Raw genomic sequence first — 144,179 nt, 5'->3', positions numbered from 1 at the left:
GGGTCAAAGTAAAGCTCAAAACCGAGCGCAATGGCGAAATACTGTTGACATCCTCTGCTCTAACCGAGGTCTTAGAACAATTACCATCGAAAATTTGATGGTGAAGTAATTTTTAGCACGCGATAAGGCTGAAAGCATTAAGCTGCAACATTTCCACATAATAAATGTACAGAATTTGATTGAAAGTTGTTTTCTCGATTAGCTAGTTAGCTTACATCTCATTGGAAGTATTTATACTTTATTTATACCAAATATAAAAGAACTCAATCATGATGGTTCATCATGATGGTACATTTAATCTATTCTTCCATCGAGAATTCAGCTAAAAACACGATGTGGCTATACAGGTACGTGTAAACCGCAACATTCGCTATATTGCAATGCCACTTTTGTGTTCTGAGACCGACAACCGTTTATGGTACAAAATACCGACAGTACAGAAATTAAACATCATACAAGCACACTCGAGCAACGCACACCTAGACATCGCTCACGGACACGAAATCTTGGAACACTCTGGAACGAGGCAAACGCGAATTTTACTCACTGCACTGCAGACACATAAATTATCTCGTTTTCGTGCAGTAAAGTTAAAAAGTTAAAAAAAGTTACTATAACTGTACGAGCGGGGTGAGTTTGACTTTGTAATGAGACCGTAATCTTGACATTATTAAGAAACGACGATAAGTAGGTATCAAATGCCAATTCATTTTGCCCATATGATCAATAAAACAAAGCTAAACTGCTGAGCTATTTGACCCAGCAACAATTTTGGGATAGTCCAGAAATTTCTTAGGATGTAAATTTCAGTGATACACATTTGTTAACTTGACTTGTTTGTGGTATCTATTTAATAAAATCTTTCAACATTATTTTCACAGTCTTTAGGGCGTCCGATTAACTTGGAAATTTTAACACGCATCAAGGAACCTAACCATAAAGAATGCGAATTTAATATTTAATAGAATAATCGTGCATCGCGACAATGTAGAAATGACAAAAAGCTATTTTCAATGTAAAACTTTTAACATAAGACTAATAGTTTAATAGCAATAAAAATGTTTTCTTTTTTTCATTTTTGTTCAACCTGCTGTCCATTGTTAACAATTAATCAAACAACTTTATACAACTACTTTCACAATTACAAATTCAATTTAGGTTATATATTATTATGTATATCCAATTTTCATTTTTCGGCATCACACCTTTTTGCGTAAGTCGCAGTGGACAGCCCTAGCGCGACCGCTGAGCGTAGATATAAAACGAATTATATACACATACATACATAGTGAGGACGGTCGTGAAGGAAAGTTTTCCGCCCTTCAATATAATGGTATATGGAAACAGTCCCAAAAATGTTAGAGCTAAACTCAATTCGTTTTATTATTGAAATTTCCTTTCTTATTTAAAAGATTCAGGCTTTTATAATCACATCTTCGAGTTTCAGAAAGACAACTGTTTTGCACTTGCAATTTAGTCTTCGGCCTCACATCTGAAGAAGGATATCCGGTAACCGTTTATTTTACTATTGTTACATTATAGAAAATATTCCTCGACAAGTTACTTTGGTTCTGAGGTATTCTATTTTAAGGAAGTTTACGTATCAATGTTAATTAATTTGAAATATTAAGTATTTCTATTTTTGCAAATTTTTATTTATTTTAATTATTATTTTGTTCACGATACTTCAGCGTTAAGTTAATCGTGAACTGAGTGATTTTCGACATAGTCGCATCACTTTAATCAAGTGTCTTGTTCTTAAAGCTATGATAGCTTCATATGACTTCAAGATTATCTGTGTATTACAAACTATATATTAATATGTGCTGAATCGCACGAGGAAGTGTCTAAGATCAAACCGTGTAACTATGGGTCATAACACAAAGGTGCCGCCGATCGACCGACTATAATATGAAGCCCACACGATTATGATGCCAGCTACAGGCGTTGCCAACTAACGGTGCTATTCTCAAATACTCAATCCGTACTTTGAACTAGATATTTGACGTACGATTCGAACAAATATTATTAATATTTTCATTGTATAACATCATCACTACATATGTAGTATAAAACAAAGTCGCTTTCTTTGTCCCTATATCCCCAAGTATGCTTAAATCTTTAAAACTACGCAGCGGATTTTGCTGCGGTTTTTTTTAATAGATAGAGTGATTGAAGAGGAAGGTTTACATGTATAATTACGTCCATTAAATAGTGGAGAAATCAATAATAAATTACAGTTTCCGAAGCGAAGCGAGGGCGGGTCACTAGTAAATGATATATATTAAACGAATTAAAACATTATTAAGTCTCACTAAATTTCTATAAATTTTAAGATATATTTGAGAAAAATCTTAGAGAAAAATAAAACACGTTGAATTTCATAATAACAACTTTTTTTTTTGACGAAAGGGTTTTGATCGCAATGTACCGTGCCATTTGTTATTTCATAGACAGTGGGTCAACCTATGCACTATGAATCGAATAACGGTCTTAGTTTGTTATAAAGCTTCTTGCGACTTCAAAACCGTACACGTCATCATCATAGGCGAAATATCCATCAAATAAACGCGGTTACATCGATGTTTACGTTGCGTACTAAATAGTAACGGTTTTACGATTGAACGGAGCGTGTTAAAATGCGGCCAATCGATACAAATACAAAATTAGTTTGTGCAAACATTCGATGAGTTGGCGGAACTGAAGCTAGGTCGACACTTGGTAAACCTAAACAGAAATTATTGCTCCACTACGCTACGTTCATGTCTGTTGAGTCATTCGATCCCTTGAAAGGTTTCCATCAATCAAACAAACCACTTGTGGTCGTTTATGTTATTGAGAGATTGCAAGGATACTTACTCCCTTTGAAACGAAATGATAATTCAGTCATGCTATTACCATTATCCAATAAAGAAAAGTTATAGTTACATCGAAATTTGTAGATGGCCAACGAATATATGAACCAAGATATTGATCATAGATCATTCAGCTACCTCGCGCTGCCTCTAAAGCTATCTTCTTACCTAAGGGGAGTGTTGAATAAGGTCTTTATCCGACTAATCCAGCGCATACATCTCCATCTATTAAAAACGAACATATATCCCTGGCTTACAATTCGACAACATCGACCGTTTGACTCTCATGTTCCTTTACAGTTCATATCTCTTCCATGCAGTATGGGAAACATAAGATTATTGAAGACTCATGACGTAAATACTCCGGCCCTACCATATTTTCATTGGAGACTTATGATTAGCTTATATAGATTAGTTATAAAATTATAAAATTTGCTTACGCTGATCAATACGCTACTTAATAATTTGAATGTGACCATTATTTCGGGGCTCGACAATTATTCTTAAAGCTGAAATATAGAAACAAATATTCGTGGTTTTGTTTGTTTCTTAATGAGCTATGGATAAATTAATCTATTGGTAAATTGACCTTTTTAGTTTGTATTGGCAACAAAAGTTTTAGTCATAGTACCATCCACATACGACAGATGCTCCGCAAGTAATTTCGGATTTGTGTATGTAAAAGGTTGGGGAACAAGTCTTTTCGCATTGTAGTATGTATGAACTTGTAATAAAATCTCTTTGGCTATACTATTTGTATCTGGCTGGTTTTGGTATCATTAGAAGTTTAAATTTTAAAGAAAAGAATTTACGATGTTTATGCACCTAGTGCAGTGTCTGTGAGAGTAGCACTTTGGTTTAAGCGTTTTCAATCCGGATTTTTTTATGTCAAAGATGCACGTCGCTCTGGTCGCCCTATTACGAATAAAATGGATGCCATTTTTGAAAAAGTGGAGCAAGATCGGCATATCAGTAGTGATGACGTAGCTGAAGAGCTAGGAATTGACCACAAAACAGTTTTGGCGCATTTGAAAAACAACTGGGTACACAAAAAAGCTCGATATTTGGGTACCTCACGAGCTCACTGAAAGAAACCTAATGAACCGTGTACTCATTTGTGATTCTTTATTACGACGTAATGAAACCGAACTATTTTTGATGAACAACTGATGAGATTAAAGCAAGAAGTTGAGAGAAAGCGGCCGGAATTAATCAACAGAAGGGGTGTGGTTTTTCATCATGATAATGCTAGACCTCACACATATTTAGCCACTCAGCAAAATTAAGAGAGCTTGGCTGGGAGGTGTTAATGCATCCGCCGTATAGTCTTGACCTTCAGATTTCCACCTGTTTCGGTCTCTTCAGAATTCTTAAGGCAGTGTCAGGTTAACATCACGAAACATAATTTTCACAAGAGGTAAGGTATAATCTAATTTTAAAAATCTCAGTGATCAATTATTTTAATTACGTGAATCGATTTCCTCTTACCATATTTTTTGCATTCACGGAACTCTGTCACGTTACAACGGCATGCTTCAAGTGTCTTTATTGTGACTGCACTTGTTCTTGTATGTGTATGTACGTATAAATGGCAGCAATTTATTTCCCGTCCCAAGTCATTGGAGGTCTCTGACTGAGACACATTGTTTTATACGTCATATTAACAACTTTTGGCTTCGTCAGTCTAAATTAAAGATCGAGCACAAAACTGTTTTAATGTTAAATAAGCAAACAATGTTTTCGTAAAATGGATTTGTTAGTTTTCAAATTAAAGAATTTGCTGATTCAGTTTATGATATTTTTCATTTACATTGTTAGCGTAATGTAGTGAATAATTTAAATTTCACATATTTTTTTCTATAATTAATAGCCGACACCTTAAGTGATTATTACCACTATTGGCCCAAAGGAAATAGAAGTTTATTCATTAAGCATGAATACTTGTTGTTTTAGTAAATTTATAATTTAAATACCCACCATGTAAGGTGAAGGTAGCTAGCACCTCAGCCGCGTTCGCTAAGGTTCGTTGACCTGGCGTGATAGCTGTTTTTTAATTGTTTAGTAGTTGGATGAACTAATTCACGACCCAAAGACATGAATTCCGTGTTGCACTTTGAGGTCGAAGTCTCAATTGTAAACGCTTGTTACACCACTCAAACTGGTACGTATTACTCTTTCAGGCCAGAAATAGATAGCGAAGTATTTTTGTTTTCGCTTTCATGCTAAGAATCAACAATTTTACATTTTCGAGGAAACTTCGTATAGCAACTATGTGGCTACTCTAACAGCATTAAGTGTAATTAAATTTCATTTTAAATTGCGTGAATGTCTCTGACTTATTATTGGTTTTTCTAATCACCTTTCCGCGTATTTAACAATCGGACTCTTATCGAAAGTAGAACCTGATATTGCCAATAGTTACAATACGCACATTTCTGAACGATAGCGCTAGAACAATAGGGACGTTATCAAAGAGAAATGTCGTAGCGAACGTTGACCGCTGAGTAACACATTCAGCGATAACCCTGCTAAGTTTATTTTATTTCTACTCTTAGTGGTGGTAAACACCCGTGCGTCATCCCCAGTGGTCTCCGCTCTACAAATAAATAATTTAACATGTGTTCTTTCAGCTTGATATTATAATCGGACGACTCCCGTTGTTGTGTAAGTCTTGCTCTCCTTTTTTTTTGTCTCGGTGAAGTTTAATTTAAAAAACACAATGTAGCGTTATGTAGCGCTTCAGATTATTGTTTTAGTAAAACTCATGAATATTCACGTATAAGTTGCAAACGCAGACAACGACTTCGAGTAGGTCGTGACTTGTGCTTTGGTTATGGCATGCGATGTGTCAAAGCAGACGAACATATGGATCGGTTCAAGACATTCCCGCAGTGTAAACACTGGAAGTAAGGCAAGTCATTTGCAAAACAAAGAACAGTCGAAATAAAAATATTTACGCAGCCACTGCTGACTCAGGCTACGCTTTGTTTAAACCGATAAAATATAACCCTTTATATGAAAATTATCGTTAAATCATAACAAAACACACTATTTGTGCGCCGTCAGTTTATTTTGTTAATATGAAGCGTTTTAGCGGAGAGCATTCCTGAAATGAAATGGCTTCCATACCTACGCTTTCACAAATTCGTTGAATTTAAATAAACAAAAGTTTTTTTTTTTGTAATCTGTTGAAAATCGTTTCGTTACGAATTTCGTAAATTTTTGTGTTTATTTGAAGAATTTCTAAAAAAAACCGGGCATCTGGTACGATCAATCCTGCCAGATGCAATGGGAAGATTTAGCACAAAGTTTGCGTCATCCATGTGCGTACTTCTAATCAAAGAGTTATGTACATGTACATAAATGTTAAACTGGAACGAGAACTTCATGTATTGACAGAAGACAAGCAAACCGATTAATATTCTTCTCAAGCAATAATGTCCTGGCAAAGCGAACCATGACTTGCAACAAAGACGGCATCACGTATGACGATTAGTACGTTTGATTAGCAGAAGGCAGATTATTATTTACAATGAGTTATGGAGCCGGCACGCGAAAACGACACGGGTCTTGCCGGACGTGAGTCATTACTTTAATGAAGTAAACAAGTAACAACGCTAATTATTATTAAAGGCATAAAAAAGTACGATTGATTTTAAAAATATAGCACGCCACCTCACTTCCACCTCAACTCTCGTCTACTGTCCAACTTCTAAATCACGCACAATGCCGCCAAAAATATGACGACCGTTTTTTTGTTTAACTTTAAACGATTTGTTACGTCAATTATTTTATAATGATCCAACTGTGTTTTTAAATAATTTTAGCATTTCTGTTTGCTCGTTCAAAATAAATGGAAAGTTCTCAATTTTTTTTTCCCGTCCTACCTATGCTGATAGCCTAGAGGCTATTTCAGCTTCGCCCTAACATGTAGGTGAGCTCACGGGGCTCAAACCGAAGTGTTGCTAACATTGGCCCTAGCAAGAGCAGTGTTTCGCAGAATCTACCACCGGATCGGAAGCGCGACCCACTGAGAAGATCCGGCGAGAAACTGTAGGCTGTGTCTATGGGTAATTCGCTCGTCGAGCCCTTTGTCGCAAGCGACGGGTTCGACGAGGACGGTGACCGATTATGCGTTGGTGTTGGTTGGTTGGTTTTTATATTTGTTTCCATGGGGACCATATGGAAGTAATAATTACTCTAATAAACATCGATCGACCTTGAATTTTTCGACCTAAGAGTATCTTCATTGTGCCTGAAGACACGGAACCATGAATTTATATAAGTATATATAAAAATGAATTGCTGTTCGTTAGTCTCGCTAAAATTCGAGAACGGCTGGGCCGATTTGGCTAATTTAGGTCTCGAATTATTTGTGTATGTCCAAAAAAGGGTTAAAAGTTAGATAAATATGAAAATGCTCGGAATTAAATAAAAATAACGATTTTGTTTTCCCTTTGATGTGTCCCCCGTCGGACGGATTCCATTTGTTTGTTTTATACAAAAGTTTAGTTCTTTTATCGATTGAGGCACTACGAAGTCTGCCGGATCAGCTAGTATAAAATAAAACATAAATGGAGGTTGTAATTTAGAGTTTCTCTTCCCGTCTAGGCTCATGTTATCTTGGGCAGCAAAATAGCGGCGGCCGTGACGTTAACACCGATGACGTCTAACTATCTAAAAACAGCCGCTCTCAAAATAACCAGCATTTAATAGCCACTATTTGTACCTTCTTAATAATTTAAAAATTATTACGTTCTCGCGCTCCACACTTTAATCTTCTCTTACATTAAAACTACCAACATTGACGTCAGCTTCCAATGACTGTGGTCCAGGATGACTCATTCGGAATGATACTAGTCTTAATTGAAGTAAATATTCTCAGAACGAATTGCTACTTAATGCATTGTCTTGTTATTCTTCCGACGAGATATACTTTACAAATGCGATGGGTTTTTTTTTAATCTTCTGTTGTAATCGACCGTTTTCCCAAAACAAAACGATAGTAGGTAACTTCTACGCTAATTTAGCCGAAAAATTATATAAATTGTTCTAAGCTAGGCGTAAATATCGGTGGTTATGTTATGTTCCAATATTGTGAATGCGCAATGTAAAAGCCTGAACCGTATACTTTTCCCCTAAGAGTGCAGAGTGAAAAGTATCACGTTCTTGCGTTAGCTACTGTAAAAAACGCACTATAATGATGAGAGCTCAAAGTTTTTTTTTTTTATAATTACATTGTTACGTTTTATAATTATGTTAGGTTTTTTGATGATGAATCGCATTGATTAAAAACTGTGTTGTGCAGTGTCACGAGTTGCCGGCACTATACAAGCCGTTTCATTTTTAAATTCCATACCTATGCCTTTTTCGACCGTGAAGCAGTAATGCGTTTCGGTTTGAAGGGTGGGGCAGCCGTTGTAACTATACTGAGACCATGAGAACTCATATCTCAAGGTGGGTGGCGCATTTACGTTGCAGTTGTCTATGGACTCCAGTAACCACTTTAACACCAGGTGGGTTGCGAGCTCGTCCACCAATCTAAGTAATAAAAATAATTTAGATAATTTTCTTTTTACCCTCGGTTTACATTGCTACTTCAGAACTCACTATACCAAGTTTTAATGATAAGCAAAGATAGCATTTTCTTAGTTTTACTCTCGTGTGCACTTCGAGATCAGACCCCTCGCATCTTGTAATTATTCATCAAATGAGCATAAAGTCCTTCTTACCTTTGAATAGAACTGGTCTTAAAATTGCAGTAAATATTTTACAAATACAAAGTTTATTATTTTGAAACAGGTCGATACTCTAAATAATTTAGGCTTGCCATGGAGATACAGATCGTAATATTATAGTCTTGATGAATGTCTTGATAATGCTTCAGAGATGAGAGATAAAAAATATTAAGATTATCTCAGAATATGAGTGGCACACCTCAGAGATTGCATTATCGATGGCAGTCGACTCGCAGAGTCAAACATCGTCAGCGTCTATTTTTACACAAACATGTTTCCATATAAATGTTGACAACTATGAAACCATTTTATGGGTACTAGGAGTTAAGTAGCTACTCTGAGCTAGTCGTATTTTAATTATATTTCTAATTCCTTTTTTATCTATCGAATGATTGGAAATGATGATACGAGAAATTATGCATAATTCCAGTTTCTCGTGCGCGAAATCTTTATAATTAAGAGAGATTTCAAATTCATCTATGCATCCAAACACTTTTAAGCTTATTTTAATACATATAATTGGCGTTGTTTGATAAAAACGTTTTAATTTAAAATGAAAAACTTGAAAATCATAAAAACTCAACTGTGCTTTTAGGCACCACAAGCACCGGTCACCGTCCTCGTCGAACCCGTCGCTTGCGACGAAGGGCTCGACGAGCGAATTAACCAATAGACACAGCCCACTGAGTTTCTCGCCGGATCTTCTCAGTGGGTCGCGTTTCCGATCCGGTGGTAGATTCTGCGAAGCACTGCTTTTGCTAGGGTCAGTGCTAGCAACACTCCAGTTTGAGACCCGTGAGCTCACCTACACACGTTAGGGTGAAGCTGAAATAGCCTCTCAAGGCCATCAGCATAGGTAGAAAAAAAAACTACGACGAAAACGTTTTGATATGTAAGAAGCCACCTAGAAGCACCTGAATTTCTTTCTTTGAATTATTATACATCCTTTTACCAATTTAGGCTGTGCGTTGCCTGTGGTAAGTGAACTAGGGTGGAAACAAATATTTTAGATATTTACATTGATTACGTAATTTTTTTATAGATACCAACGAAAAGAAGACAACGTAAGTTCATTCAAACAAATTCATGTTTTCTCCCTGGAGCAAAACAAGACGGAATGTTTAATGCCACATACATTTTATATTATGTAGGTATTGGTGTTTTTATACCTTTTTAGTCGCAACATTTTCAGCTCCTCTTATTTTATCTATGACGTATATTGTTTTTATCACATCATTATCATTTTCATAATAAACGTTGATAATGCCAATCATTGGCGCCATAAATCCAGACTTTATCAGCACGTTTTTTTGTTTGTTTGAATAACATTTTGAAATAACATATTGTTTTGAAATATGCTTGGCATGTTCTAAATGTCTTTTTGAAGTGAAACTTCCTTATCGGTGTTGGAAAAAAATTTACCGTCACATTTTTCGGTTACGCGTCACATTTTTCCGTTACGCGCCATCTTTTAATTAACGGCTGTATGTTCTGAAGTATGGATGCGCATTTGAGAAACCGACCTCATGTCTCAAGGTGGGTCACGGAATACATTTTGTAATTGCAATAATCCCAGGTAACCCACTTAATATCACGTGGACCGTGCTATTATTGTTATTACGTAAAATAATAGGAAGAAAAGTACCAGGGTATTATGATATCAAAGAGATGTATTATTATAACTTTACTCTGACGTACAGCCTTCTTTATTAATTAACGGCTGTATGTTCTGAAGTATGGATTCCGATTTGAGAAATTGACCTCATGTCTCCAGGTGGATTACGGAAATCATTTTGTAATTCCAATAATCTCAGGGAGCCCACTTAATAATATCACGTGGACCGTGCTATTTATTACTGTTATTACGTAAAATAATAGGAAGAAAAGTACCAGGGTATTATGATAGCAAAGAGATTTATTAATAATTAACGGCGGTATGTTCTGAAGCATGGTTTCGGATTTGAGAAATCGACCTCATGTCTCAAGGTGGGTCAAACTTCACGAACCTCAGGAACCCCATTTAACACCACGTGGACCGTGCTATTATTATTAATTTATAGGAAGAAAAGTACCAGGGTATTATGATATCAAAGAGATGTATTATTAAAATGCTGTAATAATCTTAGTAGCAAAAAGGTAAAGTGAAATAATTGTATTATTTGTATTCATGTCTATGATAATAAAATCCTTTTGTTTAAACTTTATCTAATTTAACTTTATTTAACCAATTTCTAGAAAGTTGCATGTAGATCATTTTTCGAAAAATAAGGCCATAAACAAGTTTCACTTCTTACGTGTGTACACTAGTACACGCACACATTTTTTTTGCCCTTGTAGGCAGACGAGCATGCGGCCCACCTGATAGTCAGTGGTTATCGTCGCTCGTGGACATCAGCAATGCCAGGGGCAGAACCAAGCCGCTGCCTAACGTTAAAAGTCAGGATAATTTATAATGTAAAAGTTAGGATAATTGAATAGAATGAAAATTTATTAGTGCCATAACTGACAATAGGAGCAAAGATATCTATCATACTAGATTATGGTATAGACCAGGTAGAATATGGGTACGGGTTGTAGTTTGTACCGGCTATTAGCAAACCCGACCTGGTGACGCTGGAATGTGTAAGAGAAGTGTAAGATGTTTAAGAGAAGAGAACTGGTGTAAGAGATCTCGTTCCCAAAAAAAGAGATATCGACATGCCTAATCTACCATGCTTATTTGAGATTTTAGTTGGAATATATTCCCGCATCCTCCCAACTCCCAATGCCAATCAGAAATTCTACTAACCAAAAAAGATCCATAATCTGACCAAAAAAAAAGTCCATATATTCATTTTCTGAACGCTAGAAACGAATGTTTACTATGTTCTAAAAACTTCAAATACAAAAATAACATCAAAAGCCAGAACAGAAGAAGTTTGAAATATACATAAAACCTACATAGGTGGAGTAGGTATGTGATAATTTGCTAGGTCATTTTCCGTTCCAAATAACACTCAGATAGGTGACGTCATTAATTGCTTGATAATCGATATTTAATCAGATCAGTTGCGGGAAATTCTTGTAGGTAAGTATATAGTTAAAAACAGCGTGTTCTTAGACATTATTTTTGACAATTTTAATTGTTTACAAACTTTAGTTAATTTAGTAAATTAAATTAGTAAATCCGGACGCGTTATAACCCTTCCCGGAAGAATTCAATACACTCATTTGGTGAAAACAAAACACGCGCGCGCGCATCACCTGTCTTACGATGATGGTACTATGACATAAACGTTCCATAGAATTTCTAACATAGCTTTACTATAGAATTTAGACTTATCACAATGGGTTTGATAGCTTAAACTGACAAACTGGCATTGTTTTTTTGTTTTGTTTTGAAAAATAAAATAATAGCAAAGAAACTTGTGTTTTCAACCGTCAACGTCGGCATCAACACTACGTTGGTGAGCTATAGAAGGAGGTGTATGCATTCCTTGATGGAATACTCCGCTTCTTGGTTTTGCAGCAAACATCGTAAACCGTCTTCTCACGCCGCTATAGAGCTCACTTTTTTTTTTCCTACCTATGCTGATAGCCTTGAGAGGCTATTTCAGCTTCACCCTAACGTTTGTAGGTGAGCTCACGGGGCTCAACCGGAGAGTTGCTAACACTGACCCTAGCAAGAGCAGTGCTTCGCAGAATCTACCACCGGATCGGAAACGCGACCAACTGAGAAGATCCGGCGAGAAACTCAGTGGGCTGTGTCTGTGGGTTAATTCGCCCGTCGAGGCCTTCGTCGCAAGCGACGGGTTCGACGAGGACAGTGACCAGAGCTCACTGCAGCCCACAATTCGGTCATCAGCAATCTAGGTCACTAATTTTTAGCTTGGTAGTATTCCATTCCTATAGTCCTATGATCCTCGTGCATTAACCAGCATTCAAGGTTAGTGTAGATTCACCATAGACTTCGAGCAGCACTGTGAATTCAATCCATTTGCACCACGGCAGTCGCTCAATTTTCTAGCAAGACATGTACAATGTCGATGGAAAGTAGTGTAGCGACATCTTTTGTTGACTAGAAACAACCTTCAAAAACTTGAATGTCGCCGGCAACCTCAATATCACATTTGGTAATAAATATTTTTATCTGTGATGCGTTTTGTGTGACATTTGTGGGCTCATAAGGCACATACCACCACCCAACCACAAACCCCCTTGTTTTTGCCAGCAAGCCCCGGTCGAGGTTAGAAAAGTAAAATAATATGTAATTGAGAATTATGAGATCTCATGTCTCATTGTGGGTGACGACTTTCACATAGTCATGTCTGTCTACGTTTGCCGCTAGGGGCGCTGTTCCAACTGCATACCAATTTGAGTTAACTTTTACGCTATCGAAAACGTTAAAAAACTCGCACTAAGCGTTCTGTTGACACAAGCTGAGGCGTGATACCGTTCGCCCTTCTGCATGCAAATAAAAATATAAACAATATAAACTAGATGCGAAAAATAACTGATCTTTAATGAATTTATATTACAAAAACATCTACATATATGCATGTTTTAGTACATGGAATTTTAAAAACAAGGGATTAAGCGCACACAATTACATTTCATAAGCGTCCGCTGCGCTCTTGATATCACGTTATCTTCATTCGATAAACACCGACTGATACCGAGTCAAGACAATACAGTTTGATGGGTATAGCTTCGATAAAAAATTCAAGGCTTAATTTAGTTCGAGAAACAAGTTTGGCAAAAACGATTTCTGGTTGAGTATAATTCTTTTTTATTGATATTATTAATAATTATCTTCTCCAATAATATATTCGCGTACATAAGAATTAAAACAAATAATAGGTAGGTACATCTGAACACCAAAATAAATGAACAATGCAAATACTATTTGCTGTGGTAAAAGATATATTCCGTCTTATTACTTTTTGTATGTGTATTAGGCATTTAATGGACATACTAAGTAAAACTATTGTCAAAATCATGCACCACGTAAACTATTTATTGTAAAGGATTCAAAACTTCGGAAATAATATCATCATCTTAGGCCTTACAGCCCTGGGTGGGCCTAGACTGATCCAATATGTTTGTAAGTATGTCTCTCCAGACTGCTCTGTCCAGGACTTTCTCCTTGCAGTTGCTGACACCGATAACTTTGAGGTCATGCTCTACGCCATCTAACCATCGCAGTTTGGGCTTGCCACGACTTCTGCGGCCATTCGGAAATAATATAATGACAGTAAAAAAAACGAGATTAAACCATAATAGCGGTTTTAATTATACCTAAGTTTGGAGAAGATCGACGAAAATACTATTTAACAAGCTCCACTAGCCTTAATTATGTCAAATGCTTCGTGTTGAGTTGGGGGAATCTTATAAAGTGCAAACTATTCCTTTTAATCGTGCGTATATTAAACAACTAGCGACCCGCCCTCGCTTCGCTTCGGAAATATTAAAACACACATGAAACAAAAAAAAAATAAAAAAAAATTAAAAAAAGGAGCCTATGTTCATCAAGGACAATGTCGGCTTCTAATGGAAAAATAATTTTTCAAATCGGTCTAGTAGTTTCGGAGCCTATTCGAAACAAACAAACAAACAAATATTTCCTCTTTATAATATTATTAAATAAACAATGCACATTAATATAGGAAATAACTCGGTAAGACGATTCCTAATACACATTTACGACTTGCACGGATATTCACGGCAAGATTATAGCCCAGGCTTTAAATTCAATGTCATGAAAACGGTAGGCTCTATTTTACAGTTTCAGTGAAAATCAAATTGAATTTATTTAAAATATTGTAGTGAATACAAAGCTTTAGCTGTACGGCAGTGGATAGAAAAACACAAGTACGAGTATGTGCTTACTCTGGACGCACATGACAAAGTCGCAAGTATAACGCCTCGTCCGGTCTTAAAACTGAAACGCAGAAACAGGCAAAATGATGGTGAGTCCATAAAAAAGTCGGGCGGCCTCACTATATTCCTTGCCAGAAATGCTTTATGACAAACTAGCGACCCGCCCTCGCTTCGCTTCGGAAACATGAAATTTTATTATTAATTATTTACGACATCACATTAGAAACCTCAAAAATAACAGTATTTCTCCACTATTTAATGGATGCTATTATACATATAAACCTTCCTCTTCAATCACTCTATCTATTAAAAAAAACCGCATCAAAATCCGTTGCGTAGTTTTAAAGATTTAGGCATACATAGGGACAGATAGATATAGGGACAGAGAAAGCGACTTTGTTTTATACTGTGTTGTGATGTTGCGAATGCATTATAATTTTAAACATCAAATACGAGAAATTAAAATTCTAGTATATTATTCTCTCAATGTCCATTTACGCAGCTAATTTTCACGGAATGGAAATGTATATTACAAATTTTGCTATCGATTCGAAGAACAGAATGAGTGCGGCTTAATGAGTAAGCAATGATGTAATCAACAAAACTTGTTTATGGAAATGTATTTTATAGCATTTGAAACTAGCATGGAACTCAAACAAGTAAACATCAAAGGATCTACGTCATAGATTACCGACAGAGGCGATACGATAAAGTTTCTATGCGATCGATATTAGTCCACCTGTTCACATTGAGTTCCCTTCGTGTATTCAATGCAGAAAAATCAAGATTTTATTTATTTATTATCCTTCTAGGCAGACTAGCCTATGGACCACCTGATGGTGAGTGGTTACCGTATGGCAGGGGCAGAACCAATCAACTGTGTACCGTTAAGTACTCTCCAAAAGCCTCGTTTGAAGAAAAACATGTCATAGCGCTCAGGAAACACCTATTCTAAAGTCGGGTGGTACGTGGCAAAAAAGATCTCCGGAAACGTACTGTGGATGAACGCAGGGGCTCCAGGTGGTATGGATGAACTCTACTCCGATGGCGGGCGGTGCTATGGTAAAAACCGGATGATGGAGTCATCTCAAACAATTCCTCCGAGCACTCCCCATAGAACATACGGTACACAATAGAGAGAGAAACGAAGTCCCTCCGCAGATACAGAGGTTCCAAACGATCGAGAACATGGAGTAATTCACCAGAAAACTCGAGATTGCTTTATTCATTCCTTAGATGGTTGTGGCGAGGCTTAGGGGAGGCATATGTCCAGCAGTGGGCGTTTGTGGCTAAAACATAGAAAGATATCAAGAACGTAAATGACCTTGAAACATGAGTTATAAGTCACAGTTCTGTAGTACAACTGCTGCTCTACCTCACCTAGAGTTAACATTGGTGATGTACAATTAGAAATATTTAAAGAATGCGCGGTGTAAATACCAACAATATCCGGTCATTTGACTATACTTTGGTGCAAATCATGGAGCAGCTACCTACTATTTTTGCCAAGTTAAAGTAAATGTATTATTATAGTATGTATTTCCAAGTTAATGTATTATATAATATAAAATATCATATATAATAGATTCTTTGTTTTGAGAACTGACGGGAACGGACCATGATTACGATTTATTTTGAAATGCAAACAAAGCATTAATGTTTTCTTGTTGTTCCCTTCTAAACCTCGGTGGTGGTATTAACATTATGATGACTATGGACCTAAATAACCACTGACCATTGACCGGGCTATGAACTCAATTGCCTATCTATCTTTGTTTACACAATGTTCAAACTTCCGATATATGTATGTTTCCTAGAATTTAATAATCTTTAAAATGGTCTGTTTATTTCCCGAATAATTTTTTTTTTTTGAATACTGCAAAAGAAGTTCCAAAAAAATTATGTTTTTGTCATTGTATGTATGTATGTCTTTGGTATAAGTTGAATCGTCTTTTAGTCTAGAAGTAAATAGGGAAACGATTATCTAAAATTAGTACGCCATCTGCCTCTCTTTTGGACACATACACGTTCGATAAAGAACGCTAAGCAAGTATTTGTTGAAGTTTTATTTATAGAATATCAAAAATAGACTAAAGCGTGTTTCTTCGTGTTCCAAGAAAATGTGTAATTCAGTGAAATGTAAAGTGTATGTAGCTAGTATATTTTTTAAAAATTTGGTTAGACTTAAATTTTAGACACATACATAGTACATGTAGGAATCATTTAGCTAGATTAAAACATTGAGACATGATTGTGCAATTCTGCTACGATGTAGTAATATAATACGACTGATAGAAACTTTAAAATTTTTGGACTTACCCCTAAAGTGATTCAAACTGACCAATCATTTCAGATTAATGAAGATAAACTATCTTGGAAAAAAAAAACGAAAATATTGACTTTCATAGATTATATTATACGTTACATTGATTTCTGGTAGTAGACCAAGTGGAGGATAAGGTTTGTTAGCCTAGTAGGATTCATGACTAGGCATATCCTTGTAAGTTATTTACTAATTAGGACCTTCCTTAAAAATATTAGGTTATTCGTTGAGTTTCGGCGTGTAAGGTATATTTGGACAACAAGAGACCCTAAGCTTCTCAACAGTGACACTGTATTCCGAATCTTTTATAAAGTCATGGCTATTTGATAGTTTTTATTTTGCGTAAATCTCGGACTATCGTTGTCATAGCAAGATGATATACAACTTCTGAACGCAATCATAAGCTGTTAAGCAAATACACAATATAATAATATATGTATGTAGATATTGTATTTTCTGTGTTTGCACACCAGGAATTATTTTCTCTATCTTTTGCAATTACGTAGGTTAATGTCTGATTGTACTGTATGCAGTTCAATGAATTATGGAAACTAGATATTAATATAAGAAATATAATTGTTTAAGGTGCATCGACTGTCAACCCTACCTCATATGTCTTTGTGAAGTTTGAATCTTTATTGCATTAATATTGGCAATCATATTTGGTTTATCTACCAGCCTCTAAACAAACAGATTAATAGTGATGTGAAATGCAAGATCAACATAGTCGACAAAGTATTCAGTAATTGGTGGCGCTCGAGAAACCTGCAAGGTCCAGCTAAGAGGACAAGGCCGGCTTGCGGTCTGTGATTATATTTACTTTGTATCTATAAATAGAAAATGCAATTTTCTTAAAGAGAAAATGATGGAAAAATTTGTTGAAGTCATACGTATTATTTATACCGGTTTGTCACCTTTAAACGCGATCCATAATGGCCGCTTTTATTACTTTTTAACTACCATCGAAAATGAAACGAATCTGATTCCAATGGACTATGTTCATGGCCAATTCCAGAAATTCAACGGAATCAATGTCTAGTGTTAAAGTTTTTTATCCAATTTCGCGAGGAAAAAAGTTTTCAGGATTTATTTCAAACTAATTTAAAATTCAATAATACCTTGCTGTTTCAAACTAGTCTGCTGTTTCATAGGATATATTGCTAGTGTTAAATTATAATACTAAATTATTTAATAATCTAGAATACCTTTATCAAGTATAAAGTCTGAGCCAAATTACTTCAATAGATAATAGTTTTCCATGACACAGAATCAAAACACGTACAGATACGTGCTGCTTAAGCTGATATCAAACTCGTATTATATAATTTAGGTCACATTGTTTGTTATCTAGAACTAATATTCAGTTGTATGTTTTAAAATATTGTTTGTAACAGTAGAAATACCTGTGTGTTTAGTGCGAGTTTTTTAACGTTCCCGATAGCGTAAAAGGTAGCTCATATTTGTACGAAATGGGATCGTTTGCGTACGTTTGCCGCCAGGGGCGTTGTTCCAACTGCGTACAAAATTGGCTTAACTTTTACGTTATCGAGAACGTTAAGAAACTCGCACTAAGCACACTGAACGCGTACGGGAACCATTATTCGTTTACTCTAGTCGTTTCGTTACTCTAGTAGTTTACTCTAGTTTACTTTAGTCGTCGTGGCCTAAAGGATAAGACGTCCGGTGCATTCGTATGTAGCGATGCACCGGTGTTCGAATCCCGCAGGCGGGTACCAATTTTTCTAATGAAATACGTACTCAACAAATGTTCACGATTGACTTCCACGGTGAAGGAATAACATCGTGTAATAAAAACCAAACCCGCAAAATAATAATTTGCGTAATCACTGGTGGTAGGACCTCTTGTGAGTCCGCACGGGTAGGTACCACCACCCCGCCTATTTCCGCCGTGAAGCAGTAATGCGTTTCGGTTCGAAGGGTGGGGTAGCCGTTGTAACTATACTGAGACCTTAGAACTTATATCTCGAGGTGGGTGGCGCATTTACGTTGTGGATGTCTATGGGCTCCAGTAACCACTTAACACCAGGAGGGCTGTGAGCTCGTCCATCCATCTAAGCAATAAAAAAATAATAAAAAAACTCGAATGTTCGAATTGTATTGCGTAACGTCTCCCCACAGACACAGCCCACGTAGTTTCTCGCCGGATCTTCTCAGTGGGTCGCGTTTCCGATCCGGTGGTAGATTCTGCGAAGTACTGCTCTTGCTAGGGCCAGTGTTACCAACACTCCGGTTTGAGCCCCGTGAGCTCACCTACATGCTAGGGCGAATCTGAAATAGCCTCTCAAGGCTATCAGCATAGGTAGGAAAAAAAAAGTAACGTCTATCTCACACAACAACTGAAACGCAACACTGTTTCGCGCCAAAAATATAAGAGATACGCACCCACGCAGGTTTTCAATACGCCAGACCATTAGTAAAATATATTTTTTCATTCATATCTTGTTTGAAGAAACAATAAATTTTGGAAACAAACAGGCTTTGTTCCTTAAACTCAACTGCTTCGAACAAATTCAAAAGTAATAATAATACATACTTCTTGTGATTACATCGTCGATCGCCAAAGAGGTAAACGGAAGGAACTCAGACTGACTAAGCGATAGTGGTCGGATGAGATTACTATTCACACATATCAAACACACGTCAGGTAAAAGCTATATCGGTACGCTAACAAGTTCAGAGGGACAAAAGAGCCACAAAGAAAAACTTTTTCACAATTTATGTTTCAAAAAAGTAAGAAGTTCTGTAGTAAAATGTCTTTGAGAATAAATCTGCTCTATTTACTCGCACAATCGAGTGCGTTACCCTCATGTCGATCATTGATTTAATATAAACATGAATACATGAAATCATGATCAGGAAAACATCGACACTGAACACAAACAGCTATAAAGGTAATAAATACGGATTTCACATTTGAAAAAATCTACATTAATACCTATGCGCTAGAGTTGATTATATGTACCATGAAATACCTATGCATGTATAATATAGTTATTTCGTAAATAAGGTAGGTCAAAGTAGCTTTTAAGAAATGGTATACTGTCAGTGTTTTCTGACGTCAAAAGAATAACAATTAAATTCATGTATGATTTCATAAACTATTGTAATCACCTGAAGATATTTTGAGTTGTTCTGAGTCGGGCCAAATCGTAATTAAGTTAGAAAAAGAAGAATACACTAATTCTATTAATGGTGTTGTGAAATTATCGGCCCATAGCTGGTCGATATCACGTATCCATGAAAGGATAACGGATCTCGGACTCCTTTTACGGGTTAACCACTGGCAATACAGGATGCATTTCAAGTCTGATGTGAAATTTTAAAGCTATCTCGATCTAATAGGATGCAGTTTCTACTACTAGGTACTTGTAATGGGTCATATTAATTTTCAACGCTTTTATTTAGTTCTATAAGTCCATTAAGAGTCGCAATATCTATATATTAATACGTGAAGCAAAAACTTTGTACCCCTTTTTACGAAAATTGCGCGGACGGAGGAGTATAAAACCCACACTTATAGAGAATATAGAGAAGGAGTGCACAATGCTAATATTTTTTTAACATAATGCATAAAAGATACATTAAATCAATAAATAAAACATTACACACACTAACATGTATTTGACACACACACGCATTCATACTATTTTACTTATTGTTAAAGTCTGTGGTCAGGTTAGATTAATATTGATTTCTTTAATATTATTTGTCTATAGTGGGGCCTTAGCGAAATCTGTGATTATACAAGTATAATATAGTCTTTGACAATAGAACCATAATCATGTTCAACTTATAATTTAAATTAATAATTACCTATAGTCGAATTTCGACTACCGGGCGACCGCTAGTAATTATGAAAATCGTTAAATACACGTTCAACTATTTGTGTGTTTCCCTCGCAATGATCCGCTTCACTAATACAAAGCTGATCCAGCAACACGGACTAGTTAATTTGTCACACGAGACGTGAAGGTTTCGTGTCCATCAATTACAACCCGGCCGAGCTTTCATCTGATGACTGCGTGATGAGCCGTGGAGCGCGGCGAACTTAGTAACGAGACCCGTCGAAAGCCTTTGTTAGTCGAATAAAATTTTCGTTTCTAGCCCGGCATCAAAGCGGATCAATGCATGCTCTTAAAAGTGTTTTGGTTACCAGACTTTGCGTTACACTGACGCCTGACAGTACTTTGGTTACGTCGCGTTTTTAGTTCCTGAGAGTTTCTCTTTTTATTTCGAGTTAATAAGTACAATAATAAAAATATTTACGAGTATTTTCAACAAATTTGTGAATTAAATTTAGGGCTTCCGCACCGAGCCCAGCTTGCATCGCAGATCTTCACATGGCATTTTTATCATTTGCACTTAAACTCTGAGTTAGGAACAAAATTTATATCTGATATGTATAAGATTATCTTACTGAACTAACTATATCAGTCATGTATATACCTGAGTAATTGGGTGCGTATGTATATACATAAGTGAGTTTTTTGCGAATGTACTAGTGAAGATTTTGCCACAGATCGACAGAAAGAGATTAAGATTTATTAACCAAGGCTCTATTTCCTTTGCCTTCAAGATAGAAAGGTTTATAAAATTAGAAGCTTGTCGGCATGTTATAAATGTATGGAAGCAAGTACCTACTCAGGAGACCTTTAGTAAAGAAAATACGGACATGGGAAAAACTAACTTTAAAAACTAGACGTCTGCTCAGAGCTGGTGAGATTTGTTTAGAGCTGCATTCTCAAAGATGCCCTTATGATTATGAAAATTTATTATGACCGCAGGAATTTGAAAATCGATAAAACGAAAACAATATTTCAAAAGCGATACTAAAAAGAGACAAATGTATAAATCTATAGGATTTGCTTGCAATAGAAGGAGACAGAATACTTCTGAAAGTTTCACATTTACTGTGTATGAATTTCAAATGTTTTATTTTGCTAAATGGATAGTCTAGAGGTACACGAAATATTGATGCACGGAACTAAATGTGTAATTATGTTTGTCGTAATATCGATTCTTTTGTTTGTAAATTAGTTCGTAAATTGAGGGTAACACGTATTCGGACTAAAGTTTATTGAACTCGATTAATTCTGTATAATTGGTTAGAATTCGCGTGATACAAAACTGTTTACAGTAAATTGATTGTACATGTAACATCTGATGTATCTACGCACTTTAGGGAACTTAATTGTTAAACTGCAAGTGCGAACCATAGTAACATGATTATCTAGAAGATTGCACAAAGTGGGAATGAGTTGCTCGCTCCGGGCATTTCAATATTGTAATAACTGTTAGGTTATAATACTCATGTAAAAATGAATATTTAAAAAAAATCTAATACTTAAAAAAAAAAAGACATGCCCGCTGAGTTTCTTGCCAATTCTCCTCAGGACGGAGGCTAGTTCTTGTGAATTGGCGGTAGTTATTTTGACGTTCAACAAGTATGTACTTTCATTTATGTTGAATAAAATTTTTTTGAATTCATTTGATTTGATATTGTTGAAATTCATGTCCTCACCATTGGGCCAGACCCAAGAGGTCAGAGGAATTTAGTGGATAATAATAGTGTGACATATTCACGTTATGGCATCTAAAGGCATTGCAGAACTCTAGTACTCGATAGGTAGCGGCTTGGTTCTTCCCCTGGTATTGCTGAAGTCCATGGGCGACGGTGACCACTCACCATCAGGTGGGCCGTATGCTCATCTGTCTACAAAGGGCAATAAAAAATAAATAAATAAAAACTTTCAATAATTTATCTGTTCAGTTTTTCCCTCTATACATCAATAATGGAATACAACAGATAATGTAACACGTACAATAAATCCAAATCTTAAGTTATTGGTGACTTTTATCGAATTCCGATATCATTCTACGCGCACTAGTTTTGGTAAACTCAGAATACATCACAGAATATATACAGAAAACATCTACAAATAAAAACACACTATAAATTAACATCATGACTTAATTGTTAATTATTTAGGTATTAAACCAGTGACACACAGAGTTTATTATTAATATTTTCGCGATAACGATTGCCATGACAACAGGAAAATAACATGTATAGTTGTAGACAATATTATAAATATCCTGTACCATAATGCGCCGTTTTACCATATTGTGTTCAGTGGGAAGTCCTCTGAATAATTGTTTGAGAACCCGTCATCTTCTCTTTACCCTTGAAACAGTGGCTGTAGTAACGAGCATCGATACAGCAGCCAACCACTACGATCATATACTATATATATGCACAGTATATTTCCAGAGAGATTTGATCCACATATCATACAGTCTGGGATTTTTTTTTCATTCACGCCAAGTTAACTGGTCCCGTGCTAAGTTCGTAAAGAACTTGTGTTACAGGTAACAGATAACGGAAATAAATGTAAGATTTTTATTATAGACATAGATATATTTAATATACATCCATAAGGCTGGAAAAGACATTTTATATTTATCATACAAATATCTTCCCTTGGTGGGATTCGAACCCGCGACCCCCTTGTGTAGTGACCACGTCACTTACCGCTACACCAGACGGCCGCTAAATTAAAATTTAACTTTCATTTGCGGGGTTTCTTAGGTGCTATAACATGTCCTCTTATAAACGAGTCTGAAGAGATTCCTCGGTGTAGGCAGAGGCTTGGCATACTCCTGGCATTGCCGACATCCGTGCCCTTTCTTTACCAAGTAGGTCGAATCTTCGTCTGCCTGCCAAGGCTTTGGGGACATACAAGAAAGGGAAGATCTTCAACCGAGCGGCCGAAATCGTTCGCTAGATTGAAGGTCCGAATGTTAATTATTTTTCGGAACTTGTGTAAATGCTATTTATAAACAAGTTCGCGGCCCACCTGGTGTTAAGTGGTTACCGGAACTCATAGTCTACAATGTAAATGGCGTCACTAACCTTGGGGGAGACATGATTTCTAAGGTCAGCTTAGCTTTAACAGTAAAACGGCTGCCCGTCCTTCAAACCGAAACGCATTACAGCTTAACGGCATAAATAGGCAGGGTAGTTGTACCTCCCCACGCGGACTTACAAGTCATCCTACCACCAGTAAAATCTGATCTGTCAAATATCATGTGTTCTATGATAGCTACGGCCACAAGATAAGTAAAATAATAGAATGTGCTAGCCCCCGAACTTACTACGGACTACATTGAGTTACGCCTCAGTCTTGGTGATCAAATGAGTAGGACACCGGGTGTTGTCATCTTGAAAAATTCGACTATATATAATGCATAATTTAATGATGAGAACTTTTTTTTTTAAATGTCTATCTATGCGATAGCCTTGAGAGGCTATTTTAGCTTCTTGACGTGCAGGTGAGCTCAGGGGGCTCTAACCGGGAGTGTTGCTAACACTGGCTCTAGCAAGAACAGCGCTTCACAGAATCTACCACCGGATCGGAAACGCGACCCACTGAGATCTGGGGAGAAACTCAGAGGGCTGTTGTCTGTGGGCTAATTCACTCATCGAGCCTTTCGTCGCAAGACCGGCTTGTGGTACCTATGCTTTTAGGTACCACAAGCCGGTGCTTGTGTGGTACCTAAAAGCACCGTTAATGGATCTGGAGGATCCGTAATGACGTGTTTTGGGGGACGTCGACTATTTACCATTCGGTCTACAGGATCGAGTATGTGATTCCGGCCGACTACAAGAGGGTTTTCATGTCGTGCGGCCTTTTCAAAGTGGCGCAATAATGCCGATTGTAGATACTCACTGACTGAGTCAAGTTCCAGGTCATCATGGAGATCCACGTTCCTTCGGAGCCATGGTGCTCCGGTGGCTATCCTGTAAAAACGGAATTGAATAACTTGAAGGGGTTTCAAGTTGGTGCGGGCCGCGTGAGCGAACACTACACTTGCATAGGTCATGAATGAGAATAAAACTGAGCGGTATCACTTGAGCTACAAATTAGTTTCACAAAATCCTAAAGCAAAATGACGTATTCGCAAGTCAGCGCCCTCAGCCGAAAGACGCCACGAACGCATCAAAACTGTTGTAGTAATTGGCTTTGAACAAACAAAGCTACTTAAATCAAGTCATTATAATTATGCAGCTTACAAAGGCCACGAAGATCAACGAATGTTTTATAATAGTATTGTTGACTCGAACGGAAGTATATGTATTTGAGAATTTATCAGCATTGGTGCGGCGCGACTCAACACCGGATATTCGTTGTTACAGACGGAAATGCGTCGTAAGCGACCGTCAATGGTGGTACTATAATAACAGTTCTTTAGGGTTCCCAACTAGATATTACGCTATGTTTGTAATTGAACGAATCGAATCAACTAATTGTGAGAGCCGTGAAAAAAATAGGTCACTAGAGTAAAAGTAATTCGTTACGTGGTTCTTTCTTTGAGCTGCGAGCTACCAAAACAATAGACTGAGCCTAATCTCCCCCCTACGCGCACTTTTGTACTTAAACCTTTTAAACGACTCACTGATTGATTCTGCATCTGTTACGTCTTTGGTAGATGAGTGATAACGAATCTGGAACTCATCTACTGTTTGCGCGCTCGAGTATCAAAACGATTTAGTGGATCTTAGAAACAGGTCTCTTTTATGTATATCGTTAAATAAATAAATACATTTAAAAACCACGTCCTGCCAATATTAATAAAAATATAGCCAGTACTATTCTGGATTATTATTTTTGAAAGAGGCGGACGACCGTCTCGGTATCGCAACCAACTGAGAAGAGTCCGCAACTCAGTGGGTTGCGTCCGTGGAAAACTCGAGATGGACTAAAGATAATAGGTACCCTCATACATCTAAAACTGTTCAGGTTCAAATATCCACCAGCTATTGGATAAATAAATTAACATTGTATACACAATACTCAACACTCAACTCTAACGAATTATTGTGCAGTAAAGAAAATCACATACATGATCCCTGAAAATAGTACATTCTCTTTGTAAAAGTAAACGAATGACATACGTTACGTATCTATTCCCAACTACATAGTATATTTTTTTCGAAACTGATAGACTGGGTCGTAACCGACAGCGTCGTGCATTCAATAATCGATTAGACTGTATCAATGAACTGTTAACAAACCAGTCGACCGGCATACTTAAAATTATGCACGAAATACATTAAAAAAACTGAAAACATTGTGCAGATCTAATTTCAAAGCCATGTGACGAATTATGAGAGGTATGTCGTGCTGTTTGCCCGTACGGATAGGTACCACTACACTGCCTATTTTTACAGCATAGCAATATCGGTTTGAAAGGTGAAGCAGTCGTTACACTATACAATTGAGACTTCGACGACATAAGGTCGACCTCTTGTCTCAAGTTTGGTGGCCGCATTCACGTTGTTATGTCTATGAGCTGCGGCCATCAATTCACGCCAAGTGATCCGTGAGCTCCTTCCCTAATCTAAACTGAAAATTAAAAAAAAGCATGCACACGCGGCCTACAACATTAGCTTGTATCCATTAATTCGAATAATTTTGTGTTATCGTCATAAGAAATACATTTTTTTTTGTTATTTCAGGTCAATATAACAGCGCTCGGTTCAATAAAACAATCAGTATCAACCCTAACGTGTTCTATACTCGTTAACTGTCAACGAACGTTCGTCACGACCTAAATACCGCCTCCGTCTTTAACATAACTCGGTAACAACGCACACGGCCCGCTGGTACTGATAACAATAACACAAAAACCCCTGATAAGAGAACGAGTTCAAATATCTGTCGTCATGCACATGTTTTTTTCCAAAGTGAATTCTCGTTATTTCCAAAATTGCTTGTTCTGTTGGAATCTATATTCGTTAATAATATAGTCTATAATAATTTAAAGTTTTTATTCATTATGTTTCCCACTAGACCTATTTTCTGAGAAACATATCGAATCACTTTCAAAAGTTTATATTGTGATCCGTAGAACTTATTTTCGAAATAAGGAAAATGTTTTGTATAAAAAATACGACTACAAAGTTGTTCAATCAATTGCCGTGTTTATGTCGTAAAATAAATAATAGTTTAAAATGGGGTGCATGGTATAAGTAGTTATATAAATATTTTATGAACAGATATGAGTAGAAGGATTATCTTGATAATATCCTGAAAAGCAACCCACGCTTCTTTACAATAAAATAATTTTTTCTTACACTATTTTTAATTAAAATTTATTTCCTATTTTTTAGTTGGATTTTATTTAAAAGCGTATATTGTTAGTTTTTTTAAACTATTATTTATTTTTCACTTTTTAGTTGAATTTAATTTTTTTCAGTATTCCTTTTTTCAATTTTTTTTTTAAATATTGAATTGTCATTGTTCTTTATTAAGTATATCAAATTTCGAGTTAATCCGACGCATTGAAGGGGGTCAAAATCATGTTCAAAGATTTCCCTTACCAACATACATACATACGTCTGAAGCTAATAAAAGCGTATTAACAAGACCGTAATAATCTAGTTTTAAGGAAGACATACACTGTAACCGTGATAATAATTATATTATGTATCTCATCTCGTTGAAGAGAAACCGGAGGGTCGATACAAATGCGGACACACAGCATTCCATGTCAGTCCAAGCACACCTGTGTTGCGACTGGGATTAGCCACCCACGAGCACTACGCAAACACGCTCACCTCCGGCTGTGTGGAGATGCTCTTCCACTATTTGTTGTTCAAACAACGCTCTAAGAAGTTCTGAGAAAACCTTATAAAATTATCTTATTTTGAAACAACTATATTTTTCAACGACAATAAGATTATGCTGTGAAGCGGTCATGCGTTTCGGTTTGAAGGATGGGGCAGCCGTTGTAACTATACTGAGACCTTAGAACTTATATCTCAAGGTGGGTGGCGCATTTACGTTGTAGATGTCTATGGGCTCCAGCAACCACTTAACACCAGGTGGGCTGTGAGCTCGTCTACCGATGTAAGCAATAAAAAAAAATGTACGACACTTAAGCGGTATAATAAACAACAGATGCAATCAATGTACGTTTTAGCTTCAGAATCGTTCTGATGATTTGGCTTTTTATGTCTTTTTTAATAAGACCTAACCTTTTACTGAAATGTTCTTTATAAAAATCAGTTTGTGTATTTTCCCTATAAACTCACAAATAGCCCGACAAATTTTTCCTTGCAGTGTTGACCGCGGTAATCCCCTTACCCCGCCCGGGTTCTGACTCCGGGGGGATCGGACGCTTGGGCGAGAGTGCAGGGGACTGATTTTCCTGTAAAGCTTAGTTGCGATCGAATCAAAATCAAATAAAAAAAACTGATAGCTAAATTGGTCACAATAGTATTTAAGTCAAGTTTGGTAGAGGAAAAAAGAATAATCATTAATTTAACAGTTTTACCTAATCCCATCTATGTGCTACGTAGAACAATTTGAAAATAGCTTTCGATCAAAGAGTAATCTGCCCTATTTTCATAAAAAGGTATTAAGGGCTACAGTGAGTGTAAAATTTTCATAAAGTTCTCTAAATTCTACACGATGTAACGCAAGTCTATTTTTAGCCGAATCTAAAGCGAGGAGTGGCGTCCTCGTCAATTCGGTGCTTCCAAATACTTTATTTTTTATTGCTTAAATGGGTGGACGAGCTCACAGCCCACCTGGTGTTAAGTGGTTACTGAAGCCCATAGACATCTAAAACGTAAATGCGACACCCGCCTTGAGATATAAGTTCTAAGGTCTCAAGTATCCCGCCGTCTCAATAGCTCCGACTGGGTTCCCGCCCGTTCCGGGATAGGGCGCCGGCTGTGAGCGGCTGGAGTTTTTGGTGAGGTTCGACTCCCACATATCCCACCTGCGGCGCGGGTGGGGATCCGGCGATTTTTGCCTGTGGAAAAAAAAAAGGTCTCAAGTATAGTTACAACGTTTGCCCCACCCTTCAAACCGAAACGCATTACTGCTTCACGACAGAAACAGGCAGGGTGGCGGTACCCACCTGCGCGGACTCACAAGAGATCCTACCACCAGTATAACCAAGCAGAACACGTTATTCTACTTTTCAATATTTTTCAATTTAAACTTCTAGATTTGACATCGTTACTTTGTAAATGAGTATTTACTAGAAAATGTAACGAGAGTTAGTGTTATGGTTTCTCGTACTTTCGCCTACTTTTTCTGTGGGTAAACGGTAAGCGGTCGCAAAACTGGGTAACAGTTAGCGATCACGTGAAGTTGTGTTTAGTACGCAACAGATAATTACTCGGCGTCGCATCTCAATTAGCCGGCCGCGCCACCGCCATTGACTCGTCCGCCATTCATGGCTCCCGCGGGATCATTCATCTCTGTCACGCGACATACGATAACCCTTCTTTGTGTTTACCCGTACGTGTAATGCGAGAAAAAAGTCCGTCACAAAACGATTCCTTTGTTAGTTTCAGTAATAGAGTAATGCCACTCAAATTTTTAGTTCTACATTTGAACGTAATTATATGACGAAATACATTTTGTGTGTACACTACTGTTAATACTTAAAACACGTTTTTGTATGAAAATTACTGTAGCTGAACTTAAAGTCCGCCGCAGATAGTATCAGAGTCCACAGCAGCGTTGCCAACTCGAAATTCGTCAAAGTGGGAGATAGGGAAAGAAACTACAAGTTGGTAGTTTCCAACAAACCCCACTATGAAAAGTTGGTAGATCTACCACTTATACTTTTCAAGTCTTTTAGAGACCCTCCAAAAAGAATCTGGCATCCTTAATTTACTTTTCGATTGGATAAGACATATTTGAACTATTTTTATTAGAAATCCAATGATAAAACAGAATTACAGGTCGCTAATATTCTTCTTTTTCCCATAGTTGAGAATATTTTTGATTGTAAAAAAGCAAAAGAAAGATTACGAAAAATAAAAAAAATTATAGTTTCAATATTATTTTCATGGAGGTTTGATTTGAACTTTTTGAAAACTTCAAAAGTTGGTAGATAAAGTGGTAGGTTTGATTACGACACTAAAAGTTGGTAGATCTACCGAAAAGTTGGTAGAGTTGGCAACGCTGGTCCATAGCTACCATAACGTGGTACCGCCACCAAAATGGAGGCGGGGGGGCCAAATTACGATTATTGTGAACTAGTTTTCTGTTCACCGCAATGTGCACTAGCTCACAGCACTAGGCGCACTACCTCACAACAATCTGTGACTAAAATAAACAATTGCGCCAATAATGTTATTGCTTCATCGATGAACTATTTAGTTCGTGAACGCATACTAGGCTCGATTACACTTTTTAGCATTAATTCGAAATGAATTGCACAAATATTCTTTCTAGTTTAGATGCAACTTGTAAGTAGCTTATATTGTTTAAAAAATATTATTAAAAATATATGATAAGTACATTTAGCTAATCAATTTAACCTAAAAGAAAGCTACTTTTTAGCATTAATTCAAAATTATGGGAAATGAATTGCTAAGATATTTTTTTTAGTTTAGATGCAACTTGTATGTAGCTTATATTGTTTAAAAAAATATTATTAAAGTAATTAATTTAACTCAAAAGAAAGCTTTGAAGTTATTAAAGTTGCATTAATGTCAATCGCATCTTATTGTTACTTTGTGTTTTTTTAAATTGTTTTTATTTATTTATTTATTTATTATTTAGGCTAACGAACATATATACCTACCACTTGATGGTGAGCGGTTACCGCCGCTCTTAGACGTCAGGATTGCCAGTGGTAGAGCCAAACCGCTGGCTACCCCAACGTAGTTCATATAGGTAAAATTTATTCAGTTTCATTGGGTAAGAATTCCTACATTTTACTTATATGGACAATTTTCTTACAATATTTCAATTTGTGGTCTTCTTCCACGCACAGTTTAGATTACAAAATCCTATAAAAAAAGAAACAGCTGCCTCTTTGTTTGAAACGTACATAAATGGTACATTCATGAAGACAAAGGTCGACAGTCTGTACGAGCCTTTATGCTGTTGCATTTCCGCGTGGTCTGTCTCAAGGCGTTCTTGTTGTGAAGGGTTAACGGAAGGTCGACGTTCAATAGTCATGCTAATGAAAAGCAAAAGATCTTTCTCACCAAGTAAACTAACTATATATTCGTTACGTAGATTCTAGTAGTAGAAAAAAAAACATTCAAAATTGAAATCAACATTTATTTTTGTAAACTGTTAAACATTTACTTTGCAAAATATATCAGATTAGTTGGAAATCTTCTTGGTTCTGAATAAACACGTAATCATGGGATTTCATTTTGTTTATGAATGTCAGAAACGTTCGTAGCGTAAGAAATCCTAAGGGCGTATTGGTATTGAATGATATTACTTTTTCAGTGTTCAAATCCAAAACCCGTTGGTACCCGTTTTTTAATATTATAAATACGTCCTTAATACGTCTTTCTGAATAAATAATTAAGTTTTTTTTTTTTGTTTGTGAATGCAGAAAGGTTCGTAGCATAAAACGTCCTAAGAATGTACTGAGTGAAATTTCTCTTGTAATAGGGAATGCTGTGTATAAGAGAAATGCCCTAGCTCGCTTTTTCCCTCTCTCCAAGGTCGAGTGGTTCGCGAGACGCTCTGTCTATTCTCTCACTCTCGCTCGTCCTAAATTGATATATCTATTTGGAAAGGCTGTCCCCATAGATACAGCCCATTGAGTTTCTCTTCGGATCTTCTCAGTGAGTCGCGATTTCGATCCACTGATAGATTTTGCGAAGCACTGCCCTTGCTAGAGCTAAATTCTCTTAGGTTGAGCCCGTCAGCTCACCTATCCGTTCGGGTGTAGCTAGAATAGCCTCTTAGTCTAGGTAGGGGGAAAAAGGGACGGCTGTTATATAATACTATTGAGACTTCGACTGCATGTCTCAATGTAGGTATCGACATTCAAGTTGCGATGTCTATGGGCTCCGAAAACCACTAACGCCACGGGGGGTGGGGTGAATTCATCCATCAATACAATAAACAAAAAAACAAGTAATGAGTAAATCAACTGTTTAATTATAAACGAGTATTTATCGCCAGGATCGTCATCGGCGCCAGAACGCTTCTGTTATCCAACTCTGTCCATCCATTAAACAATACTGTCGCTCACGAATTCTTTGTCGTATTACTCAGCGGCGCAGTCGCACGTGACTATACACTAGATTATAGAACTTTATAATTAATTGCATACCTACCTACAGTGTTTCCCGTAGCGCTGTGACTTATTAACATCGAATGAATTTTCGAATTTAATTTTCAATTTAACCTGTGAGCGCTAAATAACTTAGCTGTGTTACTGCTAGCATTAAGTCCATATTTTTTTTAAAACCTAAGCTGATAGCCTTGAAGGGCTATATCAGCGGAACCTTAACTAGTAAGTGAGCTCACGGGACTCAAACCTGACGACGTTGCTAACACGAACCCTAGCAAGAGCCGTGCTTCGCAGAATCTATCACCGGATCGGAAACGCGACCCACTGAGAAGATCCGGCGAGAAACTCAATGGGCTGTGTCTGAGGGTTAATTTACTCGTCGAGCTCTTCGTTGCAAGCGACGGGTTCGACGAGAACGGTGACCGGTGCTTGAGGTACCTAAAAACACCGTTAGTGGATCGGGAGGATCCGAAATGACGTGTTTGGCCACGTCGACTGCTTTTTATTCTTTCCGCAGGATCGGGAATGTTAAGTCCATAAAAAAACGGTCAGCCCTTACGATTCTCAATTGGACCGTTAACGCGCTGAAATTAAAAAAATAAAGGGAAAATCTCTGAATATTGTAACTGCAACGGGGTACTTAAATTCATTGTTTGAAAACAAGACTACAATGAAAAACATGAACATACCTCTGAAAATTGGAAAGTACATAAATAAGACGCGATGATTATACGTTTAAATAATATATTAATTCGACTGTCCAATTCAAAATAGAGGACGAATTAATTCTATAAATATCGACCTGGTACATCTACAGAATAAAACAAAGATAATAATGTTATTTTTTTTTTTTTTATTGCTTAGTTGTGTGGACGAGCTCACAGCCCACCTGGTGTTAAGTGGTTACTGGAGCCCATAGACATCTACAACGTAAATGCGCCACACACCTTGAGATATAGTTCTAAGGTCTCAGCATTGTCACAACGGCTGCCCCACCCTTCAAACCGAAACGCATTACTACTTCACGGCAGAAATAGGCGGGGCGGTGGTACCTACCCGTGCGGACTCACAAGAGGTCCTACCACCAGTAACACACAAAATACATACATTTCTACGTTTTAACAGATACGATGAGAAACATAGTCTATCCCCTCATAGCCTATTCTAATTAAAAATAAACTTCGCTTCTTATTTCGAGCCTAAAAGATTAACCACGATTAAAGCATAATATTATAAAATATCTTCAATGGTTGAAATTTTTTTAACCGTAAACTCTGATTAATTACGTTTAATAAAACATTTCTCTTTTATTAATTTATATGCTTTTATTATTTTATGGTGTTAGCGTGCGAGATACGAGATTTCACTCACGTTAAAGTTTGGTATAGTGCTATAGATGTACTTACTTGAAATAGAGTTGACCATATATCGGTTACACTTGGATGTGAAAAATATTATTTTATTGTTATAAAAGCGATTCCCGCCATTACCGATAGAGAAAGTACAAAAAAGTAACCATTAATATAAATTATGTTCCACGATTCAAAGGTAAATTTATTTTTTTATTCGTTATACCCACATAGTTCGGGTTTCAAGATCTTTATGTCTAATTTAAGCTTGTAAGTTTAAACTTTCATGAAAAATTGGGGCAATAGTTATAATTGAAGCTCGATCAATGTACCCATAGACGAACACGCAACATTCATTGTGAATGCATTAAAATACCCTAAATATATGTTTTTAATTCTAAGCGGCTTTGTATTTTCTGCGTAAAAACGAAAAACAAAATTCAGGTTAAATAAAAATAGCAATATAACGGACTAAAAAAAACGAGAAGGTTCGAAAAAGGCGAAATTCGAGTTAGTTTCTTTAGGTTTTTTTTTTTGTAAATTTTCAGTTATCCTTAATAATGCGTATTTAATTGACCTTCGACTACATTGATGATGCCTCATTTTATTTTGTTGAAGTTAGTTTTCTTTCGTTAGCTGTTGGTTTGTTGAAGTTTTATATTATACATACATAACTTCTAATAGTAAGCTACATACAATGAAAATAAAACTCAAGTATGAATACTTAATAAATATTTTTTTTTATTGCCTAGATGTGTGGACGAGCTCACAGCCCACCTGGTGTTAAGTGGTTACTGGAACCCATAGACATCTACAACGTAAATGCGCCACACACCTTGAGATATAAGTTCTAAGGTCTCAGTATAGTTACAACGGCAGTCAGTATAGTTATAATGTTCGGTGTTGTTTGGTCTAGATTACAGTGAAAGCAGCTTATTGTGTTCTGTTGCGTTTAAGTTGCTTGCGACATCGCACACGGGTTGCAGAAAGTCGGCGCCATGCTCATTGCACAAGCAAACGCGTGCAAATGCCGTCCATACGCTAATATATCTCAAACTAACGACCCGCCCTCACTTCGCTTCGGAAACTGTAATTTAGTATTGATTTCTCCACTATTTAATGGATGTTATTATACATATAAACCTTCCTCTTCAATCACTCTATCTATTAAAAAAACCGCATCAAAATCCGTTGCGTAGTTTTAAAGATTTAAGCACACATAGGGATATATATATCTCTCTTTCTCTATAGGAACAGAGACAGCGACTTTGTTTTATACTAGGTAGTGAAGATTGACTACATAATTTGTCTATACTGTACTTGATTCTAGATTTCGACTTTAAAAATTCTTATCTTCAACAAATCTAACATTTATCATATCCATTGCCCGTGTGCATAATAATTGCAGATTTTAATACTTAAATGCCAATAATATCATTCATTGAATTATAGATGACTGACTCGGTGGCCCAGTAATTAGCACCCGTAACTGCGGGCCGAGGGTCGTGGGTTCAATTCTCGCATCGAGCAAACATTCATGTGAGATGAAAAAGTTTGTTTGCTCTTTGTCTAGGTGTTTAATTGTATGTGTGAACATATTTAAACGTATTTAAGTTTGTATATCAGTCTCTGATTCTCTTAATACAGAGAATCCTAATTTAGGACTTGATGACCGAGTGTGATTTCTCCTCTGTTTTTATTACATTACTAGCGGCCCGCTCCGACTCCGCTCGGGTTTTTAACAAAAATTTCAACGATATTTGACGTTGTTTTATTTTTTTAAATAAAAGAATACTTATTGCGGCATAACTATAATAGTTAGACATATGCTGTCGCGACACTTTTTGTAAATAATAATGTGTTCTACAAAGCCATAGTACATTATTTTATTCTATCGTCAATAGTTTTCGCAGGGCACGCGATGTAAAGAATATTTTAGGTAATTTTCATACACCTTTGGTTACATTCTTGGAGTTTTAGTAAGGATCCCTAATTTTTTTCAAAAAAGATTATAGCCTATGTCACTCGGGAATAGTGTAGCTTAAAAACAGTGAAAGAATTTTTTAAATTGGTTCAGTAGTTTCGGAGTCTATTCAATACAAACAAACAAACAAACAAATCTTTCCTCTTTATAATATTAGTATAGAGTATAGATTGAAGAAACGTCAATGAATTCAGTAGGTATAATTGTTTCACAATGTTGAACTATGAAATCGAGTATAATAATTATAATAGTAATTCGAAATACGAATTCCATTTGTTTCAATATAATCTTATAGGTTCTCGTAAACGGGCAGAGTAAGCACACGATTTGAAAGTTACGAAGTCGTGAATGTATTTGTACAACAATTATACAACGTACGAAGTAGTGTTAATGAAGTTAGCTGATGTCGTGACTGGTAATGCATCGGGTTCAGTAAATAAAGAATCTACACTAATATGCTATTTTTTTATTTAAATACGTACACTTACGGGAAAACCCTATTTTTAATATATATTTTTCGTTAGTATCAACAAGAATCTGTGACCCGCTTTTTCAGTTAGAGTTACTGTCACTCATGCACATCGGCAATGACAGGAGCTCTTCTCATACACCACAGGCTAAAATATATAAAAAGGCCTGATATACTTGAGTCAAGAAGATCCGAGTGAAAAAGAATGAAGTCAACTTAAAGTAAATTGAACTTCGGGAACTCAGACCAGTTGACTCAACTATCCAAGTGACTCAAACACAGAATGCAGTTCAATTCAGTCCGAATGCTTTGGCATGTTGACAATCGCAGCGGTTAAAGAGCTTGACGAAATTTTAGAAATTCGAATTTATTATGCATAGTGTAGATCATGTGAAGTTCCAGTACCAGCGCGTGACGGCACCGCGCGTGCTTATACACTACACATTGTACTGATTACAATGGCTGATGTCATACCGATAACGTGATGCATGCTAGGGCCACATGCGTCTTCCATGTGTAATTATTATACTAAGTTTTCCTCAAACTTTCGTAGCTATTTGTATATACTATTTAAGTATACTCATACTGTGAATCGCCCGGTGTACAACCGCCCGGCTCAACGGAACATTTCGTGTTACTTGATAATTATAGATTTAAGTTATCTGCCTATTCGACTGAAAAATCAGACAACAACATTCCAATCTAAGTATTATAGACGGCAGTTTTAATTTAATAATTATACAACTTATATTAACTGGCAACAAACCACGCACGGTCATCGGGCCCCAATTGAACATTTCTCGTGTTATAGGTCCGAGAGACTGATAAACATATTTATATATTATGTTTAAATATAGATAGTAAACAGCCAGACAAAGAACAAACAAACCTGCTCATCACATAATGTTTGCCCGATGTGGAAATCGAACCCACGACCCTCGGCGCAACAGTTCGGGCCGCTAACTACTGCACTAGAGAATCAGTTTGAATTAATTACCTTAAACGCTCATCCCAGCAACACAATCGTTCTATGTATAATATACTATGCCTAATTTCTTTGTCCTTTGACTTCGGAACTCAAAAAGCTGGGTTTCATTAAAGTTTTTGTATCTTCGCGTATGAGGATAACGTACAAGAAATTCAACTTTTCTCGTGAAAGTAAGCTTCTACAAACAAATGACGAAGTAGACGGCAACCGTTTCTCAGAATTATCCTACTTATATGGCAATGTTAGTTGACACTTCGGTAAAAGGAAATCGGTGAAGTACTGTTTGGTTAACCATTAAGAGGAATGAGTTCGACTGATGAATACATAATAATAACAAAACAAAAACATAGCAATAAGTAGTATACTTGACCCAATTTAGGGAATTCATCTCATTTTTCAGTATATACGTATAATAATAACAGTATAATGTGTGTATATAAATTAAGGCCTTTTGAATAAACCTGGTATTACTGATCCTAAGTTAAACCTTCTGTTGTTTTTCAAGCTATCTGTCAAAGAAAAGGGCATTACTAAATAATCTACCTCAAAACAAAAAAAACACCAACTGCTCGTGCCTTCGGCTTTTGGACGCCTTTGTTCATTCATGCAGTTTTTTTTATCGCTTAGATGGCTGGACGAGCTCACAGCCCACCTGGTGTTAAGTGGTTACTGGAGTCCATAGACATCTACAACGTAAATGCGCCACCCACCTTGAGATATAAGTTCTAAGGTCTCTGTATGGTTACAACGGCTGCCCGCCCTTCAAACCGAAACGCATTGCTGCTTCACGGCAGAAATAGACAGGGTGGTGGTACCTACCCGCGCGGACTCACAAGAGGTCCTTCCACCAGTAAGTACGATGACCCTGCCTATTTCTACCGCGAAGCAATAATTCATTCTAGTTTGACACAGCCGCTGTATTAAGCAATTGAGACTTGGACGTAAGCTCAAGGCGGGTTCACGCTATTATGTTTATAGGGTTCGGTAATTTAACACTTCGAAAAATTAATTACGTAATAAGTATCAAATTATAAATCAACATAAAACATAAAATAAATAAAAAAGTCACATTATTATTAATAACAACAGGTGCACCGTGAGCACTACCTTACGACTAAGAAAATAATTTTTTTTTAATGCTGTCCTCAAATTCACAATTGAGGAGAGGCAATTATTTTCCGCTCGTGAATTTTTCGGAATGTATGGTCACAGGTTCTTCGTCAATTTCGAACTCATAATTAGTGCTGTACCACGAGCAACTACGATAGCTATTATTCGTAGTTGAATTCCGATGTTTGAAATTACATAATCAATACTAGACGTCATCAATATAAGATACGTAAAAAAAACTGATTAGCATCTGTTACAGATGGACTACGTATATGTATTAATATAATATTTTACGAATTTTGAATAAATGGTATTAGAACGTAGTTTGAAATATAAATTACTTTTGTATCAAAGCAATTAACACCCACATGTAATAAACAAGTCTATTAGATACACGTGCGCTCATATCTGTTGATTTATCTTGTAAATAAACACTTGAAATATAAGTGGTTGATATTATTTTGTTATCAATGTCTGCAGAGTTATGACTTATGTGGGAAGCCACGTCAACGTTTAAACCCTTTATATAACACAAAATCAAAACCTATTTGGGCATTTCACTACACAAGTTATTGTTTAAACATACAGCATTTTTTTTAATTGCTTATACTGTACGTATAGAGAATTAGTTATAGTTATTTTACATGTGACATCGGTTGCAACCCTGTTAAGTACATAAGTAATTTTCTTTATATATTCGCGGTCTCTCACGTATTTAATTTGTCATTAATGACATGAATGTAATTAGGTACCTACTTGAAATGGAATTCGTTTTATCTAGGTTGCATTTCGTTGTGAAATCTTCAGCTTCCGTCATTGTAACCAGAGCGAGAATAGTATATACCAGTTTTAAATGTACTTCTTATATTGTTTTAAACAATAATACATATAAAACAAAAATAAATATAAAAACATGGCGAACCACAAAAATGTCAGTGACATGGGTATCAAAAATTACTTGAGTAGCCGCCTTAAGGTAACATTTGAAGTCGGAAGTCGTAACCATCAGCAATGAGGAAATGACGCCAGAGAAAAGAAAACCTAATAATCACAGGTACATAACTTTTATTTTACAGACAGGCCGTACGGAAGAGTGAATACTGCTGAAATACGACTTAGGAATATGTACGAAGAACGCATATAAGTAAATCTATTGTAAGTTTATATACGGCTTATGAATACGAGTGGGTCGTGGACTTGGGCATGCCAACTGTCAAGGAGTGTCGGTCTGACTCAGACTGCGTCGCCCACGCTCGTGGCTCTAATGTTGAATTTTACAAGACAGATGGCGCCGCTAATATTTCAAGATGATAATGTATTACATTTGCGGATGGATAGAATTGTACACAGTTAATTTTCATTTATTTCATTTAGAATTTATTCTTGATAGAATCATTGTATTTTTCGGCTTTCGCGAGTTGGAGACGTAATTAAAACCATTTTTACGGTTTTATCTCGCGGTTTTTTTGTTGTCATTTATTTCCGACGTTTCAAATTCAAAATTATTACCTATTACAGTTTTCGTGGGCACAGACGACTAGTGGTCCTTTTTGCCACCGCAACTTGCGTGGTTCGTTATAATAGTTTTGTTAGGAAACCTTCTTGAAAACTGTATTTAAAAAAATATCTAGAACATTATAAAACTGTAACTGATTTTGGCACCCTGATTTTGTAATAAAAGTTAGATTCGGCGGAGCGTCTAGCAAATAAATTGACTACTACACACACCGCAACTATACCTTACAATTGTTAATCTAACAAGAAAATGAAATTGTGCGTGCACATTATTTGTTCGGGAAGATCTTCTCCATAAAGCATTCGTCTATGGAGTTCCATTCAGTGACTGTTATGGTTACGACGGCGCCGACAATTCGCTACGCGCCCACTCTGTAATTGTGCAGCCGCGGGCATGTAGGCGGCCTCTATTCGTTCGGAATGAACTTTTATAAAAAAAAAAATGCTTAGATGCGTAGACGAGCTCACAGCCCACCTGGTGTTAAGTGGTTACTGGAACCCATAGATTTCTATGACATAAACGCGCCAAAGTTCTAAGGTCTCAAGTATAGTTACAACGGCTGCCCCACCTTTCAAACCGAAATGCAATTACTGCTTCACCGCAGAAATAGGTAGGGTGATGGTACCCACCCGCGCGGACTCACAAGAGGTCCTACCACCAGTAAATACAGAAAAATACAGTGATCATACACATATATAAACATTAGTAAGCCCAATGTGGCCGAGTATATTTTAAAGGACGTAATCACAGGCGGTGACTTTTAATTTCTGCCTTAAGCTGCTTTCAGACTACGCTATAATATAATAGCATATAGTATATAGCTCATAGTACAACAATATCACACACCATACATTAATATGGGCACATTCACACTGTACTGTACTATATATTATTGGCTAAGAATAGCGTAGTCTGAAAGCAGGTGTATGCATATGTGTCGTATTTTTTATTGTTAGATAATTCCAAATTTATATGAAATATACTATTTATTACCTATAAAGAATAGGAACTAGTCGATTACAATTACCCTACTGATACCGATTCGTGTGGGCGTATTCTAATTATATTTCGGGCTTTTGTTCTCTGCCGCTATTCTTTCTTCGTTTTCCCATTTCGTTCGCCTATATTTCTAGTAGTCTAACCACAGATCATAGAAACAAGGAGATTAGCTTTGTACAAAAAATTATTCGTGTTCAGATGTCTCCGCGTTTCTCCCACTTACTTCACTCACACAAAACCAAAAATTGTAAGAACGGCACACGAGCTCATATTTCTCCCGCACACGAAGAAACTTACAGCAACACCAATAAACTCATTAATAGAACACATGCAAAAAGAGGGCGGCGCATTTACCTGTAGCTACGGACTCTGAATAAACACACATGTGCAAGTTATGCAACTAGTGATGTTAAGTGATAATCATAGAAAAGTATCGATTAAAATTCAGTTAACTATATTATCTGCTCTCTCTCCTAAAATTTTATTGACTATAATACTTATAATAATAATAATAAATTGACTTGAATACTATACCGGAGTTTCCCTCGACCGTAGGTACTCTATACAAGCGAAGTTTTATCATAATTGGAATATTAACTAATTATATTAACTACCAAGAAACAGTTAGGATATCAACTTCTCGAATCAAGAGAAACACAAGTAAAACTGCAAGAATTTTATTGTTAAGGATTTTATTGACCAGTAAAATGTAAATATTTATTTAAAACTTGCCGCTTAGACAGTTTAGGTATAGCGTTCTTAGTTAAGTAGTGTAATCTTATGTTTACATATTTTTCCATTACGGCTTTTATAAGAATTATTAAATGGTTATTCATTGGCGATTGATTAAATTGGTGAAAATTAATTTTTTCAAAAAGATTCATACCTAAAAAATGCGATAAAGATTTTGACATGAGCTCTTGTCTAATATTTTTTGATAAAATTTTCGTGGTATTAGATGAAAGAATATATGTTTTTATTATTACTTCCATCCGTTTACATATGGTTATTACGTCACTAGATGGAAATATAAGGCCGCCTTTATCCTTCAATTTTATTAACTTGAGGTGCTTGTCATTAATTGTATCTGCAATCAAACCGCTACAGCATGTATCACACTTCAGCAATTTTAGCAAACGATGAACTATAAATCCAGCTATGTATGACACTACCTGGCTACTAAATTCTGTGACATCTTGTACAAGTATACTGATTTCCTCATCAAATACGGCTTGTTCATATAATAAACTCATCTCGTCTTCGTCATTACCTTCGTGTAACTTACATGGTTCGATGACAATCGATTTATATTTTGGACAGCTGAAGAGCACGACAAAAAAGAAACCTCCTCAAGAGCTATACAGTTTCCCTGGTCTACATCTCTAAGCTCCGACTTTACCAAGAGCTTTTTATATATTGCTTGAAACTGTCGCGCCGTTGGGTTGGTGCTGCATCCACCATGTGACCGTATATGTCCAAACATAAGCTCTAAATGATCTTGGCTGATTTTGTAAGCCGGAATGTACTTAAGTTTTTGGTCCTTTTCAATTAGTTGTATATACAAGGCCTTGAGGCTTTCTATGCACACTAATAAACCAATAAAACCGGTTTTTCTGGGTGTAATGATAGCTTTTGTACCATCTGAAAGCTTTATAGATGTTAGACACCGTTTCGCCTTTTCTAAAGTTTCAAATACCTTGTCTTTGTTGCCTGGGCAAACTGGTTTTTTATAATGGAGTTGGGCCATATGCCTTGAATTTAACACATCGAACAAGTTGTTGATAGTTTTTAGATATTCCACAGTGCCTTCTACATCATCAAAACCAGCGATTTGAAGTTCACAACAAAAATTCAGGGCATCTGCAACACTGTTGCTAAATAATTGCGAAGCTAAGCGAACTTTCATTTTTTGGTTCTTGAAAAAGATATGACTTTTTCGTAATTTATTTGCTAAGTGCAGTTTTTCTTTATCCTGAATGTCATACAGATTTTTTAGATGACTCCATTTTATACACCTATTTGAAGCATCCATGAAACATCCATATGATTCAAAAGCATTTCTCAATAGCTTCAGCATGTGGCATGGATCGAGAAAAATATGTACAGGTTGACGAGTAACGGGGTGCTCAAAATATGATTTTAAGTTTTCAACTTCAAAAGAACATCCGAGTTTCTTAGCCATGGTGATATTGGCTGGACAGCCGTCAAAAGTCATCGAGGTAACTTGAATACCTGTATCTTCTAATAATTCCAAACATTGTCTGACAAGATTAGACCGTTGTTCTCCTGTGACACCGTCAATGAGAAAATACCCGACTGGTATTTTCCAAGCCCCATTAATTGCGGTAACTAAAAATACAAGAACTTCTTTGGCTTCGGGTAAACAATCCCCTTGTTCTGCAGAATTAGAAATATCAACATACCCGTGCATTTGTTTTCCATCCCACTCTACATGCTGTCTGATTGCCATTTCATCTAAAACTAAATTACACAACAATTTGTGTTTAGTGCAGGCAGTTTTAAGTTTTATCGCTTTTAATGATTCTTGCGTGAATCCAGGCTGAGCATCGATAGATTGGTACCACTTTTTTATGGTTCGAATATGAGGCAAAGCTGTTTGGAATTTTTTTCTTACATACGCGTACGCCTTTGGCGAATAAAAGTGAAGAGTAGTGGCAAAAATTCTTAAAGCAGGCGGATATTTCTGGTTAGTACTTTGACCCGATGAAACATTTCTTTCATAACGCTGGATAAGGTCGGTTACTCCAATGTTTTCTAATTGCGTAACGTGATCAGCACTAATGAAGTTTTTTTCATTAAGGTTTTTCAAAATGTCCTTTAAATTAGCAATTTTTTTCTGATAACGGCTGGTTTTCTTTTGAAGCCTTCTGATTTGCATTTTTTGTGTTTTTATGAAACTGTCTTGTACCAAAATCAATTGGCGTAATTTACGCTTTCTAGGTGTTTCGATGAGATCATTTTTTTCCAGATTTTCTTGTTCCAAAATGCTATTTTGTCGAGCATTAAAGTTTGTATCGATACCATATATTGTAGACGTTGGAGCAGTATTTTCCGAATTATCGTTTTTTTCACAAGTGAGATTTTGTGATTCGGTTCCGGTTGGAAGTTTTAAAGCAACCGTCTGTAATTAAGAAAACATTCCGCATTTATATAATTTCTCATATAAAAAACTTACTTTGTTTTATATTTATATTAAAAAAAAGAAACAAGTTTTTGATGTTGTAAAATAGTTTAACTTACCAAATTAGGATCCTTTTTATCCAATTCAGAATAAAAGCACACTTTGGATGTGGAAGGTTCCATATAATTCATCAATACCATACGCAACTTCAATGTTGGGACCGACCATTCGAAGAGCCGACGAACTTTCTTCAATGGTTGAAAGCACTTTGGCTCAAAGTGGGACGAGCATATGGTGTGATTTTTTGTTGGGAACCAGCTTGGACCCCTTCCTGTCGCATTTATCCACATTTCTTTTATCTTTGGATCTTTCGGATAGCTAAAGTTTTAAAATAAAAGCATGGTATAAATGATGATCATTATATGAATGATGCATGAATACCACAATATATTAAAAACCAACACATTATCTACACTTATTTTACGTTTTATCAGTTATTTAATGCTCAGTTTCTGAAGTTACTATTTACCTATATTGCCATTAGCTATTGATTCAATAAAAGTTAGGTGAAGTAATCAAGAAATAGAAACAAATTGGGTTTTTAAATAATTAATTGTATCTTAAATAATCATTCGTACTAAATAGGATCGTATAAAATATCGACAATACAGACAATACAATAACAGACAACCCTAACACACAAAAGCCGACAGCGGCCGCTTCACGAAACTATCGTGTGAGTGAGAGTATCAGTAAAAAAATTATCCATTGCGCTATTAGAGCAGCCGATTCATCGATTCATTTGTACTAAGCAAGCAATGGTTTTAGTTCCTAATGAAAAGGGATCTATCATCGCTTTTCTAAATTTTTTAATGAATTCTGTAATTTCAATATGATAAACTATAATATTGTAGTACTTACGTGTGAAATGAGATGCTATCTTTCTTGTAATTCACAATACAGCTGTTATTTTTGCAAACAATCACTGAACAACGCGGCATTTTGTTAAAAATCGTAAGCAATGAAGACGTCGCAAGTTGACATTCGACTAATGACCGAAACTGGCATCAAGCCGCTTTGAGGCCAGATGCGTTCGCAAGCGCCACGCCTCCTTGCCATATCTCCTGTGTTTCTATGATCTGTGAGTCTAACAATATCATTCCTTTCCCGTAGGAGCCCGTAATTTAACGATCTTAATTCATTGCAAAGGTATACAATACACATATACAATTTTTCAAGACCGAATTTTACCTTGGTGAATGAGATGCCATCTATCGACACTTCGACGGAACTAGTATTTTTTTTTTGTCTAATTCACTATTTCTTTTTTTTTATAATTATTTAATACAAAACCAAATTGGAATTCCCCAATAACAAAACGTTTATCTTCCAGGAAAACATGTCATGTAGGTCAAAGATTATAAAATGAATACCTTTAGTTAAGTACCAACTTCAGTTATTTTAATGGAAGCCAATATTTACTTTTGAAAAACAGGTTTATGACTAAGCACTGTATTTACCTGACAATGTGCACTGGACGATCCTAAAAAGATTTAATTGGGACCAGGATTCCGGTTTGTATTACCGCGCTCATGCTTAGATTATTGCCGAGAGGCGTTCGTTGTCTCTTGCCGTTTTTATAAGTTAGAAAGGGACAAAATCTTGGAATTCGTCTTAGGTGAAAGAGTGACGTTGTGATGCAGGCGTTGGGGACGTGATCAGTAACATTATGCAGCCTTGCAAGGACGTTGCGTCTATGCACCAACGTAGTTAATTAATTCCACCTTCGCGATGACTCATCGTTCGCCAATGCAGTAAATAAACAGGTGAACCTACGCAATTTCAATTTTTGTACCTTAAGCGTTAGAATACAACTTACCTAGATAAAACAGGACTTTTCTGAAAATATGTACCTACTGAAAATCACCCTACCTTTTTTTCCTACTTATTCTAGTAATCTCGAGGGGTTATTCTAGATTCACCGAGCTAGTAGGTGAATTCACGGGGCTCAAACCGGGAGTGTTGCCAACACTGGCCCTAGCAAGAGCAGTGCTTCGCAGAATCTAGCACCGGATCGGGAACGCAACCCACTGAGAAAACTCGGCGAGAAACTCAGTGGGCTGTGTCTATGGGTTAATTTACTCGTCGAGCCCTTTGTCGCAAGCGACGGGTTTGGCGGGGACGGTGACCGGTGCTTAAGGTAAGTACCTAAAAACACCATTAATGGATCGGGAGGATCCGTAATGACGTGTTTAGGGCGACGTCGACTGTTTACCATTCGGTTCAAAGGTATATGACCCTAGTGATAATTTAACTTAATCTTGTGGTCATTCATTACAGTTCCGAGACGTGGTGCTTCACAAAAGATCTTTATAAAAAGCTTTGTGTCGCGCAGTGAGCTATGGAGAGGGCTATGCTTGATATTTCCCTACGAGACCGAATCAGAAACGAGGAGATTCGTAGAAGACATTGCTGAGCGCAAAGTTTCTGACATTGCTCGTAGGTTTAGTAAGCTGAAGTGGTAGTGGGCAGGCCTCATAGCGCGAAAATCGGACGGCCGATGGGGCAGAAAGATCCTTGTATTGACCTTTACCGGCCGCACTGGACATTAATTGGAGAGGCCTATATTCAGCAGTGGACAGTGGACAGGCTAAGATGATGATTGTGGTCATTCATTAAGATCCGAACAGGTATTCACGTTGGAAAACTGGAAAACTTTACTGGTGGTAGGACGTCTTGTGAGTCCGCGCGGGTAGGTACCACGATCCTATCTGTTTATGCCGTGAAGCAGTAATGTGTTTCGGTTTGAAGGGCAGGGTAGCCGTTATACTGTTCAAACTAAGATCTTAGAACTCACATCTCAAGGTGAGTAGCAGCATTTACATTGTAGATGTCTATGGGCTCCGGTAGCCACCTTAACACCAGGTGGGTGGTGAGCTCGTCCACCCATCTAAGACATTAAAAATAAATAAAAAAGTCACATTTAATAATATTTTGCAATACTTCGATAGAGTTTCAAAAGACATAAATATGACACAAATGAACTTATTAGGTATTCATATGTATTTTCCTGCATGCGAGGGAAGAGGAAAATCCAGAAAATGACTTCACAGTACATTGTACTATGATTCAAAAATTAACAGATATCAACTGTAATAATTATTCTAATGCTATTACTTTTTACTGGTGGATAGATGTGCCGTGAATCCACACGGGTAGATACCACCGAGCTGCCTATTTCTGTCGCGAAGCAGTCACGCATTCCACCCTAACGTCAGGACATTGCAATTGAGATTTAGATAACACAGCTCAAGGTGGACAGCATTTCACAATGCGACATGTGGTTTCCAGTAACCACTTAATACCAGGTGGGACGTGAGCTCGTTCACTCACCTAGCGCAATAAAAGAAAATTAAAAGCCAAGTGAATCAATCTTCTTTTAATTTTTAGACATTTAAGGTTCTTTTCTTTATTCTTTATTGTACACACAGTTAATATTACAGTAATTGCGTAAGATATAAAAAAAATGGCGAGCTTAACTCAACAATTGAGTTTTCTACCAGCTAACCGTTCTTAACGAAGGAAAGCTTTAAATGAGTGGGTAGAATATAATCTAATCAATTTACAATCCAAACAAGAACAATAATAAAAATAAAAAAATAAAACACTAATACATAATATATTAGACTACATATATATACATACACACATAAATCTTTTATTAGTTTTCCGTTTCCTAATTTTTGAGCGTTATGACCTCCGCCCTGACGCCGCGTATAATGAAGCGCTAAAACTTGTCCACTGCTGCATTGCATGCTCCGTGGAATTTCTACTGCAATGCGGTGCCTGTGACCATGACTTCTCAAGGTCGATATTCAATATGATGATATAAAATAGTGATCGAAAATAGAGATCGATTGGTGTGACTGCGAAGACAAATAGTCTTCTACATTTTCAATTCACACAAGCAGGACAGGTTAGCGCGAAGGGGCTGTCCACGAAATGTTATCCATTTTTCTGCAGGACCATGGTTTATAAACAGTCCACATCTCAGTATTATAAAGAGATCCATCACATCGCGTTCATAACATAAAAACGAGGTGTAGTATTTTTAGCCTTCGTAAAAAGTTTCTCTGCACAGCTCTTTCCTGTACACCAGTGATTATCAAACTTATTTCTTTTACCGCCCCCTTTGAAAATCAATTACTTTTCAGCGCCCCCCATTTTTTATACACCCCTAAAACTTTAAAACCACAATTTCATTAATTTAATTATAAATGTTGTATTAATTTTAGTAAATGTAGTACCACGTAGTACATAATTATGTATTTGTAGATGCTATTATTGTTTCTTCATATTATTATATGTCCGTACATTGCTACAGAGCGTGTATTTACAAATTTGCAAAGTAAAAATGAATTCTTCTCATCAATATGTTTGTTTAAATTCAGAATCACCAAAATAAATTGCTAGTTCACTGTACTATTACTATGCTAATTTATTAGAACGAAACTATTTTTGTTGAATATCTTTCTCATTAATATAAGATTCTCATCATAAGATAATTAAAAATTTATATTTCGATTAGTAAATAATACTACTAACAATAATAACTTATTAAACTACGAATAAGCTAAACCTGGAAGTCGTAGAGGATTTCATTCATCTGGGCTCCGTCACAGCTAGTAATGGATCCTCCGAAAAGGACCTCAGAAGGCGAATCAGTGTGGCAAAGAGAGCTATGTCCCAAATGGACCGTGTTTGGGCGGACAGAAACATCTCGAGGAATACCAAAAAGCAGCTCGTCACCCCCATCGTCTTTTCCATTTTTCTCTACGGCGCAGAGACTTGGACCCTCAAGAAAGCCGATCGCCAACGCATCGACGCGTTTGAGATGTGGTGCTGGAGGAAAATGCTCGGGATTCGTTGGACAGAACACAGAACCAACGAATCCATTCTTACCGAGCTCAAGATTCCAATGCGCCTCAGCACTACATGCGCGCGGAGAAGTTTTGAGATCTTTGGACATATCGCCAGAAAGAGAGGTGACAATCTGGAAAAGCTGCTGGTAACAGGCAAGGTATGCGGGAGAAGACACAGAGGCAGAAATCCAATGCGCTGGTCGGACCAAATACGCTCCACTCTCAATATCTCAGTCCACGTTACTATCCACACAGCCGAGGACAGGCAGGAATGGCGCAAGATGATGCAGGAGAAAGTTATTAGAGGAGGCCACCACCCTCAGCACTGAGGATTATCGACGCAAGAGGGAAGGAAACTATGAAAAATAAATTAATATCATTTCGTATTATATTTATGGGTAATTTTTTATAGAATTTTAGTTTATAATTCAGAACTGGTTCAAATAAAAACCGCCGCCTAAGTCAGCGTTTTTATTATTTGTAATAATTAATATCTATACTAATATTATAAAGAGGAAAGATTTGTTTGTTTGTTTGTATTCAATAGGCTCCGAAACTACTAAGCCGATTTGAAAAATTCTTTCACTGTTTGGAAGCTTCATTATTCCCGAGTGACATAGACTATAATGTTTTTTTGAAAAAAATTAGGTATCCTTACTAAAACTCCAATAATTTAACCCAAGGTGTAAAAAAAATTTCCTAAAATATTCTTTACGTCGCGTACCTACGAAAACTATTGATGATAGAATAAAATAATGTACTACGACTTTGTAGAAAACATTATTATTTACAAAAAGTGTCGCGACAGCATATGTCTAACTATTATAGTTATGCCGCAATAAGTGATCTTTTATTTAAAAAAATGCCCCTGGTAAGACACGGAGTGCCCCCCTACCTTCGCCGACTGGTGGCTTCCTACTTGAAGGATAGATCGGTCACGTGTACTGGACACGGTGGGATCGTGCACAGGCTCCCGGTCCCGGTGTGGAATATCGGGTATGACTGGGTACTGAGAGGTGCCCTCCTCCCGGGCCTAATCGTGATCTGTTACGCAGACGATACGCTGGTCGTGTCCCGGGGGGGGGGGGGGGGGTTGCTCGTCTTGCCACCGCTGGGGTGGCGCATGTCGTCGGCAAAATCAGGAGATTGGGCCTCGACGTGACACTCAGTAAATCCGAGGCCATGTGGTTCCACAAGCCCCGGAGTGCCACCTGTTGATGCCCATATCGCGGTTGGAGGCGTCCGTATCGGGTCGGGGTGCAGTTGAAGTACCTCGGCCTCATTCTGGACAGTCCTTGGACCTTCCGTGTTCACTTTCAGAACCTGGTCCCTCGTTTCTTGGGGGTGGCCGGCGTGTTAAGCTGGCTTCTTCCCAACATCGGGGGGCCTGACCAGGTCACGCGCCGTCTCTATACGGGGTTGGTGCGGTCAATGGCCTTATATGAGGCGCCCGCGTGGGGCCAGTCACTGGCCGTGAGGGGTAGCGAAGTTGCTGCAACGGCCGCAACGCACCATCGCGGTCAGGATCATCCGTGTTTATCGCACCATCTCTTTCCAGGTGGCGTGTGTACTGGCTGGGACGCCGCCTTGGGTCCTGGAGGCGGAGGCCGCTGACTATCAGTGGCGGGCTAACCTTCGTGCCCAGGGCGTGGCGCGTCCCAGCCCCAGTGTGGTCAGAGCGCGGAGGGCCCAATCTCGGCGGTCCGTGCTGGAGTCATGGTCCAGGCGGCTGGCCGATCCTTCGGCTGGTCATAGGACCGTCGAGGCAATTCGCCCGGTTCTTGTGAATTGAGTGAATCGTGACAGAGGACGCCTCACTTTCCGGCTCAAGCAGTTACTCACTGGGCATGGTTGCTTCGGTGAGTTCCTACACCGGATCGGAGCCGAGCCGACGGCAGAGTGCCACCATTGTGGTTGCGACTTGGACACGGCAGAGCATACGATCGCCGCCTGCCCCGCATGGGAGGGGTGGCGGCGTGTCCTCGTCGCAAAAATAGGAAACGACTTGTCGTTGCCGAGTGTTCTGGCATCGATGCTCGGTGACGACGAGTCGTGGAAGGCGATGCTCGACTTCTGCGAGTGCACCATCTCGCAAAACGAGGCGGCGGGGCGCGTGAGAGATGCACAGGCCCGCCCCCGTCGAGCGGGGTCCAGGGAGGCGGATCTCGCCCAAGCCCTGGCCCTCCTAAGTGTTTCGGGTCTCCCTCACATGTCGGCCTGGGGACCGGCGAAGGGGGCCTAAGAAGACGACGCCGCGACGTGCAAGCTGCTCTGCATACGTTTTACGTATGAGCATCCGGGTGATGGAAGGCCGGCTATCCCCAACCCGCCCTGGTTCTGACCCAGCGGGGTATTCCGTAGGATAGACCATTCTAACCGGCGCCATCTAGGCGGGCTTCGGACAGCCTGCCGACCGAGAGGGCTGGTGGTTGTGGCGCCGACGACCGCCAGTCCGGCATCCCGAGGGGGAGGGTGATGGGAGAGATGTGCTCCGCACTAAGCACTTCACTTTCCCCCCTTTGCCTTTTCATGAGCTCTGTCTCATGCGAGGTTTGGATGCTGGTTGTTGAGCGACAGGAGGTTTTAGTCGGTTAGTGAAAGGCGGAAATCCGGCGATTTCCACCTGACACAAAAAAAAGTGTGGCACTCGGGAACTGCGGCGGTAAAGCTGTTGCATAGCATTTTTTATCAACTTATGACATTATAATTAGACAATGATAATTTAATATTAAAACAATAATAAAACAAGGCCACGCTATATTAAACCTTAATAAAGGCAAAACCTTAACTGTCCCCTTCACACTCATAAGCTAAAGCGCGTGAGAGAGAGATGGGCAGACTTTTTAGGATTTGCATGCAGTGTGACATCACGCCACGCGCTTATTCACAAACACTACACAAGCGCAACGTGTGAATGTGTTGAACGCGAGCTACATGGTAGGCGGAGTGAGGGGTGTTAGGTTTTTTTCGTTACGGAATTTCATGATTCGGTCGCCGCGCTCAAGGCCCGCGATAAAAGCTATGCAAGAGCTTAAAAATGTATGAACTTGTAATAAAATCTCTTTGGCTATACTATTTGTATCTGGCTGGTTTTGGTATCATTAAAAGTTTAAATTCGAAAGAAGATAATTCCAAATTAAAATTAGGAAGATGTGTGATTTTTATTTATTTTTCGTACTGTCAAGATGAGTGAATCTAATGAAGACAATCGATACATTTGAAAATTTTACTACAAAAAAAGGAAAAAAGCAACGCAAGCCGTGAAAAAAATTTGCGTTGTTTATGGACCTAGTGATGTGTCTGTGAGAGTAGCACAAATTTGGTTTAAGCGTTTTCAATCCGGAAATTTTGATGTCAAAAATGCACGTCGCTCTGGTCGCCTTATTACGGATAAAATCGATGCCATTTTTGAAAAAGTGGGGCAAGATCGGCATATCAGTAGTTCAACGTAACTGAAGAACTAGGAATTGACCACAAAATAGTAATGGCGCATTTGAAAAAAACTGGGTACACAAAAAAGCTCACTGAAAGAAACCTAATGAACCGTATACTAATTTGTGATTCTTTATTACGACGTAATGAAACCGAACCATTTTTGAAGAAGCTGATAACTGCTGATGAAAAGTGGATCACGTACGACAAGAACGTACGAGAAAGGTTGTGGTCAAAGGCCGATCAGGCTTCACAGACTCTGGCGAAACCCAGGTTAACTCGCAACAAGGTGATGCTGTGTGTGTGGTGGGATTGGAAGGGCATTATACATTATGAGCTGTTACCACCAGGCAGGACCATCGATTCTGAACTCAACTGCGAACAACTAATGAGATTAAAGCAAGAAGTTGAGAGAAAGCGGCCGGAATTATACAACAGAAGGGGTGTGGTTTTTCATCACGATAACGCTAGACCTCACACATCTTTAGCCACTCAGCAAAAATTAAGAGAGCTTGACTGGGAGGTGTTATAATGCATCCGCCATATAGTTTTGACCTTGCACCTTCAGATTTCTACCTGTTTCGGCCTCTTCAGAATTCTTTAGGCAGTGTCAGGTTAACATCACGAGAGGACTGCCAAAACCAATTGTCGCGGTATTTTGATCAGAAGCCCCAAAATTTCTATAGCAATGGGATCATGTCCCTACCTACAAGATGGCAAAAAGTTATCGAACAAAATGGTACCGACATACTTTACTTAAATGTGAATAAATTATATTAAAAAATGTGAATTTTCTTAAAAATTGCGAAGGAACTTTTTCCCCAATCTATTATTATATAGAAATAAAATAGTAAACAATGTTTACAATAAGTGGGCTGTTTAGGCTTACTATACTATACTATTTGACATTGGACGGTAATGGGTAAATTGTAAAAAATAATAATCTAAGACAAGTTTTTGAACAATAATTATATAAGCAGTTCCATTTTATATAAAAATTATGATTCTTACATCAGTAATTTCTTATAACATGCTAGAAAAATGCTTTAAAATGCCCTTATGTTAAAAACAAGAAAGAAAGTAAAGAAAACCTCAATTTGTGTTAGTTTACGTATGTGTAATATTTTAAAACTCTGCATGGTAGTTTTTTTTTTTCTAATGTTTAAAATAATTTCTGGCGCAATGTAATTAAGGTAAAATTGCTCTAATTTTTTAACTATCATCGATCATGTTCCGCAGAATCTTGTTACAACTTGATTGCGTACGGTGTGTGGGCTATCCTACGAAATCTATGTTAATTACAGTCAAACCTGGATAAGCGAGAGTTCAAGGGAGCACAATCTCATTCTCGCTTATAGAGGTTTCTCACTAAACCGAGTTTCTCTCTAATGCACTCTCTGAATTTCATTTCGCGGTTTTCCGGATTGAAACGCATTCACTATTTTAAGTTTATCACTTAATGACAGTACATTAATTTTCCGTTTTAATATGATGCAGAACAGAACTTTCCTTCGCAATTAACGATAAAAAAAAAAGAGTAAGTCCGACAAAGAGAACGGTACACAGGCACACGTGTCCATTCGAAAAGAATGCGATAAAATAACAAGGTTATTTAGTTTCACACAAGGTTCAATATTGACGAGAAAACAATACAAAAACAATGGTAGGAAGTTCCATGAAAGCTACGAATGAGTCATAAAATAGCAGAATTTGTTTTGTCATTTGTTCCTCCTAAATAATATATTTAAATAAAGCTCGACTGTCGCTTATAGAGGTAAAGATAAGTAGCAGTCTCACTTACGGAGGTCCATAAGGGAAAAACGACTCTCTCTTACAGAGGTTTCTGTTTCTCGCTAATAGAGGTTTTGGGAGCTTAAAATGACGGGTCCTGGCTATTACTCTCACTTATAGAGTTTTCTCACTTATCCAGTTCTCACTTACCCAGGTTTGACTGTATTTTAAGTTTTTATAACATCATACAGCGTAGAAATATAAACTAATTATTCGTTATTGTGTAGTAGGTGAGTTTTAATTTTAGTAAAATTTAAAATACTATAAAGTAAATGAAATTACAAATTTTACAGCGCCCCCCTAACCCACATCAACGCCCCCCATTTTTTCCTGGACCCCTTAACGCCCCCCTCTAGGTTTCAAACGCCCCCCAGGGGGCGTTATCGCCCACTTTGAGAAAGACTGCTGTACACCATTCTATACATACCTAATGGAACCGCGACGACAGAAAAGTTTAAGTACTTTTCTTTTTAATTGTTCGCGTAGATGGATGGAGTAATTGTTCCGGAGCTCAGAGTCATCTAAACGTCAATGCCACCTGCTAGACGTAAGGCTTGAGACAAGAGTTCTAAGTCTCCGTTTTTACAGTACAACGGCTGCCCCACCCATCAAGCCAGAATAGGCTGGACGGTGGTAACTATCCATGCGAACGTGATGTAGTGAGCTAATAACTTTATCGTTTTGAAATTATACCTATTTACACCGAGTAAACATTATTGAGGCTGGCGACAAAACATTTAAACCAAAAAAATATGTAATGAATACAAAAAAATATTGTTGATAGTGGTCATGGTGTGTGGTAGAATTATCTGGAAGCGATAACGCACAGTAATAAAAAAGTCGGAATTCATGGGAATATAAAAAGCTTTGCCCCGGAATTTATTACGCATTTTCAAATTGGGAACGGGACCGACATTGGGTTTTACAAATGTTTGTGATCTGATAAAAACATTTACAGGACTTTATTCTCTTATTGCATACGAGCAGACAAACTCGCTTATTTGGTGTACGTTGCATAAATAAAAAAAAGAGGTATGCGTAAAACTGGAGTACATAAATTCATTATTCAAATAAAACGGAACACTGTTTGACCTTTTGATATACGTCGGGTTAATCAACAATGAAAAAACTTTAGGGACGCCAAATCAAATGGAATGCGGGGTTTATCGCGCTGAATCATTCCGTCTAGCAGACTTTCGCATATTAATACATTTCCAAATGCATCCCGCCGACGTGTGCCGTCGTCTGAGCTATTTCCGAGCGCCACTATTCTCGCTCAGACGCCTCAAGCGCCGTGGCGAACTAACGCACTTCACCTTTATTTAAAAAAAACCGCCTTTGATCAGACAAAACGAACACCCGACGAACAACGTTCGGCCCGTTACCCTTTGCTTCATTCCTGCGTAATGACATTCTCGCGTTCCGTGAAATATTAAAGCTCGCGAAAATCCTTCTGTTCTACAATTTATTTTGTATTCAGTTGAACTATTAAATGTATTATTATTATTGCTTAGATGGGTGGACGAGCTCACAGCCCACCAGGAGTTAGGCGGTTACTGGAGCCCATAGACATCCACAACGTAAATGCGCCACCCACCTTGAGAATAAGTTCTGCTGCCCCACCCCTCAAACCGAAACGCATTACTGCTTCACGGCAGAAATAGGCCGCGCGGACTCACAAGAGGTCCTACCGCCAGTAAAAGCATTAGTGTAAGAGACGTGGATGTAGTTTATTATAATGCAAATACTCGCATTAACTCTACCTCACGTTTCCAAGCGGATAGCGGTATTTCGGTCTCTCTGACTGAACCCATAGAGCTCGTATACATGTTCGGTATAGCATTACACCTCGAGTTACCAGTAATAGGTAAACGAAAAAGAATGAGAAGACGAAAAAGATATTTAGGTTGTCCTATTGGGACATGAGCTCGTTCCATAAATTTCTCTCTGATAAATACCCGAAAGCAGAAAACTTTCACTTACATTTTAATAATTTACATACCAACCTTTTGATTATATTAGGTATGGTAAAAAAATTATATTTTATCACAAAACTACAAAAGGCTCGTCCAGAGACCTCGCCTTAGGATGAATGGGCGGACTTCAGAAAATCTGGAAGGCCCAATAGTTGTGTTTGATAACCAAAAACTTCGGCCGACAACGTAGGAAGATTTCATTATCTAGTGGTGTTAATAGTCTGGTGTAGAAACGCTCATTCTTTATATAGCATAGAGCTTTCGTCTCTGGATCCCTAAATACTGGTCGTATACTATATTTAATAAATATACTGTAAATAATAGGTACCATTTGTGATTAAACAATATGTAAGTATTAACTGTCACACATATTGTTACCTAATAATAGTATTACTGCACTTAATTTAAAATACGTACCTGTCATATGTTTACGAATAACCCTCACTATAATATCTTTAAAAAAGGTTTGATAAAAATGATAACAAAAAAAAAATTATCGTTACAATTAAAATTGAATAATTATGATGGTATAGATTAATTGTGAGCTCAAACTTGAAGCAAGCATGCATGAAAATGAAATGTCTCAAGATATGAGATGCCATTTATCTTGGGTGGGTCGTCTAATCAATCAACCATTTACATAATAATATACCGTATTAATATATATCTCGTTGTTATAAAAAAAAATATATATATATCACATATTTATACCTAATATAGTCAGTAATTAACTATTTTTTTATTTTTTTTCGAATGCTGATCAAAAATGTTTTTTTTTATTGCTTCGATGGGTGGACGAGCTCACACACCACCTGTTTACCAAGTGGTTACTGGAGCCCATAGACATCCACAACGTAAATGCGCCACCCACCTTGAGATATAAGTTCTAATGTCTCAAGTATAGTTCTGTATAGTTACAACGGCTGTCCCACCCTTAAAGCCGAAACGCATTACTGCTTCACGGCAGAAATAGGCAGGGTAGTGATACCCATCCGCGCTGACTCACAAGAGATCCTACCACCAGTAAAAAAAATTTGGATTGATTTTGGATAAGGAACTTTTGCGCTATCTTAAAATAAATAAGAAATATATTTGTTCCATTAAAAATACGAGAGATGCAAAGGAAAAACATAGTAATCGTTATTGCACAGCTCAAAACTATACAAAAACAATTTTTTCCACTGAATTTGAATATAATTAAAAATTACTGCGTAATGCGTACTGGAGAACTTCATATTGCAGAAACACGAGCGATTCTCAAGGCAGAGAGAGTGCAAATGTAAAAAGTTCTAAATGAAAACTAAGGACCCCGAGATTATATAGAGAAATAGGGCACTATCAAACTAACGTACCAGACAGAATGGCCATTATTAGCACAAATTTCGCGTTGCCGTCACATTACGTTCAATAAAACAATTATTCGTGGTTATAAACCATGTAATTCCCCACTTCAATATCGTTTCAAATACCAATTACAATCTAAAAATAACATTAACAACATTTTTCCACAACAATTCCCGCTATCTTCGATAAAGGCGCTTACACTATTTTAGATCGTATTGGATTCGCGTCTGTACGTGCTGTATGTATTCTTGCTTCACTCCGAAAGTACTAGAGGTGCTATTTGACAATGACAATGCGGCAGTTTCTTCGCACTCAAACTATTTAAACATTCAAATTTAACTTCTCCGATGTGTCGTTTTTTTTTCGTTTTGCTGTTGACCAAAGTCTCGACAGTATTACGATAAGTTGTCTTTATTGTAGTCATAATTTAAAAGTTACGACTTATAACGAACAGTTCCCGATGATCTTTCCATCGTTTTCTTATCGAATTTTAAGGCTTTTGATTTCTTTCAAATTTTTAACAATTTACGTCCTAAGTTTAATTCAATATATCAGCACAGCCGTTTACCGTAAATAGGCAGTTCGAAAACTACAAACGTTGCCTTTAGCGTTTGCAAATATATACTTTTTTATATTTAATTTCGAAATAAATTGGTCGCTCAATCTCTATCTTCCATGATATGTTTGTGATGGAAACGAAATTGGAAGAAAACTAGTTCGTATAGTATCAGTGAGAGAAGTCAATGTATATTAAATGGGTACAAACGCGAACAACGCTTATAGACTATACGCATTAAGACGTAAAATCTGTCACTTTGTGCGAGCACCGCGTCCATGATCGTGTCATCGCTTCAGATCATTTAAACAATTTATTGCACTATTAATATTAAAAGAAAAGGAAAGGCAAGTTTACATTAAATTAAATTACCTAATATAATAATATATATATACTTAAAATATATAATATTAATTTGATTTAATTAAATTAAAAATCATCAATACGTTCAACGAAATTCAAATATCAACTGAACTTACTTCGACATAAATTGGAACAAAAAGTTCATACAAATGTAACTACAAAATCAATTTAAAACATTTTTTTTTCTTCTCAACGCATCCGCCGTAACTTATTATACATAATTTTTCACTAAGTTTAACTATTAGTTACCGGAAACATTATCTAAAAGACTATTCAATCAATTCACTACAATATCAATGCGTTGTATGTGTGATCTAACAATCTAAAATCTATTATAGTTTTAAGGCTTACTACTAGAAAAACCTTTTGCATAACGTAAACAAAGCATAACTTTTTTGATCAACAATAATTGAAGACATGAGTAGAGGAAGGGATAACGTACCATTTTTAAGATTTTTGAGTTTTTACACTGAATGAAGGTGTATGTGCCTATAAACCATATTAAACCTTAAAACTCCGGGTTTAAAGGCTATGTTTAGAAATTGCATGTCATGAAGGTGTTATGTACGAAGAAAAAGTACAAGTAACAAAAGTTTGTTACCCGTTTTCTCAAAATTAACAATTTGTATCATATCCCCTTCATCCACTCATGTCTTCAATTGTCAGACTGCTCTCTGTCTGAGTGAATGTCAATGTCTCGACGTGGAACTAACGATTTATCTTTAATTCCATATTAAATTATCTATAACATGTGACGTTGAGACTAGAGTTTGTAAGTACTACTCAGCCCACAGTTTGAATTCTAGTACTAGACGAGTAAGATTGAATGCTAAGCGAAATGTCTACAAATATTTAATATTCAAAACATTTTTTCTTTTCTTTTCTCTAAATATTTGTAATTTTTAATTTCAAACGTTAAATAGATAATTTCCTATTTCAATAATGTTTGAATATACTCACAAAATATATTTGTTTACGTATTTTTTTAATATACAATTAGTTTTCCAAATTAAATGATAAGATTTAAACAACACCAAAATTTAAATGATTTACTTTAAGTAAACTCAATTAATTATTATGTAACTAATACATACTATATAGTTGCATGGGTAGTTAAAATTCTTATTAGAACGGATTTTTAGATTTGATTCTTTGCATTGAAATATACACAGATACATACAGAGATATTATGTTGACAGTGATTTTCTCTACTTATCTATTTTTCTAAAAAATAAACAGACTTATGTTAATTCTACAGAAAGTGTACTTGGGTTATAAGTAGGGTTGCCAGACGTTCCACATTTCCCTAGACGTCCCGTATTTTAGGCTTAATTCAAAATGTCCCGGCGGGACTGACTCTGTCCTGTATTTCAACCGTATGGTTATAATTGTATTGATTTTTATAAATATGTTAAAACCGATAAAAATATGTTAAAACTGACATGCTCCTCGGAGAAATATAAGAAAAAAAAAATGTCACTATATAATTTAGTTTTTTTTTTACCCGGGTAAAAAACTAAATTCTCGTAGTTTTCTGCCTATTTAAGCATTTGCCTCTTATGGGCTAAAAAAAATCTGGCAACGCTAATTATAAGGGTTGTGCCACGATCATCTGATTCATCGTAAATTTTTTTTCATCACTAATTCAAACATTCATAATGTACGGTTCATCGCTCTAATTCGTATCCAATGATTAGAAATAATTATATCATGCAGTAAGTGCATAATCATAAACTTATTAAGCATTAAAATAAATGAGACGAAATCTCTTTAATAAATTTTATTAATTGTTCGATTTTAATCAACGCGTAGGCGCTTGAGGAATTCCGTCACGTAACGGATCAAGAGTAAAATTTCATAAACAATCTAATGTTTTTTCATTCACTTGAGACTATTAAAATTATTTTAAAGAAGGCTTTACCTTTTATCATCATTATTCCGTTTCCAGCGTCAATTAATAATTAAATGGTGAATTTCAAAAGATTACTTTCCCGATTTACATTTTTCTTCCTTTCATTCGTATTGTTATAGTAGCAACATATAAAGACAGAACAAATTATACTCACATGATAAATAATTTATAATTAATTTTCACTTAAATCACGTAAAAAGAAACAATACGTTTCACTGTTACAGTCACTAGTTGCGATGCCGGTCCACAGGTAGCCTGAAATAGAACGAATATCAATAAAAATACATATCTTCATATTTAGTAACTCTTCAAATTGTAATCGTTTCTATTAGGTATATTAAAGATATTTTGCGACTATTATCATAGTTAAATGTAGTAGAAAATTTATCTGTTCTAGAGTTTTTCTATTAATGAACTTTTAAAATAGCAAAAAAAAAGAACAATCATTATCCGGATTAAAAGAAAACTGCTTGTCAATGTTTTATACCCATTATAGATTACTTACTATAAGTATACTATATTTAATGACAAAAATAATATTAGAGGAAGGAAATTAAATGTATAGATTACAATTTTAATTAGTTAATATTTTAACAAGTTTTCTTGTTGCAAATAAGGATATGTTTAAACACTAAGCTAGCTTTTGAAAAGTTGTAATGAAACAACAAGCTTTGACCCGGTTTGAATTAAGAAGCTTGAATTATTGGCCCGTAAAAACAGGCTTAAAAAAGCTTAAAATCCTAATGCTTAAAAATGAAATTCGTTTGGCGAAATACCCGGTCAGCACCCGATCGGATGCTGCAAAACTTCACATTATAGTTCATCTAATTACGCTATTGTACGACGTATGCGGGCAACCCTGTCGTCGAGAAATTAGAATAGAGGACTTTTTGGCGGGAACGCGAGGAGTGAAGTTGTGTGATTTGTTTTATTTTGTCTATTTAGTGTTTCTTCAGGTTTAAATGTGTAATAACGGTGGTTTATTAACTGTTTAATATCTGTGAAAGTGTACAAATGTGGGAAAATGAAACAAAGCCGCTGGACGCAACTTCTCGGGGTCCTCCAAAAAGTCCACTGAAAAAATCTTAGTAAATGACCACCATTTTACTAAGATTATATTTCATTCCATATCATCTAATTTCATTTAATTTCATCTCAGTTGATTAACGTCTCAAATTAATCATTTTCATTTCATTTCACTCCATATTATCATTTTTCATAAAAATAAGAATATAAACTAAAATAAGACATGACTTAAAGGTCTTAGTTACCAGGTCATAAAATCACTTAAAAAAAAAAAGAAAAAAAGAAATTAGAATAGTTAGAAGTGATGTGAGCGCATGTACTGACGTGATGGTTTGACCGTGTCAGGCGAGGTAGGCACGCACGAGCGCGCGCACGGCGCCGCGGCACAGCGGGCACGCGCTCAGCGCCGCGCCGCACCTCGCGCACGACACCAGGTGCCCGCACGGCAGGAACACCACGCTCACCTGCAACAACCACTCCCTTGTAACTTTCAACTTGGTTCAAGTAAGATTTTTTTTCCAAAGGAGAAAATCGCCCGATCTCCACCCGCGCGGCAGGCAGGGTTTGTGGGAGTTGAACTTCACTAAAAACTCCTGCCGCTAACAGCTGTCCCTACCCCGGACAGTGCCGGAGCCCAGTCAGGGCTGTTGAGATAACAGGACAGGGCGCGGATGAACTTAGCGGGATTATAGTAAATTTCCGTACAAACTCACAAATTTGTACCAATTTAATAAATATATAAATAACAATTTAACAATTTTATTTGTTTTAATACAATAATATCGTTTAAATCGATGTGGACATCCAACATGAACGTTTGCCATTGTATATATTTAAATTTTTTTATCTAAATAGTGTCTAATTAACTTGATGAATACCTAACTTTATGAAATATTACTTTAAGTACAGTAGTTCTGGTGATGTCATAAAAATGCAAGCTTATTTATTGTTATTCATTTCTGAACGATCCTTTTTTTTGCGTACGTTCCATTTTATATAAATAAAAAAATATAATCACCTCGTTATCCATACAAACTTTACACAGCCTTGCCTCTCTGAGCTGTCTATTCTCTTCTTCCAACGTTAAGCTTTCCTCTTTATGCAGAGGCTCAGTTCTGTCGTCATCGATAACAGATACGTTCCTGCGCGGTGGCAATGTTCGCGGTTGGCTGGTAGACCGCCTCGATTCGATTTCAGTAAGCGACGGAGATATACCGTCTCTTTGCGATCTGCCTCTATCCGGGTTGTTGTCCCACGACTGCGGTGCTATACTGTAAAGCAAATAAATTTGGAATTGAACACACAATTATTTGTTTCGATCGAAATGATTTTTTGAGTACAAAAAGTAAACTTCCTTGCTAACAACGAGAAAGAAATTTCAAAATTTAAGAGTAAGAGACATGGTACATTGTGCTCCAAGGGAGAGAAGTTGAACATGTCCAGCGTGTAAAATTGGCAAACACGTGGGAGGAAATGTCCAACTTTTCTTTCCCGGTGCACATACTATTTTTTCTCCTACCAGGCTGAAAGTTCGTGGAGTACCGAGCCGGGTCCAGGGGCGAAGCCCTGGCAGGGGTAAGGGGGCGGAGCCCCCCCTTACTTATAGAAAAAAACAATTTAACTGTTTTTTAATTTTTAAATAAACTACTACTAATTAAATAAGAACTGTCTGATGAACTCATCTTTGTTTAATACTTCACTATTAAATTTGTTTACTTCTTGCCTTTTGTTTACTTCACTTTTACACTAAACACAATATTGCAAAAAGTAAATTTATTGCACATCAAAACACAATTAACATTAAAAAAACAGGCAACAAGCAGATATATTAAAATCAATAGGCGGTCTTATCGCTAAAAGCGATATCTTCTAGACAACCGTTAAATTTACAAAAAATCTGGAATAGATAAAAGGATACAACAGGTATGTTGCGATGTACTATTATCAATAAATAATTAAAGAAAATACACACATTCAATAAATAGATATTTACAGTTTACATGTAATATGAAATCACTATATTTTATGATTTATATACCAATATACTTGCTATGAGTAATATACTTAAATAAAAATATAAAAATACAAAAACCAAAAGTATGAAAATGATAAAGGATGCTAAGCAGATTTAATCTGAATTCAAGGTACATATTTGGTTGGTATTCTGTCACAATGAGGACAATTTATAGTTGACTCCCGCTCTTTCTTTCTCTTTGAGAGAGAGTCTCAGCCGATTACAAAAGTTTATATTTATCTGCCCACCACTTATTAGAAAAGGAAATATAATGCGTTAAGAAAGTTATTACTGATTCTTAATTATGTTTTGTTCGATGTGTAAGACAATATTTATCGTTTACTAAAGTGTGACGTCACAAGAAAGTAAACCCAATAATTTTGTTGGATTGATCTAGGAACACAGGCGAATATGAACTACACTTTAATTACCTTTTATCTTTATAATGCTTTACAGCGTATTCCAAATGTACCTTCCTTTGAACATAGTTATATATACGGTATATTTATCTAAAATCTTACCCTGGTATTGAATCCATTCCTCTGAGCGTTTCAGCCAAATGCCTCGAAAGGCTTTGGGACTGCGAATTAGTACTCCAAGCTTCCTCGTTTAGTTGCGCGTCTAGTACGGAATCAATCAGTGCCTCTGAAGTCTGGAACGGTGTACCTTAACAACAGTTAAATGTTAAAAGTTAACACTTAAATGTATAATACATAAAATTTGGGTTCCAAAAAGCTACTGGTGGTAGGACCTCGCGTGTGTCCGCACGAATAGGTACCACCGCTCAGCCTATTTCGACCGTGAAGCAGTAATGAGTTTCGGTTTGAAGGGTGGGGCAGCCGTTGTAACTATACTGAGACCTTAGAACTTATGTCTCCAAGTGGGTGGCGCATTTACGTTGTAGATGTCCATGGGCTCCAGTAACCACTTAACACCTGGTGGGCTGTGAGCTCGTCCACCTATCTAAGCAATAAAAAAAAAGCTACGTCATATAAATACAATATTGTTAAAAAATTATAATTAGAACATCAAACTATTCGACTCTACTAATCTCAGAAGTAATCTTGATAAAATGGTTTGATTCTTAAATCAAATCTCAAATACAGAATGTTGGCCGATAGAATTTATGCGCTGAATATGAATGCACCGGGTGTATTATCCTTTAGGCCACGACGACACATAAATACAATTACGTTGGCCAAGCAAGAAGAGCAAAGTGCTCAAAAAATGAAGATATGTACCTGTTGATCTCAATCGTTGCAGGATAGCTCGGCGCACCCTCGCGACGTCGAGCCCCGCCCCCAGCGCCGCCAACGTTATTGGACTCTCCATGCACTCCTCGACCTGTCGATGTATTCATATTATTTGACAAATTGAAAATTACGTCTGTACACGTCATACGGTGTCTGTTCGTCACAAGACAGCAATCAGGAACTTCATCGAATTGTTTTTTTTTTTTGGACCGAAGTTCCTTATTGGACGATGCGGGGAGGTACCCTAACCGGGAAAAAACGTCCGTAACGTAAGATTTTTTATTAGTAACGCACACAGCGTACGACTTAACTTTGTAATAACGTACAAAAAATAACATATTTTTTTATCATTCATTGACCACGATCTCAGAGCGTTCGTTTGCCCAATACACTAACTCTTATACAAACAACCGTGAATGAAGTGTACTACAATAAGTTCGTTACATACGTACCGAATGATCGCGGGTTGTTGCGAAACCTCCAGTTTTATTTTCTTTATACCTCGAATAGAACTTATAATTAATATTGTTATAATAAGGAACTTCGTTCCTATCCGGTGTCCCACAACACCACACATTTTTTTTTTCAAATTGTCAATGAAAAAAGTTTTATAATTAAAGTTATGTAATTTTAAGGTTTAATTTCGAGTTTATTACTTTCATTTTATTGTTTTCAACGTTCCGAATATATTATCTTGTCTATAGACGAACTGCGGTCGCGTTTCCGATTCGTTGGTAGATTCTGCGAAGCACTGCTCTTGCTAGGGCCAGTGTTAGCAACACTCCGGTTTGAGACCTGAGAGCTCACCTACATGCTAGGGTAACACTGATATAGCCTCTCAAGGCTATCAGCAGAGGTACAAATAAAAAAAAGACGAACTGAACTAATATAAGTCGACATTTGAATATTTTTTTCCTACGCAAACATCGGTAGCCTAAGGCTAAGGGGCTATATTCTAGTTACTCTCGGACTGGGTTTGAATATAGGTCGTCAAACGCCAATTATTATTATTATTTTTAAATCTTGACGATATTACTTTTCTTTATTCAATTACTTCCCTGTTTTCTAGGAATTATGAATAAATGAAGTATCTAATAGTCGTGAAGTTAAATCGTATTATTTTTACTGTGACGTTATAGTTGAAATAAATTATACTTTCATTGGGAACCATTTTCATACCATATTTTATGTATTTATGTTGAAAATAATACATAGTGTTAACCATTCAGAATAGTGGTCAGGAGAAACTACAAGACGATAATGAACATTATTATTTTTATCTACAGACTCTAGTAAGCAGTAAGTAGCCACGGGTTGTTTCTGATTTAGTATTAAAACAATGTTCTGGATACAAGTTCCAAACGAGGACATTGGAACTCGAAGTCTCCAAACATAAACAAATCGATTGATGAACAATTACTTATTGTCATTGAACTATTTTTCCTTGGAATTCGATTGCGTGTTTGTTATTCGAGATACATGAGACGGTCACGTAATATATTGCATATTTATTTGTATTCTTGCGTAGGACTTAATATCTGATTCTATTTCTATGTTATTAAGGGCACAGTATTATCTGTCTATCATCTATCTGTATCTAGTATTATCTAATACTGAAGTATTCGTTAGTCGTAGATATAATTAAATCTACTTTGAAGATTTAATTTCGCGTTTTTCATTACTATTATTATATTATTTCAGAAGTTTCGAATATTTTAGTTTTCGATTGAGACATTATTTGTCGATATTTGAATGTTGTGCTAACTACCGCCGATTTTTCTGTAAATTATTTTATCTTTCTAAGTTTTCACGTCTCGTTTCACACAGAACGAGCTACGGATATTAAAGAGATTTGAAAACATTTAGCTAACGAATCCGAGTTTGGTGTAAGGTGAGGACGTGAGTATTATTTCATATTTGACCATTCAATCATTTCTTACCATACTTACAGTGATTTAGAAGAAATTGGTTTAACGAGATACTAGTTCAAGGGTATGCTGTGGCTCCACGTGGACAATATGTATCGTAATTCTACCAACACAAATAAGTGCCTCTGTTGTAAAATAGCAATGTTTTCTGAATGAGCTCTTTTTCTAGTGCTGGAAAAATACCACTGCCACGTTTAGTTACTAGAAGTAAGCTTCTGCAATATTCTAAGTTCTACCGCAATATTCTAAGTTCTACGGCAATATTCTAAATTCTGCCGAAATATTCTAAATTCTACGGCAATATTCTAGATTCTACCGCAATATTCTAAATTCCTCCGCAATTTCTACCGGTATTCCGGTGCTTCGCACTCTATACGCAGTAATACAAAGTCGATCTATCGACGGTTCGCGGTTCTAAGGGTTAATGAGGCGCGTGTAAGCCGACCGGCACACGTACACGTATTTAACTCAACTCACTTCAATCTCGGTCACCGGGTAGTTGACGCCCGGATTTCTTCGTCTCGAACTAACACCAGTTTCTCGTGAATTCTGTGAAAATTAAATAAATTTAATAAATATTTCATACTTCAATACTTCGTAGCCGTATAATTAATTTTTCCTCATACATCAACTGGATAACGAAACATAAATTGAATTCGAATATTTAAAATAAATATTAAACATAAATTTTCGAATTACATACCTAATCAGAAACTTTTTTTCTTTGGTATTATAGAATTTTAAGAATAATATGCGAATTACGTGAACAACAACCCTTCCTTCTTCCAGCTCTGTCTGCCAGCCCTGCTTCCAGAGATCTTTTTTGCCACGTACCGTCCGGCTTTGGAATGCGCTTCCCTGTACGGTGTTTCCCGACCGCAACGACTTATCCTTCTTCAAACGACGCTTGTGGAGAGTATTAAACGGTAGGCAGCGGCTTGGCTCTGCCCCTGGCCTTACTCACGTCTATGATCAACGGTAACCACTCACCGTCAGCTGATCAGGTCGTATACACGTCACAAGAGCAATAAAAAACCCCTTTCATAATGTGTGAGTTAAAAATCTAGAATGGTCTTTAAGAGTGAAGAACTTATCATTAGTGTATGTAGATATAAAGACGAAAGGAAGATTTTCCACTGAGCTAGTGATATTGCTCGGTAGACCGACGGTCCTGATATTGTTAAGTTGTATATATGCAAGCTTATCTTGAAAATGTCGTAAGCGAGATTCTGTCAAATATCTTGCGTTTATGACGGCTACTTGCCACAATGTAATTAATAAAATTTTATATGAAGGTGTATTTTTAAAAACTATATTAATTGAAATCTATAGATAAATATTAAAGCTATAGACACATAACAGTTTTTATTTATTGCTTAGATGGGTGGACGATCTCACAGCCCACCTGGTGTTAAGTGGTTCCTGGAGCCCATAGACAACTACAACGTAAATGCGCCACCCACCTTGAAATATAAGTTCTAAGGTCTCAAGTATAGTTACAACGGCTGCCCCACCTCTCAAACCGAAACGCATTACTGCTTCACGGCAGAAATAGGCGGGGTGGTGGTACCTACCCGCGCGGACTCACAAGAGGTCCTACCACCAGTAATCCACCAGTAATACTTACATTTCTCCGATTATTGTCGTTTCGGCACTCATCGACGAATTCGTTTCCCTTGAGGAGCAGCACGTACCCGCAGTGCGGGAACCAGCGCGCGTGCTCCGTCCACGGCGCGTCGCCAGCCTCCCACTTGCCGAGCCCACCGTCACAGTAGAAACAGCGAACCTACGAATCATTTCATTAATAATAATCACACCGAACGAAACATAAGAGCGGTAATGTATATGTTACGGTAAATGTAATATGTTACGGTAAATGTACACTCTTGGGAAATGTACACTTTTACCAGTGAATGTGCACATTTGCCAAAGTTAGGTATATGTGAACCGAATATAATGTATATCGACGCTTGAAAGGCAAACGTGACTAAGCGACAATAACTGCTTTGTACATAAATGATAGGCAATAACCATATTCGATGCGCAAAAAATATATATTTCTAGGTCTATTAAAATCATTTCAATCCTACAGCTAGATTCGTTAAAATAGATTTTTTTTCAGGTATTTCAACTTTAAATTAGTCTACTGTAAAGTTCACGCATTGTCGCTTAGTCACGTTAGCCTTTCAAGCGTCGATATGTTACGGTAAATGTACACTCTTGGGAAATGTACACTTTCACCAGTAAAAGTGCACATTTGCCAAAAAGTTAGGTATATGTGAACTGAATATAATTTATATATATTATGTACATTTCCTACAAATGTGTACTCTTGCCTTCACGTTTTGGTAAATGTATACTCTCACCTTCATGTTTTAAGAAAAGTTACAGTAAATACAAATAAATTAATAATGTTGTTGCAGTAACAAAAAATATTTATTTAAATAAACATAATACAAAAGGCTTTAAAAACAAAAATTATTTTAATTAAAAGATGTTATTTACAAATACGATTTCGTATTTTGTATGCCATGCTCACATTTACCAAAACGACATGGTCATTGTGAATTCAATGTACATTTCCCTTCTTTGAAATTGTAAATGTTAGTTGAATGCACATTACCCAAACGAGGAGGCAAATGTGCATATTTACCGGAAAATGTATACATTTGTCATAAAAACTACTTTTACCGTAACATATATTATACGACTTTCGCGAATCGTATACATAATATTTATTTTTATTGCCCTGGTAGACAGACGATCATACGGCCCACCTGATGGTGAGTGGTTACCGTCGCTCATGGACGTCAGCAATGCCAAGGGCAGAGTTAAGCCGATACCGTAATTAGAAATTATAAAATAAAAAATCAGTAAACACGGGATTAAACCATAAAAGCAGTTTTAAATTTAGACCTAATTGAATCTGAAAAGCTGTATTCATACGGGCTATAATATTAAAAGCAGTAAGTACGATTTGTTCACATTTTTTTCGACAAAAAGTGTAAAAGTCAATCCTTCAATTTATTTATGTAGTGTAATTAACTATCTATACTAATATATAAATCTACAGTGGTTTTTACGGATGTTCCGTTATAACTACTGAACCATGCATCCGATTGACTTGAAACTTAGTATCCATGTAGAAAATACATGTACTTAATGGATAGGTTAATATTTATATGAGTGTTGGACTTGCTAATAATAATGACAATAAATAACAATGTTAATTTTAAATGCCCAGCGGAGCGGGCGAGTACGGCTAGTAGCTTATATAATTCTTACTACCGGGCTCTGTTATAAGACGGTGTCACTGAAAAAAGTGTGGTTTTCTAAATGATTTTGTTCTATAAAACAAAATCATTTAGAAAACCATAATTTAGAGACGTCACAACTGAAAACCATTAACATTCATGTTAGTTTGATACAAATTTCCTTGCTTATTATTAACAAAATACAAAATGCTAAGTTGGTATGATAGGTGTATGTCGATATCTCTATTCACCTGATCATCAGTTCCGGTGTGAAAGAATCCTGCTTCTGATAGATCTTTAGGCGTTTGCTGTTTGTCGGTTGGCCAAGAGTCGAAGGTCGCCAGTCGTGACGCCAGTGACGCGTATTGAGGGTATCTAGCTCCGCCGCTGACAACACCTAACGTACGCCAAGTACCGCCCATGTTCAGGAGTCGCTCGTTGTGGGCAGCTCCCGCACTATAATACAATGATCACTGCTCACACTCGATTTTAAATACAGACAAACGTTGATATTCGTCCGAAAACCTACAGATCATAACGAAAACAACGATTCAAATTGAAAATAAATACTCCACATTCCCAATACGCATTATGTCTGACAGTCACAGCCAAAGAGTTTTCAAGGAATAAACCAATAAACAATTAATATATATATATATTTTTAATACAGTTAGTATAAATCTTACTAAAATCTAGTAGTAGGTTTTCTTCACTAGTAAACAGTCAACTGACAAGTTCTACAATTAAAGCTGTAATGGTTACGATCAATGATTACTGTTTCCATCGTTACCAAGGTGAGACAATGCACACACAGAACAACCTACTTCCGTATTGCTCTGACCTAGTAAATATATCAGATATGTTATTAGATGTATACTTTTATGGTGTTTAAATTATTTATTCAATAACGTTGCGCTCAATTGCGTACGAAACAATTAGGATGATATGAAAAATGTATTCAAGGATCAACTGAATCAGCATAGTTCAGTGATTGTATTTGCAAAGGTCAGATAGTTTTTATTTTTATTGCTCGTGCACGCATATTCGCGTACGGCCCACCTGATGGTGTGTGGTTACCGTCGCTCACAGAGCCAAGCCGCTGCCTACCATTGAATACTCTCCACAAGCCTACCACTTAATACTCTCAGATTTAAAAATGTTAATAAAGAATGTCACGAAAGATTCGTAAAAGTAGAAATGACGGGAATGTTAATAGAAACTACCTAGTCAGGTCATAAATTCTGTCACATGTTTAATGTAAAATAATTGAAACAAGTTTATTCATTATGTAACCATTCATATACCAAAATGAATTTAACAAAACATAGATTCTTATGACACTAAAGTTTATTCAAAATGACCTCCGTGATTTTGAATACAGGCCTTCAATCTGCGCGGCCAGTTGTCTATCGCAGCACGAACGAGGTCCATGTCAATATCGGCGGCTGCCTTAATCAAGGATGTCTTGAGTGACTCCAAATTGGGATGAGGCTTTGAGCACGCCTTTTCCTCCAAGTGGTGCTATATCTTATAATCTAACGGATTCAAATCTGGACTGGAGGAGGGCCAGTCTTCGTGCCGGATGAAGTCGATTTCACACGCCGCCAGCCAGTCTTGTGTGCTCTTCGCTCTATGAGCTGGCGCCGAATCTTGTTGGAATACCCAGTGCCTGTTATTGAACATGGTATGAGAAACAGGTTCCACAAGGTTCGTCGGGACTGTATTTTGATACACAACTGCATTCGTTTTTACACCTTTCCCACAAAAATGTACCTCTGTTAAGCCCCAATAAGAAACTCCCAACCATACCATGAGCGAGGATGGAAAATGACCTCGTAGGACACGCGGAATACGGTTGCTCGCTTCTTCACTACTGTGTGCGTACACCTTATCATTTTGTTTGTTGTAGCTCTCTTCTACGGTAAAATTTTTTTCATCCGAAAAAAGAATTTCCCGATATTTTTTTCCCGCGTACCGCTTCAACAAAGCGCGGCATCTCTTCAGTCTCAGGTCCATTAGACGAGCATTAAAACGATGTCCTGTTTTTCTTCGATATGCCCGAAGCCCTAAGTCTTCATTTAACACCCTTTTCACCGTGGTTCTGCTTAATCCCATCTGAAGGGCCAACAGTTTCTGCTTACGTTTGGGATTTCTTTGAATTCGCGCCTTCACAGCTTTTATCACTGCTGGAGTCCTAACAGACCGAGGGCGACCACTTCTTGACCTGTCATCTACACTAGAGTCTTCATTGTATCGTTTGATAGTACGATAAACGAATCTTTTGGTTATATTCAAATTTTTCAGTATGTTCAAAATTTGAATTGGCGCGTAACCGCAACGATGCCACGCAATAACTGCAACACGGTCTTCTTTAAGCGTCCACTCCATATTCAAAAATGAGTAAAATTCTAAAAGTATACATTTTTTATTTTCATGAGCAATTCGAAATTCGAATTCAATAAACTTTTTTGTGGCCAGCATTCTAAAAGAAAAGTTTTTACTGTGTGACAATACTTATGACCTGACTAGTTATATAATATGTATTTTGTGTTGAATGCTTATATTATTATCCACTGATCGTCGTGGCTGTACACATATCTATGTTCATCTCAATCTCTTTTAAATAAGTCTGATGTAATATTATTACGAATTTCGAATCACAACATTGAAAAAAATAATATAAATTTTATATATGTAATAAAAAAAAATTATAATAATGTAAATATAATATGTAATAAAAATTTACTATTTTTAGATGTCAATAATCTAGTACTAGTAAGATGAAAACGTAAATGCAAAACTGCCGTAAAATATTATTATCTTTTAAAGATTTAATTAGTTTGAGCACTATGTCTAAAAACAATATTATGTTGATTGTGTGTGTGAATTAATTGTATAATTATTTAGATTGATTGTAAATTTTTTTATTGATGATTTACAACCATGAACAAAAAAATTTTATTATTTCAAATTACATATGTGAAACGTGAAGAGTTACATTCTAAGAAGTGTTAAAAGGGACTTCCTATTTGGAATAGAGTAATAATTTCGCAATTTCAAACTGGATATTATGGTCAATAAAAAATGCTTCTGTTCAGTTTTTACAAAATTTTCAATTCGGGATTTTTTGTTCAAAACAATTGACTACCCCATTTTTTTCACATTCGCAGGTTGAAAAACTGGATGATCACTCCAAGTAATATCATCTGTGCCAATAGTTTGGCTGAGTTTTAGTGCTGATGAATTCAGTGGTGAATTCCACTATGATAAAGTGTGTATAGTTGAATTACTTACGACTGTGATTGTGAATCATTGCCTGTCTCTGGTGGTGACTGTATTGGGGGCGTGTTTGACGGTGACGACATAACTGTCGGTAAAGTAAAGGGCTGTTGTGCCGATTCAAGTGCAGCAGCGTGGGCGCATCGGGGGAAGTACCTTCCAAAATAAGATAGGGTTATCAGTTAATTATTAAGAATCATTCACAGTTATTTAATTTTAACACTCCTAATATCTTGATGAATATTAAGAAAATTACCATCAATTTTTTATCAAAAATAAATAGTTTTTTTTTCCATGTTGAATCAATTGTATTTATAACTTAAAATTTAGAACTAATTTCCTAAATTTGGAATAAATTAATGAAATTGTAATAGATTTACATTTGTAACAGAAAAACAAATTTACAAAAGGAAATAAAACATTTTTTGAGGTTACTCTTTTTTTAGCACAGTAGTAAAATAAACTTACATTCTATGGACTTCAAGTGGCCGACCCAATGATCCGAATCGTCTGAATGGAGCTAACTCTCCCCCACACCATGCGCATCGTAGACGTCCACCGCCTATGTGATAGAAACCAGCACTTACGAGAGCTTCACGAGATACAGAATCATCCTAAAAGTTGAAGGCTTTATTCAATCTAAATTTTAAAACCATTTTTTTTTCATTTAATGTACATCAAAAGCTAGTTAAAGTGGCTAGTCTGTTATATTTTTCACTGCTAAATGTGTGAACAGGCACTTAGCCACCTGACGTAAAGTGATTATAAGAAGAGACTGCCACCATATACCTTGAGAGATGAGGTCTCTTAATTATATAGTATAAGTAATGGCTGTCCCGCCCGTCAAATCTAAATACATTCCTGGTCAGGGTGGTACCTACCTAGGCAGGCTCTCAAGACCTATGTAATAAAAACAAAATACAAAAAATCTGGGATCGTAACAATAACTGTTTGAGTTGGCCAGGATTGAATACTACTGCTACTTTTGTTCATTAATAGCAACAGATTTCTGAATATTTTGAAAATAAATGAAATATCCATTCACTGAATTTCATAGTCAATATTAAGCAGCAAAATTAAGAGTGCGGGACAATCAATTAAAATTAATGGAAACTGTTTACCATATAGTCTGTGTGGAGTATGTTACAGAAAGCTTCAGCATGTTTTATACAGACCGGCTCCGTGCCGTTACTCAAAACATATTTCAAGAATAATAAAGCAGCTTACTCACCTCCCAATGACTAAATGAAAGAAGTCGCAAAGCTTCGCTCCTATACATTTCATCTTCTTCAGTAACACCATAGTCTCCAGTAGATTCAACTAAATCACTTTGATCATCTGTAGTCGACCAAGACCTGGCTAGCTCATCCGTCGAAGGACATTCAGGGCCTAATACCATCGGTACATTACCCGATAGTTGTGAATTCACAACAAACGTACAATTTGGTTCCATCCTACGATGTCGCCACATAACTTGATCTCCGTAATTCCACTCGGAAATTTTACCACCACAACTAAAACATTGCACTTCCATTCCTTGGCCAGTGTAGAAAAAACCAGCCTTCGCTATTCTGATGGGATCCACTGGAGCCAAAGCAGGCCAGTTTGTGAACGTATTGAGTCTGTTTGTCTCATAATTCATTTTTAATAAATATCACGTTTTTCGTAATAATTCGGTAATGTTATACAGGAGATGGTTTAATATTTGAGTTCTAACTAACATTGATCACAATGAATGTTTACGTAGTAGTTGTAAATCTTATTTATTCCCGTTGTAATAAATATGGTAAATAAAATTCTGATAAAACGTATTGATTGAATTGAATCAGAAGAAAAGTAGAGTGGCGATCTGAGATCTGTTTATCGAAGAATCGATTAATTAAGTTTAGTATAGAAAGGTTACACTATTAACTAGCCTAAAATTAATTTAGGAAACCCAATTGTTATCCGAAGAGCAAAAGCGTGGCTACCTAGCTACTGTGGCCATGGCATTGAAATATAATTATATATGTGTGCTAGTTCTGTCCGAAGAAAGAATGCTCTGCCTGAGGGATTTCAGAACAATCCTTTCCGTTATTGTAAAGCGAGTGTTCACAGAGATAGCATTTGTTCATTGAAATACAATGAAAGCTCATACGAATCGAGATCGTTTTTGGTGAAACTATTCTTTAGAAACGACAAGGATCGATTTCAACATCGATTTTTTAGTGGGAAAATCGCGACTTTCGATTTCATTGAAATTGCGTTAGTGCTATGTAGGTAATTTATGTGTAATACCTTTTTAGTTATACTCTTCTGTCACTCTATGGTTTGAAGATTTAAAAGTATACACACGCTCCATTTTAGTCTGGCACACTAAATTTGGTTACCAAATCGGTTGTTGCTCCAGACCACTAGACGACCGGATCGGACAGTCATTTCACATACGGTATATATCTTTAAGTGCACACGGTTGTCAATATGTCCAAAGAGTATATAAATAAACACTACGTTTTAAATAAGTCGCTGAACAAAACAATTATGGCAGTAGCGGCGTTACAGCCACCATGTAAAAAACAGGGAGAAAGGACCAAACTGTATTTCAAAGGGTACCACGAATCACACTAAGTAGATAAGAATTTTAGTTAAAGATGATTTTAAAATATATCTCGAATGAAACGCATAATCTTTGGAGATTTATTAAATTTAGTTAAAGCTATGATCACAACAAATAATGGTTTGAAAAAAAAAACATATCCTTCTACTTCTACTCCTGTCAATAAAATGTTTTTATGTATTATTATGTATTGACACCACGTATCCAAGGCTTTTTCCCAATATTTTTTTTGGTGGATTATCTATAAAAAGCATATTTTTTAGATTTTTTAAACTATTATTTAATATACATGGTATTCCAATTAAATATCAACTTTTTAATAATAAGCTTTTTTTATGTTTGAGGAAATACTGGTTGCCCGAAGCCATATAGGCTTTTAAACTATTAATTTGTGCAGCGGTGAATTAGGCTTTGTTATTATTGTGGAAGATCTGTAAAAAAAAGGTTGTGAGAAAGACCGAAAATCGTTGTATAATTGACGAACTTCATTAATATATCGCGTTAGGTAACGACTTTTTATATGAATAAAATGAGCGCCCGCGTGTTAGTTTTTCTTGGCGTTCCAAGCGCACAACTAGTCGTAGTTTGGTCGGCCCAACCCGCCCAACCGTCCGTCCACACGCACAGTTTTGTTAAGGAGCAAACTAACGGAAGTGCAAAATAGCAGACCGAGGTAGACTCAAATAATAATAATTATAGGTCAGATTTGGTTTAGTAGCAAATCAAATTGGTGATTTGTTACGTAGCAACTATTAAACTAATCTGTGGATTTTTTCGAACCAAATTGGAGCGTGTATTAATGCTATAACTTGTAGAAACCTAAGATCCTAGTGTAATATCGACTTTTTGGGGTAACGTGAGGAGTGAAGTTGTTTGATTTGTTTTATTTTGTCTATTTTGTGTTTATTCGGGTTTAAATATGTAATAACAATGGTTTATTAACTGTTTAGTACCTGTGAAAGTACACAAATGGGGGAAAATGAAACAAAGCCGCTAATATAACTTCTCGGGATCCTCGTAAAAGTTCACTGAAAAAGTCTCATTTTATGACCACCATTTTACTGAGATTATATTTCATCCCATTTCATCACATCTCATTTCATGGCATTGATTATGTTTCCTTCGTTTTTTATTGTTCATAAACTGTAAAAATAAAACGTCGAATTAAAAAAATCATAATACCTACTAACTAAAAATCTTATTACTTGACGTTGGCTAATGCACAAACCGTACCAGAGCCAAAAACTAAAGAAAAAAAGTATAATATCTATGATGAAAACGAAGCTCGAAAATTTAGCCTTAAAATTTGAGTAATGTAAAGTGCTTGAAGTTATTTGTAAGGGAAATTATCCTAAAATGTTGCTAACAGTTGGAATTTTAATAACATTTTTAGTACTGGTCTTATCATTAGTTTTATATTTAACGATAGAAAAAAAAGTTAGTTACAAGGACTTGTTGAATAAACATGTTCTAATTACCGGTGGATCTAGTGGAATTGGAAAATCCGCTGCTATTGAAGCTGCAAGACGTGGAGCTCATGTCTCTATCATCGGTCGAGACGAAAATAAACTTAAGTCAGCTGTGGAAGAAATAACTTCACAGTGTTTAGATAAGTCTGTTCAATCCATTCAATATGCAGTTCTGGATGTTACATCTGACTATTTCGTTATAGAAAAAGCGATAAATTCGTTAGAGGACAATGTAGGACCAATATTTATGTTGGTAAACTGCGCCGGCATGTGTATATGTGGTAAATTTGAACAAATGAAGGTAGAGGATATAAAACAGATGATTGACTTGAATTATTTTGGCAGTGCGTATATGACAAAATGTGTTTTGCCGGGCATGAAGAAAAAAAAAGAAGGATTGATCGTATTTGTATGTTCAGAAGCAGCTTTAATAGGTAAATCATTTACAGTTTTACTCATTTAGGTAACACAGTCTTTCTCAGTGTGATTAACATTATTTTCCTAGCTGTTTCTTTATAATAGAGATATACAATCGGATATTTAGATTATTTATTTTTTAATGTAATGTCATAAATTTGAGGTAAACCCCCATAAAAGTTAATGACCGTTGATACACCATTCATTCGACATTAATGGATGGAACACATTTATTAGTAAACTACTTTATTAGAAAATGTAAACAAACAGAAAAGAATGAAGCGAATAATTTATTACTTTTTCACTATGCGAAAAGACGTAGGTAATTTTATAGAACAAAAGGTTATATTCATATCAGAAATTGAATAAAAATTGCAGGCATTTATGGATACACAGCATACAGTGCTGGAAAATGGGCTGTGCGAGGTTTAGCTGAGGCCCTGAGTATGGAGTTAATTGGAACTGGTGTCCGAGTAATGATATCATATCCTCCTGATACAGACACCCCGGGTTTTAAGAATGAAGATCTTACAAAGCCTTTAGAAACCAAACTTATATCAGGCTCTGCTGGTCTACTTTCTCCAGATGTAGTTGGAAAGCAAATGATAGATGATGCATTGGTAAGTTAACTATTTCATTGATTTATATTTTAGTTTTATTGATATAATTTTTGTTCTATACCTTTTAAATAAACAACTTCTATTTTTTAATGAGAAGTATTAAGGACTAAAGTAAGAATTTTATAAGGGTTTTTTTTGGGTATATGCTTACAATTCGTACCTATGGCTGTAACTCTGTGTAGATAGTATAGTACCCACACCAGTAATCACATAAAAGAGACAGTGAGTTTCCAGTTATGGAAAAGTTATTTAGCAAGGAATCACATAAATTATTTTAATCAGAACACAATAGGAAAATCATCCTTCACAGGTTTTCAACCTTGGGACTGCATATATAATTCCAAAACATTAAAATTTTCTAAAAATTAAACAATATTAAATTTTGAAAACCAACCAACTGACTTGACATTCTTCAAACGTTTTATAAATCAATGTTTGTTTTAATTGAGTTCTTTTTCCACTAATCTCCCTCCTTAAATATCTACACATACGTGAGTCACTGATAACTGAATCTCTATAAGTGTATATAACTTGTGGAATGTTTATCTGATCTCAAAATTTCATCATTGGAAAAATAATTAGTATAATGTTTTCAATAAAATTAAAAATGAACTCAGAAGCAAATGAGACATTTCATTTAAAGCTTCATTGACAAAATTTTATGAAAGTACCAATATGTTTAATTTGTTTTCAATCATTTGGATCATTTGGTACAAATGTATTAAGTAAAGTATAAGTTAAAGTAAACAATAATTTTTTTTTTTTCAGAATGGGAAAATGTATTCCGTGTATACTACATCTGGATCAATGTTAACAACACTGTTTGGTGGTTCAATTGATAGTGTACGTCAAATTTTACTACAAGTGTTTTCAATGGGAGTTTTACGTGCAGTTATGGTAGGGGTTCTATTGTCATTTCATAAAATTGTGCGAGACAATTTAAAGTTGCAAAACAATAGCAAAAACAAATAAATATTTATCTGTGTAATTCTAAGATAATTATATATTTTATGTGAAAAAATGTATGAATAATTAATTCCGTAAGGAAAAATACATATTTAAGGAAAGAAAAATACATATTTGATTGCTAATATTATACAGGGTGTTCCACAAAGGGTATAATATATATCAAGCAATAAAAAGCTGCCGATATGACGAAGTTTTTCTTTTTTATATTTTTACATTTTTGATACTGCAGCATGTTTTGGCTTAAGCCCTTTTTGGGACATCCTGTAATTTTTGTTATATTAATCATAGTTACTCAAAATGCTGTTACTACTTTATACTAAAAACAAAAATCGGACAGTATTTAAAGCCCAGAAAAGTATTTGGTAGACAGTATTTCCTATTTGTACTAAGTACTATTTCCAGGGGCTAGTATTTTCCTATACAATTGCGAGTGTAACCGCAGGTGAAAACTAGTTGTATAATATTTTTTGTAGGAGAAAAAAAAATTGAAACAAAAAGATGAAGAAAAACAATTTAAAAATAGCTTTTAAACACTTTTAGCCCAATTATTAGTCTGATTTGAAGATCTTCAAAGTAAAATAAACACATGTTCGTTAACTTATTCAACACAAATCGTATCCAAGTATCTAGTACTCCAGTGTGCTTAGTGCGAGTTTTTTAACGTTCTCGATAGCGTAAAAGTTAACTTAAATTTGTATGCAGTTGGAACAGCGCCCCTAGCGGCAAACGTAGGAGAACGTAAAAAAACTCGTACCAAGCACACCTGAGTTTATTTTTAAAGTTATCGTACATAATGTAATATTTGATTGAATTGAACATATTTTCACGAAATAAAACAAAAAAAAAGTTGTAAACGAAGTTACAGGTTTTTTATTTTTTATAAGCTACGTATCAATCATACAAGGTTTTTGTTTGTACTGTAGACTGAAACCACGACCCACATACCCTGCATCCGTCCTAAACCAAATCACTATGGGGCCGGCGTTTGTATCTGTAAATATTATAATAACGTTAGTAAGTACTAAGGTTTTGAAAGTTTTTTACATGCGGTGCCAAAATGCTTTCTTAAGAGGGATCGGGACTTAAAATTAATGGAAGTTTCTTTAAAGATGAAGAAAGAGACCCTTTTAACAAACTCATTTTGTAAGTAAAAAAGAAAGCAACAAAAACGGGCATGTCTATAAAGTCTTCATTATTTTATTTTTCACTAAGAACTATCGACTTCAATTAGGTATTCTTTTTGCATAGATATTTCCGACTGCGTCTTCATTTGTCAGTTGAAGCTCTTTTTGGGCCATTTTGAATAAGCAGACCGCGACATACTTTCCAATGCTTATTCTACAAATATTACATTAGCTTGGTGACCAGAAATGTAACCAGTCTGAAACGATAAAACCTATTACAATGCTAACATACAACTAACAGGTTCTTGATGTTGAGTATTTATGATGATGATGATGATACCGACATAAAGTTATTTGCGTATTATTATTTTACAATTTTTAACGTTATGGCTTATCTAAAATGCGGAAACCTTTTGTAAATTTGAAATTTGTATTGACGATGTCCACGGGCGGAGGTGACTACTTCGTGTGGCGTACATAAGTTCGTTTGTTTTCTTTGGTATAAATTTTTTTTTGTCAAATCTCAAAATACTGCTTTTTTTTTCTTCTGTGTGCAAAAAACGAAAACATCTATAAATGTTTTTTAAATTAAGGATACGCTACATTCATAATTACGACAAATAACTTCGTCACTGACCACGCAGCAGTAATCGTAGTGTCGGAAATTGTAAGAAGAAAATGTATACAAGATTAAATCGTAGATATAAGCTTTAAATTATTTAGTAACACATCGATTATTATTATCCAAATCTAATGATTGGTAAACCTGTCACTGGAGCGTTTAGGGAAAAGTCTTGAAGCACAGAACCATCGTTGAGACGATCGCCGCAAAGTCTTGTAGCGGCAATTAGTAGCCAATCGCTAGGGCAGTCAAATATCTCCACTCCTGCTTGATAAGGCGGTATCACCGGTAGACCATCTGAAAATTAAGTGTTATTTATATTATTGTTTTTATTTATTTATTGCTTAGGTGGTTGGACGAGCTCACAGCCCACCTGGTGTTAAGTGGTTACTGGAACCCATGGACATCTAGAACGTAAATGCGCCACCCACCTTGAGATATAAGTTCTAAGATCTCAGTACAGTTACAACGGCTGCCCCACCCTTCAAACCGAAACGCATTACTGCTTCACGGCAGAAATAGGCAGGGCGGTGATACCTACCCGCGCGGACTCACAAGAGGTCCTACCACCGGTAAAAATATATACCATATAAAATAAAACCATATTTGGCGACTTTACAATTGATAATGATTGCATATGACGGCACTTGCCTGTATCGTAATTTACAATTTGCATATCCCCGACGTTAGTGTACGTGATGCCGCAGGCTTTCGCGGCTCGCTTTATACAAATTGCATAGTTTAGGTTGTTCTGTAAATGAAATCTTGGTTATTAGTCACGTGTAATCAAAATTAGATCGCTAGAGATAAAAACGTTAAATGGTACTCACGAAATAGCCCGGCCTTGTTGATATTGCTATATCGGATTTATCTTGATAGTTGAATGATTCAAATGAACCTTCCGCTTCTTCGAAGTACTGCAGGCAACCTGTTGGAGCGGCGAGATCGTCACCGGCTCTCAGCTGTGTCACCTGCGGAAAATACTAAAGAAAGTATTGGTCTCGACCCTCTTAAGTCATGGCACATACTAGGTATAATGTTCAAATATTGAGAGAATTACTAACGAGGAAACAGGACGTAGCTTAAACGCTGCCCTGCCATACGAACCTTATCTTACTTATTATTTCTTCCCGAAGTTATTTCAAATACCTAACAATTTTATCGGTTTTATGTTTGCTCCAACAATTAGATTTATTTTCTACAATATATTTTAATTGTTTGAATAGCTCAAGAACACGATCCTCCAGGGTTGTATTAGGTATTTCCAATGTTGTAGACAATACAATGCGACCACTCAACTTTACAGTTCTTCATTGTATCTTATAATGGTTGATTCATTTTTCAAACTGGAATGCATGATGGCTTTCTCGCAAAAGGAAACAGGGTGGTAGTGCCTATCGCCTATGTTTTACTGGCCCTACGCTTATTCAATAAATAACCTCACGCGGGATTACCATACGCCTTATTATAATAGCTCAAACCTACAAATTAAGTGGAAATATTTATCTATCGGTAACGGCTGGCAGCTTGTCTGCCTACATATGCCTGTGGCAAAACTTGTTCTGGAAATATAATTTATGAAGCGTGCTTTTTATTTATTTGTTTTCTAAATAAATGTAGGTACCCTCTTACTTTTATAGAAAAGAGTCTTCGTTCTTGTGAGACCGTTTGCATGGAAAGGAAAATAGGACCGTCCACTTCACCGACTTCGATGTACACTAAACAATGCAAAACCCAATTACTATTTTAAAAATAAACAAATTGAAATTTGTAATTTTGCGGTGATTGTTATTTTTTTCATCGCGTTAATGGGTAAACCGCCTCACGGTCCACGTGGTCGGCCTCACAATGCGAATGTCGCCTCCGAACTTGTGATCTAAAGTCGAAGTCTTAATTGTATTTTTTACACATTACTCTGGGAATTGTCATGAACCCAGAAATTCTTGACTAAATAAACGCCTACCGAGTTAGTTATAGATAGATGATTTCATGATTTTGTTAAAAGCTTTATTTATGCTTTCATATTCTTTTTGATTATATAATTATGACATATTGAATTTTTTGGAGTCGTTATGTAGGTTTGTTCTTAATTTATAATTGAACAATCCACTAAATGCTCATGGGTACCATTTTCGTAATTAATTGATGGTATAGTCATCTGCATATTAAAGGAATAAAAGTCTTAAGTAAATACATATTTCATATTCAAATGTTGGTGATTAACATACCATGCTTGCCCGTGTTGATACCGCAAATGATCGGTATAAAATCATTTGCATTCTGACCAGAAACTACAAACTGATCTTCAAGACATACTCCTCCTGAAGGAGGTAGCAACTGAAGCAAAAAATAATAACAATCGGATTATAAATCACACCGTCTTCTGAACTCTAACCAGGATTCCCTGTACTATGAGAACAGGAGAATGATTTTCACACTTATATACGTATAAATATATACAGACGTAGATATTAAACATCCAGACAAAGACAAAGCAAACTTATTCCTTATGCGAAAGATGCCCTTATGTGGGAATCGAACCCACGGCCCTCGGCAGCAAACAGGACGCTAACTAATGTGCTGTGATTTAGTCAAAATGTAAGTAATTGAAATGAATCTTACAGAACAAGTTAGTTAGTTAAAGAAACATACTCACTTCAAAACTATGGAAATCTAGACGAATTTGCTTAATATCTTCTGAAAATTTATGCAAGGTGAAAGTGCATGATAGTCTTTCATAACTTGGAGATGGAAACTCTGAGTTAATAAACCATCCTGTCACGGCAGCAGAATTCTCATCGCACAGGAATTGAGCTGTAATGCAAATAGGAATAATAACCGCCGTAGTTCTGTTACCAAGTAGTCGCAGATTGAGATCGGGCGTATCACAATGTTTTCAGTTTTTCTAAGGTTACCAGGACATCAATGTAGTAGGTACTCTTACAAGTTAAGTTGCAACCAGCGCAAGCTAATAGATTTTTTTGTTGAAAAAAACAGTTGAACGACCTCACGAACCGCCTGGGGTTAGGTGGTTAGCAGAGTCCATAGATACCAAAAGCTGAGTGTTGTCAACCACCATGAGATATGAGATTGAGGTCCTAATTGTAAAACAGCCATTGAATTCCATCAAGCTGGAACGTATGACGGCTTACCTGCAGAACTAAGTAGGTTTTTTGTACCTACCCATCTGGATTCACAATACGAGGTCCTAATAATACCAGTAATTTTTCCGGGCTTGTTTGTATTTTATTACATGATGCGATTCCTTCATTGTGATGATGTGTTGAGTACCTACTAATTAACCTTTAAACTGTGCACCGCGGTTTCATTCGTCTTAAATAAAAAAAATAACTTCATCTGTGAGTTTAAGTATTGCATTTCAAAAGTTACGAAGCTCTATCATCTTAAGTTCTTTTTTTATTCGTAAAAACTTACTTAAGGTACTTACTTATTTACTTCTTACTGAAAAAATGAGACCTAAGCACTTACAAATTATAGTTTAGGCACTCACACACACAACAGATTCCGTATCCGTCTGCACAAGTCCCCAAAGCAGTACCTCCAATAGTTTGACATTCATGTTGAGGCACACACGTTCCAGTTAAACCATTGCTGGAGTTGCATGGCGCATGCATAAATTGTATTATTTGAAACACACCAAGAAACCGTTTATTTTGATTTCGTGAGATCTTGCCAGATTGTGTTCTCTTCAAGTCGTTTGTATAATTAAAATACTTCAAATAATCCGTTCCCGGAATAGCCCCGATGCTATTAGATCTTTTTCTAAATTCAAATACATTTTCATTAAAATTAATGTCATTTTGGTTACTGTTTAATAACATTTGCGGTACGATACTGCCAATGTTATCAGTGTGATTTGGTTTGTGTTGTATTTTTTTATATATTTTTGTTGAAGCTGTATACCAACGTTTTCCATCGGCAATGATAAATGTTAACACAAGTACGACTAATTCTTTATTTATTAAAAACATCTCTATCTTTTCTATAAATGTCTGACGTTCTACAATAATGCACCGAGAATGCAACCATGGTCATTGTGAGGTAAAGCATGACGCTGTAATTTAATGTCTAGAAAACGTTCTGGTTTCTTGATTCGTCCTATTTAACTTGTTCCAGTTTTCACTTCTCTTTTAAACTAGCGTTTACAGCTAATACTTTTAGCGTTTTTTTTATTATCGACCATCGACTTCTTAATGTGGACGTCGTCAGTTACTTTAAGATATGATGTCGAATTTTCAATTATGCACTTTTCAAGCCAGAACACAATAGAAATAAATAGGATTGTGACCTGTAGGTACTCGTGTTTGATTACAATATACTCTACCATCCGTAAGTATACCAAAAGTTTTTATTTTACAACCGTAGTTCACCGTGGAAGTATACTGAGTATACTGTAACTATACTGAGACCTTAGAACTTATATCTCAAGGTGTGTGGCGCATTTACGTTGTAGATGTCTATGGGCTCCAGTAACCACTTAACATCAGGTGGGCTGTGAGCTCGTCCACCCATCTAAACAATAAAAAAAAGAAAGTTATTCATGAACACATGTTAAGGATTTAATCCCAAAAATTGGTACCTGCCTAAAGGAGTATCGCTTAATACGCTTAATATCATAAGTCGAGTGGGCCAGACGGAATCCACACAATGTTTCTAAAATGGTACCCCCCTTGAGCTGTCACTTGCGCTAACGCGTTTGTATCGCCTCTCTTATTGCACTAACAGGGTTCCATCTTCATGGAAGACCGCCCACGTCCACCCTATCCTCAAGAAGGGTGACCGGTCGGACCCATCGAGCTATAGGCCTATCGCGATAGCTTCCTTGCTTTCCAAGGTGATGGAGCGAATAATAAATACACAACTCCTGAAGTATCTTGAGGATCGCCAGCTGATCAGTGACCGACAGTATGGTTTCCGTCACGGTCGCTCAGCTAGCGATCTTCTTGTATACCTTACTCACATGTGAGTTGATCTGTTGAAGACACAAGTTTGCGCGTTCACTGCGAAGAAGGACATGGCGCCGCAATTCCAAGGAGTATCCCTGCAACCTTACGGGAGTATCAGGATACTTGTGGCCGACATTTGGAACGATGTCCAACTTCGAAGTCATTAGGAAGGCAAAGCCAAGTTGGCGTCCAAAATGCTGGGAGTCCTCAACAGAGCAAAGCGGTACTTCACGTCTGGACAAAGACTTTTCTTTATAAAGCACAAGTCCGGCCTCGCGTGAAGTACTGCTCCTATCTCTGGGCCGGGGCTCCCAAATACCAGCTTCTTCCATTTGACTCCATGCAGAAGAGGGCCGTTTGGATCGTCGATAATTCCATTCTCACGGATCGTTTGGAACCTCTGGGTCTGTGGAGGGACTTAGTTCCCTTTGTATTTTGTACCGCATGTTCCATGTAGAGTGCTCTGAGGAATTGTTTGAGATGATACCATCATCACGTTTTTACCATCGCACCGCCCGCCAGCGGAGTAGAGTTCAGCCATACTACCTGGAGCCACTGTATTCATCCACAGTGCGTTTCCAGAGATCTTTTTGCTACGTACCATCCGGCTTTGGAATGAGCCACGGTGTTTCCCGAGCGCTATGACTTAACCTTCTTCAAACGAGGCTTGTAGAGAGTAATTAATGGTAGGCGGCAGCTTGGCTCTGCTCCTGGCATTGCTGAAGTCCATGGGCGACCGTAACCATTCACCATCAGGTGGGCTGTATGTTCGTCTGCCTACAAGAGCAATAAAAAAGAAATAAAAAAAACCAGTAAACAGGACTTTCTATTGAGTATCAGACATAAGCACAAAGAAAACAGTAATATTTGTAAATATAATTAAGAATTACTTTTACGGATCATTCTCGCGTTTTCGTTGTCATTAGGTATATTATTTACAATATTATTTCTGGCGTTTCGAATGCTAATTAACAGTTTTCGTGGTCACGTCGCGGACGACCACAATTAAGTAGGTCGTCAACAGTTTTGTAATCACAATAGATGGGAGATTTTTTTTTTAAAATAGTTTTAATTCTCTACTAATCGCGAAAACCAAAGAAAATGCTACACGTTTGTATGGTAGTAAATCAGGAACATTAACCATTTAATTTCATTAAAGTCAACACCAGATAATTATGTGTCCATAAATGATTTATTGCTAAAATGCAGGGTGTGGTGCATGCATTACTTAGTTTTACAATTGGTTCTAGTGATAATCTGTTGTGTGTCAGTATGTGTATAGTACCTACTAGAATTACTAGATTGACAGGTTTAGGTCACATGCTTCAATGTAGAATTCGATTAAAGACAAGGCTGCCGCGCCCTGTCTTACAGTGCTACACGTGCGAGATTACAAAGCAATTATACGCGTAATCTTTTCTGGAAAAAACTTAAATTAACCACTCAACTTAAACGTAACAAACAAACTCACTGTCAGCTATATTTGCTCTGGGTTGTGGGAAATTTGAACCTACTAAAAAAATTCATAACAAGCGTTGGCTCAATCATCGAAATTCCACTGTAAACACTGCTGACACTTTATGGTTTATCTCCATATTATGTACGGCATTTTCTTCTGTATTTTTGACATTTTGAAAAAAAAAACTGACTACGTCTAAGCTTTATTTTCATATTTATCGAAAAAAAAAACCCGTAAAATCGACCGAAAAACAAATGAGGCCATAAAACATAATTGTTTTCTTTGCCTATTGATGCTTTACATTTATATCTAATTTTGCTCAACTTAATAAATTAATATTGTGATAAGTATTAATAAGGTAACTACATTGTTTATTACGTGCGCAATCTCATGCTAGCGTCTCTTGTAGGTGTGTAGTGTAGTATGTAGGTGTTTGGCTTAAGAACAAGAGAACATATAAATCGCATCGACTCGTTGGGGTAATTGTTGACCCTGGCAACGGTACGGCATCCGGATTCGATTCCGGGCAGAGTCGATATCCTGAAATGTATTTTGGTAGTCGTTTACCGTGTGGTCTTTTGCTTTTTTCTGTTTTCGGTACGCACAAGAGTAATTCCTAGTGAGCTGTGGTTGATTGTAGAACGTTTAAATACTTATTTATTTCATTATTTTTTATCGTTCCCCCATTTGGAAAATTAGGAAGAATAGAATATTATCAATCCCGCGAAGACTACAAAAAAAATCTGGTATTTACCTGAATAAGCCTCAATGATCTTTAAATTGCAATTGGTTCAGCCAGTTTGCATGTTGTGTAGGTAGGTATACCTATGTGATGCGTATATGTCAATGAACGCGCCAGTTTTGAGGGTTGCATTTACAAATATATTAGTTATAAAATACTTGTGTAGTACTTGCGCGGTTTTACAAATTCGCAAACAAACACTCTAGGTCGAGTTCGGAGTCGTCGTGGTCGAAAAGATAAGAGGTCTTGTGTATATACTGATGCAACTATGCTGGTGGTTAAATCCCACAGGCAGGAACGAAATTTCGTAATTAAATACGTACTCACTAATGACTTTCACGATGAAGGAATAACATCGTGTAATAAAAGTACCTCAAAAAACTAAGTCCAATTTGCGGAATAACTAGACAATTGAGGCATATACCTCAAATCTCAAGGTTATGATGTCTATGGGCTCCAGTAACCGCCACTTCGATAAAGCGGCACGACACGAGAACCCTCTCATCGTGGCCGCCGGTAACTACATTCCCGATCCTGCAGACAGAATGGAAAGCAGTCGACGTCGCCCAAAACACGTCATTTCGAATCCTCCCGATCCACTAATGGTGCTTTTAGGTACCTCAAGCACCGGTCATCGTTATCGTCGAACCCGTCGCTTGCGACGAAGGGCTCGACGAGTAAATTAATCCGCAGACACAGCCTACTGAGTTTCTCGCCGGATCTTCTCAGTGGGTCGCGTTTCCGATCCGGTGGTAGATTCTGCGTAGCACGGCTCTTGCTAGGGTTCGTGTTAGCAACGTCGTCAGGTTTGAGCCCCGTGAGCTCACCTGCTAGTTAAGGTTACGCTGAAATAGCCTCTCAAGGCTATAAGCTTAGGTAGGAAAAAAAAGCTCCAGTAAGCACGACCAGGAGGGCTGTCGGTTTCTTGAAACGTCTATAAAATAAATTAATACAATTTTTGATTAACCTGCGATTCGAAAACTTCTAATTAAACATAACAAGATAATATAAAATAAATGAATGCGTCTGTCTGTATGCTTCGAACGTAAATTATTTTTCGTATACCTACGTTTGTAAATTTTTTATTACTGGTGGTAGGACCTCTTGTGAGTCCGCGCGGGTGGGTACCACCACCCTGCCTATTTCTGCCGTGAAGCAGTAATGCGTTTCGGTTTGAAGGGTGGGGCAGCCGTTGTAACTATACTTGAGACCTTAGAACTTGTATCTCAAGGTGGGTGGCGCATTTACGTTGTGGATGTCTATGGGCTCCAGTAACCACTTAACACCAGGTGGGCTGTGAACTCGTCTACCGACTTATTAAAAAAAAAAAATTGTAACATAATTCATACCATCGCAATCATATCGAAAAAGTTTTTGAATCGAGTATGCTTTATTTTATATGTATGTGTATATGAAAGCTTTTTACCAACATTCGCCTTAAAGTAAATATTAGTCAACCGATTTACCAACTTTACATGGAGATTCTTAATTCAAGGCATATCTTTTATCTAGCGGTGGTTATGGTGCCAGATCTGCTGATAACAATATTAATAAGATTATTACATATGTATGTATACTTTCCGTCGTCATAAGCAACAGTCTACTTACAATTAAATATAATTGTAAAGGTTTTATAATGAAAGAAACTAAGTGCTGTCCTTGTTCGCAAAACCACAACTGGATCTAGGCGCATGTCAGGTTTCCAAAGCCTAAGCATTGGACAATGAACCTTGTCCGGTATGACTACTCGCAAATCATGTTACAATCGCTTTATCACATGTGGCCCTTTACAAACATATGTTGACTAACTAAGTACGGTATAAAAGCCCACCAAACCGATGTAGTAGTACATTTCTCATCTGAACATTCGAGAGCTTCAACGCGAAATGATTCTAAAAGTAAGTATTAGGATAATAATTGAAAAGTAATGCTCAATGATAATTTCATATACTTGCGTTCTATCCACTGCAACAAGGAATAAAATTATGTTTGCCTATTTCATTTACGATCCATGCAATAAATTACATTAATGCGTGAATGATGGATGGAAAGAATTAATAAAACAAGTTATTCAAGGATTTAATTTTGAAATGATAGAAATAATTTTATGTTTTCATTTCTAGATTGTACTTTTGTGTGGTGCCGTGGCGGCTGTACACGGTGGAGGTTTGATCGCTCCGGCGTACAGCGCACCATACAGTTATGGCGCTTGGAACCCGTACAGCTCATATCCGGCTCAACCCGCCTTGGCCTCTCAACACTCGAACACGTCACCATTCAACCTCGGACAGGTAAAGAGAAATCCTAAAGAAAGGTTTATAGGGCACGACACTCTCTACTACCCTCCACCGCAGATTTTCAGTTTTATTTTCGTTTTAAAACGCGATAAAGTAGTCAAAATGTTATCGTGATCATTTACCAGGTAGAATGCTTAATATAAATCTCACAAAACTTTTGTTAATTCAACAGATTTCAACATATAGTAAATCAGTAGATACACCTTTCTCGAGTGTGCGTAAGGCTGACATTCGTGTGAGTAATCCCGGTGTAGCAGTGGCTCCTGCTTACAGTAGCTTTGCGGCACCTTATGTGTCCCACGTTGGAGTTGCGGCACCTGTTGCTAAAGTAAGTACTAAGTATATTTAATCGCTTTAGTGTAGGCAGACGTAGCGTACGGTGTCTGAATGACTACTGTTGTTTGTGATCATGAAAATCCAAGGGATATACCTATTGAAGTCATCCTCTACAGCTAAAAATACCCTTTTCAAACCTCGTTTAAAGAAGAATATCACAGCGGCACTGACTGTCACTTAATAATACTGGCTGCTTTGTGGTAGAACGAGCGGGGTGGTGGAACAGGATACCTTACGAGTAGGAATTGGGCCTGTTATATTTTTAGCAGATTTGATTTTTAATTTCAGAGTGTGTGTGTGTGTGTGTGTGTTATTACTGCATGATGAAAGCTTATGAACATATATACATATTCACATCGTTCGATACGAGTATACTGGATGTCTTATCCTTTTGGGGTTAACACCAAATGATAGATCTTCTACGCAGCCGGTGATATCGCTTTGTAGACCGACAGTTCGAATTTTATTATTTGGAGCTTGTTTAAATGCGAACTTATCTTAAACTGTCGTTAATGAGATTCAGACATCGATCAAATATCTTGTGTTCTGTGGTGGCTACCGTCACATCCTTTAGCTGACGTCCACTTGTTTGCTGGAACTTCAGAGGCAATACTGTAAGAGCCCGGTATATTTCATGGATAGTAGGTACTAGATGGTAGATATTGGGCACTTTGACATATAGATATATTAACGTTAATTAATTTTTTAGGTGGCTACGACAGGGGGTCTCCTAGGGGTAGCATATTCAGCAGCTCCAACTGTCTCCCATATGACATATACCAACGGGCTTGGCTTTGCATACGGCTGGTAAAACCGAAAATACGCTTAAAATAAGAAATTTATCATATTATTTATAAAGCATTGAAAGATTCCTCGTTATTTGTTACCTGTTAGTTATTAACTTTATTTATTTACCTACATAATTACTTGAATAAAAGTGTGTTATTAAAAGTTGACTAGTTTTTTTCGGTTTAACGTGAACATTAAATCCGGAAAGGATTTAAATAAAAGCTTCGTGTCGGAAAGCGTATTTTTGTGGTAGGTCCTTTGGGCTGGTACCTACAGATAAGCTATCGACAATACTTATTATACTACGTTGCACATAATTTTAAAATTCAAAACCCTTACCACTGGTGGATTCCTTCGTAAGCATCGATGCCTAGAGCTATTTGTTTAAAATAAATTTTTTGAAGCTTTTAAAAATATATTTGTGATAGTAATTATAATTTTCATTTGAAGCATAGACCTTGGTACCTATTTACGCTACTTTTTGACTCTCGACAAAGAACGACATTTATAGCAAATTTGCCAGTAATAGAAAACATAATATGTTTTGTCCAATAACTAAAAGTCGGCACATGATTGCACAAAACGAAGCCGCAACATTAAATGACTATTATTTTTATGTCTCTGAGTTCATGCCAACTTAGTCCATGGCACCTATCCGTTGAGCTTCTCGCTGGATCTTAGTGGATTTTGGTTCCCTGGTACATCCACATAAGTGGCTACAAATTACAAAAAAAGGTCACAGGCGGGCGCATCACGATGCTCAGCAATGAAAGATCGACTGAAAGAGGAGGAGGAGGAAATCCACTCATAAAGCAGCTGCCAACACAAAGCCCTCTGGTAGTTGTCAAGAAAACCTACACACTTGGCTGAGCCTTTGAGTTCGTTTCATCTTAGTGAAGCTGAAAAGAACTTCGGGCCACTAATCCCACAATGCAAGCAAGGCCAGAAATGGTATTATTGTGGTAAAATGTAAATAGATCTATAATTTAAAGAGCAGTGATGATGGCAAAATCTATAAAACGCCACCTATCATGGTTCCTAATTTGAAGCCTTTGCACCTATTTTGAACATTCCTCTATTTTGTGGATAGTAGCCGAAATATTTATCTGCATGGGACGACCAAAAATATTTATTCAAAAAGGGAATGAACAGGAAGTCACTTGATGAAAGCAACTTGGATTTTTGTGTAGCAACGTTTTTATAAAATAGCAGTTATGTATCCTCTGTTTTAAAATAAAAAAATCTTAATAAGCTTCATTAGACTTTCTTTTTCACTGAAGATTACTTTATCATCAACTTTGAAAACCAAAACCAATGTCCATTTTTTTTATTGCCCTTGTAGGCAGACGAGCATACGGCCCACCTGATCGTGAATGGTTACCGTCGCCCATGGATTAGCAATGCCAGGGGCAGAGAAAAGCCGCTGCCTACCGATACAGCTCTTTGGTTAATTTTACTGTAAGTGCGTCACATGATGAATTCTTAAGACAAAATTTTAATTTTGCGAGTTAAGCCTTAAACTATTGTAAATTGTTATTTCACTAATTAGCTAATGATTCTATTCTTTATGAACACTGTAATATCATGCATTTTGCGGATTCAGTATTTTTTAATAGTCGTTTAAGCTTTATGTTTAATAGACGGCGCATTTCAAATTTAGAAAAATAATATACTGAAACTTGCGTGTTCAGCGACAATACCTTGTATGTAAATGTAAAAATTATGTGTACTTAATGTAACCTATTACCTATGATGTAAATGTAAAAAAAATACCTAACTATTGATTGTTATTTGACATAGTCTGTGTAAATTGTAAAAAGTGTGGACACGTACGTAGGTATTTAAATGTAAACATAAGTCAAATGAATTCAATTTGTAAATACCTAGTCAATAAACAGGGCATTAGTTAAAATTACGTCAATAAATACTAAAGATACGCTTTCGTATTCATAATGTTTCTGGCCTAGATAACTGGTACACATGTTTACTCACGTAAAGCTGTGTTTGTCACGTTTGATAAGAGTACTACTATAAGTGAAAATTGAAGACCGTGAAGACAAGCTTCATTTGTTTAATTTTACGAATTCACTCAGCATGTCTGATTGCGGGGACAGTGATGTTTTATGGATACCATACAAAGAAAGGCCGGAGTGGAGTGATGTTACGCCTGTTCCAGAGGATGACGGTCCCAACCCAGTGGTAGTTATAGCTCATTCGGAAAAATGTATGTGTAATGCCTGTTTTTTTCATTATTATTTCGTAACAAACAAGTTCAAAGTATAAAAATGAATAAATGCATTCGAAGGTTATTGAGTCAGTAATAGTTGGCATGACATATGGTATTGAAAATTAATGCAATACACAAAGGCAAATACCTATTAAGTGAAAGGTTAAATAATTTATTTAAGTTTATTATACATGAATGTGATAGATATATGTATATTTCGCAAATATGAATGTATAGTTCCATCAGTTCCTGCAATTTTACCGATAGAGATCACTGTGTGACTAGTTAAAGAGTGGACAAGTTAGATAGCACTTGATATCGTCTCTTTATGTTAATGTCAACATTCTTTCCAATTTTACCAGTATTACTTGGCTTTCCAGCTTAATCAAAATTCAATTGATTGTTTGTTGTTGCTAAAACAGATTTAAGTTTTATGCATACAGATAAGTGTACATTACCAAGAGTATACAGAGTAGATCGATTAATTTAAAGTTCATTTGTGTATTAATACTTTTCAATTTTAGTTGAGGATGTGTATGATTACTTCCGAGCAGTTTTACAAAGTAATGAAAAGTCAGAACGAGTACTTCATCTTACCAAGGATGCTTTGGAATTAAATCCAGCTAACTACACTGTTTGGCAATACAGGTATTTATTTATCTTCATACATTAAGGTTAACCAATATAGTGTGATTTGCTTGTGGCACAGCAAATTATTTCATTGCTATTATGATACTGAATTACATGGTTAAAGTCCAATTGTTGAGAAGCATGATAGTTGAGTGACATGTGTATATGGTTTTCATACACTTAATAATACTTCTAAGAAAAGGTGACACCAAAAACATTAAGGTTGCAACAAAGGTAAGTTATGAGAGAATTTTCATTGTTCTTATGAAAAACTAAAAACGAATCAAAGCAGCAATTCTAAGAATATATATATATACTTACATATTATTACTATAAAATAGATAATATTCAGTATTGTATTACAATATTTGGAATGCAATATGGAATGAACTCCGCTCCATGGTGTTTTCCGAGTGCTATGACATGTCGTTTTTCAAACGAGGCTTGCGGAGAGCAATGGTAAGCAGCGGCTTGGCTCTCCCCCTGGCATTGCTGACGCCCGTGAGCGACAGTGATCACTTTCCACCAGGTGGGCCGTATGCTCGTCTGCCTACAAAGGCAATAAAAAAAGAAAACATATTTTTATCGTCAATTTTGAAAGAATTAAAAATTAAATTATAAGTTTGTTTTAAATATTTAATGGTTTCGTTACAATGCTGTTTCTCTTATTAATTCTATTTTGTTTACATTATTACTGTATTAACAAATAATCCTGCAAAGTTTAATCTTTATTCATAGTGAAAAATTTTATTCAGAGCCATTTAAAGGTTAATTAAATTAACTAAGTGCGGTGGCAAGTTTTAGTTACAACATAAAGTAATAATACATGATATTTTGTTTTACAGGAGAGATTTGCTGAAACATTTGAACACTGACTTGAGGACAGAATTAGATTATGTTGAAGCGGTTATAAAGAATTCACCAAAGAATTATCAGGTATAATTATTATTAATTTTAATGACTAGTGAAAGATCACACATTTTTACATAATAAATAAAATAATCACCGTAGAAAACTGTTTTTTATAGAACAAGATGTGTGCTTGTGCTCATGACATACCTGGTATTAAATCTGCGCCAAAAACTGAAAGATGAATAAAATGCTAAGAAGCTTAGCTATCTGTGACATATTGCATATTGTCTAAAAAAGTATATTTCGCTGTTACATAAGCACAGAAAAATAGATGTTATTGCTTAATGTGAAATGTTAATACATGTGCTTTTGGCTACCTTATTTAACAATTATATTAATGATTGTAGGCTTTCATTGTTGGAAGTAAAGGTTTAAATGATTACTAAATCATATTAATGCAATGGAGTATTTGCAAGTCAGATATTACGAATATTTCTATAGAGATTGTTTAATTATTCCATCTGTTAATTTTTGTATGCATATTATATGTACAGTATCACACATATAATATTTTTACAAGTTTGCTGCAAAAACTAATTGTAATATCTTAACATGTGTGAAAGATTAGCATACAATTTTTCATGGCTAACATTTTCATGGTTCAATTTTTCATTTTCCATGGTTGACATGGCTTTCAGGTATGGCACCACCGTAGGGTTTTGGTAGAATGGCTGCAAGATCCCACAATGGAACTTGAATTGACAGGCGATGCACTTCTACAAGATCCAAAGAACTATCATGCTTGGCAACATAGGCAATGGGCTATCAAAACATTTGGGTGAGTTGGTGAAATTCTTAACAAACAATATATATTTTTCATTATATACATGGCTATGGTATGGTTAGTTCACTCCAATCCAATCCATCTCTTGTTAAATGGTTCCTGGTACCCATAGACATCACTACCTGAATGGCACAAGGTGCATACCTTGAAACTTGTGGTCTGATTGTAGAATATAGGCTATATATTAGGTCATACCTGTCTTCAGTGCTATATATATTTTGGGGTGAACCTCCATGTGGATGGAATGAGCTCCCCTCTTTGGTGTTTCACGAGTGCTATGAAATGTCCTTCTTTAAACGAAGCCATCAGAGAGTACTTAACGGTAGGCAGCGGCTTGGCTATGTTCTTGGCATTACTGACTGACATCCATAAGCGACGATAACCACTCACCATCAAGTGGACCGTGTGCTGCCTACAAGGGCAATAAAAAAAGTGAAAGAAGTGTTATTACTGATCAGTATTCTCTATCCATATCTATCTAGTTATTATTTACCTAGTTATTTTTTATGTAATAGTACTATGGATAAGTGATATGGCATATTGCTTGTATGTATGGGAAGCTCTTTGCCCGTGGGGCAGTCTCAAAACACTAATTCGATAAAGGCTTTAAAACACAATACAAACAACAATCAGGAAATTGTTACCATATAAACAGTTCACTGTTAGTTTAAAAATAAAATATTTGCTAAAAGCTTAATTACCAGCTTTAGGTAACATAAATTTTTGTTCCATATGTCATGATAAAAAGAGATTGTAGATATTAAATGTTTTTATTGACTGCGGGTTACAAAGTTCTTATATCCAATGAGCATAGTATTATCTCATTGTTCAGGTCTGCAAGACACAATATTTTAATAATTAACGTTGTGACCCGCTTCGTGTTTAATGATTCATCATATATACATATAAATAAAATTGGAGTGTCTGTTTGTAAAATTGAAATAACCACTTTTTTCTACATGCATATGAATATATCTATACGGTACATACACCAAAATAACATTTTTTACAATTTTTGTCTGTCTGTCTGTCTCTGTCTGTTTGTTCCCGCTAATCTCTGGAACGGCTGGATCGATTTTGACGAGACTTTCACTGATAGGTAGCTGATGATATAAAGAGTAACTTAGGCTACTTTTTTTAGACTAGCTTTTCCCCGCGGCGACAATAACCGCGGGTAACATCGCGTGACTCAGCTATCAATAATAAAATTTCATGTTTCCGAAGCGAAGCGACGGCGGGTTGCTAGTGTATATATATATGTGTAAATTTAATTACAGGCTTTACGAAAAGGAATTAGATTTCGTCGACAATCTGATCACGGACGACGTTCGTAATAATTCAGCGTGGAATCAGCGATACTTTGTAGTGAACAATAATTTAGGCTGGTCGGATTTGATTTGTCAGCAAGAAGTGTGTTACACTTTGGAAAAAATTAATTTCGTTAAAAATAACGAGAGCGCGTGGAATTATTTGAGAGGGCTGCTTATACATGATAAGCGTGGTCTTAGTGGAAACGCTGTTATCACATCGTTTTGCGAAGAATTGTACAAGAATAAGTGTCGGTCGCCTTTCCTGTTAGCCTTCATCATAGATGTATGCGAGGATGCTATTAAAAAAAAAGATACAAACTGCTTCCACAATGCAGACAGAGCTGTGGAGTTATGTCAGGCGTTGGCCACTAGATACGACAAAATTAGAAGTAAATATTGGAATTATTTATGTGAAAGATACAAGAAATACCAAAGTGAACAGCTTAGTAATGACAATAAAACAAACGATCTAATAATTGATGAATAATTCGTTATTTTATTATATTTGTAATCATAAATAAATATGGAGAAACGTCATAACGAAAATAATAATAACATTAGTTTCACTTTTAAAAAATTGAATGTTTTTTTTCTTTGACTTATTGTATGTATTTGTTAATTCAAATAAAAATTGCTTCAGTGTATTTTGAATTTTATTCCTCTGGTTTAATCGATACGTTTGCTACGTTGGTTTCATCTATGATATCAGAAACTTTATGTTTTCCCCTGTGTATATAAACATTTGATCGTACTACTTTGGCAATTATTTCACATGTACAGTTTCGGGTGTTATTTAACACGTCTAGCAAACTTTGGCAGTCTTTTATGGACACTTCATGTGAGCTCTCGTCAATTTGCTCAACTTTTTTTGTACCAAAATCGCAGGAATCTTCAGTAACATTAATAGAAAAGGTTTTTAACACATCTGGACAATCTTTACAGGTGCAATTGCTGCAATCGCATAGAGGCTGTAAAATGTGAATACATTTGTTATCTAGAAGTTTACTTATAATAATAATAATATAACTCTTTATTTAAAACCATATAATGTACAGAGTAAATTAATAAAACAAATAAAGTCGGTCGTACTTATTTATTTGTTATTTAGAAGTCCTACCTACGATAGTCTATTATATATCTATTATATAACTATTACATATCTAATCCTACGATAGTATAAGTCCAAAAGAAAGATTGGTTGTAACACTAAGATTTCTTGCAACTGGAAATTCGTATCAAGATTTAAAATTTAGTTCTTTAATATCCCAACCCCTAATGACAAAAAGTATCCCTGAAACATGCAGGCTATTTATAAATGTCTGGCACATTAAATAAAGGCGACCGAAATTAATAGTTTTTATTCGGAAGCAAAAAACAAACTAAAACGTCCTTACGCACGGAGAGCTATGGGATCATTCAGTAACTAAATGCGATTACACCTTCCTAAATGCGTTTCTAATTAGGCTTCTAAATGATTCAGTCAGTCAGAAACCATCCTTGCTACTGAATTCAGTAGACTAACTTAATGCTATTACACTGGACTTAATTCAGTAGCGACTGAATTCAGTCACTGAAGTGTAATAAGTTTATTACTGATTGGCAGCAAAAGTATCTACGCAAGTTGCATCCCAGATGAGACACCTCCCCCTCTGCCACGGCACCATAGTAAAGTAAAGTACATTCTCATTTATTTTTTTAAATATTTTTACAATAAACAACTTTTTCTTTCTATCTTTTTTTTATTTGTTGACCCTACCATCTGTCAAGTGCGGGTACATCGACGCCATTTTCGATTCGTTTCTTTATTGGCGCGGCTTATACTACCGCAGTACTTGACTGCATGTACTACTTCTTAAATATTAAGTATGTATTATCTAAAAGAATACTGTCACTACTTGAGGTTATAGCCACGGCGAAACTTAACAGTTAGTAAGGTATATTGTTGCCTTATTCCTGACTGGCTATTTAGTTTTAATATATCTCAGGATATTTACATAGGCACCCACGCTCACAAAACGCCTGCAGTCTGTCTGACAATATTATGTGTATTAACTAAGTGTCTGACCGCCGTATAGTGCATTAATAATATTGTGTACCTAGTTCCGTTGCAATTATTGGCTGCTAAAGAATGCTGAATCTTTTAAATCAGTCGCTTAGAATTCAAAAAGTTCGTCATGTAAATTTCTTACTTTTGTAGTTAATGGCTTCAATTTTCGGGTTAGTTGTTCATCGGGTTGTTTTCGGGTTGGATCTTCGAGTTCATTTGGGTCTTTCGTGCAATTTTTATGGTATTTTGTAGACATTTTAGAAATGGCTAAAAAGTGATATGAAAAACTAAGCTTCTGTTTATTCAAGACATCTTTAGTAGCAGTGTAGTAGGAATGTTTAGCGATGTAAATACACTGCTGCTGGTACTAAATCATTTTTTTGTCGTCACCCAGTTTAGGTGATTTTGCAGTTGAAGTGTTTCGGATGTCAGCGTGAAAAGTAGGAAGTTGTTTATACTTGTCACGCATCACGCGAAATCACACCACATAGTTTTCTACTCTGTAATAAAATTATCTTTGGATACAGTATGTCATTATCCTCTTCATTACCTATGTAAGTTTAAATATTCTTCAAATATGTGGTAATTTATAATTGGTCGTATATTTGTTAGTTATGCTTTCCGGCTTGAATGGTGGTATAGTCGTTATACAAAAGACATTTGAAAATTTGACCTCAAAACTCAAGGTTGCTGACATTGTTCACGTTGTGATATCAATGGGCTCCGGTAACCACTAAATACCAAGTGGACCGTAAGCTGGTCTGTTCATTTCCAGTAATAACATCTTAATAATTCCGAAAAAATAGTTTTTATATTAACTAAATTCCAAAGAATGGGTAGCACAATATGTCAACTTATTAAGTACTTCGTTTGACATAAAATGTAACAAGGTAGGTATATGAAGTTTTGGGCAATTAACCCAGCCCTTACAAACGGAGGGCCGCATTCATAAGAGATCCTCTAATTTATTTTAAGAATGTGGAAACTTTGATGTTAGAGGAATAGGTAGTAAATTTTATTAATTTGTACATAAATATTTATGTATGGTATTTAACAGTATTCACAGCTTTATCTACCTTCCTTGTGTTCGTAATGTGTTTCAGGTGCAGTCTGAGTAACGTTTTTTTTTGTTTTAACGTTACTTTGTTTTTTACTTATATACTCAGATTATATTCTACGAGTTTTTCCATAGTTTTTTTTACAGTATTTTATGGTCGATCATCAGCAATATCATATCGGTATGGTTCTCTAAACCCATGTTTCATTTCTTCTTTTAAATATATAAACGCGAAATACCACTCACTCATTATGCTCTACAGCTACCTTAAACTATTCATCCGATAGACTTTAAATTTGGGACAGATAGTCCTATAGCAGTGCAGTGTGTTTAGTGCGAGTTTCTTAAAGTTCTCGATAGCGTAAAAGCTAAGCCAATTTTGTATGTAATCGGAACAGCGCCCCTAGCGGCAAACGTACGCAAACGATCCCATTCCATACAAATATGAGCTAACGGCCGTCTGGTCTAGTGGCAAGTGACATGGTCACTACACAAGGGGGTCGCGGGTTCGAATCCCGCCAAGGGAAGATATTTGTATGATAAATATAAATGTCTTTTCCAGGGTTATGGATGTATATTAAATATATGTATGTGTATAATAAAAATCTTACATTTATATCCGTTATCTGGTACCTGTAACACAAGTTCTTTACGAACTTATCACGGGACCAGTTAACGTGGCGCTTTTACGCTATCGAGAACGTTAAAAAATATTTTTATAGCACTAAGTACCCTGAACGTCTTCATCTACCGTCGCATACATAATAGCAAAGCATACGTATAGTTTGATTTGCCATGGTAATCGTTGCTATATCGCCTATGGATCGGTGTGAGACAAGCAAGTCTTTATCCCAGGAAGATGCAACGATTTTCATTCTGTATAACAATCAAAACATTGGAAAAATCACGATCGAATCGTTGGCACATCTAGTAATATAAAATTGCACTGTATTCATCATTTGTTTAACATATTTCATTATGCCACTTGTTCAAATCTAGAACGACCTTTATCGTTATTAAATTTTTATTTCACATCAGAATATTGACGTTGTTAATTTGTGACAAGCTCCTCAAGAAAGTCAAACGTATTGTTGTCTTTGAAATAAATTAATGAAAATATAGTACCGATGCAATGTGATTCCAATGTGAAATAGTGATTTAAAAAAAAGTTATGAATTTTCTTATTACAGAATTCGACTGAATAATTGAAAATGTAGCATGCAGTAGTTCATTTAAATTTAATGTCCCATCAAACAATGCAGAGGGTACCTGGGGAAATATTTTCTCCTTTAGAGCCTCTGGAGCTTCGTTTGCTGAAAGAGCAATTAGCTAACATCTCTTGCGAATGTAGTGTTTGTGAAGCAGCAAGAAATTTGAACGCAATCTCTACATGTAGAGAAAAAAGTATACAGACTGAAGACAATCTAACGGTCTTAAGCTTAGCTCCGATTGACTCTGCATTGGTTGAGAGAATTAATTTAATGAGAAGAAATATTTCATGTCCCACTTGTACTGTTATTATGAGTTTATTTCGTCACAGCCAGACAAGAGTTGTGAAAGATGAAGAGAGTGAAACGAAATCAAATAAATCTTTTAGTGACAAAAATGAAGGCAAATGTGTGGAGTACATAGAAAAGAGTACATCTTTTACAAGTAGACCAATACTTAAACGATCTAATTCTACTCTGTATGAATTTGAAAGCGAAACATCAATCAGGACCGAAAATTTTCCTCAATGCAGCTTTAAGAGAAATGATTCTGCGAAAGTGAAATTTTTTGATTCCTACGATAATTCAGAAGTTCAACAACAAAAGCTCTCCTTATACGAAGATTGCTTGTGCTTGGAAAATTTTATTGATTCAATTAGACCACCATTGTAGATTAAGAAACCGTTTCCATCTCGGTTACAAATATCGAACAATACAACACTGCAAACAATACTTTTTTGTAGTAATTGTTTGTCATACTTGCCAGTATTACAAGCAACTTCAGAAAGTAAAGTCATTTAAATCCAACAATTTATTTTTATTATCATCCAAAAATAACATTAACATTAATAATTTTGTAGGTGTATGAGTTATCATTTTGCCGCATAATGTTTAATAAACCTTGCCGAAGGGTCTGAAACCTGAACCCATTTTGGCATCCAATAGTACGGAGTAAAATTATGTTGTCCTGGAAATGATTTCTCAAATACGTAGCGGTAATATTTGGATTCATTCGTTTTCGGCTGCAGTCCTGGATATTGTATATCGTCTTCTTGTAATCTTTCAGTTGTGATCTCTTTTATGACCGAGAACAACGATTTTTTAACTGAAGACACACCATCACTAAATGCTTCTTTGTGTCGCCACAGCACACAGTCTGGCAATAATCCACTTTTTGCAAAACTACTTCTTAACAGATGTTTCTCAACGCCGTTTTGGGGTTGTCGTAGTTTAGGAGGTATTGAAAGATAGTGATGAGTGAATTGGATATCTAAAAACGGTACTCGTAATTCTAAACTAAAGGCACTCGTCGTTCTATCTGCTCGCAGTCCATCATAGAGATAAATATCAGAAAGCAAACGTACGCTCTCTTTATGTGCGTCCTTTTCAGACGGTGCGTCTCTGAAGTAGATATAGCCTTGCGCTAGTTCATCGGCTCCTTCTCCGCTAAATACCACTGTTGTGTCTGTTTTTTCTTTAATATACTTTGACAAAAGGTACATTGGCAAACTCGCTCGAATAGTTGTTATATCATAAGATTCTAAATGGTAAATAACGTTATCCAGATCTTTTCTTATATCGTTTTCATCGAATTGAACTTCGTGATGTTCCGTTCCTAAATAATCCGCCACGGTTCTGGCGGCTGCAAGATCTGGAGAATCGCCCATCCCGATTGCGAAAGTTTGTATTTTGTAAGGCAATTTGTATTCCTTTGCAAGTTTCACTACAATGGCGGTGATTAACGAGGAATCTAATCCACCACTAAGTAAACAGCCTATTCGTCGATCGGACATAAGTCGTTTTCGGCAAGCGGCCTCCAATAAATACGCAATCTTTTCATTGACGTTCATATCGATTAATTTATTTTCCGGTACGTAAGGCTCAAATTTGGGTGCCTTCCCAGGTGTGAAATATTGATGTGTGTAATCAAGTTTGACTTTACCACTTTCAAGTATACTCCACACTTGTAAGTTACCCGGAGAGAATTGACCGAGTGTCGAGTTTGGGCTGCCATTTTGCTTTAAGCCGAGCAAGCCTTTAGCTTCAGAACAAATAGCGAGAACATCGTTTTCAGGGTCATGAAAACTAAACAGAGGTCTAACGCCATAAGGATCACGGGCGATATAAACTTTGTTCTTCTCACCGTCGACAAGGCAAAACGAAAAAACCCCGTCAAGGTTAGTGACGGCTTCTTCTATGCCGAATCTTTGATACAAATGTATGATGGCTTCGACATCACAGTTTGTTTCATATTGAAACTCATGCTGTTTCTGTAGGCGTTTACAGTTGTAAATCTCACCATTACAGATTAACGTAGTGCGAGGGTAACAGTGTAGGCGCATCGGTTGCATACCGTGCCGACCGTCCACGATAGCGAGACGTTGAAATCCGAGAATAGCCAACGGCTCTCTAGCATCTTGCTCAATTCGCCACGCGTCCGGACCTCGGTGGCGAATGTTTGAAAAACATTTTACGCAGGTAGGAGTGAGGCCACCAGTTACACCGAATGTTGCCCAAATACCGCACATGCTGTCCTGGAAACGAAGATCATCACATTAAGAAAAATACCATTCACTATACTCAAAAAGGTTAACTTAATAAATTAGTATTAAATAAAATAAAAAAGTTCATTTCAAAGTTAATGAGATAGTTAATACATAAATTGGAGGCCAAGGTCACACATTTGGCTGCAATGTTGTTCTATTTCATCTTCGTGTTTAAAATTATTATCATTTCTCCGATAATTATGTCTGAATCATCAATAAGTTTTATACTAACGCACTTATTTATTTTAAAATATTGATAAATTATACTTCGAGATGAACGCATTAAAACCTTTATATTAAAACGAGATTGTAAGCCCATAACACATGTCTATATTGACAACACGTTTTAAAACATATTGTCTTGAAATAAAAATAAATACATAAATAATAATTATAATTTTTATAAACGCCTCGCAATAATATTTTGCCTAATTTTATTAAAAAGTGCAATTTTAATATAAATACTCATAAATATCTATTGCTTGATTAAATAACGTGCAGCAGCTTATAAATTTTATTACCTTACCTTAATGTAGAACCGAACAGTAACCGAAACTATTTCAATAGTTAATAATTTTTAATTCCAAACGTTAAATTCCAAACAGCGATACTACACCGCCTTTTGTGCATCTAACCTGAAGTCTGAAGCGAAATAAGAGCGGCGCGCGTTCGCAGAATCAATAGCAAACTGAATTTTTCTCTTCTCACTGTCTATCTTAACTTAGTTTGTTGAAGAAAGAATGGGATGACAGTACACTCAACCAGTCGAGTTGAGTTATTACAAAATGGTAAATCGTTCGGACAACGTCATGATTGCGTCAGCCTTCGAACGCGGGCATTTTAAAATTTGTTGTCAAATAAACCCAATTTTTCTATTGTTGTATATTTGAAAACTATACTGAGCGTGTGTTGATTAGTGCGAACAATGTTAAACGTAGAGCTCAGTATGAATGTTAATGCAAGAAAATGCATTGAAATTGTGTCGACAACAGATTAGCAATTATTTGCAATTATTGCATCATTTGTATAGGGTATTTAGCATTTCGAATTTAGCAAAACAGTAGGTATATAGTACCTATTCACACATACTATTTAAAACGGGATGAATCATTAGCATATTGGATAATAACATATTTTATTTGAAACATTGGGTTTTTATGGTAGAATCTGGTATTATTGCAAGTCGCGAGCTGTGAGTATAATGTCAAGAGTTATAAAGTTACAAGTAGGTAGGTATTTCGAAATGCACATTTGTACGTTTGTAATTTACAAAACCAATAAAATACACGAGAACATTATCTGTGACGAATTTAGAAACATAATGACTTTTGATTAGAAGAAACTTCAGTAGAGTTCTCTCTACTAAAATAATCTCTGGTGTAATTAATCTCTGGTATTACTTAGCTGTGTTTATTTTTTAACAAAACGATTTTATTCTGCCTGTAAATTCTGGTCTAGCTCGTGGTTGAGGCTTCTCGTGAGCCTGGGTGCATTATAAGTAGGTACATGATCATTAAGTGGTAAAACATCTTAATACCTAGTTTACATTCATTCCTCAATCAATTCATCATTTCGTAAGTTATGTTTTTGAAAATTAAAGTGTAGATAATGTACAAATTAATAGTTTATTGCGATAAGACAGTAAATAGATTGCACAAAGTAAAGGTGCATAAGAAAAGCCGATTAAAAAAACAGTTAATAATGTTTATAAAAGATTAGTTGATCAGTTAATAATCAGCTTGTGTTAGCCGTTATTTTTTGTTTCATGATAAACCTTCAGGCCAGGTGGTCTAACATAAATAATGGACAGGTTTCAGAAGCTTCTGAAGAGTTTTTTTAGCTTTGTTTTAGTACTTCGTAAGCGGGAACTCATCCGGGTGTCATAAAAAATTGGTAATTAAATTAGTCGCCAGGTTAATGCTGGTTCCGCAGTCGTAAATGTAATAGACTTTATCATTAAATTGTAGGCGACGCGTTGTCGTGTCATTATTTTAGTGTGTTTTTATATTATTTCGTCTGTTTAATACTATTTTGTTTGAAAATACTGTTCCGTTTGTATATTTGTAAGTTGTTGTTGTTGTTGATAAGATCCATTTTTCGATATCGAGGCACACGTGGAACACACGACGTTGTCACAATATCGCACAACAAGCCACAATACCGCTGACTTTTTTTTATGATGGAAGGATTACTGATGGCCCGGAGGCCTTTCCAGTTTCACTAGGACAGGTGGGCGAGCAAAGGCTCAGCCAGGAGGAAGGGGATTTGCTGACAGCTGCCCGAGCGCCTCCGAAGGTGACCTAACAACTGAAGAGCAACTACTTCGCGAATGAATCTACTACCGGATCGGAATCGCGACCCGTTGAGAAGATCCGGCGAGAGATTCAGCAGGTTGAAGCTTGGGTTAGATTGCACGTTGACCTCTGTCGAGTTCGACGAGTACGGTTACCGGGGTCCCCAAGCCTGCTCCTAGTGTTAGAGCTGAAGACGCCTAATGCAAAGGTTATTGGATCTGATGAATCCGTAAGGACGTGTCTAGGGCGTCGACGGTGACTGGCTCCTGCGTGATCAAGATTTAGAGAGAAGTCAGCAGCGGCAACGACAAGGCGATTATCATAATGTATAGCCATATTGAAGTAGCGTTCGCGATTGATTCGAGGCCCATGTGTAGGTCAACGTTCTTCACGAACCACAGAGCTCCGACGGCTAACCTGCAAAAGCGGGATTGTAGGGATCGGAGGGTGTCTAAGGTGTGTGCGGGCCGCGTGAGCAAGCATCACACATGCGTAAGTCATGACGGGCCTTATGCAAGTTTTGTAAAGTGTCATCTTGTTCCGAAGGGACATTTTACTCCGCTTACAGATCATGGGATAGAGTCTGCCGAGAATAAACGCGGCACGGTCGCGGACTGTTTCTATATGCGGGCGGAATGAAAGTCGTTAATAAATAAACTAAATAGGAGCGGGGAGAGAACGGAGCCTTGCGGGACTCCAGGCGTGAGTGGTCACGGGGAGGAGCGGGTTCCTTCTACTCGATACCGAAAAGAACGGTTGGACAAGAAACCGCTAACTCTCTTGCATATTATTACACGTACGAGTCAGCGGCACCATACAATGCAATTTTTGCACAATTTTGCCCGTGCTTCGACAACCTGTATTATATACATCATAATTATACTACACACCACTGGTTTGGGAGAGTCCTATGTCCAGCAGTGGAAGACTGTGGGCCGATGCTGAAGATGATGATGAAGTGCTTGCAAATGAAAAATAAAATCCCATTCTACGTTCACATGAATGCAATTTGAGTTCGTAAAAACCATTTTTACAAAGATTGAAACTTTGAAATCCCAATCCCAAGATGAACTTCGAAAACTATCCACTTACTGAATACTGAGTATTTTCAACTAGCATTAATTACAATTTTTTAATTGTACACTGTTATTGTTTGCTAAATTTAAAGCTTGAACTTGAAATAAACAGAGATTTCAGTTTGTGTAAATAAAACTTGAGAATTAAGTGTACGATTTTCATATGAATTTCCAGAAGCTTGGATTGCTATTTGATTGATGAAAATTGTTTGGTGTAGAGGAACCAACAAGCTCGCGGTCTCTCTGTATTAGTTGTTACTTGAGCCCCCATATCCCTCATGGGTGAACTTTGCTTCCTACATATTGACACACGTCACATCAAAGTCTCATTTGATTTCAATTAATTGTTCCATGTGTGGGTTCGCGTTCTAGATTATGTCCACATTTTCATCTGCGAAGCAGTCACGTGTCCTAATCTATGGTGATAATTCCAAGGTATTAATTGATATTGACTTCGATTTATGACAAAAAGGTTAAGCTGGAATAATTTTCAAAAGAAAGATTCCCGTTCTCTTCCGAAGCTATCTATGCGCTAAATATTTTCGTTCTCCCAATAATGTCAATGGAGAGTATTTGCAGTTTTTTTTCCAACCTAGTCGCCGGCAGCCTAAAGGGCTATTCCAGAATACGCCGGTTTGGTATTTGCAGCGATAAACATTGGCTTGATTGTTCATGGCATTTTTTTGTATCTTTCTTTCATTGATAGCCATTTTCAATTGTAATCAGCCAACTGACTGTTGACCAAAATTAATACATTGTAAGAAAATATGTCTTAAATCTAAAAATCCTGTTATGTAATACTGTCAATTTGATAAAAAAACCATTACACGTGTCACTTACGTGGTAGTTCGCGCTGTAGTCAATATTTACCTCAAGATTTTAATTGTACATATGTGTTGTATTTTCTCTTTTATTTTTGTTTTTTGTTTATTTTGTTTTTTGTATATCTATTTATATAAATGTACTCTAAGAAGATTGAGAAGTTGTTCTCCAGTGAATTTCCTGTCGGGGGCACTTATCTATGAAGTATTATACTAAGCTCAAGGGTATCTGAAGAATCATTTGGAAAACGGGGAAAATTAAAGCGCGTTATTTTTTAAAATACTTTTGAAATACAAAATTTATTTTGAAATCTTTTTTATATTTTTTGTCAAATTGAACTTGTAATAGTATTTTAATCGGAATTGTAATAGTATTTTAATTGGAATGCTCGAGGTCATTCAAAGAGCAATGGAGAGGGCTTTGTTTGGAGTTTCCCTGCGAGTCCAAATTAGGATTGAGGAGATTCGAAGCAAAACCATGGTAACCGATTTAACCCAAAATATTGCGACGTTGAAGTAGCAGTGGGCAGGACTAACTACCAAACAAAGAAAAACTGGAAATGAGACAGCAAATTGGAATGTTATCGTGTCGAATGTATTAGAATGTATTAAATTTTAATTTAATTTATCTAGTAGACTCCGTGAAAGACGAATCTGTAGGCCCGAGAGAAATTCATAGTGACGAGTAAAGTGGATAGTCGGAGTCAAAACAGAGGGACCGACATAAGTGGCCACAAATTACAAGAAAAGATCACAGGTGGGCTCATCACGATGCTCAGCAATGAGCGATCGATTGGAGGAGGAGGAGTAGTCACGGCTCGTGGCATAAGTGGTACACGCTGTTGCACCACCAATAAGGGGCAGACCGCAAGTTTGTGCTTTACCATATTCGCATCGCATCTACACTCATGGATACATGCACGCAGTTGTCGGGTTGGACAGGCGTGAAAGAACAACCCCAGAGCACGAACCTTTGAGAATGGGCCTTCAGCGGATTCCAAATTCTGGAAACTATCAAAAGATATTTGGCTAGGTACTAGGCCCTCGCTTGTACAGTATGTGTAAAATATCAGCTTTTCCAGGAATAAAACAGGTGGATTGTTGTGCTTTGGCATAGTTTGCTAGAAAACTACATTTCGATTCCAACTATGCCGGCTAGGACTTTAATAGCTTATTATATTACTTAAGTAATATTGGATTTAATTTTCGGTGAAGTACTATGACGTTAAATTTATAGAGTTTAAAAACTATTCCGGATTAATTGCCCATTCTCATTGTGTCCAAATAGTTAATTGCTGCATAAATAAATACCTTTATGTACACGAATGCATGAAAATCAAGGAAAAAAAACAAAGCTAGTTTAAAATGAGAGAATATATTCTAAAGATATTACAAATAATACTGAAGTGGTGATTTTTAAAATCAGTTCAATCGCTCAGCCGCTGTTCTTTGACTCTTGGTAGACTTCATGTCCTGCGGCTCCAACGCCGATTACGGTTAATCCATGTTTCTGGAAAACATTAAACAATTTAGATTCCAACTTCTAAGTTATAACAATATTACATTGTAATCATTAAGAGCACGCTAACAATCTCATTAATTTCTCAGCGATACATTTCTGCGTAATTGTTTTAAATTTGTTAAGGTACGCCGCAGCTGTGTTGGTTGACTCAAGTGAAGGCAACGCTTAAGTTATGACCAGCTGCGTCGCATCGTCGTCTATCTATAAACGGTATTGTGGCTGACTGGAAAACAAACAAAAACAAACAACTAGAATACCAGACCTAATTTTACAGAGTCAAATGTTATCGAAGTGTAACATCGGCTAAATATAAATTTACTGTAAATTATTTTACAAATAAATTATTCGAACTAGAAAGTTTGATTTTAAAAACTCACAATAACTTTCCCGCCCTTTCTGATGATTTTCCCGATGCCCTTAGGTTCAGGGGCCGCGCTAGTTCCGCCCATTATGAGGACGAGCATCGCCAGCACCACGCAGAATATACTGAACACCTTCATTGTTAGTTTATGTATTGGTTGTAGTGACCACTGGAAGAGATGGCTAGAGAATGATGGACAAGTTAATCTAATTCAAGTTTTTATAGGCGTGTGAGAAGCATCACTGAATAAAATGTTTCCTTAAGTAGGTGACACAAATGGGTATTTCTAATATTCACCCATTTATTTTCCATGGTCGTTAGACGTGATCTCTATAACAAATCGATAGGTCAATAAGGAAAAATAAAACGTAAGTCTGGAATTAACTTTTTGTCATTATAGAATGTGGAATTAACAAATGAGTATTCAGACGAACTGTCAAATTGTTAATGGGTACGGGGCCTACTGATTTAACTTTTCTGCTGGAAGTTACAGATTTGATATCCGACTTGGGTTTTTTTATTCCTTATTTTCCTGCCTATGCTGATAGCCTTGAGAGGCTATTTCAGATTCTCCTTGACGTGTAGGTGAACTTACGGGGCTCAAACCGGGTGTGCTGCTAACACTGGCCCTAGCAAGAGCAGTGCTTCACAGAATCTACCACCAGATCGGAAACGCGATCCACTGAGAAGATTCGGCGAGAAACTCAGTGGGCTGTGTCTATGGGTTAATTTACTCGTAGAGCCCTTCGTCGCAAGCGACGGGTTTGGCGAGGACGGTGACCGGTGCTTGAGGTACTTATAATATAAGTACCGTTAATGGATCGGGAGGATCCGTAATGACGTAATCCGACTTGGGAAAATGACTCGGAACTCTGGAAATGTGTTCATAACGCTATGTAGTATGTTAAATGAAGAAATTGGGAAAGAAAAACATTATTTTGGAATTAAATTAACTAATTGCTCTAGGTTTAGCTCATACGTTAAAACAACAAAATATGCTTAAAATCTGAGAATAACAAAATTAAACGCTGTAGTAGTATCCTAGAAAAAGCTATTTTGTCTTGGATCACACAAAATATTTAATTCAGTCTTCATTACCAACAAAACGAGAGATAATGAAAGTAATCATCTAAGAACTGAGCAGGGTTGCAGTCGAGAACAGCTTATGCACCACGAACCTTATGAATATGGAATGGCTTCTAGCTAGCTACCTAATTGCCATGCGATTTATGGCGCCAATAAGATTTTTGGCAAAAAACGGATAACTTAACCGAATTTTAGTCAGTTCCTCACAAGATCCGTATAATCCGTATAATGTAAGACATTCGACGCTCAAGAATTTAACATATCAACACGTTTGTCCTGCCAGGGATTGCGTTCCCAGAGGATATTACGGACTATTTTCCGGAATTTGTTTTCGGAGCAATCGCAGTAAATTGTCTCAATTGAATTCAATGTAAATAGCTCACGCCTGAAGATAACATCCCCGTCAGAAACTGCGAAATAAAATGAACCATCCAGAACATTTGATTTTTTTTCGATTACAAGATAAAAAAGCGGAAACAGGATATTTTTGATGGGAGTATGGAGTTTTCTTTCCTGCAATAATTCGTTATTTACGTTATTAAGAGTCTTCCACATCCACGCGAAGCTGGAATCGTCCTTTAGGCTACCAGCCAAATATGGATGATGGATATGGAATGGATAATTTCACATTTTATATAAATAAATTAATATTTTAAATACAGTATACATTGAGTAAGACTGTAAATAGTAATTATAGATTTAATTTTCTTGTCTTTTTCGGTTACGACGGTTACTCTGATGTTACTATACTATTGTATTCCCTACCTATTCGTTGGTGGTCTAAAGGGTTATTCCAGCTACACACTGGCAGATAGGTGAGCTCATGGGGATCGAATTAGGAGAAATTTTCTAACACTGGCCCTAACAATAGCAGTAGCTTCGCAGAATCTACCACTGGATTGGAATCGCTACCCACTGAGAAGATCCGGCGAGAAACTCAGTGAGTTGTTTCTATGGGCTAGTTCGCTCGTCAAACTCTTTGTCGTAATCGAGGAGATCCACGAGGAAGCTGACTGATGCTTGAAGAGCCTAAAAATACCGAGAATAGATCCGGTGGATCTGACAATATATGCTTAGTGCGATGTTGACTTGGCGTATGTAATTCATGGCGGCTACGGTAAGAAATATTGTGTTGCACTGCTTAATCAAATTAGCTTGCGCACGGTTCCTTAAGACACTTATGTATCGGTTCTAAATATAAGTCGTCGTGGAGATCGATGTTCCTCACGTACCACGTTACTCCGACGTCTCACCTGCAGAAATGGAATTGGATGACCTAGAGAGAGTTTATGTGTGTTCGCTCCACAGGACCATGGTCATGAGGAATGTATGCAAGTTTTGTAGTGTCACCTTGTTACGAAGGGACAATTATTACGCTTGCAAATCGTGAAGTAGAGTCGACCGAGTAGATATGCGGCTGGATCGCGGCCTGTTTTTACGTGAAGACGGAATGTCCTTCCTCTGTCGAGGGTGACGCCCAGGTAATTGGCCTTCGAGAACTACGGTATGGGATGGGTAAAGATTTTGATGGACAGAAAGGAGTTCCCAAGACTAATTCGAGACGAGATAGTAGTAGTGGTGTCGGTAGGGCGACCTCTTTTGAAAATCACGGCAGTACTTTTCATCGGGTCGATGTTGATGCGCCACTTCCGGAACCACTGTCTTGTATGATGTAAACGATATGTACATATGTCGAGAACGTTCGCTTCTTTCTACACCGCGGGGACGATACAGCTTGTCATAGTGGCATTTAAAATAAAGGCTAACATGATTACCAGTTGGGTGGGTAACATTTTTAATATGTGGTTGTGGATGCCCTCGGGAGCAGGAGTCTTTTCGTGGTTGTAGGTTCTCGATTGTTAATGGGGGGTAACGCGTCGGAGGGTGGAAGCGAAGCTTTGCCTTCGATCTTCGATTTGAGCACTGTTCTTACAATGCGTTGGCCAGTAACTCTGCTTTTCATCGTCATCGAAAGCCGGCATTTAACCTGAGGGGCGTACGAGGATAGGTATTGTGACGATGGTTTCCGATTTGAGGGTCCTAATTAGTCACCAGTATGCTTGGTGAGAAGCGCGATTCGTTCTAAATAACTTTCCTACCTTATATTTTGGGCTTCGTTTAGGCGAGATTTGACGTCCCGCTTTAGACGACGCATTTGAATCATAGTGTGTGTCATCATAGGTGATTTCTGAGCTCAAAAGACGGTCTGATGCGGTGGAAGTAGTCTACTACATTGATTTGATGGGATGCATTGCCTATCGCGGCAGGCAGATGGTTTGTCAACATGTCTACGGATTTGAGGGTGCTCTGAGGGGACGGGGTGGTGGCGTGGTGGCTTCAGCCAGGCTGGTGAATCAAAGGAAGTGATGTTTGCAAATTCAAAGAAAGAAATATTTTTAATACTTTTTTTATTTATACTTAATATCAATGTGTTATAAAAATACCACTGAAGTAACGATCTCTGTGTGTCGGTGAGTCGCTCATCCGCTGTTCTGCGACTGTTGGTAGGCGTCGTGTCCGGCGGCCCCGACGCCGATGACGGTCAGCCCATGTTTCTAGAAAAGTTAAAAACATTTAAAATCCTAACCGTAAAATGTAAGAACTAATCTCAATAATCTTTAAGAATACTTAATTAACTTCACAGCTTTATGTTTTCATGCCAAAATTGGAATGAAATATATCTCGAGTCCCTTATACTCGTATGTAGTAGTAATATTATGGCGATATGTTATTTCACTATTCAAATTATATTTACTATTAGAGTATTATTTTACTATTTTAAAGGAAAGTAATAGTATAATAGTAATTCAATATAAAATTTAAAACGAGTGAAACTATGGGCCCAGTTTATTTTAAAACTATTATAAGAATGAAATCTAGCCAGAACTAAAAACTCACAATAATTTTCCCGCCCTTTCTGATGATTTTCCCGATGCCCTTAGGTTCAGGGGCCGCGCTAGTTCCGCCCATTATGAGGACGAGCATCGCCAGCACCACGCAGAATAGACTGAACACCTTCATTGTTAATTAATGTATTGGTTGTAGTGATCACAAGAAGAACTCAACGATGATTGATGGACTTCTCAATCAATTTGGAGTATTTATAGTCGCGTACGAAGATTTAGTGAGTAAAGATTTCCTTGAGTAGGTGACAGATGATGGGTTTTTGTAACATTCACACATTTTTTTTTTCATTGTCGTCATACGTGATTTCTTGAAATAGATTGATAGGACAACCAGGAAAATTAATTGAAAATTTGGAATATACTTTTTGACATATTCTACAAATGAGTAGTCAGATGAACTCTTAACGCGTTCGTGGCTTAGTAGCTTGCCTCTTTTGCGTGCGTATTCTTCTTCTATTATCCGACGCTTCGAATACTTTAGTTCAAGATACAAGTTCTAAGGTCTCAAGTATAGTTACAACGGCTGGCCCACCTTTCAAACCGAAACGCATTACTGCTTCACGGCAGAAATAGGCAGGGTGGTGGTACCCACCCGCGCGGACTCACAAGAGGTCCTACCACCAGTAATAAATTGCATAGTTGACTGAATGAGCTTACAGCCCACCTGGTGTTAAGTGGTTACCGGAGCCCATAGATATCTGCACGGAATAGATAAATAATTATCTATATAATATAATTAAACCTTATTTATCTATTCCGTGGATATCTGTAATGTAAATGCCGCTACCCACCTTGAGATATTATGCGTTCTAAGGTCTCAGTATAGTTACAACGGCTGTCCCACCCTTCGTGAATGTGACGTAATAATATCTTATGCCTGATTATAACTACTTTTACGATTTCATTTAGTGTTCTTTGTTGAAATATTTATAAATGCGAGATTAAGTCGTAAAAATATTTTAGTTTCAGAATATCTACGACTTGCGAAAAGCAAAGAAAATACTATTTTACGTTTGTACATTCACGTAAGTCGGAGCTATAAGTAATTAGACGTTTTAAAGTCGTCGTGGCCTAAAGGATAAGACGTCCGGTGCATTCGTATCTAGCGATGCACCGGTGTTCGAATCCCGCATGCGTGTACAAATTTTTCTAATGAAATACGTACTTAACAAATGTTCACGATTGACTTCCACGATGAAGGAATAACATCGTGTAATAAAAATCAAACCCGCAAAATTATAATTTGCGTAATTACTGGTGGTGGGACCTCTTGCGAGTCCGCACGGGTAAGTACCACCGCCCCGCCTATTTCTGCCGTGAAGCAGTAATGCGTTTCGGCTTGAAGGGTGGGGCAGCCGCTGTAACTATACTGAGACCTTAGAACTTATATCTCAAGGTGTGTGGCGCATTTACGTTGCAGATGTCTATGGGCTCCAGTAACCACTTAACACCAGGTGGGCTGTGAGCTCATTCACTCATCTAAGCAATAAAAATAAAAAACGTGCCTCATCTGCACTAAACGCTTCACTCTCCCCCCCTTTCCATTTCATGAGTTCTGTCCATCCATCTAAGCAATAAAAAAAAAAAAAACGAGTTTTTTTTTTTTTATGTTCATTTTTTGTTTTAATTTTAATTATAGTTGATACTCCTGCTCATAAGGGGCTTAAAAACTAGGTCACGCATTCATTCCGAGCCTCTTTATCATATCAGTTCTCGCATTTATTCCTCTCGTACTTTGATTAATTCCATTCATACTTTGCATTCCTAGAGCTACGGCTAATAAAAGGAGGGGAGGGGGAGTAGGGCTATTGGGACTCTTTATTTCTATAATTTTTTACATTTCCTTATTCTACCTAAAACTAGTTTTAAGGTAGAATAAGGAAATGTAAAAAATTGTATGTACAACATGTAAAATTGTATGTAAAACATGTACACTTAATCCTATTTACTTAAACTACGTTTTTTACAACAGTAATAATATGTTAAAATATTATATGTTATAAAATTTTCCTATGTTCTATTACTTTTATTAACCTCCTTTATAATTTTTATAGCATATTTTAGGAACAAGTTCCTCGCACAGGTTTTTTGCATTAAATTGGGGAGTTCTCGCGCATCGAGTCTTTGGCCCAGTTCGACCTCCAAGTCGAATCGTGCTGAGCCAAAGACTGGACACTCCAGAAGCACGTGGGCCACTGACTCGTCGACGTCAGGGTCACAGATGCATGCTGGGCTCTCCTTGCACTTGAACCTGGCCAAGTACTCGGAGAACCCACCATGCCCCGTGAATGCCTGTGCTACCTCCTTGGTCATTTCGATCTTTCTGATTGTCCTGTATGCCTCGGACGCGATTGGGAAGTACAGCTTAGTGACTGAGGCCGTTTGTTCGGCGTTGTACTCATACGAGGTTCGGACGTGAGTTGTTGAGCGACAGGAGGTTTTAGTCGGTTCGACTCCGACATACCCCGCCCGCCATCCCCAGTGGAGGGTGGGAGTCCGGAGATTTCCCGCAGACCAAGGACGTGCCTCATATTGCAATTAATAAAATAATTAAACACGTTGCATTCTTTCGTATTTGACGTTGTCATATATTTAAATAATGAAATAATATTTAATTTTCACCGAACCCTTTTCGATTTTTTTTCGTGATGAATACGTGACCTAAAATAATGCCTTCAAATCTCTTCCCGGGGATACCGTAAAAGACTATGAGATTCACTGAAGAATGAGCTGTCGGAATCTGAGAGTGTTAGATATACGTATCGGCATAATGCAGTCGTCAATCGGCATGTAGGTACTTAATCTGCGACTATACGGGTGGGTGTCTCACGGAATTCAGTTTAAATGGTGGGATAGTTGTTTTGCAGTGCAATTGACATTTTGACAGAACGTCTCTTGATGAAATCGCGAAGCAGCTGTCCTTGAGCTATAAGTCCTCCGTCAGGGAGGCTCGGGTACTTATGAGAAACCCCACCTCTCTCTTCTGAGCCCTCGAGCTTGCACAGCCATCCTGATAAAGCGACAAAGTATTACCAACCGCAAACTTCCAATAATATTATAATTATAATATTAATGCAATGTCTTAAAGTACATGGCAATCCATCTACCATCTGGATGCCACATGCAGGCCTACGCAGACGATGTGGTACTCGTGGTCACCGCCGAAAATGTCAATCGCCTAGAGGAGCTCACCGACACGGTTCTCCAACAGATAGTGAATTGGGGAAAAAGCGTCAAGCTCGAATTCGGGGCCTTCAAAACACAACTGATCGCCTTCACCCCCAAGGCCAGAACTCTTAGGGTGGAGATGGACGGTCAAATCTTAAAAACCTGTAAGGAGATCAAGCTCCTCGGAATAATTTTGGACGAAAAGCTGCTCTTTGGCCGCCATGTACAGTACGTCCTGGGAAAAGCCTCGCGAATATTCAACAAACTGTGCTTGTACTCCCGACCAACCTGGGGTGCTCATCCCGAGAACGTGCGCACCATCTATCTCCGAGTCATCGAGCCAATCGTCACCTACGCTGCCGGGGTGTGGGGACACATAGTAAACAAGCGCTACATCAAAAAATCTTTGATGAGCATGCAGCGTGGTTTTGCCCTAAAAGCCATCAGAGGATTCCGCACTATTTCAACCTCCGCTGCTCTGGCTCTCGCACAATTCACCCCTCTAGACCTAAAAATCCGAGAAGTACACCAAATCGAAAAAGTCAGGCTCACTGGGAAAACTGAATTCCTTCCCAATGACATTTCTTATGAGAAACCTGTCCCCGTCAAGGACCTCCTACATCCCGCTAGAAGGCCGACTATCAAACCCATACCCTCCTCTGAACACCGAATTAACTCCGAAATGACGGACAGTACTCTGGTCACTCGCGTATTCACTGACGGAAGTAAGCAGGACGATGGATCAGTTGGAGCCGCATTCGTGCTTTACAGACCCGGCGACACTGAAACATCCGTAACAAAAAAGTACAAATTACACAGTAGCTGCACAGTCTTCCAGGCAGAGCTGTACGCCATCTGGAAAGCCTGTCAGTGGATTGTAAGCGAAAATCATCCCCACACATACATCTTCACCGATTCTCTCTCATCAATATACGCGATAAATAACAGAAGCAACACACACCCCATCATAGTGAACATACACAAACTCATACACGCTAACCACACTACACACAAAATTTACATAGATTGGGTAAAGGGACACTCGGGTGTCATAGGAAACGAGGAAGCCGATGCGGCTGCCAACAGCGGCGCACGCATGCACAAGGCCCCCGACTACTCGCAGTTCTCAATATCCTACGTGAAACACAAGATTCGCACAGAACACCACGCCATCTGGCAAGCCAGATACGAAAGCTCCCCGCAGGGCTCACACACAAAAACACTACTACCAAAACTGAACGACATCAAAGAACTTAACAAATGCACACAAACAAACTTTCAGCATACACAAATACTCACAGGCCATGGATATCACAAGACATACTTACATCGCTTCAAAATAGCACCAGATGACACCTGCCCCTGCGACGGCACCTCCAGCCAAACTGTAGAACACCTCCTTAAAAACTGCCAAGCGTTCGCTGCGAAAAGGCACAGTCACGAAGAAACGTGCCACGCAGTACAGGTGCCACCATATAATTTACCTGAAATGTTAAAAAAGAAAGCTGCAATCAACTCTTTCACCTCGTTTTGCCAAACAATAATCAACAACATCAAGAAAATAAATGAAAACAATTAGAATAAATATACTACCAAATACATATTAATAAACACAAAAATAGACTGATAAGAAATAAATAAAAATACAAGGGTATAATGATACAATATATCCGAATGTATAGGAAATGTATAAAAAGTATGATATATAAATGTAAAGTAAGTATATATAACTAAATACAGATATATGTATAAGCATAAAGAATATAACACGGGGATATGTAATATGGACAGAAACGTATCAAATAGCGATCTGCCAGAAAACATACTCCCCAAAAGGAGAAACAAAGTAACTATTATTACATATAACACATATAAATTCCTAACGAGAATCAAAACAACCAAGATTATAAAACATAAGATACAGAAAAAAAAAAAAAAAAAAAAGTACATGGCAGCATTTATGTTGTGAGATCTCTTAGATCCAGTAACCATAGGGTCCTCTGCCTATGAAAGGTAATCTATATATTAATACGTGAAGCAAAAACTTTGTATCCCTTTTTACGAAAATTGCGCGGACGGAGGAGTATGAAATTTTGCACACTTATAGAGAATATAGAGAAGAAGTGCAAGAAGTGCTAATATTTTTTTAAAATAATGCACAAAAGATACATTAAATACATACAAAACATATGTAACAAAACAATACATACAAAAAGATACATCAATAAAGAAAACATTACACACACTACCGTGTATTTGACACACACACATATACTGTTTGTTTATTGTCAAACTTTTGTTATTGCTTAAAGTCGGTGGTCAAATTGAGAATAGGTTAGTATTGTTTATCTTTAATATTATGAGTATTTGTCTATAGTGTAGTCTTAGCGAAATCTGTAACAATAGGATCATAATAATGTTGAAACTTACAATTTTAATCAATTATAGTCGAATTTCGACTACTGCGGGACCACTTGTAGAGATAACAGGATAACTCACGCTTTCACAGACAAGGGCAACAAATGAAAGTTGAGCTTTCAATCAGGTTTGTATGGATTTATTTTGTACTCTACTAGATTGTAGAATGAGCTCGCAGTCCACCTAGTGTTAAGTGGTTACCGGAGCCCATAGACAGTGTGATTGCTATGCAATTTGAAATTATATATCATATAACGGTTGTCTCACTTATCAAAACGGAACGGCAGAAATAGAAAGGGTGTTGGCACCTACCCGAGCGGGCTCACGAAAGTTCTAGTAATAAAAATACTATAGCTATATAAGATCAGGTTTATATTTATTTTTAATTCTTTGATGCTTTCTAGATGTTTGACTGAGAATTATGAAACAAATTTTCGCTATTTTAGAATGAGAAATAATTAATTTATGGAAAAGCTATCACACCGATACAAGACAAACATTTAATTTAAAATATATCATCTAATGTCACTCTAGAGAGAGAGATCAGCTAGTTCGTCTTTAGAACGAAATAAGATAAGCGAAAAAAGTGAATTTTTATAAAGAATTATTATAAAATTTTATATTTGAATAAAGGCGAAGTTGATTAAGACGGTATAATATAATGACAGATTTAATTTTCTTGTTTTTGTGAGTTAAAGCACGACGGCCATTGATTTAATTATGTCTAGTCTACTTCAATTATGAAGTAATTTATGCAAATGAAGAGATATATGCAAAATAAAAGAAAAAAGAAATGTTATTAATTAATTAAATAATTTATATTCCATTGAACACCAGACGAAATAAATTAGTAATGATAAAAGACATGGATTGCAATAAATTCTAAAAGTATGATATTAAAGTACTACTAATACTGAAGTAACGATCTCTGTATGTCAGTGAGTTGCTCATCCGCTGTTCTGCGACTGTTGGTAGGCGTCGTGTCCAGCGGCCCCGACGCCGATGACGGTCAGCCCGTGTTTCTGGAAATAATTAACAACATTTAAAATCATAACCGTAAATGTAATAACTAATCTCCTTAATCTTTAAGAATACTTCATTAACTTTACAACTTTAGGTTTACATGCCAAAGCGTGGTAGAAATATGTCTTGAGTACCCTTGTAAGAGTTACAATGAGGGATTTTTAAGAATAGATTAAGGATAGATTGGGGCGAAACCTAGTAAGGTTGTCTGAATATTTTTTGTAATATTATGAAGATATGTCAGTATACATTAGTAATTTAAAGGAAAATAAAAGCTCAATATTAGTTCAATACAAAATGAAATTAGCAAGTGAAATTATTATAGAATCAAATCTTTAAACTAAAAGTAAAAACTCACAATAACTTTCCCGCCCTTTCTGATGATTTTCCCGATGCCCTTAGGTTCAGGGGCCGCGCTAGTTCCGCCCATTATGAGGACGAGCATCGCCAGCACCACGCAGAATATACTGAACACCTTCATTGTTAGTTTATGTATTGGTTGTAGTGACCACTGGAAGAGCTGGCTAGAGAATGATGTACAATTTAATCTACTTCATGCTTTTATATGCGTGTGCGAAGCATCATTGAATAAAATGTTTCCTTGACTTGGTGACACAGATGATGGGTTTTTGTAACATTCACACATTTATTTTTCATTTTCGTTACATGTGATTTCTTGAAACAGATCGGATATGCAAACAAGGAAATATTAAAACGAAGTTGTAAATCCCAAATTTTAAATAAGTAGTACATGAAGCGAGATCGCGCTCAGGGCCCATCGGCTTAACTTTATTGATTTTGGGTATTGGGGGGCTATTGAAGTTTTGAAACAGTGTTTATAACTTAAAAAGAAATTTCGTAACCCAAATTTGTTATATTAGGAGTCAATAATAACAGCAATACCTAATAAATTTATTCTTGCTGCACCTGTAACATGTTAAAGAAATCCATTAAACTCTTTACTTAAAAATGCGAATCGAGTTCATTATTGTAAATAATTGTGTAAAGAATTTTAATTATGCACACTTTAATTATTAATTAAATTAGTTTTCGTGTTACCCAAAGTTTTTATTAAGCCCTATTCCATATTAAATTATTTTCTGGATTTTGTTTCTACAAATACTAAACTTGTAAATTGATTAACAAAAAAAGGGGACAGGTTTTCCGAAGAAGACCTCTAAGTCATAATGAGAAATACGGTATTCACATTTGGAGAAAAGCAAGGAGTTCATAATTTTGAATTTTCATTTCGATCGTACTACACGTTGCAATACTTACTGTGCAGTATTCATTACATTTTTTTTAAAACTTCATCATCAGTAGAAAGGGTTTTTAATATCCATAGTTGAGTAAATGATTATTCCGTGGTTTTCAAATATTGCTCCGGCAATTTGAATTTTTTTACTGCACATGAATATTACATCCAAATTAGTGAACATCAACTTCTTTAATTAATTTTAGGTAGTGATTTGGCTGTGACCCTATAAGTGACTCCCTTGAGTGACCGTAAGAACTTACCGTCAGGACCGTATGAATATACTACCTACACCGACAAATAAAAATAAATAATTAGAATTTATTCACACGAAGAACAGATTACTTGTATATTGAAGTTTAAAGTAATGTTTAAAGTTTTTAAATAAATTGTTGCTCAGTCAGGTGAACGAGTTCATGGCCAAGCTGGTTTTAGAAGATTACCGGAGCCCAACCACACCTACACCGTTAATGCCGCCACCCATCTTGAGACATGATTCCTAAAGTGTCAGCTATATACTCGTAGTAGAACTTCTGCTAGACATCTAAAACGTTAATGCTGCCGTCTACCTTCAGACATGATTTCCAAAGTCTTAGTGATATAGTAAGTAGAGCGGTTGCTCCACGTGGTTTCGCGGCAGAAATAGGCAAGATGTTGGTATAGACTCGTGCGGGCTCATAAGACGCCCCTCCCAGTGAGCCTCCTACCTTTTTATGTTCTCTGGCTTTAAGACATTTATTTTTTTCTATATTCCTTTCTATATTCGTTGTAGAAATATTTATCTAATGCTTTTTCGTGACTCGTGTTTTATGCTGTAAAGTAATAATTATTTCAGATTTGATGGGTAGAAAAACCGCTATTTAAGTGGCCTTCTGATATAGACCTCTTTTGAGCAGCGGAATTCATGTTTTCATTTTTCTTTTTGTGTTGTTTTTATTAATAACGACCATTATTATTATGGTAAAAAGTCATACGATGGGATCATTTTAAAAAAAATCCTCAGTGGTTGGCAAGGGCTTGGCTGCGCATTTGGCATTGCTGACGTCCATGAGCTGCGATAATTATCGCATGATGAGTAAGAAATAGAGGTCGGATCAAAGAGTTCGCTAAAACATAGATGAAAAATTTTTAATAGATGGCTACCTCAGATCAAACCTATTTCTATTCCATCTATTTTCTATTCTATCAAATCTAATTCTATTCTATCAAATCTATTTTCTCAAACGTATTTCATTACTACATTTTTTTAAATTATATTGAAGTTAAATTGAATTTTGATGTTTTGTATGAGCTCGTTATCTTTAGTAAATTCTATATCTATGGCGACATTTTTAACAATAGATATATAAAAATAACTATACATTGAGTGTTTTGTTAAATATTTTTGATTAATTTAACACGATACTAAATACTTGTCCTGCAGGTTTCAAAATCCAATCGTAGTGTAACTAAGATATTGTGTTTTAGTTCAGATCAGTCGTTAACTTATGACGTTATTCTGTTGTGTTTAATTACTCTTTTGTTTTTAGAAAATATTTTTATTGTTAATTGGTAGTTTTCTTAATTCGATTTCATTAACAGGGAAAATGAAAGAATGTGTAAATTAATTTAATTTATTATTGAAAAAATGCTTTGTTAACAATATTAATACTGAAAAGGTTGAAATTTTCGAAATTATCCGCTGTTTTTCGAGTCTTGGTAGACCTCGTGTCCAGCAGCTCCTACGCCTATTGCGGTAAGTCCATGTTTCTGAAAAATATTAAAAGTATAAGTATGATCAGTACGATACAACCTGTTACGATGTAAAGAAAAATATCAAAAGTATGATCAGTACGATGTAACCTGTTACGATGTAAAACAATAACAATACTGAACGCATAGAAAGAGCTTAAATGCTAATTTATCATTATTTTTTAGTACATTACCAGTGCGACAGTCGAAATTTCACACGCGTTTATGTACATAATTCAAATTATGTAATGCGAGAGAAGTTCAAAATAAAACGAAAATTGCAAATGCTTACAATAACTTTCCCGCCCTTTCTGATGATTTTCCCGATGCCCTTAGGTTCAGGGGCCGCGCTAGTTCCGCCCATTATGAGGACGAGCATCGCCAGCACCACGCAGAAGAAACTGAATACCTTCATTGTTAGTTTATGTATTGGTTGTAGTGATCACAAGAAGAACTCAACGATGATTGATGGACTTCTCAATCAATAAGGAGTATTTATAGTCGCGTATGAAGATGTAGTGAGTAAAGATTTCCTTGAGTAGGTGACACAGTTTATCGGGTTTTTCATAGATCACACATGACACATTTGTTTTCCCTTCAGGCTCACTCATAATTCGATCTTAAAACGAAAAGAGAGTTTACACAAGGACGAGATTAAGAAAAATATTTTATGTAAATACAGACAGACCGAAGAATTTTTGATATAGTCTGTTTGATAATTAAGAAGGATCGTTGCTGCTTCTAGTCCACTGAGTTTCTCGCCGGATCTTCTCAGTGGGTCGCGTTTCCGATCCGGTGGTAGATTCTGCGAAGCACGGCTCTTGTTAGGGTTCGTATTAGCAATTTTAGCAAATTTATTATCCAGTCCCAATTCTAGTGCGAGCCAAATATTCTGGGGGAGGTGAAGGTGCGGAGGTTCAGGTGGCTCGGACGTGTAATGCGGATGGAGCAGCATCAGGCTATGGCGTGATAGAATCGGGGTACGGCAGGGATATCGCCCCATAGGGAGGTCCAAGTATCACTTGTCTAACGCTATAGAAGGGGATCTCGCGAGTTCCCAGTGCCGGACTGGCAAGATGTTAGGCAGCGCCGAGATGATTGACGACGTGTATTGTTGGAGGCCAAGACCCACTTCGGGGTCATAGCGTTAGCGCAGTAGCAGTAGTCATTCTAGCGCACATTCTTGGTTGCAACGTTTAAAGGATCTCTTTTGCCTAATTTTACAATGAAGCATTTCACGTTGGGATAGCGTGAGACCTCGAGTGACCCTGACTATTGTACTTGTCTAGGTCGGATCTGTTCCCGATCGGAGTCTATTTTTTTGGCGAAGATATTTTGTACACGGGCTTGTAGCGTGCAACATTGGCATATCGGGTCGCACTCGGGCGTCATCGGGCGCGATCGGAATTCCCGAACGCACAGGTGTCCCGTGACGTCACAGCAACAAGATTCGCGCGCCGATTTAACTTCAATATAAAATCGAAATTTTAGTTTAATTTGTATCGTCTGGTGCCTAGCGTCGTTTACTATTTTCTAGTTTATATTTTAATATTGTACTCATATATCTGAACATTATAGATATTATTGAAATAGTGTCTTTGACTTTTACATATTCCGATGAAAATATTCTGAGAATATGAAGAACAAATAACAAACCACAGGCTGTAAGTACCCCACTACGGATAGTTACCATCACCCTGTCTATTTCTGTCGTGAAGCAGTAATGCGTTTCGGTTTGAAGGGTGGGGCAGCCGTTGTAACAACTATACTGAGACCTTAGAACTGATATCTCAAGGTGGGTGGTGGCATCATTTTTGTATATGTCTATGAGCTCTGGTAACCACTTAACACCAGATGGGCTGTGAGGTCGTCCAACCATCTATGCAATAAAAATAAAATAAAAACAATTATTATATAGGAACAATCCTGGTTTGTTTGAATGTGTTTTTTTCTTGTATCAAAGTGGGTCACGCAATCCAATCCATATTCGGTTTCTATTGTAATCGGAGGCCGTTTTAAAACATCTAATTTACTGACATGACTTAAAATAAATAAAACTTTTTTAACTTTAAATTAAAAATAGTTAAACTAAAGTGAAGTCTCGTTAAAACTCTTCGCGAGATTTTTGCATTGAGATTACTTTACCTCTTTGGAATTACTAATTCTTATTACAGATTGTGTTCATGTAGGTTACAGATCCATTAAAAAAGTTAAATAACAAAACTTAAGCTTATAGTTAGTAAATAAATAAACAAAAAACTTCATTGTTTCACAAAAGTTGGAAAAAATGGGGATTAGTCCATGAATAAAATTTAATAATTTCATTTTTAAATTAATATTCTTCGCGTGTCGTTGAGAGAGAAACTTGAATGAGTTTTTAAGTTTAAAATATTCTGTATTTCTTCATCTAGTATATAAAGTTCTTTAGACAATATTCTCTGTCTGGATTTAAAAAAACAAAATAATTAGTTTTTGAATGTATATTAAATGATCATGAGTTTTTAACTACTAGAAAATAATAATTTATTTTAAGACAATTAATGACCTAAGATACTAATTTGAGTAATCAATTTATGACTAGGATGCATTTGTATAAAAAAACTGGAACGTAATGTTTAAATGAAATGCGCATGAACATAAGTAAAAAAGTATATAACTATATAACATTAGTACAAAACTTCGTTTAATTTTATTGGTTTACAAATGAATAAAAAAAAGCAATTTTAATTTAAATAATATTATTCACAAACTATGTATATCGTCCGTCATTAATTCAGTACATTAATCAGTCCGTTAATTATCAAATCATTTAATGTGTCAGTAAGTAAAGAATAAATTTTTATTATCAGATCAGAATACTAATGAAGCAGCCGCACAATAAACGATGAAGGCGAAGTTCTGTTATCAATAAAATGAACACGTGCGCTCACTAAGCTCGTCACAGCACGGGAGAAACCATAACAATATAATTCTTGTAAATTTTAAGGAGGAAAATTAATCAATAAATATTTATAAAATAACTCTAAAAACTCAATGTACAAGTAATTCTCAATGTACGTCTGTACATTAAAAGGTATTAAAAATGGGAAAGAGTCACTAAGGAACAGTAATAAAACATAATCCATAGGATTATTTTATGTCTGCAAGTCTGTCCGTTTGCTTGTTAGATCTAATTTATTTACACAGAACTAATTTGCGAGCAGACTGTTTATTATAATAGAATATTGCAAAACTAATATCGCCATTTAAATATTTTTGGATTTTGTATCTACTGTTGCGTTTTAGAAGAGCAAATAATAATGTTAATACTAAAGTAACTCTATCTATCTGTTAGGTTTTACGCCCAAAGCTTTTGACTAAATTCAGAATGGAAATAGTTTTGAACCCTGTAAGAGAACATAGTTTTTACCAAGCAAACTTTGAGCACAAAACAAGTCCAATTTATAAATAAGTACTAATAAGGAAAAATAGTTTTGCTAACGTCTGTGTTGATCGGTTGGGTTTTTTTTACGAGCGTGATAACAATTGCTTCAATTATCAAATTTTGTTGGCATAATATGTACATAAATTACACTGATTTATCATACCAAGTGTTCACCCCATGATCGTAATGCAATTATAATCACGAACACCTCAAACTGTTAGATAGACTATTAGATTTCTTTTGATTAAAGTTAAAAAAATTTACTCCTACATTATAAGAAAAATTGGTTAACAATAAAAGGAGAAAACGGTACTTAACGGTTAAGTCTATGTTTAATTAAATATATAATATACTGCAAAAGCCAAAATACTGCTACTACTACTAGTTTTTGCGTTAAACATACATTTTCTACGTACGATTACGCAAATATAAGCCGGGATATAGAACGGAGTCCTCCTTCATCGCCTCATCGTTGCCGCCACTGACTACTTACTCTTCGTATCCTGATCATGCAGGAGCCAGTCACCGTAAACGCACTAGACCTTCCTTCTTCCGATGGATCCGTCTTTACGGATCCATCAGATCCAATAACCGTTGCATTATACGCCTTCAGCTCTAACACTAGGAGCAGACTTAGGGACCCCGGTAACTGTACTCGTCGAACTCAACAAAGAGTTATACGTGCAACCTAACCCATGCATCAGCCCGCTGAGTTTCTCGCTGGATCTTCTCAGCGGATCACGATTCTCATCTGATAGTAGATTCATTCGCAAAGCAGCTGCTCGTCAGTTGTTAGGCCTCCTTCGGAGGCGCTCGGGTAGCTGTTAGCAAATCCCACCCCTCCTTTCGAATACTTTACAGTTTTAATCATCACTGACTACAAAGGTTTTTTTATTTATTGCAGTGCTGGCTGGACGACATTACAGCCCACTTGGTGTTAAGTGGTTACCGGAGCCCATAGATATCTATAACGTAAATGCCACCACCCACCTTGAGATATTATGAGTTCTAAGGTCTCAGTATAGTTACAACGGCTGTCCCACCCTTCGTGAATGTGACGTAATAATATCTTATGCCTGATTATAACTACTTTTACGATTTAAATTTAGTGTTTTATGTTGAAATGTTTATAAATGCGAGATTAAGCCGTAAAAATAGTTTCAGAATATCTACGACTTGCAAAAAACGAAGAAAATACTATTTTACGTCTGTGCATTCACGTAAGCCGGAGTAATAATTATAAGTAACTAGACTAGACGTGCCTCATCCGCACTAAACGCTCCACTCTCCCCCCTTTGCCTTTTCATGAGTTCTGTCTCATGCGAGGTTCGGACGTGGGTTGTTGAGCGACAGGAGGCTTTAGTCGGTTCGGCTCCGACATACCCTGCCCGCCATCTCCAGTGGAGGGTGTGAGTCCGGCGATTTCCTCCTGACCAAAAAAAAAAGAGGTGCCTCATATTGCAATTAAAAAAGAATTAAACACGTTGCATTTTTTCGTATTTTACGTTGTCATATATTAAAATAATTAAATAATAGATAAATTTCACCCAACCCTTTTCGAATTTTCTTCGTGATGAATACGTGACCTAGAATAATGCCTTCCCATCTCTTCCCGTGGGTACCGCAGAATACTATGAGATTCACTGGAGAATGAGCAGTCAAAATCTGAGAGTGTTAGATATACCTATCGACATAATGCGGTCATCGATCGGCATGTAGGTACGTAATTTGCGACTATACGGGTGGGTTCCTATTTCTGTTGCGAAGCTGTCACGGAATCCAGTTTAAATGGTGGGATAGTTGTTTTGCAGTGCAATTGACATTTTGACAAAATGTGTCTTGATGAAATCGCGAAGCAGCTGCCCTTGAGCCACTAGTCCTCCGTGGGGGTTAGCAATTCCACCTCTCTCGTCTGAACTCTCGAGCTTGCACAGCCGTCCTGTTAAAGCGACAAAACCTCACTAACCGCAATCTTCCAATAATTATAATAATAATGAAATGTCTCAAAGTGCATGACAGCGTTTATGTTGTGAGATCTGAGTTGTGAGTTCCAGTAACCATAGGCTCTTCTGCCTATCAAAAGTAATAGAGATATCAGGATAATTCACGCTTTCATAGACAACATTAACAAAAAAAAGTTGAGCTTTCAATCAGGTTTGCATGTATTTCTTTTTTACTCTACTAGATTGTGGAATAAGCTCACGGCCCATTTGGTGTTGAGTGGGTTCCGGAGCTCAGGGACTTTGTGAGTGCCATGCAATTTGAAAATTTATGGCATATAATGGTTGTGTCACTCATAAAAACGGAACGGCAGAAATAGAAAGGGTGGTGGTACCTACCCGTGCAGGCTCACAAAACGTTCTAGTTAAAAAATAATATCATAGTTATTTAAGATCATGTTTTTTTTTTTTAATTTATTAATGTTTGCTGGATGTTTGACTGAGAATGATGAAACATTTTTTTGTAATTTTAGAAGGTACCTAATTATGAGAAATAGTTAATACAAGAAAAAGCTATCACACCGATACATGACCATTATTTAGTATTAAATATATTATCTAATGTCACTTCAGATTCTAGAGTCTAGAGGGAGAGAGATCAGCTAGTTTGTCTCTATAACGAAACAAGATGAACGAAAAAAGCAATTTTTTTATAAAGAATTATTATAAAATTTTATATTTTATTATGGCGAAGTTGATTAAGACGGTATAAAGTAATAACAGATTTCATTTTCTTGTCTTTATGAGTCAAAGCACGACGGTCACTGTTATTATTAGGTCTAGTCTACTTCAATTATGAAGTAATTTATGCAAATGAAGAGATATATGCAAAATAAAAGAAAAAAGAAATGTTATTAATTAATTAAATAATTTATATTCCATTGAACACCAGACGAAATAAATTAGTAATGATAAAAGACATGGATTGTTAATTGGTAGTTTTCTTAATTCGATTTCATTAACAGGGAAAATTAAAGAATATGTAAAGTAATTTAATTTATTATTGAAAAAATGCTTTGTTATTGTTAATACTGAAAAGGTTGAAATTTTCGAAATTATCCGCTGTTTTTCGAGTCTTGGTAGACCTCGTGTCCGGCAGCTCCTACGCCTATTGCGGTAAGTCCATGTTTCTGAAAAATATTAAAAGTAGGTATAAGTATGATCAGTACGATACAACCTGTTACGATGTAAAGAAAAATATCAAAAGTATAAGTATGATCAGTACGATATAACCTGTTACGATGTAAAACAATAACAATACTGAACGCATAGAAAGAAAGAGCTTAAATGCTAATTTATCATTATTTTTTAGTACATAACCAGTGCGACAATCGAAATTTCACACGTTTTACATGTTACATGTACACAAATTATGTAATGCGAGAGAAGTTCAAAATAAAACGAAAATTGCAAATGCTTACAATAACTTTCCCGCCCTTTCTGATGATTTTCCCGATGCCCTTAGGTTCAGGGGCCGCGCTAGTTCCGCCCATTATGAGGACGAGCATCGCCAGCACCACGCAGAATAGACTGAACACCTTCATTGTTAATTTATGTATTGGTTGTAGTGACCACAAGAAGAACTAGCTGGAGAATGATGGACAACTTAATCTACTTCAAGCTTTTATATGCGTGTGCGAAGCATCACTGAATAAAATGTTTCCTTGACTTGGTGACACAGATGATGGGTTTTTAAAAACATTCACACATTTATTTTCCATTTTTGTTACCTGTGATTTCTTGAAATAGATCGGATATGCAAATAAGGAAAAATTAAAACGAAGTTGTAAATCCCAAATTTTAAATAAGTAGTACATGAAGCGAGATCGCGCTCAGGGCCCATCGGCTTAACTTTATTGATTATGGGTGTTGGGGGGTATTGAAGTATTGAAACTGTTTTTGTAACATAAAAAAAAATCACATGGGAAGTTTTTATATTAAGAGTCAATAATAACAGAAATACCTAATAAATTTATTCTTGTTGCATCTGTAACCTGTTAGAGGAATCCATTAAACTCTTTATTTAAAAATGCGAATCAAGTTCATTATTGTAAGAAATTGTGCAAAGAATTTTAATTATGCACACTTTAATTATTATTTAAATTAGTTTTCGTGTTATCCAAAGTTTTTATTAAGCCCTATTCCATATAAATTTTTTTTTCTGGATTTTGTTTCTAGTAATACTAAAGTTGTAAATATATTGACAAAAAAACGGGACAGGTTCTTCTAAGAAGACCTCTAGGTCATAATGAGAAATACGGTATTCACATTTAGAAAAAAGCAAGGAGTTCATAATTTTGAAGTTTCATTTCGATCGTACAACACGTTGCAGTACTTACTGTGCATAATTTTTTTTTTTTTTTTTAAAGCTTCATCATCAGTAGAAAGGGCTTTTAATATCCATAGTTGAATAAATGATTATTTACATTATGCACATGAATATTACATTCAAATAAGTGAACATCGATATCTTTAATTTATTTTACGTAGTTACTTGGCTGTGACCCTAGGAGTGATGCCTTTGAGCGACAGTAAGAGCTTACCGTCAGGACCGTATCAATAAACTATCTACAACGACAATAAAAATAAATAATATAAAATTTACCCACACGACGAACAGCTTACTGGTATAGTGAAGTTTAAAGTAATATTTTAAGTTTTGAAATCAATTTTTGCTCAGTCATGTGAACGAGCTCATGGCCAAGCTGGTTTTAAATGATTACCGGAGCCCAACCACACCCACACCGTTAATGCCGCCACCCATCTTGAGACATGATTCCTAAAGTGTCAGCGATATACTCGTAGCAGAACTTCTGCTAGACATCTACAACATTAATGCCACCATCTACCTTCAGACATATTATATTCCTTGTATTACATATTTCATATTCCTTTCTATATTCGTTGTAGAAATATTGATCTCATGCTTTTTCATGACTCGTGTTATATGCTGTAAAGTTAATCATTATTTCAGATTTGATGGGTAGAAAAACCGCTATTTGAGTGGCCTTCTGATATAGACGTCTTTTGAGCAGCGGAATTCATGTTTTCATTTTTCTTTTTGTGTTGTTTTTATTAATCACGACCATTATTATTATGGTAAAAGTCATACGATGGGATCGTTTCAAAAAAATCCTCAGTGGTTGGCAAGGGCTTGGCTGTGCATTTGGCATTGCTGACGTCCATAAGCTGCGATAATTACTCATAATAATGAGTAATTACTCATAATAATGATAATGATAATTACTCATAATAATGAGTAATTACTCATCATTAGGTGGGCGGTATACTGTTCTGGACGAAGGCTTTAAAGAAATGGAGGTGGGATCAAAGAGTTCACTAAAGTATAGATGAACAATTTTTAATAGTTTGTTTTGAAGTCGTCGTGGCCTAACAGATAAGACGTCCGGTGCATTCGTATATAGCGATGTAACGGTGTTCGAACCCCGCAGGCGGGGTACCAATTTTTCTAATGAAATACGTACTTAACAATTATTATTGTTCACGATTGACTTCCACGGTGAGGGAATAACATTGTGTAATAAAAATCAAACCCGCAAAATTATTATTTGCGTAATTACTGGTGGTAGGACCTCTTGTGAGTCCGCACGGGTAGGTACCACCGCCCCGCCTATTTCTGCCGTGAAGCAGTAATGCGTTTCGGTTTGAAGGGTGGGCAGCCGTTGTAACTATACTGAGACCTTAGAACTTATATCTCAAGGTAAGGTGTGTGGCATATTTTCGTTGTAGATGTCTATGGGTTCCAACAACCACTTAACACCAGGTGGGCTGTGGGATCGTCCACACAATCACGCAAAAAAAAATTACCTCAGATCAAATCTCATTCTATCTATATTTTAATTAAAGTGAAAATAAATTGAATATAGATGTTTTGTATGAGCTCCTTATCTTTAGAAAATTTTATATCTATGGCGATATTATTAACAATACATTTATTTACATGAGTGAATTTACATGTGTGTTTTGTTAAATATTTTTGATTAATTTAACACGATACTAAATACTTGTCCTGCAGGTTTCAAAATCCAATCGTAGTGTAACTAAGATATTGTGTTTTAGTTCAGATCAGTCGTTAACTTATGACGTTATTCTGTTGTGTTTAATTAGACTCTTTTGTTTTTAGAAAATATTTTTATTGTTAATTGGTAGTTTTCTTAATTCGATTTCATTAACAGGGAAAATGAAAGAATATGTAAAGTAATTTAATTTATTATTGAAAAAATGCTTTGTTATTGTTATTACTGAAAAGGTTAAAATTTTCGAAATTATCCGTGAAAAGGTTGAAATTTTCTAAATTATCCGCTGTTTTTCGAGTCTTGGTAGACCTCGTGTCCGGCAGCTCCTACGCCTATTGCGGTAAGTCCATGTTTCTGAAAAATATTAAAAGTATAAGTATGATCAGCATGATACAACCTGTTACGATGTAAAGAAAAATATCAAAAGTATAAGTATGATCAGTACGATATAATCTGTTACGATGTAAAACAATAACAATACTGAACGCATAGAAAGAAAGAGCTTAAATGCTAATTTATCATTATTTTTTAGTACATAACCAGTGCGACAATCGAAATTTCACACGTTTTACATGTTACATGTACACAAATTATGTAATGCGAGAGAAGTTCAAAATAAAACGAAAATTGCAAAAGCTTACAATAACTTTCCCGCCCTTTCTGATGATTTTCCCGATGCCCTTAGGTTCAGGGGCCGCGCTAGTTCCGCCCATTATGAGGACGAGCATCGCCAGCACCACGCAGAAGAAACTGAATACCTTCATTGTTAGTTTATGTATTGGTTGTAGTGACCAGTAGAAGAACTCAACGATGATTGATGGACTTCTCAATCAATAAGGAGTATTTATAGTCGCGTATGAAGATGTAGTGAGTAAAGATTTCCTTGAGTAGGTGACACAGTTTATCGGGTTTTTCATAGGCCTGACACATTTGTTTTTCTCTTCATTCTTACTCGTAATTCGATCTTAAAACGAAAAGAGAGTTTATACAAGGACGAAATTAAGAAAAATATTTTATGTAAATACAGACGAACCGGAGAATTTTGGATATAGTCTGTTGGATCATTAAGAAGGATCATTGCTGCACAGTACCCGTTTGAAGTAGTACCAGTACTAGTATATTGATTTATTATCCAATCCCAATTCTAGTGCGAGCCAAATATTCTAGGGGAGATGAAGGTGCGGACATGTAATGCGGATGGAGCAGGATCAGGCTATGGCGTGATAGACTCGGGGTACGGCAGGGATACCGCCCCGTAGGGAGGTCCAAGTATCACTTGTCTAACGCTATAGAAGAGGATCTCGCGAGTTCCCAGTGCCGGACTGGCAAGGTGTTGGGCAGCGCCGGGATGATTGACGACGTTTACTTTTGGAGGCCAAGACCCACTTCGGGGTCATAGCGTTAGCGCAGTAGCAGTAGTAATTCTAGCGCCCATTCTTGGCTGCAACATTAAAAGTATCTCTTTTGCCTAATTTTACAATGAAGCATTTTACGTTGGGATACCGTGTGACCTCGAGTGACCCTGACTATTGTACTTGTATAGGTCGTATCTGTTCCCGATCGGAGTCTATGTTTTGGCGAAGATATTTCGTACACGGGCTTGTAGCGTGCAACATTGGCATATCGAGTCGCACTCGGGCGTCATCGGGCGCGATCGGATTTCCCGAACGCACAGGTGTCCCGTGACGTCACAGCAACAGGTTCGCGCGCCGATTTAACTTCAATATAAAATTGAAATTTTAGTTTAATTTGTATCGTCTGGTGCCTAGCGTCGCTTATTCTTTTTTAGTTTATACTTTAATATTGTACTCATATATATTGTACTCATACATATACATTATAAATATTATTGAAATAGTGTGTTTGACTTTTATATATTCCGAGTTTTTATTTTTTATTTTTTATTGCCTTTGTAGGCAGACGGGCATACGGCCCACCTGATGGTGAGTGGTTACCGTCGCCCATGGACTTCAGCAATGCCAGGGGCAGAGCCAAGCCGCTGCCGAGTGAAAATATCCCGCGAATACGAAGAACAAATAACAAACCACAGGCTGTATTTTGTATCTGTAAGTACCCCACCACGGGTAGTTACCATCACCCTGTCTATTTCTGCTGTGAAGCGGTAGTGCATTTCGGTTTGAAGGGTGGGGCAGCCGTTGAAACAACTATACTTAGACCTTAGAAGTCATATCTCAAGGTGGGTGGCGGCGTTTACGTTGTAGATGTCTATGGGCTCCGGTAACCACTTAACACCAGGTGGGCTGTGAGGTCGTCCAACCATCTATGCAATAAAAAAAATAAAAATAAAAAAGACTACTTATTATTATACAGGAACAATCCTGGTTTGTTTGAATGTGTTTTTTTCTTGTATCAAAGTGGGTCACGGAATCCAATACAATCCATATTGGTTTCTATTGTAATCGGAGACCGTTTTAAAACATGTAATTTACTGACACAACTTAAGAAAAAAACACATTCAAACAAATCAGGATTGTTCCTGTATAATAATTGTTTTTTTTATTTTTTATTGCATATATGGTTGGACGACCCCACAGCCCACCTGGTGTTTAGTGGTTACCAGAGCTCATAGACATATACAAAGAAGATGCCACCACCCACCTTGAGATATCAGTTAGGTATAAGGTCTCAGTATAGTTGTTACAACGGCTGCCCCACCCTTCAAACCGAAACGCATTACTGCTTCACGACAGAAATAGACAAGGTGATGGTAACTACCCGTGGTGGGGTACTTACAGATACAAAATACAGCCTGTGGTTTGTTATTTGTTCTTCGTATTCGCGGGATATTTTCATCGGAATATATAAAAGTCAAAGACACTATTTCTATAATATCTATAATGTTCAGATATACGAGTACAATATTAAAGTATAAACTAAAAAAGAATAAGCGACGCTAGGCACCAGACGATACAAATTAAACTAAAATTTCGATTCTAAATTGAAGTTAAATCGGCGCGCGAATCTTGTTGCTGTGACGTCACGGGACACCTGTGCGTTCGGCAATTCCGATCGCGCCCGATGACGCCCGAGTGCGACCCGATATGCCAATGTTGCACGCTACAAGCCCGTGTACGAAATATCTTCGCCAAAAAATAGACTCCGATCGGGAACAGATCCGACCTAGACAAGTACAATAGTCAGGGTCACTCGAGGTCACACGCTGTCCTAACGTAAACTTCTTGATTGTAGAATTAGGCAAAAGAGATGCTTTAAACGTTGCAACCAAGAATGTGCGCTAGAATTACTACTGCTACTGCGCTAACGCTATGACCCCGAAGGGGGTATTGACCTCCAAGAATAAACGCCGTAATTTATCACGGCGCTGCCCAACACCTTGCCAGACGGGACTTGGAGCTTTTTTTTTTTTATTGCTTAGATGGATGGACGAGCTCACATCTCACCTGGTGTTAAGTGGTTACTGGAGCCCATAGACATCTACAACGTAAATGCGCCACCCACCTTGAGATATGAGTTCTAAGTTCTCAGTATAGTTACAACGGATACCCCACCGTTCGAACCGAAACGCATTACTGCTTCACGGCGGAAATAGGCGGGATGGTGGTACCTACCCGTGCGGACTCCCAAGAGGTCCTACCACCAGTGATTACGCAAATTATAATTTTGCGGGTTTGATTTTTATTACACGATGTTATTCCTTCACCGTGGAAGTCAATCGTGAACATTTGTTAAGTACGTACTTCATTAGAAAAATTGGTACCCGCCTGCGGGATTCGAACACCGGTGCATCGCTACATACGAATGCACCGGACGTGTTATTAGGCCACGACGACTTCGAGCTCGCGAGATCCCCTTCTATAGCGTTAGACAAGCGATACTTGGAGCTCTCTATGGGGCGGTATCCCTGCCTTACCCCGATCCTATCATGCCATAACCCGATCCTGCTCCATCCGCATTACATGTCCGCACCTTCATCTACCCCAGAATATTTGGCTCGCACTAGAATTGCGATTGGATAATAAATTAAAATACTAGTACTGGTACTACTTTAAACGGGTGCTGTGAAAGCAGCAAGGATCCTTCTTAGTGATCCAACAGACTATATCCAAAATTCTCCGGTTCGTCTGTATTTACATAAAATATTTTTCTTAATTTCGTCCTTGTATAAACTCTCTTTTCGTTTTAAGATCGAATTACGAATAAGAATGAAGAGAAAAACAAATGTGTCAGGCTTATGAAAAACCCGATAAACTGTGTCACCTACTCAAGGAAATCTTTACTCACTACATCTTCATACGCGACTATAAATACTCCTTATTGATTGAGAAGTCCATCAATCATCGTTGAGTTCTTCTACTGGTCACTACAACCAATACATAAACTAACAATGAAGGTATTCAGTTTCTTCTGCGTGGTGCTGGCGATGCTCGTCCTCATAATGGGCGGAACTAGCGCGGCCCCTGAACCTAAGGGCATCGGGAAAATCATCAGAAAGGGCGGGAAAGTTATTGTAAGCTTTTGCAATTTTCGTTTTATTTTGAACTTCTCTCGCATTACATAATTTGTGTACATGTAACATGTAAAACGTGTGAAATTTCGATTGTCGCACTGGTTATGTACTAAAAAATAATGATAAATTAGCATTTAAGCTCTTTCTATGCGTTCAGTATTGTTATTGTTTTACATTGTAACAGGTTGTATCGTACTGATCATACTTATACTTTTAATATTTTTCAGAAACATGGACTTACCGCAATAGGCGTAGGAGCTGCCGGACACGAGGTCTACCAAGACTCGAAAAACAGCGGATAATTTCGAAAATTTCAACCTTTTCAGTATTAACAATAACAAAGCATTTTTTCAATAATAAATTAAATTACTTTACATATTCTTTCATTTTCCCTGTTAATGAAATCGAATTAAGAAAACTACCAATTAACAATAAAAATATTTTCTAAAAACAAAAGAGTCTAATTAAACACAACAGAATACCGTCATAAGTTAACGACTGATCTGAACTAAAACACAATATCTTAGTTACACTACGATTGGATTTTGAAACCTGCAGGACAAGTATTTAGTATCGTGTTAAATTAATCAAAAATATTTAACAAAACACTCAATGTATTTTTATATATCTCTTGATAATAATGTCGCCATAGATATAAAATTTACTAAAGATAACGAGCTCATACAAAACATCAAAATTCAATTCATCATTATAATTTAAAAAAATGTAGTTATGAAATACGTTTGAGAAAATAGATTTGATAGAATAGAATTAGATTTGATAGAATAGAAAATAGATGGAATAGAATTAGATTTGATCTGAGGTAGCCATCTATTAAAAATTTTTCATCTATGTTTTAGTGAACTCTTTGATCCGACCTCTATTTCTTTAAAGCCTTCGTCAGAACAGTATACCACCCACCAAATGATGAGTAATTACTCATCATGCGATAATTATCGCAGCTCATGGACGTCAGCAATGCCAAATGCACAGCCAAGCTCTTGCCAACCACTGAGGATTTTTTTGAAACGATCCCATCGTATGACTTTTTACCATAATAGTAGTAATGGTCGTGATTAATAAAAACAACACAAAAAGAAAAATGAACACATGAATTCCGCTGCTCAAAAGAGGTCTATATCAGAAGGCCACTCAAATAGCGGTTTTTCTACCCATCAAATCTGAAATAATGATTACTTTACAGCATAAAACACGAGTCACGAAAAAGCATGTGATAAATATTTCTACAACGAATATAGAAAGGAATATAGAAAAATATTAATGTCTTAAAGCCAGAGAATATAAAAAGGTAGGAGGCTCACTGGGAGGGGCGTCTTATGAGCCCGCACGAGTCTATACCAACATCTTGCCTATTTCTGCCGCGAAACCGCGTGGGGCAACCGCTCTACTTACTATATTACTAAGACTTTGGAAATCATGTCTGAAGGTAGATGGTGGCATTAATGTTGTAGATGTCTAGCAGAAGTTCTGCTACGAGTATATAGCTGACACTTTAGGAATCATGTCTCAAGATGGGTAGTGGCATTAGCGGTGTGAGTGTGGTTGAGCTCCGGTAACCATTTAAAACCAGCTTGGCCATGAGCTCGATCACCTGACTGAGCAAAAATTAATTACTGAGTAAAAACTTAAAATATTACTTTCAACTTCACTATACCAGTAAGCTGTTCGTCGTGTGAATAAATTGTAATTATTTATTTTTATTTTCGTTGTAGGATGTTCACTAGTTTGGATGTAATATTCATGTGCATAATGTGAATAATCATTTATTCATCTATGGATATTAAAACCCCTTTCTACTGAAGTTTTAAAAAACATGTCATTAATACTGCACAGTAAGTAATGCAACGTGTAGTACGATTGAAATGAAACTTCAAAATTATGAACTCCTTGCTTTTTTCTAAATGTGAATACCGTATTTTTCATTATGACCTAGAGGTCTTCTTCGGAAAACCTGTCCCCTTTTTTTTGTTAATCAATTTACAAGTTTAGTATTAGTAGAAACAAAATCCAGAAAATAATTTAATATGGAATAGGGCTTAATAAAAACTTTGGGTAACACGAAAACTAATTTAATTAATAATTAAAGTGTGCATAATTAAAATTTTTTGCACAATTTATTACAATAATGAACTTGATTCGCATTTTTAAGTAAAGAAAATCCTCAGTGGTTGGCAAGAGCTTGGCTGTGCATTTGGCATTGCTGACGTCCATGAGCTGCGATAATTATCGCATGATGAGTAATAACTCATCATTTGGTGGGTGGTATACTGTTCTGACGAAGGCTTTAAAGAAATAGAGGTCGGATCAAAGAGTTCACTAAAACATAGATGAAAAATTTTTAATAGATGGCTACCTCAGATCAAATCTAATTCTATTCCATCTATTTTCTATTCTATCAAATCTAATTCTATTCTATCAAATCTATTTTCTCAAACGTATTTCATTACTACATTTTTTTAAATTATAATGATGAATTGAATTTTGATGTTTTGTATGAGCTCGTTATCTTTAGTAAATTTTATATCTATGGCGACATTATTATCAAGAGATATATAAAAATACATTGAGTGTTTTGTTAAATATTTTTGATTAATTTAACACGATACTAAATACTCGTCCTGCAGGTTTCAAAATACAATCGTAGTGTAACTAAGATATTGTGTTTTAGTTCAGATCAGTCGTTAACTTATGACGGTATTCTGTTGTGTTTAATTAGACTCTTTTGTTATTAGAAAATATTTTTATTGTTAATTGGTAGTTTTCTTAATTCGATTTCATTAACAGGGAAAATGAAAGAATATGTAAAGTGATTTAATTTATTATTGAAAAAATGCTTTGTTATTGTTAATACTGAAAAGGTTGAAATTTTCGAAATTATCCGTGAAAAGGTTGAAATTTTCGAAATTATCCGCTGTTTTTCGAGTCTTGGTAGACCTCGTGTCCGGCAGCTCCTACGCCTATTGCGGTAAGTCCATGTTTCTGAAAAATATTAAAAGTATAAGTATGATCAGTACGATACAACCTGTTACGATGTAAAGAAAAATATCAAAAGTATAAGTATGATCAGTACGATATAACCTGTTACGATGTAAAACAATAACAATACTGAACGCATAGAAAGAAAGAGCTTAAATGCTAATTTATCATTATTTTTTAGTACATAACCAGTGCGACAATCGAAATTTCACACGTTTTACATGTTACATGTACACAAATTATGTAATGCGAGAGAAGTTCAAAATAAAACGAAAATTGCAAATGCTTACAATAACTTTCCCGCCCTTTCTGATGATTTTCCCGATGCCCTTAGGTTCAGGGGCCGCGCTAGTTCCGCCCATTATGAGGACGAGCATCGCCAGCACCACGCAGAAGAAACTGAATACCTTCATTGTTAGTTTATGTATTGGTTGTAGTGACCAGTAGAAGAACTCAACGATGATTGATGGACTTCTCAATCAATAAGGAGTATTTATAGTCGCGTATGAAGATGTAGTGAGTAAAGATTTCCTTGAGTAGGTGACACAGTTTATCGGGTTTTTCATAAGCCTGACACATTTGTTTTTCTCTTCATTCTTATTCGTAATTCGATCTTAAAACGAAAAGAGAGTTTATACAAGGACGAAATTAAGAAAAATATTTTATGTAAATACAGACGAACCGGAGAATTTTGGATATAGTCTGTTGGATCACTAAGAAGGATCCTTGCTGCTTTCACAGCACCCGTTTAAAGTAGTACCAGTACTAGTATTTTAATTTATTATCCAATCCCAATTCTAGTGCGAGCCAAATATTCTGGGGTAGATGAAGGTGCGGACATGTAATGCGGATGGAGCAGGATCGGGTTATGGCATGTTAGGATCGGGGTAAGGCAGGGATACCGCCCCATAGAGAGCTCCAAGTATCGCTTGTCTAACGCTATAGAAGGGGATCTCGCGAGCTCGAAGTCATCGTGGCCTAAAGGATAAGACGTCCGGTGCATTCGTATGTAGCGATGCACCGGTGTTCGAATCCCGCAGGCGGGTACCAATTTTTCTAATGAAGTACGTACTCAACAAATGTTCACGATTGACTTCCACGGTGAAGGAATAACATCGTGTAATAAAAATCAAACCCGCAAAATTATAATTTGCGTAATCACTGGTGGTAGGACCTCTTGGGAGTCCGCACGGGTAGGTACCACCACCCGGCCTATTTCCGCCGTGAAGCAGTAATGCGTTTCGGTTCGAACGGTGGGGTAGCCGTTGTAACTATACTGAGACCTTAGAACTCATATCTCAAGGTGGGTGGCGCATTTACGTTGTAGATGTCTATGGGCTCCAGTAACCACTTAACACCAGGTGAGATGTGAGCTCGTCCATCCATCTAAGCAATAAAAAAAAAAGCTCCAAGTCCCGTCTGGCAAGGTGTTGGGCAGAGCCGTGATAAATCACGGCGTTTATTCTTGGAGGTCAATACCCCCTTCGGGTTCATAGCGTTAGCGCAGTAGCAGTAGTAATTCTAGCGCACATTCTTGGTTGCAACGTTTAAAGCATCTCTTTTGCCTAATTCTACAATCAAGAATTTTACGTTAGGACAGCGTGTGACCTCGAGTGACCCTGACTATTGTACTTGTCTAGGTCGGATCTGTTCCCGATCGGAGTCTATTTTTTGGCGAAGATATTTCGTACACGGGCTTGTAGCGTGCAACATTGGCATATCGGGTCGCACTCGGGCGTCATCGGGCGCGATCGGAATTCCCGAACGCACAGGTGTCCCGTGACGTCACAGCAACAAGATTCGCGCGCCGATTTAACTTCAATTTAGAATCGAAATTTTAGTTTAATTTGTATCGGCTGGTGCCTAGCGTCGCTTATTCTTTTTTAGTTTATACTTTAATATTGTACTCATATATCTGAACATTATAGATATTATTGAAATAATGTGTTTAACTTTTATATATTCCGAGTGAAAATATCCCGCGAATACGAAGAACAAATAACAAACCACAGGCTGTATTTTGTATCTGTAAGTACCCCACCACAGGTAGTTACCATCACCCTGTCTATTTCTGTCGTGAAGCAGTAATGCGTTTCGGTTTGAAGGGTGGGGCAGCCTTTGTAACAACTATACTGAGACCTTATAACTGATATCCCAAGGTGGGTGGTGGCATCTTCTTTGTATATGTCTATGAGCTCTGGTAACCACTTAACACCAGGTGGGCTGTGAGGTCGTCCAACCATCTATGCAATAAAAAATAAAAAAAACAATTATTATACAGGAACAATCCTGGTTTGTTTGAATGTGTTTTTTTCTTGTATCAAAGTGGGTCACGGAATCCAATACAATCCATATTGGTTTCTATTGTAATCGGAGCCGTTTTAAAACATGTAATTTACTGACACAACTTAAAATAAATAAAACTTTGTAACTTTAAATTAAAAAAAGTTAAACTAAAGTGAAGTTAAAATAAATAAAACTTTGTAACTTTAATTTAAAAAAAGTTAAACTAAAGTGAAGTCTCGTTAAAACTCTTCGCGAGAATTTTGCATTCAGATTACCTCTTTGGAATTACTAATTCTTATTACATATTGTGTTCATGTAGGTTACAGATTAAAAAGTTAAATAACAAAACTTAAGCTTATAGTTAGTAAATAAATAAACAAAAACTTCATTGTTTCACAAAAGTTGGAAAAAATGGGGATTAGTCCATGAATAAAATTTAATAATTTCATTTTTAAATTAATATTCTTCGCGTGTCGTTGAGAAACTTGAATGAGTTTTTAAGTTTAAAATATTCTGTATTTCTGCATCTAATATATAAATATCTTTAGACAATATTCTCTGTCTGGATTTAAAAAACAAAATAATTAGTTCTTGAATGTGTATTAAATGATAATGAGTTTTTAACTACTATAAAATAATAATTTATCTTAAGACAGTTAATGACCTAAGATTTAGTATATTTTTTTCCTACCTATGCTGATAGCCTTGAGAGGCTATTTCAGCTTCGCCCTAACGTTTGTAGGTGAGCTCGCGGAGCTCAACCGGAGAGTTGCTAACGCTGACCCTAGCACTTCGATCAACAATAGTAACTAGATAAAGGGATACGTACAAAATTAAAGCAAAAACTGTCCGCGTGAATATATACTTATATAGCTACATTCGTTTACTAACAAACGGAGAAAAAAGATTTGAAACACTTTTACGTTCAAACTAATAACAACTATGGCACCTAGTAATAAAGTCACAAATCTCCAAAACATTATCTAATACTTACGATCATTCGTCACATAAAACGAGCAAAGCAATAAATTACTCCTGTCACTTACCAATAAAAAGACATATTTAAACAACTTTTAATGTTAAATCAATCTTAAAGGGCAACAAATAAAGTAACTTTTCCCTTAATTGCTCTGAGAACTAACATCGTTTTGCTTTATTTATTTTTGCTTCTTGAAATGCCGATTTCTATTTACTACAGGAGGTAAGGGAGTCGCGCTTAACACTAAAATAATTTATTAATGAATTAAAGTAAAAGTTTAGTTGTTTACTTTTTATGTTTTGGAAATGTATGTTTGTTAGTATCTATACATTACTTATTATTTTATTAGCGTTACGTTTTTGTGTAATATATATTTTTAAGTTTTCGCGACCAGTGCACATAATAAAACAACGTTTAAACGGTTTCAAGCGCGGTATTTTTATTACAATGTTTCGGCCACGTTTCAGTAGCCGTGAGCACGGAAGGCAAAGATGTCCAGTGTCAATAAGCGGAGATCTTAGCTGGCTTATAAAAGTCATCTCTTGTTTCTCTGGCGACAATCGAGATCCATTCTGCACACGTGATTGCTAGGAAAGCTAAAATAAAAATGGAAAGCTAAGTATCTAATGAGAGTCCAACAAACAGACACAAAAGCAGCATTAACCAATTTTAACCAACTAATTTTGAAGTGCTGCTAACA

The 144,179-nt window shown here is 36.6% G+C and overlaps 7 protein-coding genes and 5 long non-coding RNA genes across 15 annotated transcripts in view; 6 read left to right on the top strand and 6 right to left on the bottom strand.

The window, feature by feature from the left end:
• Window positions 1–37,619: 37,619 nt before the first annotated feature.
• On the top strand, window positions 37,620–39,224 carry LOC119630303 (uncharacterized). The gene is made up of 2 exons (XR_005246093.2): window positions 37,620–38,450; window positions 38,848–39,224. It is a non-coding gene; the product is annotated as an uncharacterized LOC119630303 (long non-coding RNA).
• A 17,741-nt stretch (window positions 39,225–56,965) lies between these two features.
• On the bottom strand, window positions 56,966–74,346 carry iap2 (inhibitor of apoptosis 2). Of its 2 annotated transcripts, XM_012695857.4 has the most exons (11): window positions 73,710–74,346; window positions 72,947–73,092; window positions 72,494–72,634; window positions 69,451–69,655; window positions 67,573–67,731; window positions 66,423–66,494; window positions 64,006–64,108; window positions 63,286–63,430; window positions 61,769–62,021; window positions 61,075–61,214; window positions 56,966–59,979 (listed from the first exon to the last, which is right to left on the bottom strand). In XM_012695857.4, exons 1-10 carry the CDS (start codon window positions 74,118–74,120, stop codon window positions 61,092–61,094), a joined length of 1,758 nt encoding a protein of 585 aa, XP_012551311.1. In that variant the 5' UTR covers window positions 74,121–74,346; the 3' UTR covers window positions 56,966–59,979; window positions 61,075–61,091. The 2 variants fall into 2 exon arrangements, with proteins under 2 accessions (XP_012551311.1, NP_001189458.1); NM_001202529.1 differs by lacking the exons at window positions 56,966–59,979; window positions 66,423–66,494 and having other exon boundaries at window positions 61,092–61,214; window positions 73,710–74,120.
• Window positions 74,347–76,282: 1,936 nt separating this feature from the next.
• LOC101742996 (3-ketodihydrosphingosine reductase) lies at window positions 76,283–79,407 on the top strand. Its single transcript, XM_004932578.5, has 3 exons — window positions 76,283–76,977; window positions 77,339–77,580; window positions 78,349–79,407. Exons 1-3 carry the CDS (start codon window positions 76,431–76,433, stop codon window positions 78,550–78,552), a joined length of 993 nt encoding a protein of 330 aa, XP_004932635.1. The 5' UTR covers window positions 76,283–76,430; the 3' UTR covers window positions 78,553–79,407.
• Window positions 79,393–84,321, bottom strand: LOC101743563 (uncharacterized). Of its 2 annotated transcripts, none has more exons than XM_062675188.1 (8): window positions 83,807–84,321; window positions 82,952–83,109; window positions 82,524–82,632; window positions 81,928–82,013; window positions 81,126–81,278; window positions 80,947–81,046; window positions 80,440–80,592; window positions 79,393–79,540 (listed from the first exon to the last, which is right to left on the bottom strand). In XM_062675188.1, exons 1-8 carry the CDS (start codon window positions 84,285–84,287, stop codon window positions 79,434–79,436), a joined length of 1,347 nt encoding a protein of 448 aa, XP_062531172.1. In that variant the 5' UTR covers window positions 84,288–84,321; the 3' UTR covers window positions 79,393–79,433. The 2 variants fall into 2 exon arrangements, with proteins under 2 accessions (XP_062531172.1, XP_021207898.2); XM_021352223.3 differs by having other exon boundaries at window positions 81,126–81,266; window positions 83,807–84,293.
• Window positions 84,322–89,349: 5,028 nt separating this feature from the next.
• CPF (cuticular protein 44-aa motif) lies at window positions 89,350–90,907 on the top strand. The gene is made up of 4 exons (NM_001173329.1): window positions 89,350–89,361; window positions 89,587–89,754; window positions 89,933–90,088; window positions 90,806–90,907. The coding sequence occupies exons 1-4, from the start codon at window positions 89,350–89,352 to the stop codon at window positions 90,905–90,907; spliced, it is 438 nt and encodes a 145-aa protein (NP_001166800.1).
• Window positions 90,908–92,448: 1,541 nt separating this feature from the next.
• On the top strand, window positions 92,449–97,392 carry LOC692501 (farnesyltransferase, CAAX box, alpha). The gene is made up of 5 exons (XM_004932576.5): window positions 92,449–93,109; window positions 93,637–93,760; window positions 94,588–94,678; window positions 95,293–95,432; window positions 96,716–97,392. The coding sequence occupies exons 1-5, from the start codon at window positions 92,980–92,982 to the stop codon at window positions 97,233–97,235; spliced, it is 1,005 nt and encodes a 334-aa protein (XP_004932633.1). The 5' UTR covers window positions 92,449–92,979; the 3' UTR covers window positions 97,236–97,392.
• LOC101742854 (uncharacterized) lies at window positions 97,219–99,696 on the bottom strand. The gene is made up of 2 exons (XR_009976258.1): window positions 98,938–99,696; window positions 97,219–97,716 (listed from the first exon to the last, which is right to left on the bottom strand). It is a non-coding gene; the product is annotated as an uncharacterized LOC101742854 (long non-coding RNA).
• Window positions 99,697–101,853: 2,157 nt separating this feature from the next.
• LOC692995 (asparagine synthetase) lies at window positions 101,854–104,292 on the bottom strand. Of its 2 annotated transcripts, none has more exon segments than NM_001043949.1 (2): window positions 101,854–103,594; window positions 104,133–104,233. In NM_001043949.1, a coding segment is annotated over 1 exon segment (1,656 nt). In that variant the 5' UTR covers window positions 103,589–103,594; window positions 104,133–104,233; the 3' UTR covers window positions 101,854–101,932.
• Window positions 104,293–109,156: 4,864 nt separating this feature from the next.
• LOC134201085 (uncharacterized) lies at window positions 109,157–109,515 on the bottom strand. The gene is made up of 2 exons (XR_009976260.1): window positions 109,387–109,515; window positions 109,157–109,307 (listed from the first exon to the last, which is right to left on the bottom strand). It is a non-coding gene; the product is annotated as an uncharacterized LOC134201085 (long non-coding RNA).
• Window positions 109,516–116,763: 7,248 nt separating this feature from the next.
• On the top strand, window positions 116,764–118,419 carry LOC119630326 (uncharacterized). The gene has a single exon (XM_038019331.1). It carries the CDS (start codon window positions 116,764–116,766, stop codon window positions 118,417–118,419), a length of 1,656 nt encoding a protein of 551 aa, XP_037875259.1.
• A 22,128-nt stretch (window positions 118,420–140,547) lies between these two features.
• On the top strand, window positions 140,548–142,154 carry LOC134201086 (uncharacterized). Its single transcript, XR_009976261.1, has 2 exons — window positions 140,548–140,730; window positions 141,855–142,154. It is a non-coding gene; the product is annotated as an uncharacterized LOC134201086 (long non-coding RNA).
• A 1,738-nt stretch (window positions 142,155–143,892) lies between these two features.
• The window catches only part of LOC134201084 (uncharacterized), a 699-nt gene continuing 412 nt past the window's right edge, over window positions 143,893–144,179 (bottom strand). The window contains exon 2 of the long non-coding RNA XR_009976259.1: window positions 143,893–144,075. This is a non-coding gene — a long non-coding RNA (uncharacterized LOC134201084). The remainder of the gene's footprint in view (window positions 144,076–144,179) is intronic.

This window comes from Bombyx mori, chromosome 23, assembly GCF_030269925.1.
Source record: "Bombyx mori chromosome 23, ASM3026992v2".
Lineage (NCBI taxonomy): Eukaryota > Metazoa > Arthropoda > Insecta > Lepidoptera > Bombycidae > Bombyx > Bombyx mori.
Note: the sequence above shows the minus strand (reverse complement) of the source record. Positions and strands in the feature narration are given on the sequence as shown.

Coding starts and splice junctions, on each gene's coding strand:
- CPF (NM_001173329.1), top strand. Junction 89,755..89,932: donor CACCATTCAACCTCGGACAG/GTAAAGAGAAAT, acceptor TTAATTCAACAG/ATTTCAACATATAGTAAATC. Junction 90,089..90,805: donor TTGCGGCACCTGTTGCTAAA/GTAAGTACTAAG, acceptor TTAATTTTTTAG/GTGGCTACGACAGGGGGTCT.
- LOC101743563 (XM_062675188.1), bottom strand. CDS start 84,287: ATGTTTTTAATAAATAAAGAATTAGTCGTACTTGTGTTAACATTTATC. Junction 82,633..82,951: donor TAGATTTCCATAGTTTTGAA/GTGAGTATGTTT, acceptor TTTTTGCTTCAG/TTGCTACCTCCTTCAGGAGG. Junction 81,279..81,927: donor GAAGACTCTTTTCTATAAAA/GTAAGAGGGTAC, acceptor TACTTTCTTTAG/TATTTTCCGCAGGTGACACA.
- iap2 (XM_012695857.4), bottom strand. CDS start 74,120: ATGAATTATGAGACAAACAGACTCAATACGTTCACAAACTGGCCTGCT. Junction 72,635..72,946: donor CCACTTGAAGTCCATAGAAT/GTAAGTTTATTT, acceptor TTATTTTGGAAG/GTACTTCCCCCGATGCGCCC. Junction 63,431..64,005: donor GCAACGATTGAGATCAACAG/GTACATATCTTC, acceptor ACTGTTGTTAAG/GTACACCGTTCCAGACTTCA.
- LOC692995 (XM_012695864.4), bottom strand. CDS start 103,588: ATGTGCGGTATTTGGGCAACATTCGGTGTAACTGGTGGCCTCACTCCT.
- LOC692501 (XM_004932576.5), top strand. CDS start 92,980: ATGTCTGATTGCGGGGACAGTGATGTTTTATGGATACCATACAAAGAA. Junction 93,761..94,587: donor TACACTGTTTGGCAATACAG/GTATTTATTTAT, acceptor TTTGTTTTACAG/GAGAGATTTGCTGAAACATT. Junction 94,679..95,292: donor ATTCACCAAAGAATTATCAG/GTATAATTATTA, acceptor CATGGCTTTCAG/GTATGGCACCACCGTAGGGT.
- LOC101742996 (XM_004932578.5), top strand. CDS start 76,431: ATGTTGCTAACAGTTGGAATTTTAATAACATTTTTAGTACTGGTCTTA. Junction 76,978..77,338: donor TTCAGAAGCAGCTTTAATAG/GTAAATCATTTA, acceptor TAAAAATTGCAG/GCATTTATGGATACACAGCA. Junction 77,581..78,348: donor AAATGATAGATGATGCATTG/GTAAGTTAACTA, acceptor TTTTTTTTTCAG/AATGGGAAAATGTATTCCGT.
- LOC119630326 (XM_038019331.1), top strand. CDS start 116,764: ATGGCAATCCATCTACCATCTGGATGCCACATGCAGGCCTACGCAGAC.